At 54.7% G+C, this 140,139-nt stretch overlaps 2 protein-coding genes and 1 pseudogene across 5 annotated transcripts in view; 1 reads left to right on the top strand and 2 right to left on the bottom strand.

The window, feature by feature from the left end:
• Positions 1-23,239: 23,239 nt before the first annotated feature.
• SLC45A4 (solute carrier family 45 member 4) lies at positions 23,240-99,133 on the top strand. Its single transcript, XM_060287656.1, has 8 exons — positions 23,240-23,295; positions 63,376-64,020; positions 87,818-88,006; positions 89,345-89,524; positions 90,209-91,242; positions 91,996-92,095; positions 93,185-93,396; positions 94,674-99,133. The coding sequence occupies exons 2-8, from the start codon at positions 63,777-63,779 to the stop codon at positions 95,034-95,036; spliced, it is 2,322 nt and encodes a 773-aa protein (XP_060143639.1). The 5' UTR covers positions 23,240-23,295; positions 63,376-63,776; the 3' UTR covers positions 95,037-99,133.
• On the bottom strand, positions 49,285-55,424 carry LOC115863413 (small ribosomal subunit protein eS1 pseudogene; annotated as a pseudogene).
• A 12,575-nt stretch (positions 99,134-111,708) lies between the features above and the next one.
• DENND3 (DENN domain containing 3) overlaps positions 111,709-140,139 on the bottom strand; it is a 58,401-nt gene continuing 29,970 nt past the window's right edge. For 2 of the 4 annotated variants that reach the window (XM_030875931.3, XM_060287655.2), the window contains exons 12-23: positions 139,645-139,844; positions 138,098-138,619; positions 132,811-133,070; positions 131,508-131,678; positions 130,043-130,172; positions 127,322-127,429; positions 124,394-124,533; positions 120,951-121,111; positions 119,583-119,716; positions 113,042-113,160; positions 112,824-112,961; positions 111,709-112,704 (exon numbers count right to left, since the gene is read on the bottom strand). In XM_030875931.3, coding sequence (XP_030731791.2) covers positions 112,501-112,704; positions 112,824-112,961; positions 113,042-113,160; positions 119,583-119,716; positions 120,951-121,111; positions 124,394-124,533; positions 127,322-127,429; positions 130,043-130,172; positions 131,508-131,678; positions 132,811-133,070; positions 138,098-138,619; positions 139,645-139,844 — 2,287 coding nt within the window. In that variant the 3' untranslated portion in view covers positions 111,709-112,500. The remainder of the gene's footprint in view (positions 112,705-112,823; positions 112,962-113,041; positions 113,161-119,582; positions 119,717-120,950; positions 121,112-124,393; positions 124,534-127,321; positions 127,430-130,042; positions 130,173-131,507; positions 131,679-132,810; positions 133,071-138,097; positions 138,620-139,644; positions 139,845-140,139) is intronic. The other 2 variants (XM_030875932.3, XM_060287654.2) reach the window with 2 other exon arrangements.

Below are 140,139 nucleotides of genomic sequence, written 5' to 3'. Positions count from 1 at the left end.
AGCTCCTGAACATTCAGCGGCACCAGAGGTGGGACAGGGAAAGGAGAGGGCAGGGAGAGGTGTCTCCCTCCTAATCAAGGTGTGGCTAAGGTCAGGACATCACTTACAAACAGAACAGTGGATTAACCGGGAGAGGGAGAGTCCCGGAGATAGGAAGCAGGAATCGATGCTATCAGGGTTGCTGAAATGTTAATTACAGACCTCCCCAGGCTCACAGACCAGAGCGTGCTCTTTATCTGCCAGCCTTCTCACCTCTGCTCTTCCCAGGCAGCCTCACCAGGAGGGGGAGGGGGCTGTTTCCTAGGTCACAGAGTAAACAGGCACTAGCACACAGGGGCCTCCGGAAATCCCGCCAAGCACAGGGTGGGATGTTTGGCCTGAGAGTACCTACTCTTGGGCTAAGCATTGCCCTGCATTTAAAAAACAGAAGGTTCACAGAAGACCACCAACACCCTAGCGATATCACCGTGATATCCAACAGGACCGAGTCTAGGGAGATTTGAGTGTGGTGTGAGGCTGGAGCCCCCAGTCGAAAGGATTGCCTTGATCCGCTGCAGCCATAGTGGTGAGCCGCTTTTCCCCATCTCTCTAGGCTTCCTCTGCTGTGCCATGCAGGGTGAGCCTGTGCCCTCTCTGGGCTCAAGTTGCTCCCTGCAGAATGAGAGAATGGGCCCCCCTGCAGCAGAGACGCAGGCCCTTCCTCAGCTGGCTGGGGTCAGCCGGGGTGGCGGGGGACTGGGGGGTGGTCCTGCCTGAGGCACCTCCTTCTGATCTCCACCCCACATTACACTGAATCCTCACAACATATTTTTAAATCATAGCTTAGTAACCTACTTGATAGAGGACACTGCGACTCAGAGAGGTGAAGTAACTTGCCCAAGGGCACACAGCTCTTTCATGGCAGAGTTTGAATCCAGGACTGTGGGACCCCATCCCCACCCCAAGAGCCAACTCCTTTCCCTGCCATCTCAGCTGCCTAGTTAATCAGCTTCATTCAGCCTGTTTTCAGGGGTCTGCTGCTCCCATCAGGGTTAGGGTGGAGGTTCTAAAGATGAATCAGGGTGCTCCCAGACCCATCAGCACACAGGCAGGGTTCCATCCTGCTTCTGCCACCCCCCAGCAGGATGACCTTGGGCAAGCTCCCTAACCTCTCTGAGCCGCTGTTTCCTAGTCTGTAAATGGGCTGTTAAGAGGATTTATTTCCTGTATAAATAAGAGATAATGCAAAAAAAAAAAAAACGAACAAAGCCTGCTACACGGGACACCTTTAATAAGTGTCAGCTGCTGGCAGCGTCTCATTAGTGTTTGCTTAACACTGAAAAATCCAGGAACGTTATAGAATCAGAGGGATGTGACCCCAAGGGTGGCGTTTCAAGGCTGTGACAGTAGTCGGGGGAAGGGAAGGGCTGTAAAGGCCCAAGGCCCACGTCGAGGCCCCTCACCGTCCGCTCAGTCACCAGAAAGCCATAGCTCAGGGGATTACGGGGCGCTCAGGATGGATCTTATCGGATCAAGTGCTACCCTCCACTCAAGAGAATGAGTTCCCATTTCTGCTCAGCATGGCCTATCTCCCAGCGCGGCGTGACACCCTGCCATCCCCCCAGAACTTTGGCTCTGAGCACCGTCACAGCCCAGCGACCCCCTCGTCCTTCAAAGTCCTGATACTGTGAACAGAAATAGGTGCCGGCTCAGAGCCCCCCTTGCGGCTCATCCTGTCCCAGCGCCCTGGCTTCATCCTCACGCCCATCTGCCCACCCGGGTCCTTGGCCACAGGCCCCAGTGAAACTGAGCAGGAACCTGTTGGGCCCTGCTGGACACAGAAGCCTTTCTGTGTCCCCCCCCCCATTTCTTGTTTGTAGGAAATAGGCTTCATTCAGCCTCCTTGACCTTCCCTGAGTTCCAAAGGGCAGATTCAAAGGGTTACTAAGCAGGGAAGGGAGAGGATGCCGGGGGGAGCAGTCAGGAAACAATAGTGCAGCCCCGGGGCAGGGTCCCGGCTCCTCCTCAGGGAATATACATATCAATACCTTTGAGTTCTCCGTCAGGAACTAAGGCCCCACCTACCCAGGTAGAGGAAGGTAACTTCAGGCGGAGATCAACATTCCTGGAGCACCGCCAACCAATCAGAAGAAGGCCACTCACCCTGCAGCCCTCACTCCAAATCCTATCTGTAAAAACTTCTCCCCGAAAACCATCGGGGAGTTCGGGGTTTTGAGCCCGAGCCGCCAGTTCTCCCTGCTGGACTCTGCGACAAACCTTCCTCTGCTCCAAACTCCAGTGCTTGGGTTTGCTTGGCCTCACTGTGTGTTGTGCACACGGACTGGTAACACCAGGACCCGCACCTTGCAGGCTAAGCTGGTCTGGCTCCGCCGTCCCCACCAGGCAGGCAGCTGGGGAAAAGGAGGCTGAAGCGGGTGCCCCTGGCCTCATAGGCACAGGAGGACAGGCCTATGGGGCTCCTCCCCTCCCCTAAACGTCCAGCCCTATCTACCCATGCCCACAGCCCAGCTGCAGCCAAACCCTGTCCCCCATCAAACAACAGCTCCCCATTGGGTGGCAGATCCATTCTCCTCCACTTTTCCCCCAAAGGGCCAGCCTGGCAACAGACAGCTCACGACAGGGGAATGGAGATGAAATAGAGCCTGATATATTTGAGGCTGGAAGCAAAAATCCCAGGGGGAGGGAGGGGTGAGAACGGGGGGGTGTGGGGAGGCAGGACCTGAAGGATGCATCAGGGGTCAGTCCCAACCTGTAGAATGAACTCTGGAACTTCAGGAGGGAGACAAAGTCCTGGAGAGTAACCCCCATCCCGCCACCACGCTCTCCCTCCAGCCCACGTGCCGCCCAGGTCTGGACCTAGACTTCGGCTCCTCCCCACCACCACCCACCTGTGCGGAGAGCAGATGATGCGCCCCCAGCTGCCCCAACTTAACCCTCAGTGAGCAGATAAAAGAGTAAGGCAGAGAGGCCAATGCCGCCTTTATTCCTGAGTGAGCGGATACTGGAGAGGGTGCTCAGGAGTACGGCCACGGTGGGCTGCCTCTCGATCCACCCCAGAACGGGGCAAAGGCCGGACCGCGGGGTCCCAGGGATTCAGCGGCCTTAGCAACTGCGGCGAGCCAAGGCTCCCTTGGCTGGGCATGCGCAGTGGGCACGCCGCCGGTAAAAGGGGGCTCCTGGGCTGGGCATGCGCAGAGGGCGGGCCACCTGCCGCCCGGGCTCCGGGGTTGGGCATGCGCAGAGGGTGCACCGCCTGTGGGCGGGGCTCCCGGGCGGAGGTTCCTGCGTGCCGCAGCTACCGTCTTGTCACCTTTTCTGCCCCTGCTGTCGTGTCCAACTCGGCCCCACCCTTGCTCCCTCCAAGCACTGTCCCAGGAGCCAGGCTGATCTTTTAGATCAGAACACACCAACCCTGCTCAGTCCTTCCACGGCTCCAGCCTACCCTAGGAGGCCTGCCCGCTCTGCCCTGCCCTTGCCTTCAGCTCCTCCCCACACCAGGCAGTGGAGATGTGGCCACAGGACCTTTGCACTCGCTGCTCTCCCCCCATACCTCCCGATCCCACCTACTTCACGCTTCTTTTAGCTCTCAGTAGTCACTTCCCTGTTCCATCCCTCTGCTCTTTGCCCCCCTGCTGCCAGCCAGGCATATCTCCAAAGGACTAAAGACAGTCACAATTTTGCGCCTACTCTTTATTTAAGTGACTAGTGTCTGCCTCCAGGCTGTCAGCTTCAGGAGGGCAGGGCTTTGTCTATTTCGTTCCCAGGGAAATCCCCAGTGCCTGGCATAGCATCTGGGACGTAGTAGGTGCTCAATATATGTTTGGGGGGTGTGGAGGAAGGGGAAAGGAAGGAGAGAGGGAGGCACCCCAAGGCTAGGCATTGTGGGATCTTTGGAGTACCCCGAGTACTTATTCTGAAGGAGGATGGACAAAGCGTGAGGGAGTGAACTCCCAGAGCAGGGTAGGGCTTAGGTCCTGGGAGCACAGTTCAGCTCAGGTGAGAGGAGGCCTCACACCAGAAGTGAGGAGGGGCCTGAAACTTCCATGATGTGGCCACAGATAGCTCTCTTGTGGGGACCCACATGCTCACACATGAGCTCATTGAATTCTCACCCTGGCCCGTGAGAGAGGTGTCCCAATGCCCCCATTTCTCAGAGGAGCAAGCAGAGGCCAGAGAGGTGAAGGGCCTCATCCCGGCCCCACAGCGAGGATGCGCTCCTGACCCCGTTCTCTGGTGCCCCGAGTCCTGGGGCAGCTGGCCCGCTTGCATGTTCCCTGAGAGCCCCAGCTGTCATGTGGGGTTAACCCTGGTGTACCCCCAGACCCGGGTGCTGAGGCAGTTCCTCAGGAGCCCCAGGAGCTGGTGCTGGCCCTCCCTCCCTGCACCCGAGGCCCTTGCCTCCTGCAGCTGCTGGGGGCTGCCCTGGCCTAGTGCCCACCAGCGTGTGAAGTGCTTCCCGAGGGAGTCCCCAGGGAAGCCCCCGCCAGCCCAGCACTCCCCACTTCGGAGTGCATCAAGGAGGAGGCCTTCCTTCCGGGCTCATCCGCCAGGGCCGCCAGGGTCAGGCCTCGGGTCACCCTCCAGCTGCGACAGGAAGCCTCACATTAGTCTGGAGTGGAGGGTGACCTGGCCAGCTGGGGACACCAGCTGTCTGGGCTGAAACCAAATTGTGCTACTCTGTGACCTGCCCGCTGGACACTCGACAGAGTCCAGACCTGGTGCTGCCTTCTGTGCAATCTTGGACCAGTCATTACAAGTCCCTCCTTGTGTGCCCTGCCTAGGCTGGTGTCTGAGGGTGGAATCCTTTCCCCCGGAAGGTGGGAACTTTCCCCCGGACGGTGGCCTCCCATCGGCCTCCCTGTCTCCACCCCGGCCCCCACAGCCCCTCGCCTACACCTGCGCTGTCCAAGACGGTGGCCACCAGCCTCAGGTGGTTGCTGAGCACTTGAAGAGCAGCTAGTCTGAACTGGGACGTGCTGTAACTGGGATTTCGAAGACCGAGTGTGAGAAAAATAATGTAAACTATCTCAGTCATTTTTATTATATTAGGTCAAATAAAATATATTATTAAAAAAAATTGTATGATTTCCTTTTCCTTTTTTAAAGTTGCTTATGTGTCTGGCATTGGATTTCTCTCGGAGACCACTGTCCACACCACCAACAGAGGGAACTTTCCAAATCTAAATCAGTCTCCGACTGAAAAGGACTCAGAGAAAGTCCTTCACGCCCCGTGTGGACTTTTCTTAAGACTCAGTGTCATTTCTAGCTGCTAACCCCCCCTTCCATCTGCCCCACTGTGCCACAGGCCTACCCACCTCGGGGCCGCAGGAGCCGTTCCCTCTCCTGGGAGTGCCCTTCCCCCTTTGTCTGGAGTGTCAGCCCTTCCTGGACGCTCCCCTGACCACCTCACTTGTCCACTCCAGCAGCCCCTGATGGCTTGGGCTTGAAGCAGGGTACGCGGTGTCAGGGTCAGGCAGGGTCGGGCTGAATGACACACCTCTGAGGCTCAGTTTGCTCACCTGTAAAATGGGAGCCCACGAACAGGTCCCACTTCACAGGGCCGTGGCACAGCTCAGAGAGTGTGCTGAGGCGCCCGCACGGGACCGGCACACGGTAGGTGCTTGGGAACCTTTGGTTGGAGGTGTTAAATGGGGAGATCACTGAGGCAGCCACCCTCCCAAATGCAGCCAGGAATTTCACAAACTTCCTGCGTCCGGTGCTGGGCTCCCGGGTGGTGGAGCAGATCCCACCCTTGCTTCCCAGCCACCTCCCCCGCAGTAGCTCGGAGGTAAACCCTGAGCTCTGCTTTCCCCCAGGGCTGAATACAGGTCTTGACATTGTTTTTGTTTTGTCAAGGGTGTGATGGGCTTTTTAATGTTAATGGAGGTCGCCCACACCATTTGGAGGCCCACATCTGCCAGACATTGAGGTAAATGATCTCAACTACCTGCCTGTATTATCAATAGTTTGCTGGGCTGCCTAACCCGTGCCCCCGAGGGGGCGGGGCCGCTGAAACGGCTGACTTTTATTGTCTCAGGACTCTGGAGGCGGAAGTCTGAGATCAAGGCTCCTTCTGAGGCCATGAGGGAGATTCTGTTCCAGGCCCTCCTCCTAGGCTTGTAGACGGTGGTCAACCCCGCGTTCTCCCTGTGTAGCTCTGTGCAAATTCTCCCTTCTTAGAAGGACACCGGTCAGATCGGATTAGGGTCACCCTACCTCACTTTAACTTGATGGCCTCTGTAAAGGTCCACCTCCAAACTAGGTCCCACCCTGAGGTCCTGGGGGTTAGGACTTGGACGTATGAATCTGGGGGGCACAATTCAACCCATAACACCCCCGTTTCCCAGAGGAGGGAGGCCCAGGTGGTTAGGAAGTGGCCCGGGACCACAGCAGGGTGCAAGCAGAGGGGCAGCTGCATTACTTGGAGGCAGGGAGGCTCCGGAGAAGGTGGCTCCCAGCCTGTGGGTGAATCAAGTTCACCAGGGCGGTTGTCACAGTCAAATTTCAAAGTCTGGGCCCTTGCATCAGCCTCCCCCTCCTCCTCTTCAACTAATTGGCCGTGGGTGCCCAGGGGGTGTCGATGTTTCTCCTCCAGGCCGCAGGTGATGGTTCCCACAGACAGTGTGGGTCTCTCCCTGCCTGCGGAGCAGCCTGGCACCTTCCCTCCTGGCCACCCGACCCCGGGGCCGGGATGCTGTTTTCCTCCCAGCCACGACCCAGGCAGGCATTTTCTCCCCTCACTGTGCCCATCTGTAAAATGGGCTGTGATGAGGGTTGAGGAACAGGAAAGCCCGCAGTAGGTGCCCCAAGGTGCTTTGTGGGGAGCGGGTCGCTGGAAACCCCACTCCGGACAGCGGTCTCCACTCTGCTGAGCTCGGGCAGTCTGTCTAATACTCAGAGAAACTGCAGGGACCTGACCAGTTCGGTTAGTGGTGGTCGGGCTCAGAGAGGAGCAGGGGAGGGCAGAGCAGGGCTGGACCTTTAGGTTAGGCTGAGCCCAACCTAAAACATTCTCACCCTGTGTCCCTCTTTGGCCCCCAGGCTCTTCCTTGCCCCCAGTCCCAGCTGTGGAGTCGCTCCCACAGGGAAGCCTCCCCAGCCAGCCTCCTCTCTGTGGATTTGGAGCTGGTCCAAGCATGGCATGGCTCCTGCTCTTGCATTTGATGGTGGAGAGGAAAGTCTTTGAGAGCAAGGCGGCATCCTTGTTTAGTTTGGACGCAGTGGAGAGTGTGGGCAGGGCCGGGTGGTACCATGGCAGAAGGAACAGCGTGTGTGATTGGGAGTGTGGCTGACCACGGGCCACCGCTCAGGGCACCCTCATGGTGCAGGTGGGGAGCCTCCTGCAGCCCCCTGCACCCTGCCCCGCCCCCACCCACCCTGGCTCCAGGCCTCAACATTTTTGCACATGCTGTTCCTTCTGCTGGAATGCTTTTCCCTATCCTGTCTGTTAATAGGGACCAGTCCCTCCTCACCACTTGGCTCAAACACCACCCATGCCAGGCGGCCTCCCTCAGCCCTGGTCGCAGTAACACAAGCAGCAGCAAGGTCTGGCTGTGCCCTTGCCCACGCTACAACCCTGCCCCATTTCCCAGGGGAAGAAACTGAGGCACAGAGACCCAGTCACTCTCACGCGGTAGCCAAGAGCCCACGTGAGCTAAGGCAGGGCCCCATGACTTCCTCTGTGAGTCTCACCTCCCAGAGCTCAGTTTCTTCATTCTCCTGCCCCCCCTTCATTCTCCTGCCCCCCAAGAGGGCTGTAGGGCCCGGGAGCGGGGGGCGCTGTGGGAGTGGAATCCTCACCAATGGCAGGTCCCACACTGTGCCACAGGACGCTCAGAGCCAGGCCACGGCCAGCAGCAGGGGCCCAGGGCCTCGGACCCTATGGCTGTGGCTCCTCTGGGGAGCAGGGAATCACAGAGGACCCCTGGTGTGTGAGCAGGTGGGGATGGGGCTGGGGGGAGCTGCAACCAGGGTGCTTGGTGTTGCGGGTGGGTTTCCTCCACTCTTCTTTTTTTAAAAAATTTTTATTTATTTATCTTTGGCTGCGTTGGGTCTTCATTGCTGCACACGGGCTTCTTCTAGTCGCGGCAAGCGGGGGCTACTCTTCGTTGCGGTGCGCTGACTTCTCACTGCAGTGGCTTCTCTTGTTGCGGAGCACGGGCTCCAGGCATGTGGGTTCAGTAGTTGTGGCTCACGGGCTCAGTAGTTGTGGCTCGCAGGCTCTAGAGCGCAGGCTCTGTAGTTGTGGCGCACGGGCTTAGCTGCTCCACGGCACGTGGGATCTTCCCGGACCAGGGATGGAACCCGTGTCCCCTGCATCGGCAGGCGGATTCTTAACCACTGCGCCACCAGGGAAGCCCTCCTCCACTCTTCTGAGGCCACAGTGAGGGCCCACTGAAACCCCAGGAGCTCAGAGTCAGAGATGGACCGTGTGCTGTGGTTACCAAGGGCGTCACTCTGCAGAGACGGGGCAGGATGCTTAAAGTTCCCCGTCAGCCTCAAGGAATCTGAGAAGTGTCCAGAAGGACCTCATGTCTAAGGGGGGCCATGGCCTCGGGGATAAAATTTTGTGTCTCATCCTTGCTGTCTCCATCTTTGCTTTCCTTTATCGAGGACACTTCACGTAAACTACATCTTATATCCTGCCCGCAAGTCCTGTGCCGCAACGCTATCCCATCTTATGGATGAGGAAACTGAGGCTCAGCCAGGTAAGGGCCAAAGTTCCTCCCACACACCGTTGGCAGAGTCCAGGCCCAGTGTCCTTGATGGGGCCTTGAGGGACAAGCAGAGGCCTCCTTCAGGTGACCCAGGACACATCTGGCTCCAGAGCTGGCAATGATCCTGCCAGGGTCAGGAGGACCCCCTACACTCACTGTGTGCCCTTCACTCCTTAGCTCTCCACTGGCACACAGGTGGGGCCTGCCAAGCGCCCCCATTTCACAGGTGAGGAGACTGAGGTGCAGGGAGTCCAGCGTCACACAGTGGTGTGTGCTGGAACCAGGATTGCAGATGGCATAAGGAGCGCGTGGCGGGGTACCCGCTGTAGAGAGACAGGCTGGCACCCAGAAAGGAGGGGCCCCTGCAGACTCTGGCGGCTGCTGCTGGGCCCGGGGGTCCACAGGGCACTGGGCACAGGCGAATGGAACTCCATGGGGTTCAAGGGTGGAGAATGGATAGGGAGTGACCTCAGCCTGTGGGGACCCCATGGGGGCCCAGGCGGGGACAGCAGGAAGGAGGGCCTTTGCCGGGCGCCTGGCTGACTCTCTCTAGAAGCCGGCGTCCAGAGAGGGGGCCAGGGACCAGGAGGGAAGCAGAGCAGACACCTGTGCCAGGTTCCAGGTGTGCCTGGGCCCGGGCATAGGAGACAGAGAGACCATGCGTGTGAGCCCGTGTACGGTGGGAGGTGGGCGTGGCATCTGGGCTGGCTCTGTAGGCACGTGTAGGTGAGTGTGCCCGTTTGTGTGCGCACACGTGTATGAGCGCGTTCGCCTGCGAGTCTGAGGGCAGAGTGTGTGTGCGTGGCCGTGGGTCCACATCAGGTGCCCTGGGGGCCCCCCCACGTCGCTCTGGGAGGCGTCAGAGAATCGAATGACCCCAGACACCTGTGCTAGTGCTATGGGCCGTTACACAAGGGGACACCAAGGCACGGAGAGGGGAAGCAGGTTGTCTGGCTTCACAGCTGGCAGAGGGTGGCGGGGACGTGAAAGTCTGCATGTGGTTTCAGCCCGCACCCTCTGACCCCAGCCCCAGAACTAGGGGCTGAGTCTCTTAGGGGCCGGGCGCTGGCCCTGCACTAAGAGCCATCACTCCACGGACCCCTCCCCGGGCTTCTGTGGGCTGTTCACTGCCTCGGGTTGCAGATGTGGAAACGGAGGACCCAGCTGGCAAGGTGAGCTGCCCGCATGGAGACTGGCTGTCTGCGTCCTGAGCAGGGCTCGGGAGGCACAGCTGCCGCAGGGTCTGCGTGCGCCCTGGGCCATCACTGCGGCTCACCTGCTCTCACCCGCCAGGCTGACGGACTTGAGGCGTTGCCCGGCTCCTCGTACCTTGTTCGTCCCCTCCCGAGACTAAGGAGCGCATCCCAAGGACCTGCACCTCTGTGGGCACAGCTGGCTCTCAAAGTCCTTGCTCTTAGAGACAGCCAGTGGGGATGGTGTCACCGGAGGGCTCCCCAGGCGTGGGGCTCTGGCAGAGCCAAACCAACCCAGCAGGTTGGGTGGGAACTGGGTGGGCCTCCTTCCATCCCTGCACCCCACCCATGCAGGACGAGGGTGATATTCCTGGCCTTGAGGACAGCCTGGGGCAAGGGACAGAGGGTGAGAGCTCTGCTGTCACCTGCAGTGGGGTCAGGCCACTGTGTTGCTCTCAACCTTTGTTCTGCGTCCTTCAGTGGAGCTCAGGACGTGGCCCGCAGGTTGCAGGGTGATACTCACGTGAGCAGGGGAGGAAAGGGCTTAGCACAGAGTAAATGGTCAATAAATGCCGGCCGTGGTTAATTAGGCTCGATGAGGCTGTGTTTATGAGAGTGGCTGGCACACCAGTGTGAGGCGTCCTGGGCAGGAGGGGACGCAGCAGGCAGGGCCCTCTGGGGGTCTGGGAGGGACCGGGGCAGGACCCACCAGCCCCCGTTGCCAGTCGCCTCTGAATTCAGATATGCCCCCACCCCATGTCGGCACCACGTTCCACTCTTTTTTTTTTTTTTTTTTTTGCGGTACGCAGGCCTCTGTGGCCTCTCCCGTTGCGGAGCACAGGCTCCGGACGCGCAGGCGCAGCGGCCATGGCTCACGGGCCCAGCCGCTCCGCGGCATGTGGGATCTTCCCGGACCGGGGCACGAACCCGTGTCCCCTGCATCGGCAGGTGGACTCTCAACCACTGCGCCACCAGGGAAGCCCTCTTTTTTTTTCTTTCTTTCTTTTTTTAATGCTTATTTATTTATTTGTCTGCACCGGGTCTTAGTTGCGACATGTGGGATCTAGTTCCCTGACCAGGGATCGAACTCAGGCCCCCTGCACTGGGAGCGCGGAGCCTTAGCCACTGGGCTGCCGGGGACGTCCTCCACGTTCCTTTCCTGATGGTGCTGACAGCTCTCGGGGTTCAGAGCTCCGGCTCTGGGGTCAGCCAGCCTGGAGGCCAGCCCTGGTTCTGCCGGACGCGGCCGGGGGACTTTAGGTGCCTCATTCAACAGCTCTGGGCTTCATTGTCCTCATGTGAGCAAAGGGAATCATGGTAACACCTGGTCCAAGGGAACGGGCTCTTGGAGGATAGAAAGAGCTGTTGTAGTGGTGCAGCCCCAGCTGCCACCTCGTCCCCCAAGAGCCCCAACCTGCCTGCACCCTAGCTGGCGCCACCCCACCTGCAGGCTCAGGCCGCGTCCTTGGGGTCCACCACCTCCCCAGCCGGCACTGGCACCCCCAGCCCTCCCTGCTGTTGGGTCTCTGAGTTCTCCTCCCCGTGGGCTCTTGGGAGGCAGCCCCGCCCTCTGACAGCCCCACCATCAGCCCTGGAGCCCTGCCTCGGCCCAGCGACTGCCCTCAGGTAGGGTGGGGACACATGAGCCAGGCCGTGGGAAGGTTCCTGAGTAGCTGGTGGCCTGGTCCAGGGGCGGGGGTGAAGGGGAGCCGGAAAACCGGAAGGGGGTTGAGCAGGGCAGAGCCTGGTCCCCTTGTGCTTGAAAAAGGTGACTCCAGCTCTGCGAAGGCGGCTGTGAAGCGGGCCCGACCGGATGCCAAAGCCGAGGTCTGGGCAGGCCGGAGGCGGGGGCCCAGCCGTCCTGCACACCCCCGCACGGCTGGCAGAGCAGAGGGAGGACGCCCCAGGCCCGGGCCTGCGAGCTGGGTGTGGGTGGCTTGAGGCTGCAGGGACTTGGCCAGTGGACCAAGCGCTCAGAGACGACGCCCCGCTGGGAGCCCTGCTGCCCAGGCCCCCACTGCATGTCCCTTGCTGATGGTGGCTCTCCCGGGTCTGTGTGCCACCTCGCCCGCTCTGCTGCCCTGGCCTCTGCCCAACCTCCCTTGTCCTTCCACCCCTTCCCACAGTCGTGTTTGTTGGCCTCTCGCACCCTCATTCCTTCCCATTGTCTGCTGCGTCTGACCCACCCACTGTGGGCCGCCTCCGGGGCAGGGAGGGCCCACCAAAGCGAACACCCTGTCACCTGGAGGCATCTGGCTGGGGCTACCTCTGAGCCTGTGCAAGCATGGCCTCCTGTCCCAACAAGGCTAGTCCGCACGTCACTCTCTGAGCACTGGGCCCTATTTGTCCACAGCCGGCCCCCAGCTCTGACACTGGCCAAGCGCTCACCTTGGCAACCAGATTCCCTTGCTCTGAGCTGACCAGCCCCCAAGCCTTTGCTCAAGCGGTACCCCCTGCCTGGAATGCGCCCCTGCCCACTCCCTTGAGTGAACCAGCCTTCAAAGCCTTCTCCAGGAAGCCTTGAGTCCCGAGGAGAAACACGTCACTGGTCCTTTCTGGGCTCCAGAGTATCTTGTAGGATGCGGACCTAGGCTGAGGCACCAGGGGATGGGATGTCCTTCAGGGCTGCGACTGCAGCTAAGTGACCTTGGAGTTTGAAGCACCTAGAACAATGCCTAGCAGAATTCTTTTTTGTTTTTTTTTATAATGATCGTGTCTTTTTTTTTTAATTTTTATTGAAGTATAGTTGACTTACAATGTTGTGTTAGTTTCAGCTGTACAGCAAAGTGAATCATTTATACATATACATATATCCACACTATTTTAGATTCGAGTAGAAGATTCTTAAATGAAAAAGAGGAAGCTGAATGGGGCTGAGCTGCGCAGAGAAAAGAGACCAGGCAGCCCTGAGTCCACCGCAGGGTTGTAGCTGCCACGTCAGGTTCACGGGCAGCCGCCCCGTGCTGAGCCCCGCGGTCAGTCACCCCTGAGTCCTGACCCCACCCATAGACTCCTCCCAATCCTAGTAACAGACTGACCCCTGACCCCCACTGAACTCTGATCCTAATGACACACTAAGCCCTGATCCCAGTCACAGGCTGAACTCTGACCTTGCCCGTGGACTGAGCCCTGATCCTGGTCACGTGCTGAGCCCTAATCCCTGCTCACATTCTCAGACCAACCTTGGTCAGACGTTGAACGCTGACCCTGGTTATACATTAAGCCCTGATCCTACTCTCCCCTTATCACTGGCTCTACTTTTACTGGCTGAACCCCGACCTTCTTTGCTCCCAAACTGAGCCTGTCCCCATTTCCTGAGTCATGACCCCTTTGCATCTGCTCCACCCCCTCCTCACCAGGCAGCCTGGAGAAAGGGGTCTCAGCTCAGTTCCATCCCAGCCCCCAGCTCTGAGCCCCGGTCAGGGGTGGGCCTGGGGTGGCTTCCCGGGCCTGTAGATTCAGGAGGGGCTGATGAGCCTGCCCCCCCCACCCCCACCCCCGCCAGAGGCATCACAGCCACCCGCATCGCTCCCTGCCTCCCAGCACGCTGTCAGGGGGACAGACAGCCCCGGGAACTCAGCCCACACGAGCTCCCTGGAGCCAGAGGACCTCAGTAAACACCATGGAAAAGAGGCCCCGCCGCCCGGGGGAGTGGGGTCAGTGCTCTGTGCAGCCCGCGTGCTTGGCTCCGGACTCCAGCCCCCCGGCAACTTCTCTTGGGCTCTCTGACCACAAGGTCAGACAATAACGACCCTGCCACAGGCAGCCACCCAACACGGCTACCACCTTGTCCCCCAAGAGGCCTGCCTCCACCCACGCACGGTGGCTCTGGTTCATTACCAGCACCTCATTGCCTTTGGATTCAGCATTGCCCTCTCCCACCTCCTTTTACAAAGTAAGAAACCGGGGAGTTCCCTGGGGGCCTAGTGGTTAGGATTCGGGGCTTACTGCCATGGCCCGGGTTCAACCCCTGGTTGGAGAACTGAGATCCTGCAAGCCGAGTGGCGCGGCCAAAACACACACACACAGACACACACACACACAGACACGCACGCACGCACGCGCGCGCGTGTGTGCACACAAAACATAAAAAATAAGAAACCACCGTTTGTAAAGCACCTACTGCGTGCTGTACCCTCCAGGCTAGACCAGGGCCCAGCACTGACCAGGCCTCAGTAAGGCTTCCCACGCTTTCCTGGCTTCTCCTCACCAGAGCCTGGGCAGTAAGGTCCTAGCACCCCACTGACCAGGTGAGAGAACTGAGGCTTAGGGAGGCTTAGATAAGCTTTCACTGTGAATAATGACTCCACAGCCCGTCCACCAGTCAGTCCTGCGGCTCAGCGCGTGTCCAGCCACCGCTCTTCTCACTGTCATCGGCAGCTCTCCCCTGCACAGTCACAGAAGCCCCCATGGGTCTCCCTGCTCTGCCTCTGCCCTGGAAGACCTTTTATTTTATTTTTAAACATTTTTTAATAAGTGTATTTATTTATTTATTTGGCTGCGTTGGTCCCTGTTGCTGCGCTCAGGCTTTTCTCTGGTTGCAGCAAGCGGAGCTTCTCTTGTTGCGGAGCGCGGGCTCTAGGCGTGCGGGCTCGGTAGTTGTGGCACATGGGCTTAGTTGCTCCGCGGCATGTGGGACCTTCCCAGACCAGGGCTGGAACCTGTGTCCCCTACATTGGCAGGCGGATTCTCAGCCACTGCACCACCAGGGAAGTCCCCGAAAGAGCTTTTAAAACGTTAAGTTCCCTGTGTCTCCCTCCCTCCTGCCCAGACCCTCCTGGCTCACACTCCCGCTCAGGGGGCCTTCCTGGCCACCTGGTGCGGAGAGCAGCCCCCCCCCCCCCGGCCTCCTTCCTCGGCTTTCTTTTTCTCCATCATATTTATAACTATGGGCTCCTATTACTTACTTGTTGCTGTGTCTCCCCACTAGAATATAAGCCCCTGAGAGCAAGAACTTGGTCTGTTTCCCTCACACAGGCTCAGCGAAACCTTGTAGACAGCCTGTTCTATTTGCTGTATGAGCGACCGTGTGAACTGGTGACCGCGTGGATGTGTAAATGGACGCGAGGGCAGCTAGTTTCTTTAAATATTAATTAATTAATGTGGCTGCACCGGGTCTTATTTGCGGCATGCATGCAGAATCGAGTTCCCTGACCAGGGATCAAGCCCAGGCCCCCTGCATTGGGAGTGTGGAGTTTTACCCACTGGACCACCAGGGGCCCAAAGAGGCCCCCCTGCACTTTGTGGGGTTGGGGGGAATGCCCAGCCCCCAGCATGAGACCAGGCCGCTTCCAGGGTGGGCAACCTCAGGGCTGTCCCCTCCCCTCCTTCAGGCCTCTCCCACAGTCCACTTTGCAAGGGGGGCAGATTTTAGAAGGAGGAATTGTGTTGGTCTGCTTCCTTCACTGCAGCTTCCACAGCCTCTAGGACAGTGCCTGGCACAGACCGGGTACTAGTCCACGTTTATTGCATGAATGAATGAAAATACGTGGGCCAGCCCTTGGCACCCAGGGAGGTAGCAGTAAGTGCTAGCCATTGGTGCAACTACCCCCCACCTGAGCTCAGGCCCTTCCCTTGCCTCTTAGGTCTCCATCTGCAAAATGCGGACAAAAAAATCTGACTCCATAGGGTTCCTGTGAGGCTCCAATGAGACCGTGGACAGGAAAAGTGCCTTATAAAGTATGGATTGCACTGTAAATGGTGATTCAGGACACAATCAAAGCCCAGCTCTTTTTTTTTTTTTTTTTTGGCCGCGCAGCTTGTGGGATCTTAGTTCTCCGACCAGGGATTGAACCCGGGCCTTTGGCAGGGAAAGCGCCAAATCCTAACCACTAGACCACCAGGGAACTCCCAGCCCAGCTTTATTTTTGCTGTGTGTCGGGGGAGGCAGGGATGACTGTGTGCTGCAGTGGTCTGGGAGGGCTTCCTGGAGGAGGCATGCATGGACAGGCAGACCCAAGGAGGAGGAGGGAGGGCACTGCTGACAGGAGGAAAAAAGGCAGGAGGAGAGAGGAGACCCACAGGACTTAGGGAGCTGCCGACCACGTAGCGGTGGGGGTGGGAGTCCTGGCTGAGGACCGTGACCTGGCTGGAGCACCCCAGAGGCCTACCCTGCCCTTGTTGACATCAGCAGCTGTGGCCTGCACCAGAGGCCCTGGGTGGGGTGGCCCCACGCATCACCTGCCTTCACCCTTCGTTCTGACGCCAGGTGCCCCACCCTCCACTTGCCACGGGCGGCTGCCTCCCCCCTCCTCTCCAGGTCACCCTGGTCATTTGGTTCATGGCTGAGCTGAAGGCACTCTGACTGCCCCTCAGTGTCCCGACAAGTGGACTCGAGATGCCGAGTGGATGCTGCAGCCCCTCTGCACCCTGACAGTCTGGGAGGTCCTTGCTCCGTGACCTTGGGCAGAAGACATGAGGACTCAGAGCCAGCAGTTGGCGTTCAAATCCTAGCTCGGCCACTTGCCCCTTGTGTGACACCAGGTCTGCCACCTTACCTCTCTGTGCCTTGGTTATACAGGGACACTGACACGCTGAGCACGGGGCTGCTGTGGGCGTGAGGGGACCATGACCAGGCAAGGCCTGAGCTGGCGTTCGGTCTGTTCTGGCGATCACCCTTTATCATTCCCCAGGCTCTTGAGTCCAAGCCAGATAAGCATTAGTCCTGAGCCCATGCACCCAATTTACAGATGAGAACACTAACGCGCGGAGAAGCAGAGATTCATTCACAGCCAGGACCGACTACACAATTTTTAGGCCCCCAAGTAAAGTGAAAAATCGGGTCCCCGTGTTCACAAGTTATTAGGAATTGCAAAATGAGATGGCGGCAGCACATTAAACCAAGCGGGGTCTTTCTGAGCGTAGGGCCTGTGTGAAACTGGCAAGGAAGGGGTAAAGCTGAGACTGGAACCCAGATGGGCTGGTGCCCAGCTGACCCCACCTGAGGACTCCTGGGTCCCTTTCTGCCAGAGCCCAGGCTGCCCAGGTATAGCCGGGGGTTCCTGCAGTGACTACAGGCCCCATAGGGATTTGAACAGGAGGGATCACTTAATAAGGATACCAGTCATTCCTTAGGCCCAGGTGGGGAAGGGGTTGAGAGGCTGGCATTCCAGCTATGGTGTGTATGTGTCTGTGTGTGCTCACCCAGGACACAGAGGCAAGAGAATAGTCTGGAAGGAGCCTGAACTTCCAAGGAGATGCACATGTGAGCCCCGGTGTCCATATGACCCCGGTAGCTCTATGACTCTGAGTGGCCACATGACCATGGGTCACCCTATGACCGGGTAGCCATATGACCCCTGGCAAATGTCTGACCACAGGCGATTGTATGACTCCAGGTAGCCATAAGACCCCAAGAAGCTGTATGATCCCAGATGGCCATATGACCCCCAAGAAGCCCTGGGAGGCTGTATGACCCTGGGCAGCCATAGGACCACAGGCATCTCTATGACCCTAGGCACCTAGATGGCTCCGGGCAGCCATACACCTCTGAGAAGCTGTATGACCCCACGCACCTCTGTGACCTCAGGGAGCCTGCTACTCTTTTGCCAATTCCAGCACCTTTAGGTCCCGCCATGGATTTGTCCCCCTTGGGGCTGGGCAGGCACTGTCCTCTCAGGTCTCGGGTTCCATCATGGGCAGTTGGGGTACTTTGCCTTGCTTAAGATCTGGGACCTGTAAGGTGTGGGCCCACCTACCCTGCATCCCTGGAAGTCCACACCCCACTCTCTGGGGGCTCCCAGCCTCTGCTTTCACCTCTGGGCTCAAAGAGATGAGGTCTTTCTCCCAAGGTCACACAAGGAAGTGGCAGAGGGAGGAGCCTGCCCCTATGCTCTCTGTTCTGGAGGGAGGGTGTCTGTCAGGCAGACAGCTGCAAACCAACACCCTGAGAACCCGGCCTGGCTCAGAGCAGGTGCTCAGAAATACATAGTGATAAATGAGCTTACTAACTGAGATCTTGGGACTCTGCAAACGAGTCTGTTTTTAAAAGTGTTTGTTGCTGAAAAAAAACAAAGGAAAGGGGACTTCCCTGGTGGCGCAGTGGTTAAGAATCTGCCTGCCGATGCAGGGGATACAGGTTCGAGCCCTGGTCTGGGAAGATCCCACATGTTGCGGAGCAACTAAGCCCGTGCACCACAACTACTGAGACTGTACTCTGGAGCCCACGAGCCACAACTACTGAAGCCCACGCGCCTAGAGCCCGTGCTCCGCAACAAGAGAAGCCACCGCAATGAGAAGCCCATGCACCACAATGAAGAGTAGCCCCTGCTCGCCGCAACTATAGAAAGCCTGCACGCAGCAACGAAGACCCAACACAACCAAAAATAAATAAAATAAAAATAAATTAATTAAAAAACAAAACAAAACAAAGGAGGGTTTGCAAAGGAGCAGAGGAGGCATCCACTAAGGGTGTCCTTGCCTCAGTTCCCTAAAGAGATGTGGTAAGGTAGGGAAGGGGCCAGGAGCACAGTAAGCCCTCAAATAAGGAGCAGGCTTATTGTCTCAGTCACGGTGAAATCTGCGCCGTCCCAGGCTACCGAGTTCCAGGCACACCAGCTCCCTTCCCCGTCTAGAGCCTGGGAAGAGCTGCTCACTCACGCCGGTGGCTGCTAACTCATCCACTTCTCACAACAGCCTTGAGGCAGGAGCTGCCACTCTTGCCTCCTGGAAGATAAGAATACCCAGGTCCAGGGAGCTGAGGGCAGAGCCAGGCTTTCAGCCCAGGCAGGCGGCTCCCAGGTGTGCTCCTGACTCACCTTCTCCAGGTAAGGTCCCCTCCATTTCACAGACTCAGGCTCATGTACAATGAGGTCAAAGTTCAAACCCAGGCCCCGTGACCCCCCTGAGCCTGTCTGCGGATCACCCCTTCACTTCCCAAACCCTGACCTGCCCCGAATCTTGCCCCTCCCTCCTACCTCTCCCAGGCCCATGCTCCCATCCTCCCCCTGCCTCCTGGCACCAGAATCAGGGGTGCTAAGTGTCACAGGGGCCCCATGCCCTCTGCTGCAGGTGTCCCGAACCTGAACCGGGTGGGGTCGCAAGATGAAGATGAGAGCTCCTGACCCATGGCATGTGACTGTGGGAAACAGAGTGCTGAGTCCATTCCTCAGCAAGTGCCCAGTCAAGGTTGGCTCATGCTGTTTCAGGGGTCCATGGACCGCCCCCCCCCAGAGTCTCTGCATGGGCCCTAATTAAGAAATTCCTAGGGGAAATTCCCTGGTGGACCACTGGGTAAGACTCCATGCTGTCAATGCAGGGGGCCTGGGTTTGATCCCTGGTCGGGGAACTAGATCCCACATGCATGCCGCAACTAAGAATCCGCATGCCGCAACTAAGAAGAAGTCCACATGCCGCAACAAAAGATGCCACATGCCGCAACGAGGATCTCCTGTGCCACAACAAAGATCCGGAGGAGCCAAAATAAAGAAATTAAAAAAAAAAATCCTCTTCTCTCTCTCATCTGTCACCCTCTCCATCCAAACATGTCTGCAGCCGTACTGTGGGCAGGCTCTGAGATGTATCAGTGAACCTGGCCTGGTACCCGTCCCTTGGACAGGACTCACAGACCACTAGAGATGCAGACAATGCCCAGTTACAGTTGGGAATGATTGGTGAAGGGGCAGAGTGCCTCAGAGCTCATGGGAGGGAGCCACTCACTCCTCCACGGCAGAGCATCCTGGAGGGCTTCCTGGAGGAGGTGATTCCTGGCAAACTTCCAGAAATGGTCAAGGTTACAGTTTTATATTGATAGTTCTTAGGCCTTGGGGGGGGGTCCATGGATGAGAGGGACATAGGCCTGCTCCAAGAGTCCCCAGGTGAGGTGGGGAGAAGGCAAGCTCACACAAGCAGTAATGGAGATGTTGTCATGTCCCAGGCTCCCCACAAGTGTCCCTGCAGGTCAATGTGCTTACAAATGAGGACACAGGATTCGCTCCATCATTTGTTTAAGATTATTCAGAATGTACAGAGTGCCAGCCGAGCAGTAAAGCAAAGCATGTGTGAAGCTCTTCTGAGCACAAGGCCTGTGCAACTGCCCGGGTTGCACACCTGTGACAGGTAGGTGCCCACACACACCCTGCTCTGGAGCCAGGCCAGAGTCCAGGGCAAGAGGGTCTCCCATGTGTCCAGCTCTCTCCTTACATGACTGGGGGGTCAGCCATTCAGGGGGAGTGAGGAGAAGCCGGGTAGGGGCCCCGTCGGCCCCATTCCCAGGCCACGCTGGGCAGCTGGATGGTGGGGCCACAGGCCACCGGCACATTTTCTGCTCCATCTTGGTCAGCTCAGGCTGCTACAACAAGAATACCATAGACTGGCCGGCTTAAACAGCAAACACCTATTTCTCCCAGTTCCGAGTGCTGGGAAATCTGAGATCAGGGTGCCAGCATGGGGTTCTGGGGAGGGTGTCCTCCTCCAGGTTACAACCTCACCCAGCCTTCCTTGGTGCATGCACGCAGAGAGAGTGGAAGAAAGCTCTCCCCTGTCTCTTCTTACAAGGGCACTAGTCCCATCAGGAAGGCTCCATCCCCACGACCTTATTACCTCCCAAGGGCCCACCTCCAAATATCATCCCACTGTGGGTAGGGCTTCAAGATGAATTCTGGGGGGATACAAGCATGCAGTCCACAACACCTTACTTGGTGGTAGCACCTGGATGAGGACCTGGCTGGTTAGGCTGGCATGGAGTGTTGGCAGAGTGGCCCTGTTCCCGGTCCTCGTGCAAGTGCGTGCACATGTACATGCATATACGCACGTACATGCACACGTGCAGCGTTGGGCACGTGCACGTTGGAGCTGTGCTTTTCTTTAACTTTGCTCTCTGTCCAATCTCTGTGTGGAGCTCTGGATTACAGAAGGCAATTCATCTGATGTTTCTGTATCTCATGCATTTCTTTACACTTTCAGAAGCACTTACGGAGAGCCTACTGAGGGTCAGATCCTACGCAAGGCTCCACAGCTACAGAGGCTAGTAAGCTGCATTGTCATTGCTATCATTCCATTGTGTGACTATCTCACAATTTATGTATCTGTTCTATGGTGGATGGGCATCTGTGTTTCCCATTCCACTATGGGATCCTTAAGGATAGCAAGCAGATCTTGCTGCCAGCTCTTGTCCTAGAACCTGGCATGTACACAGCACATAGCAGGCACTCAGTAATTATTTGCTGAATGAATGAAAATAAAGAAGATTCAATAAATACCAGCGTTTAGTGAATAATTAAACAAAGTTATTAAGTCCTTATGCTGTGCTCCTTACTATATCAAGTCTTCTTAAAAAGCGTTATTTAATCCTCATGATGACTTGTGAGCTAGGTATTATCAGAAGTCTCATGAACAGATGAGGACTCTGGAAGGTGAAGTAAGGTGCCCACGACCATACAGCTGGCACACAGGACAGGTGGAGTTGCTTCTGCCTCCATCCTCTGGCCGTAAGAGCCAAAACCCAACAGCGCAGGTCAATAGATAGTTATGAGCACTCACAACATGTCAGGGGCCACTTTGGGCTCTTTATATATACACTCCTGATGTTCTTAGTAACCCCTCATTGAAGTATCACATACACACGGAAAAGCACGCACGTGATGAATGCGCAACTGGAGAACATTTCATAAACAGAACACATCCATGTAACCAGCACCCAGATCAAGAAAGAGAACCTCACCAGCACCCCAGATACTCCCTCTGTGTCCTGGCTCTGGCACTCCCTCCTCCAAGATTAATCACTATCCTAATTTCTACCACCATTTATACATTTCTACCAATTTATCTACATGAAATTCTGCATGCTTTAGGGTCTGGCTTTTTTTCCCCCTCAAAATCATGTGTGAGAGTCATCCACATTGTTGTATGTAGTAACAGATTATTCATTGTCATTGCATTATGTGAATATATCACAATTTATGTATTCATTCTATGGTTGATAGGCATTTGGGTAACTTCCACTTTCTGGCTATTACAAACAGTGCTGCTATGAACAGAAAAAGGCTCATATAAGATAAGCATCTAGGAGGTCATAGGGTTTACATAGAATCCAGTACTTCTAAACAGATTTCCAAGATGGCTGTATCACTTTGCAGCCCCACTAAGTGGGGTATGAGAGTTCCAGTTGCTCCACTTCCCTGTCAACACTTCATATTATCAGATTTCCCCATTTTTACTGCTCCGGAGGCTGTGCAGTGCACTCTTTATGTCTCAATCCCTTCAGCAACTCCATGAGATGGATTTTATGATCTCTGTATTACAGATGAGGACACCCAGGCTCTGAGAGGTGAAGTAATTTCTCCAAAGCCACTTAAACCCTGGCATGGGCGCAGGGCTGTCTGACCTCAGCCCATTATATCATCTGTTTCACTATTTATCAAGCTGCCTTCCCCGACCTTGTCCCCAGGAGTTCCCATTAGCCCCATCCCAGGGATTACAGCCACTCTGCTTGTTGGCTGATACTGGATCGGTGCCGTGCCATGAGTCAGGCTGCGGAGTGGAAGGCCCCAGGTCCGGGGTCCTCCCCAGCTCTCCGGGGCGCTCATCGACTGGAAGGGGCAGGGGGTGGGGAGGGGGGCGCACTGAGCGTGGGAGATGGGGATGGTGCGGGGAGGGGGAGATGTATCAGGGCGAGGTAGGGACAACCGAGTGGAGGGTAAGAGGAGGGTGTTTGCCGTCGCACCTGGCGGCGGAGCCCACCCTTCCCGTCAAGGGCTGGGGGCGGGGGTTGGGCTGGGAGGAGGGAGTTTGCAGAGGTCTAGGCTGGTGGCGGGCCAAGGGGCTCTCCAGGCCCCTCTGCGAGGAGGGCGTTTGGGGAGAGGGAGGAGCGGGGTGAACGGGAGAGACGGGGGTTGCAGGTTCTCCCTCCCGCGGCTACCGAGAGGCACGCAGCCGGGGTCGGGGGTCAGGGCTCCAGGTTAGGGTCTGGTGCTCAAGCCTCGAGGAGCGGGGGCTGGGGGGTTAGGCACGGCAGCCCCTACCCCGAGGCCGGAGGCTGGATGCGGCCAGGGGCGGGGCCTCGGCAGGCGGGGCGGGGCCTAGCAGTGGGCGGGGTGCACGGAGACCAATCGGCGCGCACGACGCGAGCCCCGCCCTGACCCCCGCGGCGGCTGCTGCATAGTCATGAGCGCAGGCCGGCGCTGCGTCAGCGGAAGCGGCGCGCGGCGGCTGTTTCCGACCTGATAAAGCGGCGTTGTCCCCGCGCGCCGGCCACAGCCTCGCAAGCGCTCCTTCTGACCCCGGGTCTATCGCTGACTGACCGCCTGCCCGGCCGGCCGGCCGAGGAGCAGCCGCCGCCGGGTCCCGCCGCCGCCGCCCCCGGAGCGCCGCGCCCCCGCCGCCACTGCCCGGCCCGGCCCGGCCGCCCAGCCGCGCCGCCGCCCCGCGGCCCCGGCCGGAGGAGACAGGTGAGCGGCCGGGCAGCCGCCCCCTACCCCGCACCTGGGCACCCGGCACCTGCTGCTTCCCATGTCCACCCCATCCCCGCGCGGCCTCGAGCTCCGGGTCCCGCTCCCGGCCCTCCTCGGCATCTCTTCCCCGGGGAGGGTGCTCCCACGCCATGGCCGGGAGCCTTCTCCCGCCCGGACACCCGCCCCTGTCCTTGGCCCTCTCCCTTCTCCCCGACTGCACCTGCCCGTCCTCGTCTTCGTCCCCCCAGCCTCCTGGAACATCCCGGGCCCCTCGCCGCGGTGTGCACCTTCCCATGGACCCTGTCCTGGTCGCATCCCTCAGCGTCCCCCACCCCTGTCTTCTCGGGTTACTCTACCCGGAGGAAGCCTGGCGCCTCGCCCCCTAGGTCCCGACCCTTCCCTGCGCCCTCGGTTTGATGTCGCCAACTTCTGAGAGTTCAGCCTCTGTCCCCTTTGCCTGAACCCCTCCTGCCCCCAGCACACGCACGCCCTCAGCACGCCTAGCCGGGCTTCCACACTTGGAACTCCGAGCTGACCCCCGGGGCTGTGCCTGTGTTTTTGTCTTATCTGCACTGTCCTCTGGTCTGTCCCTTTGAAGACACCTCTATTTCCCGCAGCCAAGCTGTGCCTGGAGGAGAGGGGCCAGTGCCTCGGTGCATCCAGGTCCAGAGCCCCTGCCCTGCAGAAGTCCCGGCATATTCATCTGCATCTCTGCACCGCTTTCCCTTTCCCTCCAGCCTCGCCCTCCTAGAGCTCTTGAACTTAACCCATTCCTCCCCAAGGTGTGTTGCTCTTGACTGGGCTCCGGGGGAACACATTCCAGCAAAGGGCTTTTTCAGAGGAGGTATGTCAAAATGGGAGGGGCGGTGGTTTGAAAAAAAAAAAAGCACAGCCTCCTGATTAACCATTCATAGTGATTCTAGGTGTGTGTTTGTGTGTGTGGGGGGGGACACACACTTGATCTCCTAGGGAGTGTGAGATTTTTTTCCTTTCCAGTGGGGGCACTGATGGGTCAGACTGAGCCAATCAGCCCCATTGGATACCCCAGTTGACTCCCACAAAAAGGGGCCTTGTCGCTTCTGGTTTGGGGGGCATCTCGTAGCCTAAGGCCTGGGGCGGCAGGAGGGTGTAGGGGATGAGTGATCGAAGCAGCTGTTGTGGGTTCACATGATTGTCCGGATCGAAGCCTGTTTCTCCTGGGAAAACCCAGGCCGATCTTTGCGGCATTACATGAGTGAGCCCTGCCCTTCCCTGCACCTCAGCGTCTCTGCTTCTCCCGTCAGTAACGGACAGGTAGGGTTACCCACAGGGGGAATCTTTCACCTCTTCCATTTTGTGCTTGTAATAGGAGAAAAAGGAAGAATATAAAAAAACTGGAGCATTGGTTTACCGATGAAGTGTACTAAATGGCTGGGCATGAGCAACAGTGACCCCAGCCTCCTTTAAAAAAAAGCAATAATCTTCTCACTTTGCTGCTAGATCTGAATTATGTATTAAAAGAAGGAGTAAGAGTTTATTCAGTGCTTGAGAGATCTTGCAGAATCCACTTGAAGGTGGGGAGGTGCAGTGACTGTGGCCTGGAGCCATGTAGGCCCCAGGTGGGAAGACCCAGGCAGACATAAAACGCCAGGGCTTCTGGAGAGAGGGTGGGGAGTAGGTTGTCTTAAAAATCAGGACTTTCAGTCCCATTCAGGCTAATTGTTTTTCATGGGCAGCAGCTGTAAAGGGGAGAAGGGGATCGTTTGAGATACATTTGAAATGCATATGAGGTATTTAGTGTCGGGTGTTGTGTGGACTGGGTGTCCCCCCGGGGAGGCTGCCCAGGGGGCTCTGGGCCTGTGAGAGTTGCCAGCTTCCCTTGCAGAGATGCGTGCTGCAGCCTTGGCCCTTGTCGCATCGTGAAAGCAGAGCAGAGATTGGACTGGGTGATCTCCAAGGCGGCTTGCAGTTTTTAACGTCCTGGGGCCCTCTCTGCCTTCAACTTTGCTTGTTGGAGAGTGGGACGGGGCGGGAGGAGCCTGGGAACGGGACCCTGCCCTCTCGGAGCTGGGAGATCCCGCCCTGCAGGTCTGCAGGGGAGGAGGGGCTGCGGCTGTGGCAGCTCCCCAGCCCCAGTGGAGGAAGGGGGCCCAGGAAGGTATTTTAGCCAGCATTTAGGCTGCTTGGTGTTGGATTGGTTTTGTCCGTGTTGTCAGAGGGGCGGGTGGGGAGGAGAGTGGACGGGCTTCCCCGGGGTCTGGGCTTTGCTCTCATTTGCTGCCTGTGGCGCCGGTTGGTCCCCGTCAGTCGTCTGCACCCTCTGCCCTCTCTCACTCGTCCTGTGGGGCCCGGAAGCCCGGACCTGTGTAGCCGGCAGGGGTGGTTCGTGACCTAACAGCCTGGCACGGAGTGAGGGTGACTGGTGAGCGCCGTAGGTGGCAGACAACCCCAAATTGCAGTGCCCTCCTCGGGAACACCCCTGGCAGACCTGTGTCTGTAATTTGCGGAGCCGGAATGCGCTGGAAGCCGTGTTCCCTACTGAGGACGGGTGAGGATGCTGCTCCGCACTCGCTTCCTCTGGTTTCCTAGATTTTTTTTTTTTTTTAATCACAGCAGAATTCTGTTGATGAAGGTGTACTCAGCAAAACCCCATTAGGAGGGCTGCCTCGACTCCAAGCCAGGAGACATGAGAGCACTTTAGCTCTGCCGAGTGGAAATCTGACCGGAGGGAAAAAGCCTCCCAGATGAAGAGAGGCCACATAGAAAGGAGGGGGCAGGAGGGGACCCCCCGAGCAGGGGCTCCCAGGCCGAGGCCAGGCCCGCCACCCCTCCCCCACCCGTGCCTGGACAAGGTCCCCTTGTTTACATCAGCTTAATTATCCCACCAAAATCAATGAACAAGGATCTTTTTAAACATGGAACTTTCAAAATGTGCTTCGAGTGGCTTTTTTTTTTTTAAGGGTATCAAATGCTAACTAAGCCTTTGTGAAATAAGGCACTTCCGCGAACGGGGAGATTGTGGACCTTTTCAATGTGGGTGCAAAGGAGGCTTCCCTGCCTCTGTTCACAGCAGTATTCACGGCAGTCATTTCCATCCCGCTGCCACTTGGGCAGTGGTGACATTGCTTTGTGTCGCTGCTCCTTTGGCAAGTGACTTTTAGAGGAGGCATTTTAAGAAGATTAAGACCCACAGGCTTGCGGGGCAACAGCATGATCCCCGCTGTTTCCGTGGCACTAAGTGTTCCTTTTACACCCGGGTCCTGCAGCAGGGCCTGGACACTTGTCGTTCCCACCATAGCCGATGCGGATGTGCTGCCCGGATGCATGGGCAGTGGGTCTGTCTGGGTCGTTTGTTGAGTGCGCTCATCTTGGGTTAAGTACACTGCTAGCTTTTTGAGAGAGATGATGGGAAAGGAAACAGGTTCCCAAGGTTGGAGAGGTTTCTGAGTTCTCTTTGGCTAGTTTGGAAGCTCACGCAAGACAGAGGTCACCAGGGTCCATAGCAGGGCCCGCAGGGAGCCCCCAATGAGGGCGCACGCTGTGCTGGGCATTTTGCCCCCCAAGTGCAGGGTTGGGGTGCTGGCTGTCCTAAGGTGGGATCCTCCCGCAGCTGGAGGATTTGCAGAGTCTTTTCAAGTTACTGAGCAAGGCTGCCTTGCCCTCACTCCCCCGCACTCTGCTTGGCCCCAAGCCCAGGTGAGGGAAGCTTTGTTCCACCTGGGTCGTTGGTGTTTGCATCCTCCCAAGCCTGTTGAAGGATTTCGCTGGCAGTGAGGAAACCTGCATTCCTGAAGCAGTGCCCGAGAGGTGCTTTATTGTGCCGCCTTGAAAAAGTACTTTCCAACCTGGGATTATGTGGCGCAGCTGGTTTTGAGTTTTTGGAGTTTGCTGGAGGGTCTCTCCTGGGGTTTTGTCTTTAAATCCTGGAGCCAGGTGAACTGGTTGGCAATCAAATTCTTCCCATTTCAAAGAAAGGAAAATCTTGAGTGCAAAATTCATAGCAAACCCTTAATACAGATAAAGAGAGTGCATCTCTGGTCCAGATGTAGTGGTTGCTGTACTTTTACATGCAGATCTCGCTGCACAGTTTTAAGCGACCACTTGGATATTGCAAGGCCAGACAACAGTAAATAATCTCCTCGTTGCCAACGTTTTCGTCACCATTTTAAGGAAACGTATTTATCCAAAAGAGGATGAGTTTGGGTTTGGAAAGAGAAAGGAATATTTTCCCATCAATTATCTTGAGGGGAGGGGTTTGGGATGAACTTGTTTATCCAGAGGGCATGGACGGAGGAGGGGCACCAGCTGAGGGTGTGGAAGGCTGCGCTTTCACCATTGCGATCACCTGTTAAGTTGGGGCTGTTTCAGAGGTATATTGCCTTAAAGCAGAGATCTTCAGACATTTTTGACCCGTTCTGTAAAATAACTTTGAAAAACTATGGGCACCTTTTTAAGTTGACATCTAAACTTTTTCCTTGTCGTTTAAAATAATGAAACGCTCTAATGACTTGAAAGCCTACCATCGCCCTTTGAAAAAAGGAGCAAAGTGTTCTGAACAGTTTTAACATGTGCATCTTCGTTTCTTCCTGAGCTCCTATGTTTGCTCCACTTTCCCTCCCGGATTTTACTCTAAGGCCACGCACTTTGATACTTGAAAGCCTTTTATCGGTCATTGTTCACACTTCTCTGTCCCCAGAGTACACATAAACCGCAATTTAAAACATTTCTGTGATTGTGAGGCTGTGTTAATCCAGAAGAATTTTTTGTCACTGTAAATATCGTCAGTGCAAAAGTGGTCACAGAAGCAGAAATGTATTGTTGATCTCGATAATTACTGGATGTACAAAATAAAAACATTGGCAAGCGTGTCTTAAAGAGCTAGCTGGGTTGTGGGGGGAGGGTCCCTTTAAGGTGCCTCAATTAAAGGAATTACCCACCTGTCCTTGATGCCTGTTACACCCCACCACAGGGACTGAGGAAGGGAGAGTGTGAAGGTGACCTTGGTGGAGGGGGAGGGCACTGAGGCTGGGACTTCACCACCGGCCGTGTCACAGGCAGTTCAGCGCTGAGGATCTGTGAACCCAGACTCTCCAAGTCACCCACACCTGAGAACCCTGAGAACGCCTTTGCGTTTGCACCCATGCCTTAAGGTGCGGTGCTGCTCTGTCACCTTACTGTGCTCGGTGGATGGAGGGGTAGAGTATCTGCCACTACTTCACTAAGTGGTGGCGTCCATGCTGATACACGTGTACTTGCATATTTGATTGCATGTTTCCCAGATGGACTGTGTTAAAGGGCAAAAGGCAATACAGCTTGTAAGTGTGCGCATTTTGGTTAGTGGCAACGCGTTTTTATTTGGTTGGGTTAAAATTGAAGCCTATGGAATAGTGCTTTGAGTTAAAGAGGTTTTCGTTCGCCCTGCGGGGATCCTGTCAGCTTGCTCTGCCCGGCTCCCTTCTCTGGCTGCAGTGAGTGTGTCTGCAGGGAGGAGAGCGCGGTCTTTGCTGGTCTCCAGGGCGAGGGCCCCTGGGCTGGGGGAGGGCCCCTGGGGGTACAGAGGAGCCTGACGGGTCGGGGTTTGTGGAAATGGGGCCTCTCTCCCTGAGAAGCGGGTGAGGTTGGTGTTAGTTCCCAAACCTTCCTCCGAGCTGTTTGGAAGTCCTGGGCTGGTGTTCTCTTAGCTAAGCTGGAGATGCTCTCAAAGCATGGACACTTACTGTGTTTAGCCTAAGAGCCAATTGAAATTGGATAGGAAAGTAAGTTTAGTAATTAAACAACGACAGATTGCTCTGCCTTCACGCCCTGAAACAGGAAGTTCTTTGGCTCCAGGGCTGTAGAACGCGGTGTTGGGGGATAGCCTGTGACCCGTGAGAGATCCTGAGTAGCCAGGGGTCTCTGCTAATTCACGTGGTGGGGAGGAGGGCAAGGCTGCTCGCCCAGCTCTGTGGACGTTGCTCATGGGGGTCAGCTTCAAGTCCTACCATCGTTTGTCCTCAGATCCAGCTGTTAGCAATCCACTTAGGAATGCTTCACGTTGAATGTGGACAACATGGTTCCTCAGATTGTGAGGCAGAACCTTTGTTTCTAGAGATAAGTGAAGGTGGGGTCATGTTCCAGGGATCCTGGGGTGTATCCAGGTAGTGAGGAGATGGGCCAGGCGGTGCAGCCTCACCCGCCCTGTGGAGGGGGGTTGGGTGAGGAGCCTCCATTGAGCTCTGCGCACAAATCCCAGTTTACACTTGGCATTTTGGGCCCTGATGCTAAAATCAAGGGTTAAGGCCCTTACAACAAGGGCTTAGAGACAGGCCTGGGCTGCCCACGGGAGATCAGGGTGCCCAGGTGACCCTGCACAGCGGGGTTCAGTATGCATGTCGTGCTGGGGGAACTGGGATACTAGAGTCACCGTTAGTGGCTTTTTAACATCACTTACGTAAAACTGTCGCATTAAAAGCTCGGTGGACAAAAAGCCTCCCCATCAGGCCCTCTGCTGGTTGGAGCTGGGCCTTCCGGGGGCCTCCAGCGCTGCTTCTCTGTCACTCTGGGCACCCACCGAGGGCAGCTGGGATTTGGAGCCGGGCCTTCCGGGGGCCTCCAGCGCTGCTTCTCCGTCATTCTGGTGCCCACCAAAGGCAGCTGGGACTTGGTGCTGGGGAGGATTGTGGGGTTGAGGCTGCCCTTTTCTTGGATTTGCCAGACGGTGGGCTAGGTTCTCAGCGAGCCTAGTGGGACGGGCAGCTGAGACAAAGCTCAGGGCTGTCTAAAACATGCCTAGCTAGCTCATCCTTGAATTATTCAGATGTTGAAAGTGTTCTTAATTCTGAAGAGGATCCGGAGGGGCCCTGTGCCTTACTCTGCAGCAGAAATGTAGAGCCCGGGGCTGTGCCATCGCTGACGTGGTGACCTTGGCCCAGAAGCCGCCCACAGCTCGGAGCTTCAGCCTCTGTTAGAAGCAGGGGAGCATAATGCGTACTTGTTCCTGGCACTTAGCGGGCCCAGGGAAGTAACACGTGGAGGGCTGGGTCCTGTGCAGAGCACTCGGCTCAGCCTCTAACAACCCGGCCGGGTCTGTGCTGCATTTTAGAGAGGAAAAGGAGGCACAGAGAGGTTAAGCGACTCGCCTGAAGCCACACAGTAAGCGGCTGAGCCTTGGAGCTCACCCATGGGGGTGCTGGGCCCGAGGTCTTGGGTCTCCTCCGTGGCACCGTGAGCCCTGGGGGTCGCCTCCACCCAGACGCATATACGTGTTTCTGAAGTTTGGGGATCATGGTTTTCTCTTCAGTGCTGTGACTCCGTGTGGAAAATATCAGTGCATTTCCACAGAATGAAATGTTTAACACTCACCAGACGCGAAAGAAAATGGGGACCATGTTTTCAGCAAGTGAACAAGGCGGTGGCAGTCACGCTAACACCGCAGACGGTGAGAAGAGACGGAGGGCTCGTGCGGCATCCTGGGGGTGCAGGTAGACGACGGGCAGTGTCACCGGCTAGCTATCAGTCCTTGGTTAATTCCTGACCGTTTGAGCAACTGCGGAGAGGCTGTGCGCCGATAAGAGCCCTGTGGAAGGGGGCAGTTTGTGGTTGTGAAGTTCAGATAGGCCTTTGATTCGGTCTCGAGGGGCTGGGAGAGCCTGGAAGCCCAGGGAGTGCAGGCCATGCCGCCTGCCTGGCTACCATATGGTTTGGGGAGAGTTTTAACAGTTTTTTTTTTTTTTTTTTTTTTTGCGGTACGCGGGCCTCTCACTGTTGTGGCCTCTCCCGTTGCGGAGCACAGGCTCAGCGGCCATGGCTCACGGGCCCAGCCGCTCCGCGGCATGTGGGATCCTCCCAAACCGGGGCACGAACCCGTGTCCCCTGCATCGGCGGGCGGACTCGCAACCACTGCACCACCAGGGAAGCCCCCGGGTTAACTTCTGAATTTGCTGGTCACTCTGCACGGGAGGGGTGGTATCCCCGGTGTATAGATGAGAAAACTGAGGCCCAGAGGCCTTAAGGAGTCCATCTGGAATTCTGTCTCGGGATTGAATGCCTCTGTTAGAAAATCTGCTAGGGACAGTGGGAGATGCAAAAACAGTTTTAGCCTAAGCAGAGAGGTGACAGCTGAAGAATAATACACAAACAAGAGTGATGACTGTGCTGGCCGAACACACAAGATAATTATTATCATCCTCAGGTGAGCCTATTCAGGGAGGGTTTCTTGGAAGTGGAGGCTCTTATAGCTGGCTCAGGAAGAAATAAAGCCTGACTGTCAGGGCCTGAGGACGCAGTGCTGCTTTGGATGGTGGAGATGGGATGCCCCTTCAACTACATCTATTTTAATAAGTGACGACCCCACCTGGGTTGCCACAGTGATGTGTCCGGGGAAGAGGCACCGCCAAGCTTCGATGGTGCTGCCCTCGCCGGAGCCTGACCGCCTGGACTGCTGGGCGGGGCAAGGCCTTTGCCCCAGAGCTGGAGGACGGGGCGAGATGTGCTGCTGGCCGGCATGGAGTCCTTGAACTTCTCAGATCCATTCTTCTCTGCCACGAGTGGCATCTGTGGGGCCCCGCTGTGCCCTGCCCACTGCGGTTCAGCTGATGGGAAGGAGCTGCCTTCAGCACGTGCCTGTCGAAGCACACGGATTAGACGTGGCTTAAGTGTGTTTGCTCACGGATCAACCAAGCCCCCTGCCCCGGTCAGTGCGTGTCGCTCCCCACTCACCCAGCTGCTCTCCTGGCCTGGTTTCCAGTCTCCCCTCCTCAGGGTCCCCGTGTTCTTGCTGCGGCCGGGGCTCCTGGGCAGCTCAGGAGATGAGACTGAAGCTGTATCCGCTTGGTGAAGCCTGCACACCCCCCAGGTCCCCGCGGGAAGGTGGCTGCTGCAGACCAGTTTCTCTGCCGCGGAACCCGTCGCAGGGTAGCAGGTGGGGGGCCGAGAAGGGGCTCCGTCCGCCCTGGCGTCTGCTGAGTGCTGGGCAGCTTTCACGCACAGCTTCTGGCATTTGAACGTAAAAGAGCCCTTGATGAGCTGTTATCCCCATTTCTATTGATTGATTGATTGCTGTGTCGGGTCTTCGTTGCTCTGTGCGGGCTTTCTCTGGTTGTGGTGAGTGGGACCTACTCTTCGCTGTGGCTCGTGGGCTCTAGAGCGCGGGCTTCAGTAGTTGTGGCACACGGGCTCTAGAGCGCAGGCTCAGTAGTTGTGGCGCACCGGCTTAGTTGCTCCGCGGCATGTGGGATCTTCCCGGACCAGGGCTCGAACCCGTGTCCCCTGTGTTGGCAGGCAGATTCTCAACCACTGCACCACCAGGGAAGTGAGATATTCTTATCTTTAATAATGGGATTGAGGGACTGACAGTGTTCATTTCCCAGCATAACTGCCTCCCCACCCCTGGAAGCCAGAGGGAGCACATGTGGCCGTCGGCAGTGGTGCCTTTGTGGTTCCATCCTGTACTTTGCAGAGCGCCATGCGTTTTTTCCACGTTGTGGGTGTGATATAAGTAAATTGCTGTCTTTACGGTGAATTGCTAATTTGCGTTAAATAGGGCCTACATGTCCAGTTTATGTGGAGTTGCCTTTAGGTTCTGTTTTCCTCGCCACTGACCCGAGTGGCAGTGGCTGCACGTATGTGTGTGAACCCAGTTCTCATGAGTCACGTGTGCCTTGGGCCCTGAGGGCACGCAGGCCTCAGAATCTGCTTGCACTTCCTACTTACTGTCTTGCAGCTGAGGGTCAGTTTCAAGGCTGATGGGTTTTGTCTTGATTTGATAACAAATTGACCAAGAACTTCAGAGAGTCCCTCCTTCATACTTGTCTGGAGGTCGCGGGATTTGCCGTTGCCAGCTTCCGTGCCCCGGGGTGACCGCATGTGTGTCAGTGTCATGGAGGGGTACTCTGGCTGTATCGTTCTCATCCTGCTGGTGGCAGGAAGCAGGTGGCTTCCACAGGCAGAGCCGGGAGAGTTAGCACCATACAAAGGGGTGGGCAGGGCTCCGGGACCACAGCAGCCCCTCTGGAAGCCACCCCTGGGCCGAGGGGCACTGGGAGCAGCAGTGACCAGGGCCATGCGAGGGGAGGGGTCTGTAGGAGGTGGGGTGGCCTTCCACAGGGGGTCCTGGTCAACCAGTGGTGACGCGTCAGGGCGGGAGCCTGGGAGCCCAGTGCCCTCGGCTCTCCTGCTCTACCCCTGGGCAGAGTGTGCCGGCATGTGGGACCAGCCTCCTGCCTTCTGCCGCCTGGCGTGGGAGCTGACAGCTGTGGGTTTTATGGTAAGTTGGGGTCTTGGCAGTGCCGCTGAGAAACCCAGGCCCCCCATGGGCTTGTGGGTTTCAGGCCCCTTGTGCACAGGCCGCTTTCTCCTTTCCTGGGGCTGCACATGGGCTCTGTGGTGTGCAGGGTAGCTTTGGAGCATCTCGAGGGCAGCTTGAGCCCCCTGATGCACGTGCGCTGGGGGTACAGTGAGGGGCTGGAAGAGGGCGGAGAGCCTGGGCTGGATCGCGGTCTGAACCCCGTGGTCCCAGCGCCTGGTAGACGGCTCTGGAGCCAGGCACCAAGGGAAGAGCAGGACTGTTCTCTGGGTCTGAGGGAGATGGGCGATGCCCAGACCCCACGTTTAAGTGCAGATCAAATTAACGTATTACCTGGAGTACAGCTCGTGTTTGTTTATGAAATGTGAGGCCAGTGTTTTGCTGGCCTGTTTTTTTCTCACTCGTGCCTCCCCAGCTTGCCCCGTCCTGGGTTACTTTTCAAAATGAATGAGCTAATACAATATACAGAAGGTTCAAAACAAGCTCATTATCGCCCTGGCGAACCAAGTAAATAACATTTATCCTGGACTCCAGTCCAGACATCAGGGCTTGCCAGGCTGACTTTATTTCGTTTGACAGAATGACAGTCGTTTTACTACAGTGGTTTGTATTTTTGTCTCTTCCTTTAGGATAAATTGTAGAAATTGTGGTTTGATCTTTACTTTCTGATGTCACCGTGTGTGTGTGTATGTGCGTGCGTGTGCGTGTGTGAGTGTGTGTGTGTGCTCCAGAAAATTCTCAGCTCCGCAGTAATCTAGGCTGGTCCTTGTCGGTTTTCCTAAATTTAGAATTGATCTTTCCACTTTTCTTTGTTTCTACCTGCCTTTTTTGTTTGTTTGTTTGAACCTAAATTGCTCAACTAAATTCTAAAGGAAATTACAAAAGTAAAGACTGACTTTAAAAAATCATGAAAAGATGATGTAACAGCCCTATCACAGCAAGAATCCCTCTGGGCAGAGTGACTCTGCTTCCCTCCTCCTTCCCTCCACCTGGTTGGGGTCATGGACTCCTTTGAGACTTTGCTGAAAGTTATGGACCTCTTTCTCTCAAAAGTGCAGAGACACCATCTTTTGTGTGTGTTATGGAGGATTCATGGGTCTCCTGACACCCCCGAGTATGGTCCCCCGGGCCCTGGTAGAGGGCCCTGCACGGTGGGCTGCCTGGTCTGTCACATGGAGCGGCTGGCACTCCCCGATTGGCAGTTCCAGAGATCAGCCCCGAGGGCGGTGGCTCGAGGTGTTTCCCGGCTGCTGTGACTGGGATGTGGGGCGACGGCCCACTGTACTCGGGGGTCCGTCAATGGCACTGGAGAGTCTGAAAGCCGTGGTCCGAGCGCCAGCTAGAGCGGCTGTGGGATGCTGTCATGACAGTGACATTGGGATGCTCCAGTTCACTTTGTGGGGAATGTAGTGTAGTTAAAATTAGCAGCAGGAGCCTCCGAGAGTCAAGGTTGTCCAAGAGAACCGAGCAATGTCATATTGGGTGGCGGGTGGAATTCCCAGCCCAAGCTAAGCCGAGGTGGAAGGGTCAGGCTCACAGCTGCCACTCGCGGGGCCTTGGTGCTAGTGCCAAGTCCTCAAGAGGGGCGCTGGGTTAGACCTCTGCCGGCGCTGCCCCTTATGTGGTTAATCCCAGAGGTGGATGTGGCCGTGGCTTGGAGAGCGGGCCACCCCGCACCTGCGGGTTTCCCATCCACGGATATGGAGGGCCGACCACACCATGCAGTTTTATAGCGTAAGGGAGTCCTGAAACCAGTCCCTCATGGGTACCATGAGACGGATGTATTCATTTATATAAGGTGTAACATTATAGTACAGTATACTCTCTCATATGTGTGTGTATTATGTTATAGCAAGTTATCTGTTATGACATTATTTAACTGTACAGTATAGCATGTTGTACATAATACACATTATGTGTATGTAATGTGTATAGCGGAGTCTAATATCGTAATGTGTACTTTTTAAGTTTTGCTCTTTTTTTTTTGTTTTGGCTGCATTGGGCCTTTGTTGCTGCGCGTGTGCTTTCTCTAGTCGTGGTGAGTGGGGGCTACTCTTCGTTGTGGTGCGCGGGCTTCTCATTGCGGTGGCTTCTCTTGTTGCGGAGCACAGGCTCTAGGTGCGCAGGCTTCAGTAGTTGTGGTGCACAGGCTCAGCAGTTGTGGCTTGTGGGCTCTAGAGCACAGGCTCAGTAGTTGTGGCTCACGGGCTCTAGAGCGCAGGCTCGGTATTTGTGGCGCACGGGCTTAGTTGCTCCGTGGCATGTGGGATCTTCCCGGGCCACGGCTCGAACCTGTGTCCCCTGCACTGGCAGGCAGATTCTTAACCACTGTGCCACCAGGAATGTGTATTTTATTTCAAGTTCTTTGGGGGGATGTCTAGGATTCCAGTCCCCCACCAGCTCCTTTTCATTGATAACTTGAGGGACAGCGTGTTTCTTAGGTCTGAAGCTGCAGGGCCAGGCTCCCCTTGGTGCCCCTGTGTCCTGGGCCTGCTTTGCCCTGAGTCTGTTTGCCTGGCAGAGCAGGGGGGCCTGGGGTTTCCTCCGGCCTTCAGCACCGGCCTCCTCCGGGCCCCCTCTGCAGAGCCCAGAGCCACCCGGGACCCCCCCGCCCCCGCCTCTGCCACTGGGCCAGTTAGTTTTTCTTGAGACAGGACGTGTGATCCTTTCCAGCCCACCTCCGCTAAGTGGGGAAGAACCCAGAGTCCCACCCGCTTATCAGATCACCTCTGCATGCTCTCCAGAAAAGGAAGCACAGCAGTTCCTGATAATTCTCAGCAATCTCTTACCCCATCTGCAGCCCTAAGGATTAGAATTATGGGAAGCCACAAGTCAAATCACATCTTTGTGACTTTATGCTTCACTCTAATGGTTGTTATTGTGTGTGAAAGGTGAAGTAAAGGTTGTTTTAAACCTTTTTTTTTTTTGCGGTACGCGGGCCTCTCACTGCTGTGGCCTCTCCCGTTGCAGAGCACAGGCTCTGGACCTGCAGGCCCAGCGGCCATGGCTCACGGGCCCAGCCGCTCCGCAGCATGTGGGATCCTCCCGGACCGGGGCACAAACCCGTGTCCCCTGCATCGGCAGGCGGACTCCCAACCACTGCGCCACCAGGGAAGCCCTAAACTAAGACTTTTGATCAGGCCAGGTTTTAATTTCTTCCTTGAAAGGAGCAAGCACAGCCCTCGCTGGCTCCCCACCTCGCACCCAGCAGCCTCTCTGTGCCGTTTCACGCCACGTTTCCAAAGTGTGCCGTGGTTCTAGACACCCGTGTCCAGCTGCCTGCCTGACCTCTTCATTTGGAGGAGGAGGATTCCCACGAAGAAGCAAGACCAGGATGGGGCTCTGGCCTCTCCCCTCTGATTCCTGCTGTCTCTCCCAGCCCATTAGCAACACTGTTGATGGCTCATAAGAGCACTGGGAGGCGGTACCGCTGGCAGGGCTGCTGTTCCTGTGTGCCCACCACTTAGCATCCTTCTGGACAAGTGACCTCTAGTGCCTCAGTTTTCTCGTCTGTAAATTGGGGCTAAGAATAGTATTCACCACGTTGAACTGTTGCAAGGATGGAGTGAGTGCACATATAGAAAACATCTGCAATAGTAATTGGCGCCTAGGAAGTACTTGCAGAGTTTCAGCTGCAGTGTTGCACCCGCACGAAGCAGTTGAAGACCCAGTATCTGTGGAGAGACTTGCCGGCTCCCGAGAGGAAGGGATGAGATCGCATGGGAAATCGGGCCTTCCGGGGGCCATCCACTCCTGGGTTGGGTGTTGGAGCGTGTGCCTTCGTGCAGGGGCAGAGCCAGCACTCCTGGGCGCAGGGACGTCGGGCCGAACTGGGCGGGAGCGGAGGGAGGTGGTGCTGGAGGAGGCCAGCAGGGGGACCGGCAGCTGGGCTGTGCGGCACGCTTGGCTCCGTGTCCTGGCAGCAGCTGTGGAATAGGGCGGGCTGTGAGCAGAAGTGAGGTTCTGGTTCCCTGGGTGGGAGCTGGTTCCCCAGTGCCGGGTGGGGGGGGACTAGCTTGGGGTCGGGGCGTGGGAGTGGCCGGCCTGTACGCACAAGTTGTGATCCGGTTGGGAGGGTTGGAATTCTGGGAGCTGGGAGGGGCCTGGGCCTGCACGGGGTGGGGCAGCACAAGAGCCCAGGGGCCCATGGCTCGCCCCCCCAATGGAACCCTTAGGGTGCTGGTCTGCTGCTGCCCGTCTGAGCCCCCAGCCCAGCGGCCATTGGCCCAGCTGCACCTGCTGCAGCCCTTGGAGGGTGGTGTGATGGGAGGTGGCGCAGTGAGCCTTTTACGGCCTGAAGTCTTTTCTTGATAGACTTATCAGATGCCCCAAAGAAAAACACCTCTTTAACCAAATACATAATTTTCCTATTTGTAGTTAACTGCCTGTAATTGGCTGTTCAGCCAGCTCGGCCATCTTGGCCTTGGGAATGTTCCATGTTCCTTTGGAGGAATTTGGAAATCCGGATGCACCACGCAGGGTTAACAAGGGGGCCAGCCCTGGGGTGGTCAGGGGGCGCAGGGGCTTGGAGGGCCTTGGAGGAGGGAGGCTGGGGAGGGCGGTCCCGGGCGAGGTGCGCACCCGGCTCGCCTGACCCTGTTTGATGGTAGCTCACTCATGAAAACACCCATGACACACCCAGGTGACCTCACCTGTCAGGCCGTCAGGGCAGCTGAGTCATGATGCTGTAAACTGTATCCCCAAGGGAAGGTTTGTAGCTGTGGTTATGACTTCTCCCTGTTAAAATTAGTCTGGAGGGGAGAGTGAGGTGTGCTGAGTTTATAGCTTGTCTATCACAGGCTTCCTGCCCCCCAGCAGGCCTTTCTCCTGTGATGGCAGTGCTCTCCACGTGTGGTTTTAAGCGGGATCCGAGCTCGTGGAAGTGGGAGAGGTGGGACGGTGCTTGCGGCCTGGAGAGGACAGTGGCTTCCTTGGTCGGGCAGTGGTCTTGGGACCTGGTTTGCCGCTTTGCTGTTCTGGCGTTCTTAGTGTAGGGTGATGGATACTGCAGGCGGAGCCCTACAGCATCACGAGGAGCACCCCGCCCCCTGCAGCTGGCGGGGAAGGTACCTCGGCGGGGCTGGCCGCACGCAGGTGTGAGCAGTTTGCAAAGGGCAGTGACTTTTGTTTCGCTGGGGGCAGGTGTGCACAAGGTGGACGACAGCGGCGTGGGGGGAGGGCTGCTGCTGAGGGGCCGCCTCCTGGCTGGCTGCAGACACGGGCAGTCCTCCCGCGGGTTAGGGGGCTGAGGGGCCGCGGGAGTCTCCTGGCTGGCTGCAGACACGGGCAGTCCTGCGGGTTAGGGGCCCAGGGCGGGGGCAGGTTAATGCAGGTTATTGTGTCCATTGGGCCTCAGTGGGGAAGCGCTTGCTGTTCAGCTGTAACTTATTGGGCTTATATTTGCCTTACTCTGGAGAGGATTTAAGATGGCTTAGGTAGAGAATGTACTTCAAAGGCGTTTTTTCCAGATGCAGCAAGGTATGTCTGTAGCCCTGCATGCTCGTACCTCACTCTGCCTTGGTCTGTTTGCAGTGAGCGCACAGGGCTCCCCGCCGGGAAGCTTCCCGGGGGCACAGAGGGGCATTTGCTGTAAGCCACCGTTGTTCCTCCTTGTCTGTTCCCAAGTCCCATCTTTCTGTCAGGGAGCTGGAAGCAGAGGGACTGTGAGCTCAGACTCCCACCTCGCCGGGGGCTGGGAAGGGGGCACAGGTGGAGGTGTTAGGGCCCTAGCCCAGGGGCTGCCAAAGGGCTGGAGCCAGGCCTGTCTCCCTTGTGCCTTTGAGGCAGCTCTCTCTCAGGAGATGCCCAGAAGGGGGGCCCGAAGTGCCCCCCACGGCCCTCCCTCCATGTGACCCCCTCACGCCCTCCCTCCCCGCTGCCCCTTCCGGCTGACAGCCCTCATATGTGTCCTGAGAAGCGGTGTCTTGTGGACTCCCTGCTTGTGGACTGACGTCAGAGGGTGAAAAGCCCCCTCACTGGTTCTAGAAGTGTTGCTAAAACTCCTGATGGAGCGTCTTCAGGGACTGTTTGGGGAAGACTAAACACCCTCATGTTTGCACACATCCTGGGCTCCCTCGGGTGGGCCTCAGGAAGTGTGTACAAACCTGTGCGTTCAGTTGCTCCTTCCTCTGTCTCTTGAGCGTTTGGTACCAGCCTCTGTCATGGGCCTTCAGTGTGCATCCTGTCCCTGCCTCTCACTTTCCCCCTCGCCTTGCTGGCCTTGTTTCTGGGGGCGTGCAGGTCCTCGGGAAACACCTTCAGTGAACGTGGGCACAGATGTGCACCGCAGGACATGCAGACGCGCAGGAGTTTAAAGACCAGCTGCTCGGATGGGATTTATACCCTGGGAGTGTGTGTCCAGTCCTCTGAGTTGGGTCCCTCTGCGGAAAAATGGGACACGCTGTGGTCTGGGCTGAGCACAGGGCCTGTCAGCCTGGAGGGGGCACTCAGCGATGCTTCAGGTGAAGGTTGGACAGCTGTGGGTGACTGCCGGTATTGCAGCCCAGGCAGGGACCGGCCGTGGCGCGAGGCTGTGGCCCTCAGCTCAGAGTGATAAGTGGGGTCGTGACCCAGGAGGGCCTGTTGAGATTTTGGGTGTCGGGTGTGGTCCCAGCGGCTGCTGTTGCAGAAGCTCTCGGGCCGAGGCCCCGGGGTGAAGGCAGGGACTCGCGCTTCCTTCTCCCTCGCTGGAGACGGTGAAACGCGGGCGGTGGAGGGAGCCGGCCTGGGCGGTGGAAGGAACCCTGCTGGGGAGCCGCGCTGACCCTGAGCCCCACTCAGCTCCGTTTCTGGTTCTTCTCAGGCCTTTCCAGTCACGCATTCTCCGGAGTTGGCCTTGCTGGGGGCCGGTGCGTGGGGTGAACGCCCAGGAGACACACGGCGGAGTGGACACTTGCTTTCTCCCGTGTGAGGCCCCGTGGGGACACAGAGGAGTCCCTGGGCTGGGGAGGGGGCAGCGTCCAGGAGGACCCGCCAGAGGGAGCGAGAAGCTTTCTGCATCTCGGCCTCTTTGCGGAACTGAGCCGGACAGGGGCCAGTTTGGTATATTGGATTAGGTTTTTATCCCCCAGGAGAGACCAAGTAAACAGAGTAGAGTTACTTTGGGCCACTGGCCAAACGGGAAATATTTTGGGTCTGGTGACCTTTTTCTTCGGGTCACTATTCACTGTAGAAGGTTTTGACCCGTATTCCATTTCAGAATAGGAAGAACGGCTTATTTTTCAGAGTGGCAAATAAGGAAAAGAATGAAAGTATCTCGGAGTCTCTGTTTCCAGAGGCTCCCCCGGGAGGAATATTTTTATAGACACCAGACGTCCTCACCAGCCCTGGCCAACTTTCCATCCCGGGATGATGGGGTATGCCGTGAGCTGGCTGGCGCCTGCTGGGCCCCTCCGCTCGCCTCTAAAGCCAGCACCTGCCCCTCTTGTCGCTGCGGCCAGCCGGCCTCGTTGGGGCCCGTGCTGCGTGCCTCTCAGCTCCCCCTGTGACTGCGAGCTCTCCTGGGATCTTCGCAGATCACAAACCTCAACACGATTGAACTGCAGAAGGTCACTGTCATCCCTGAATCTCAGGGTACAGCAAGTGCTTATATAGCTGCTGTCAAAAGCCGGGGAAGCAGTGTGACCTCAGCCCTTGTTAAGGCAAGGCTGTGCTGTGAAGACCACACAGACGTCCCACGGCTGACTCACTCAACCTTGGTAACGGGCACAGGGTCCATGCAGCACGTGTGTGACGTGTACAGCGGAGGCTCTGCCTCGTGTAGACGTGCGCGTGGCTGGCATGGACTGTGGTGCTGGACCACCAGGCACCGTCCGCCTGCACCCTGACTTCATGTAGCCGTCGGGGTTGGAACTGCTCGGCATCTTGGGTCTCGACTGGGGGGCAAGTCCGGGTCTGCGTGGCCCTCCCTCTTCTGTGCCTTTAAGCTACGGAGCGGTCGTCATGGAAGAATCCCTATAGCTGTGCGGTGAGGGGACTGAAGCCCCTTTGCTGCCCTTTGTCCCGTGGCCCCGGGGTCCCCCTAAAAGTGTAGGAAGAGTTGGGAGCAACGTTGACCTGGGATTTCTGGAGAAGCTGAGACCTTGTAGGCTTCCTTGTTTGTGTTCCATGCTGCCTGCGTCTCCCGTGTGTCCCTGGGCACTGGACGGGAAGCGGGGGGTGGGGGTGGGGGGAAGCCCAGAACTTGGGGGCGGGGGCAGCTCCTGTGACCTTAGACACCGGCCTGCTTGGAGGGGCTGCTGCTGGCTCCCCACGGGGAGAAGCGCCAAGTGCCCCCAGCTTTTCTCAGCGTAGAGGCCCTTGACGTCCTTGGGGGTCCTAGGCTCGCCACCCTTGGCCCCCCCCAGAAGGCTCTGCATACAGCTCAGGACGTGCAGGGTCGTTTGGTGGTGAGGTTGTGGAGTTCGGATGTAGCAAGCTGTAAAGGAGCAGAGCTCAGGTGGTTGGGTGGTTTACCGATGATCCCCTGTACCTGCAGCCTGGCCAGAAACGCCTGCTGGCCGCCCGGCGCTGGTTCCACGCGGAGCCGGACCCAGGTCCCCTGCACCAGGCCCGCCCCGCTGGACTGGGCGGAGGCCGTCTGAACTTGTGCAGACCCTGTTCTGCCACCTCTCATTCTGGCCTCATCCAGCTTGTGCCACTTCCAGGCGGCCAGACAAACAGTAACCCTGGAGACTTAGGCGGGAAAGAGACGAGTGCAGGCCCCAGACCTGCGGCCGCTTGCTCAGGCTCAAAGGCATAGCCGCCTCCACAGGGAAGGAGGTCGTCTGTTGCGTGCAGCCTGGGCCTTGGGCGATGAGGGGTGAAGTTGGCCACTCTGGAGGGCGAGGAAGGCGAGAGCAGAGGGACAGCAGAGGGGAGATGTGAGGGCGGGGTACCAGGAAGGCTGAGCCGAGACAATGTCCGAGGTGCCCCTCAGTCTGGCTACGCCTTGTGCTGGGGACAGAGGAGCAAGGGGCCTGGAAAGTCAGCGGGGGGGGGGGGGAGTGAGTGATGCCCCCAGTGGGGGCAGTACAGCCTAGGGAGGGAGGAGGGGCCACAGGCTAAAGGGAACTGTGTCACTGGTCACAGGTTGCATGGGATGTGGCACACCTGTAGATTCTTCTTGTCGAGACAGGTGAGCATGCATATCGGGCTGTTGCGAGTTCACAGAGCCCTCCTCCAGCTCCGTTCAGGACAGACGGCCAGGTTTCAGAACTTTGAGGAGGCCCCGGTATGGGGGCACCTGGGAGGCCAGGAGGGGCTGGTGTCTCTGTCGCTGTCATCCGGCACCCCGGCCTCCTGGCCCCGTTTCTCCTTTGAGGGTGGGGGAAGGGCTGCACCATGTCAGGCTCCTCCAAGCCGCCACCGTCTCTGACCTGGAGCCCGACGATTGTGGCTTCTTGTCCTGCTTCCAGAGGAGCTTCGTGGCCGTCCTCACATTTGCTCCAGGCTCCTTGAAGCCCCACGGCCCACCTGGGTGAACTCCGAGCTCTTGCCCTCCCAGTCCTGCGCGCCCCCGGTCTGCCTTGGGGCTCTGGACAGCACGCCTGACCCCCTCCCAGGCCTGCCTGCTGGGCTGTGCCGTCCACACGTGGGTGTCCCCATGGACATGGAGGGGAAGGGCGGGTCACGGTGGAGGGAGCGAACCCACCTGCTCTTGCTGGAAGCCCCGTGCCCGGTGGCTGCTGGGGGGCAGGCAGCGCGGACACAGGATACCGCGTGGTCTAGGCCAGGGTGCCTCCCCTCAAGGCACCTGAAAGTGGGGGTGGGAGGGTCAGAGGGAAACCCTCACCTAGACGTCCAGTTGCCCGCCCTGCTTTCCGCTCTCCCACTCTCCAGCACCTGTTTACACACCTCCTTGCTGGTCATCCTAGTGGTAGGGCAGGTACTGTGCAGGAGGCAGGGTTGTGGGTCAGCGGCTCGGGACCTTCCTTGACAGAGAGAGGCTGCACTTGGTTCTGCTAACTGAGTAGGACCCTCAACCTAAATTGTTTTACTAATAAATATTTATCTTTCCTAGTGACCATTCTGGGTAAAAATCCTCAGAAAACTGACGGCATCGTCATTATTAGATTACTTTTTAATTCTTCTGGGCCATTCAAACCAAACTTAAATTCTCAGTTAGCCGGTTCCCGGTTGTTTTGGTGGTTTGTGTTCTTTAGGACTAAGTACCTAAACAGCGCATCCTCTGCAATGGAGGCGAACAAAGGGTTCCATTCGCCAGGGAGTTTTCAGCACAGTCTTCTCCGAATGTGATCAGAGGTGCCCGTCCTCCTTCACAGCCCTGAAGCAGCAGCATTATTCCGCATCACTGCATTATTCTGCATGACGCATCGTGGCATTATTGCATCCCCCAAACTGTGTGTTGGTGTGGCCGCCACCTCCAGGTGTGGGATCTGCAGGCAGAATGTCTCAGTCACAGCTGTTACCAGCGGCTTGGCATCCACATCTCTGCACCGTTTCCTGCCGTCGAGTTCAGAAGCTCAGCTCGTTTCCGGAGCGTTTTGAGCTAACTCGTGGGATGCTGAGACTCTTGAGGCTGCCCTGCTCTGTCTCGGAGGGAGCATGGCATCTGAGGAGCCAGGATGTGGGGGTCCAGGTCTGTGGGACCCCGGCTGAGTCTTCTGTCCCACCCCTTTTGCAGCCACTCCCTGAGCCACCTGCTTCGGGGGAGCCTTTCGCGTCCCCTGGTGATGCCTTCGTCCCCTGTGCTGTGGCCGCCGTTGTGAGTTTGCATCCAGTTCCTGCTGAGTTTTAAGCTCACAGGCCCCCCGGGGGAAGTCAGGGTCAGTAACTTCTGGAGCCAGTCGTGGGAATTGGCCGCAGAGCTGTGCCGCGCGCCCACCCGACTTGGCCACGGGGGTGCTGACCGGCAGGGGTCCCTGGGCGTCGTGTTAGCCCGCCCTCCCCTGGCTGCTTGCATTTGGCCGCCCAGGCGACCTACCTGTCTGTCAAGAAATTAAGTTTAAATCACAGTTAAGCTGGAACGCTCCTTGTTCACTTTCACCCCAACGGTCATCTTAAAATCTCTCCTTTTAATTAACTCCATTTTCCCTGCCAGGGTGGTTTGCAGACAGAGTACCTGTCAGGGGCCCAGGAAGGGAAGCAGGGGCGCGGGGCCCGGGGCCCAGGGCACGGTGGCTTTTGCTCCCGTCCGGTTACTGCTGTTCCTTCTTTTTTTCTTTGTAAACCTGCTTCTTTGGCAGCTTTCACTTCTCATGTAGGCTAGTCCCAAGCTAATATTTATCCTGCGAAGTATCTTAAAAATGCTGGAGGGCGAGTTATTTTCTGAGAGCTTTATCAATCTTTGAAAGAGAGTCATTGTTACATTGATAAACTGAGGCACTGCCTACAATGGCCAGATTGTGTTTGAACTTGCAACCTTTAACGCAACAGTTAGTTTTTGTTAACAGATGGAATAGTGTTGGCTCTTCTTGTAAAGAGGTCTTTATCCTTGTGTTTTTTGTTTGTTACTGGCGTGCACTGGGAGAGGGGAGACCTGGCACAGGGGAGCTGGTTTTGTAATACATTCGGGTGTTACTCATTTTATGATTGGCAGGCTTTTTAGGAATGTGGACTTTCGTACTCGGAGCCCTCACTTTTTATGAATTGTCCCTTTAAAAGTGGAGGTGCCTCCTTCCAATGGGAATACTGGCCTCGCCATGCAGTCTTCAAAGACCTGACAGCGCGCAGGGAAGGAAGAGTGACATAAATAACAAGAGTGTGCAGTAGGCGGTGTTATTTGGAGTGGCCACCAGGTTTCAGGTCTAAAGGAAAGCACACTGAGAGTGAACTTAAATAAAGAGCTTTCCTGAGGGTGTTATTTGTCAGTAAAAGGAACCACTTCTGGGTCTTCTCCAGAGCCCGTTTCCCCTACCTGGCAGCCCCGCTCGACTCTGGACTGGGTGGACTGGAGGCGGGGTGCTTCCTGGGGACAGGACGGTGCCAGGGGGCCCATATCCACGCCCCCGCCCGGTGGTCCAGGAGCGAGTGTTGGGTGCAGGCTCAAGCGAGCAGAGGTGAGTCCGGAAGTGGGTCCTGCAGCTTGGGCACAGGGACAGACGTGGGGACTCGAGCGTGGCTGGTGGGGGGGTGGGTGGATAAAGTCTGGAGACGGAGGTCCGGAAGGGAGTTTAAAACGTAGTTACTGGGGGCTGGGAGCCCGGTGAGGGCGCGGGGCCGGGCCGGTGTGGGCAGAGGGGACTCAGGTGGGCTGCCCTGGGGACCAGAGGTGCCGCCCGTGGTGCCCTGCCCTGCGGAGGTCTCAGTCAGCACCGAGCACTTCCTCCTGGTCAGGCGACTCGCTGTTCCTCTTTTGTCTCTTGTCGTTCTGTCTGCCTCTGTCCCTCCCTCCTGACTCACCCCCTGAGCTGCACACGGAGCTGCCGTGGCCTGAGGGGGGTCGGGAGGCAGTGTGTGTCCTGGGTCTTCCTGCTGCCTCCCCGCGGTCACACGGGTTCATCCCTGCCCATGCCCCAGCGTCCCTGTGGGTTCAGCATCCACGTTTAAACCACTGATGGTTGGCCGAATCGTTTGGGGGATGCACGGAGCTTCTACAGGGGAAAATGTGATTTCTTGCTCACATAACTCTCCAGGTCATCTTCTAGGTGTCTCTCAAGCACTATACATCTCCTGAACTTTTTCTTCTCCCCCAGTGGAAACTCTGTACCTCTTAAATCAACCAATCTACCTATCTATCTATTTATTTACCTATGGAGGGATTCCAGCTTTTCATTTTTCCCCTTTTACACAAAACAAAGTAGAAGAGATAAAGTAGGATTAAAACTGCAAAAGTAGTTAATTGGTAGAACACATATACACAGAAGAAATCCGGATAGGAAGACAAGCTTATTTACAATGAGGAAGCACGTGCCTTGCGTTTATGTTTAATACATCTGGAAAGTCATCGTAAGCAGTAAGGTCCTGTGGTTAGTGCTGTGTGTTCTTAAATTTAACTCCTGTTTCTAGAGGTTGAAACACAGGTTCTGGTATGAGGATGCTCTGCTGGGCTGACCTGAGGGAGGTGTGTGTGTGTGTGAGTGTGGGAGTCCAGGGTGCAGCGTAACTGATTCGTGGATGGGAAGTGAGTGCTGTGTTTAAAAAGCGGTGACTTAAGAGCATTATCTTTCGTTTTCAGTAGAGGTAAAATTTACTCTGTTTTGATCTCTCTCGTCTCACAGGCACATGCAGTGACTGTAATACATGTTCAGGTCATGCTGTCATGTGGCGTTTACATAACTAGATACAGTATGTTTATGTATTTGAGGATTCCATTGTGCCCAGGGAGGCTCGATTTTAACTATTTCCCCAGGTTTTAAATACTCTTGTGCTTCCCTCTCATAAACTTTTTTTTTTTTTTTTTTTTTGCGGTACGCGGGCCTCTCACTGCTGCGGCCTCTCCCGTTGCGGAGCACAGGCTCCAGACGCGCAGGCTCAGCGGCCATGGCTCACGGGCCCAGCTGCTCCGCGGCATGTGGGATCTTCCCGGACCGGGGCACGAGCCCGTGTCCCCTGCGTCGGCAGGCGGACTCTCAACCACTGCACCACCGGGGTAGCCCCCCTCATGAACTTGTGTCCAGCTTAGTGGGAAGGTATCACTCTTCGGGCACTATCGGTGGTCATTCTTTGTATTTATGGTCTTACCTGTGGCTTCCTGACCATATTTGCATCCCAGTCACCACTGGATTGTGCCAGCATCAGGCACCCAGGTGGGGGGGAGCCTGGTGGAGCTTGCTCGTCCCCCGGAACGGTAGAAGGAAGCACTTGTAGCCACATTTGGCAGCCCCTGTGTCGATTTGCACTGTGTGGTGTGGGGTATCGTTTTGCAGAAGGCAGCATATGTACTTCTGGCCCTGATTGTGTTAGGTGTGCTTGGAACCATCTAGCCCTTGCACCGGTGCTGGCGCTCACCTGGATGGCAGGTGCCTGGGAATTCTGGGCCTCCTTTCGGGCTCAGACTCTATTTCCCGCTGCTGTGTTCTTTTCTGTTTTTTAAAAAATAAATTTATTTATTCATTTGTTTATTCTTGGCTGCATTGGGTCTTCTTTGCTGTGCGCGGGCTTTCTCTAGTTGCGGCGAGTGGGGGCTACTCTTTGTTGTGGTGCGTGGGCTTCTCATTGCGGTGGCTTCTCTTGTTGTGGAGCACGGGCTCTAGGCATGCGGTCTTCAGTAGTTGGAGCACGCGGGCTCAGGAGTTGTGGCTCACAGGCTCAGGAGTTGTGGTGCGAGGGCTCTAGAGTGCAGGCTCAGTCCTGTGGTGCGCGGGCTTGGTTGTTCCACAGCATGTGGGATCTTCCTGGACCAGGGCTCGAACCCGTATCCCCTGCATTGGCAGGCGGGTTACTAACCACGGTGCCACCAGGGAAGCCCCCACTGCTGTGTGTTGGCTGTGTTCTCAGCTCCGGCAGGAGGCAGCCCCTAGATGGAGGGCAGTGCTTAGTCCTGGGGTGTCAGCACCCATGGTTAATGAATGAGAAAGAAAAGGGGCTTGTTGGTGTTTGCAGCCTTGGGCCTGGGGAGTCTGGTGCCCTCTGGGCTGCAGGCAGGGGAAGATGCTTTGTAACCCCTGGACAAGAAGTAGAGCTCCTCAATCCAAAGTGGACCTGTTTCAGACCTTGCTGCAGGGCTTTTCTGTCTTGCCAGCCACTCGGCCTGGAGAGAAAAGAGTTGACCCTGACTCCTTGCTGGTAGTCGAGGCTGACCATGAGTACCCCTGAGTGCAGTGCATTGTGGGCGAATCTGTGATGAACAAAGTAGGCGGTGGTGCAGCCAGGGGCGGGTGTCTGACGTCGGTCCAGTGGGGAGAAGGCTAAATAAAGCAGAGATAAATCTGAGCTCCAAGAGGGGCTATAGGTGTTAGCGAATGAAAAGCCCCGTGGTTGAGATTGGAAGCTGGAGTAGCCACCGAGTGAAGGGTCTGGCCAGGGACACAGGAGGGGGGAATAGCCTCCATGTACCAGAATGTTTGGGAGGGATCTGCTGTGTTCCTGGGTGCGGTTATAGAACAATCTTGAGTCACTTTATTGCTGGTGTCAGATTGGGGAAAGCTTCTGAGATGCTTCTTGGTGATCAGTTTCGAGTCCGTACCAGCTTTCTGTGGACCTGCCAGCAGCTCAGTGAGTCCACAGGTGGCTTTTCAAACCTGCCACCCCTGCCCCTCCTCTCCCATCCAACCCTCTCAGGCTGCGTGGCGTTGCAAACCTCTCTCTGCACTGTCTAGGCCATCTGAGATTCATCTTCGTTGTAGAACACTCCTGAATATCATTCCACATATCAAGGTCTTATGTGATGTTTGGATGGGGCAACCGGAAAAATCTGTTACCTTTTTTTAAATTAAAAAATAATTTGGGGTTCTACAGAAGCAATAAGTGTAGATAGATAGAGAGATAAAATGATGAATCACTCAGAATACCTCTGCATCCATGCCTTAAAAAAAAAAACTTAACGGGACCATAATGTGTACTTGACTTATAACCTGCTTCTTCCCCCCCCCCGCCCCCCACAAGTAAGGTCTTTTATTTGTCACCATTGAAAGTCTGATTTTTTTTTTTTTTTTTTTTTGTGGTACGCTGGCCTCTCTCCCATTGCGGAGCACAGGGTCCAGACGCGCAGGCTCGGCGGCCATGGCTCACGGGCCCAGCTGCTCCGCGGCACGTGGGGTCTTCCCAGACCCGGGCACGAACCCGTGTCTACCGCATCGTCAGGCGGACTCTCAACCACTGCACCACCAGGGAAGCCCAAAAGTCTGATTTTTAAACAGATTCTTGGACTGGTGGCTCATATCCATCAGCTCGTTCAACTTTAGCACCTGTCTCGTCCCCAGTAGCTTTTCCAGAACTACTACCTTCACGATGTAGCCCCATGAGTTTTCCCAATTCAAACTTGGGCTTCTTTAGATTTTTACTTTCCTAACAAAGACTTGATGGAGTGGATAAATAGATTGGCAGGCCTTTTTCTATGTCTTTTTCAATGCTGTCTGGAATCAGTTTATCGACCACCTCTTTCAAGTCATTTGTCTGCACCTCTCGGGTCACGATTTCCATCATCATCTTGCGGATCTGGTGGACCTGCTGGTGCCGGGCATAAGAGGTCTTCTGAATCTGATTGTTGCTTTTTTTAGTAAAACCCACACAGAATAGACGAAGCAAATAACCATCGGTAGTCTTGACATCAACATGAGGTTCAATCATGGTCCGCCATTTTTTGACCGTGGAGCACGTTTTGTTACGGGTAAGATAGTAAGATCCATGCCCTGGGAATTAGTCAGGGAGTTTTTGCCCTGAACATCCTCAGTAATAAGCTTGGTTTTCTAAATGCAACTTCATCATTCTGCAGATCAGCAAGGCTCACTGCAAGCACACGACCCTTGAGGCCATCAGATGTGATTTTGGTTCCGTGAGTTCTCGTGACTCGTGTTTTCCCAGTATTTCTTATATTGAGCATAGCGGGTGCTTTCACATCACACTAATCTTTCTCAGAAGATGGGCCAGCCGCGGTCTTCTCGGCTCCCTCTTGGCCGCCTTTCGTGAGGCGCTTGTTCTTTCTGACTGCCGTGGTGCATGCTGCTCCGAGAGCCAGAAGGGCTATAATCTGCTTTTTTCTACCTAATTTTCAGCACGTTTCCATGTCAACAGGTAATCCCACAATGTGGATTTTGTGTCAGGATCTGCCTTACTTTATGTGACCAGGTCTTTTTTGGACACTTGCAGGTTTCTCGGTGGTGTAATCAGCATCCCTGTACAGGGCTTTGCTTTCCAGAGAGTTCCAAAGAGCAGAATTGCAGGATCAAAGGGCGTTTACATCTTAAGGCTTTTTATGCATACTGAAAGCACTGCAGTTTTTTTTTAAAGAAGACCTTGGGAGTAGGAGTTTATTAATTAATTTATTTATTTTTGGCTGTGTTGGGTCTTCGTTTCTGTGCGAGGGCTTTCTCTAGTTGTGGCGAACGGGGGCCACTCTTCATCGCGGTGCGCGGGCCTCTCACTGTCGCGGCCTCTCTTGTTGCGGAGCACAGGCTCCAGACGCGCAGGCTCAGTAGTTGTGGCTCACGGGCCTAGTTGCTCCACGGCATGTGGGATCCTCCCGGACCGGGGCACGAACCCGTGTCCCCTGCATCGGCAGGCGGACTCTCAACCACTGCACCACCAGGGAAGCCCCAGAAGTCATTTTTGATGGAGCCAGGACTGTCATGATTAATTGCACAGGTGATAGTACTGCTTACTTTGAGCACTTCAGCTTCCGGGGTCCCAGGAAAGCACTGGTTCTGAATAGCTGACCTTTCCAGGCAGCAGGGGGATTCAGGTACCAAACTGGGTTTCTTCCTCACAGAACATCGGGGGCCTCGCAGGTGAGGGGGTTACCCCTCTCTGTAGAGGGGAGGACCGATTCCGTGAGCTTGCAGTCTGATTGGCACCATTCGGGAAGCTCCCTCCTGCCCCCTCCCCCTTCGTGGCAGCTGTCCTGTGCGCTCCAGCCGGTTCCCTGAGCTGGGCCGAGGAAGCCACTGCCTTGCCTTCCCCTGTCCCCTGCCTGCAGTGGGCCTGAGGCCCAGCACAGGGGCTCCCCGATGGGGAATGTCCTTGGACCGCGCCTCCCTCTGGGTAAAACCGACTGTAGGTAACCATGAGTTGGTGGGAGGGTTTTTGAAGGGTGTAGAGACTTCACAAGGTCTGCAGTGTGGCTTTAGACCACGTTCTTGGTAGCTCAGCAGTGCCAGTCTGTCCTGTAAATGGTGCAGGCATGGCTCATCCCCTCTGTGTGGAGTCCTGACCTTCAGCCACATTCAGGTGTGCAAGGGTCGGGGCGGTGACTGCAGAATGCTGGGTGGTGGTGGTGGTGTTTTAATTTATTTTATTTTTATTTATCTTTGGCTGCATTGCGTCTTTGTTGCTGTGCACAGGCTTTCTCTAGTTGCGACGAGGTGGGGCTATTCTTCATTGCGGTGTGCGGGCTTCTCATTGCAGTGGCTTCTCGTTGCGGAGCATGGGCTCTAGGCGCATGGACTTCAGTAATTGTGGCACGCGGTCTCAGTAGTTGTGGCTCGCGGGCTCTAGAGCTCAGGCTCGGTAGTTGTGGCGCATGGGCTTAGTTGCTCTGCGGCATGTGGGATCTTCCCGGACAAGGGCTCGAACCCGTGTCCCCTGCATTGGCAGGCGGATTCTTAACCACTGCACCACCAGGGAAGCCCCTGTTGTTTGTTTTTATGGTCTCAGAGAGTAAGAATGAATTTAACCCCAAACTAAAGCTGTGTATGTTCCCTTCATTCACCAAAATGTTACCTTTCAAAAAAAAAAACTAGTTTTGATTTTAACATTCCTCAAATATATTTCGTACTTCCTCTTTTGAAAAACATTGACATTTTGTGTTTACCTGACACATGGACCGTAATTCACATAATCCCATATTGTTAGACAGTTGAGTTGTCTCCAGTTCTCCTCTTGTAGCACCGCGTCCTTTTTTGCCTTAGGTACACGGAGAGTCTGGAAACTGCTTTGATTTGATATCCCACGTAAGTACCATCAGAAGGGTTCATTACATCTCGGCAGTCTTTAGCGGTATCCCTTAATTCTACCCGTCTTTGAGGTCTATTCTTTTTCCTTTTCGTTTTGGCCGTGCCGTGAGGCTTGTGGGATCTTAGTTCCCCGAGCAGGGATTGAACCCGGGCCCACGGCCGTGAAAGTGCTGAGTCCTAACCACTGGACTGCCAGGGAATTCCTTGTTTTTGATTATATGTATGTAACGTGAGGAATCTTTCTTTTCATTTTTTAAAAGTACCATTTGGTTGTCAGGAGTAGGCAGCTTGCCTGTCTCTTCCATATCGTGGATGACAGAACCTGCGTTTATTGGTACCTGGCCCTGCGCCTTAGATGAAGTAATGCGAAGTTTGGCATTTTAGGTGGACCCTGGAGCTCAGTTTTCCTAGGCTAGCTGGGCTTCCAGGAAACGCCCAGTTGAAAAGCATGCTGCTGTTTCCATGGTAGCCAAAGCTTCACTCTGACCCCAGCAGCTTAAACTAGCAAATTGATGCTAGAAGCATTCAGAAGAAGGGGAAGAAAAAAAAAACCTCTGGCAGCTTTTTAATTAGAAAACAAAAACCCTCCTACTCACCTGATTGTGCAAATGAAGGAAAACCATGTAAAGGTCAGAGGTGAAAAGTTAGGTGAGCGGGTCTTTCTGTGTTTTCCTAAGAAGGTAACTGTTGCAGAGAATGTTTCCTTTGGGGACAAAGCAGTGTGTCCTTGTTTCAGTGCAATTTCCTCCCACATGAGCTTTCTGGGTGTCGGATGCTAGGCCTCGCTTTCCTTCGCGTGCCGGGAACAGTTTGCTTTAGTGGAAGGTGAGGACGGATGTTCTGTTCGGGAGCGTGCTGGAGTTCCGTCCTCATGCCGTGCCCTCTCGATTTTAGGAAGCAGGATAGATAGTATGTGCTTTGATAGGGTCCAATATTAAACGTGTCTTCTGTCATGTAAGCTGTCACTAGAGTTTGCCGAGTTTGCTTCCACGTGCTTTTCTGCTTATTTTAACCTGACACTGCTTTTAGATGGTCCGGAGCGGCAGCCGCCCTGTCCCCGGGGCAGAAGGGCAGGGGCAGCACGGAGTCCTGTATGGTGCTCTCTGTGCTGGCGGGGGGCGGGCAGGGGGCTCCCACACACCTGGCATCGGAGCTGACCGGGGCTCCCCCGAGGTCCTCCGGTGGAGGAGAGCCGAGCCTTCCTTGCTCCTTCTGGACTGGAGTCAGGAAGGGGGGCGCTGGCTCCCTGGTGCTTGTCATGAGCTCCACGCCACTCACCCCCTCGTCCTGCTGTAGGTTCCTTTCCTAAGAGATGATGCAGTCCTCCATGTCTGGGCAGGGCTGCAACCGTGCGGGACCTGCAGCTGTGCCCTGTCCCTGGAGGTCCTAGGAATTCTTGGTAGGAGTTCGTGGCTCTGTTGGCAATTCTGATGTTCCCTTTTTGGATGAAAAGGGGGCTTCTGGAGTTGGGTGTGCTGTCAGAGAAAACCCAAGGCCCTGGGAGTGGAGAGAGCCAAGCTGCCTGGCGTCCTTTCCATCAGCGCCCTGCCCTTGGCCGGTTGCTTCGCAACTGGAGGGTCATTGTTCTCAGGGGCCTCTTGGTACCCTTCCAGGAGGGCTCTGCCCCTGGTGCGCTTCACCGCTGTGGGTGCGCAGCTGGCCCAGTTCACCCAGCGTGCTGGGCGCACACGGATGGGCTCGGGCGTGCCTGCCAGACCCTCTGCAGGGAGCACCGTGGGCCGAGGCTCTTCCCCTCTGGTTTAGATGTGACCTCACTTGTCCTTTAGGTCCATCTGAGCCCCTGCCTCCCATCCTGCTCTCTGGGGTCACAGATGTTGGCCGGGGTGGGGGAATCAGAGGTGGTCCTCCTGCCGTGCTGGGGACCAGGAAGCCCAGGGCTGGCGGAAGCCCTTTTGATGCCTACAGATTACCTCTGAGGAGGCAGGGCCAGCGCTGGCCTCCCAGCTGCTCGGGCACGAGTCTGCTTAGACGTGTTAGATGTGTTGGCTCCACACAGGGCACCGGGAACCCCGACAGGCAGGACGGCGAGGGTTTGGGGTGCGCCACATGTAAACCCCAACAGTGAGAGCCACTGCTCTTGCCTCATTGAAGACAGTGATTCCTGAAGAATCCCACATAGGCGGGACATTGTGAGATGCTGTGATCTGTCTGGGGTGGGGTGGGGGTGACTTTAACAAGTAGTTCTGAAGTGGAGTGTGTATTTTGAAAGTTGACTTAAATCGCAGGGTGCCAGTTTAGAGGCGCATAAAGAACGATCTCTACTATTCATTGGCATTGACACGTTGGCTTCTGCTTCCTATTCAAAAGAGCAATGGATTTTCCTCGAGCTCTGCGATTATCCTGCTCTCGTCTCTAAAGGGGGAGGGATTTCTAAAAGTTGGTTTTTCTTTTTTGAACGGAGTAATCATGCTTAGCCTGGTCCTCTGCCTTCTGTGCTTGCGAATTCATTATTATAAAGCCATCCGGGTGCCTGGGCCCACCCAGAGTGACCCAAGCTGCTCCTCGGTTGGCCCGTGGATGGGCGGCCCAGGCGCACTTACCTCCTGCAGGGAGCGCCTTCTCCCTTCCCCGGGGTGCCAGGGTGGGAGAAAGGTTGGGATGCTGGTGTTGGGTGCCCCCCGGGTCTGATGGCTCCTGAAGGCAAAGAGAGGGCCCAGGCCACCTCCAAGGGTGCCGCGCTGCCAGGACCTTGACAGCCGGGACTGTCTGTCCTGCAGACACACAAGAGGGGCTGAGTCCACGGCTCTGAGAGCTCACAGTGGGTGTGGCGTGTGCCGAGAGCCGCCTTGCAGGGTGCCCTCTGGTTGAAGAGACCGGGCACTGTCTGGGGAGGGATCAGGGTGCAGGGCTGGGCTGTGTAGTCAACAGAAGAGAAGCCCAGGAGAAGCGAGCTGGATGCCTGCAGTGCCCAGGCCTGGGCTGTCTCTGCTCATTGCGGGCTACTCATCCCTTGGGAGGCACTTTAATTAGACTGACTTGTTACGGTGTAGCAGTAGTTTCATCCCCTGGCGCCCTGGGGCCCCTTTCCAGATTTCTTTCCATTCAGTCTCTTAATACTCCGAATATTTGACAGACACACATATGCACGCACAAGAACACACACAGTCACATCCCTCCTCGTCCCCCCCACCCCGACTTCACAGCAGACAGATGGAAAGGAGCACAAGTCAAAAGGGGCGTCAGGTCTGGCGGGCGTCACGTTCGGTTTCTGAAGTGTCCTTGACTAGGTCTCGTGACACAGAACGCTCAAAGCCTGGGTTATGAAGAGGTAAGTCGTAGATCAGCTTTTGGTCATTTCTATCTAGAGGGGCAGTGCGCTGGCCGGCCGGGACCCTCGAGAGCGAAGGGGGCATGGCCGCCGGTGTGCCTGCAGCCAGTGGCTCACACTTGGAGCGAGTTGGCCTACGGGTTCTTGGGCCCTTCCGCAGAGTTCTGTCTCGGTGGGCCCAGGTGGAACCCAGGGATCTACTTGTTTCAGACAGATTCAGTGTCTCAGTCCATTTGGCTACCGTAACAGAATACCGTAGACGGGGGAAGTCTGTCTTGGGGGGCCTGCTTCCTGGTTCATAGATGTCTCTGGGGTCTCATAAGAGCACTGATCTCATTCACGGGGCTCTGCCCTCATAACCCGGTCACCTCCTGGAGGCCCCGCCTCCTAAGCCATCACCTTGGAGGGTAGGGTTTCAACGTGCGTATCTGAGGGGGACACAGACGTTCAGGCCAGAGCACACACTAATCCACATGGATGTTGGGCTGTGTGTTAAACATGTCTAGTTTAAGTCTATGTTAATTTTATAATTCTTTAGCCCAAATACGCTAGACTAGAGGCACATTTGAGTGAGTGATCACAGGAAAGTGACACACATAATACCTGAGGCAGGTCAATTCGCAACTGGATAGTTTCAGGTGTGAGAAAGGGTCCCCAAGTCATGGCACGACCACCTCTTCATGCCTTTCTGGTCAGATGTTTTTGACTGTGTCTTCTGTTTTTCTAATGTAAGGACACAACATTTAAAAAAAATAAACTTTATTTTTTAGAACAGTTTTAGGTCCACAGCAAAATTTAGCATAAAGCACAGAGTTCCTCCTGTAAACCCCCATCCTCAGACACACACAGCCCCCCCACTACCAGCTTCCCCCGCCAGCGTGGTGTGTTTGGTAAATGGTCGATCCTCCATCCACACGTCCTCATCCTCGAGAGCCCAGAGCTGACGTTGAGGTCGCTCTTGGTGGTACGTTCCTGGGTTTGGGCACACGTGCAGTGCCGTGTATCTGCCATTAGATAGTGGTGGTTTCACTGCCCTAAACATCTGTGCTCATTCTTTCCACCCTCATGCCACACACACGGCGGGGGGCAACCACTGGTCCTTTTACTGTTTCCGTAGTTTTGCCTTTTCCAGAATGTCATGTAGTCGGAATCCTCTAGCGTGTGGCTTTCTCAGGTTGGCTTCTGTCACTTAGTAATGTGCGTTTAAGGCTTCTCCATGGCTTTTCATGGTTTGATGGCTCATTTCTTTTTAGTGCTGGATACTGTTTCATTGATGTATTTATTGATTCACCTACTGCAGGACATCTTGGTTGTTTCCAAGTTTTGGGCATTATGAATAAAGCTGCTGTAAACATCCATGTGCAGGTTTTTGTGTGGACCTAAGTTTTCAGCTCCTTTGGGCAAATACCAAGGAGCACGATGGCTGGATCGCATGGTTAAGAGTGTGTTTAGTTTTGGAAGAAGCTACCAAACTGTCTTCCAAAGTGGCTGCACCATGTTGCGTTCCCACCAGCAGTGAACGAGGGTTCCTGTTGCTCCACAGACTCGCCAGCGTTCGGTGGTGTCAGCGCTCTGGACTTTGGCCATTCTAATAGGCGTAGAGTGGTATCTCATTGTTTTAATTTGCATTTCCCTGATGTCAGATGATATGCAGCATCTTTTCAGGTGCTTATCTGCCATCTCCGTGTCCCCTTTGGTGAGGTGTCTGTTCAGGTCTTTGGCCCATCCTTTTTTGTTTGTTTAAAATGTAAATTTATTTATTTATTTATTTATGGCTGCGTTGTTGCTGCGTGTGGGCTTTCTCTAGTTGCAGCGAGCGGGGGCTTCTCATCATGGTGGCTTCTCGTTGCGGAGCACAGGCTCTAGGCATGCGGGTTTCAGTAGTTGTAGCACGTGGGCTCAGTAGTTGTGGCTCATGGGCTCTAGAGCGCAGGCTCAGTAGTTGTGGCACACGGGCTTAGTTGTCCCGCGGCATGTGGGATCTTAGTTCCCTGACCGGGGATCGAACCCACGTCCCCTGCCTTGGTAGGCAGATTCTTAACCACCGGACCACCAGGGAAGTCCCGAGAGGAAATAACTTTATAAACAAATTTACCAGAATGTTTTTTCTTTCTTATCAAGGGTACTTTGACCTTGCTTGATTTGATGTTATACCTTTTTAACTCTTGGTCCAAAAGCTGGTCTTCTGTGTGGTATGCAGGTGTCGTTGGTCCGGTTTCCCCAGCTTCTGTGTCGACCTAGATTAGTGTTGTGTGCTGCAGAAAGTTAGGAAAGTCAGATGGGCTCAGCTGAGGCTAATAGTTGGCGATGTCTTATGAAAATACTAGCAGTTGTAGTGGATTTTCCGAGGGTAGAGATGCCTGCTTTAAATGGTGCGTGCACAAAGCCACCAGGCACCGCGCAGCCTGCGCCGCCCGTCTCCCGTGCCTGGAAGGCTGCACGCACGCCTGCACGTGCGGGCCCGTGAAGGGAACAAACGTGCGTTAACCCGCCTTCGTCCATTTTCCAGCACGTGTGGGCCACTGACCTTCATTACTGCATTCACACAGAGTATTGTGATTGTCATGTAGCCTCTTCACTGTAACTGAAGCTGGGATTGCCTGTCAAAAATTAGTCTGGGGGCTTCCCTGGTGGCGCAGTGGTTGAGAGTCCGCCGCTGATGCAGGGGACACGCGTTCGTGCCCTGGTCCGGGAGGATCCCACATGCCACGGAGCGGCTGGGCCCGTGAGCCACGGCCGCTGAGCCTGCGCGTCCGGAGCCTGTGCTCCGCAACGGGAGAGGCCACAGCAGTGAGAGGCCCACGTACCGCAAAAAAAAAAAAAAAAAAAAAAAAATTATTCTGCAGTTAACTTTCTGATGAGGTGACACAGCAAATGGTAGGAAGTCACGTGCTTTGGCACGAGTTACCCTTAAATTAGAAACAGGACAGTAGGGGAAGTTGTTGATTGGAACAGTTGTAGTTTCACTTGTCTCAGTGCACCTGCGAATCATAACCAAATCGTTTTCAGTGACAGCCCGGCAGGCCCTGCGGCAGGCTCCAGGGTGAAACCTGTCTTCGGAGGTCGTCTGGTTTCTTTGAAGAGCAGACGCCGGAACAGGTCACAACGCAAACTTCTCCACACTTTTCGGCAGCTCAAGAGGAGGCCCTTAGGAACACGCAGCTGCCAGTGCTTTCGGGAAGCAGCAGCTAATCCTCCTTGCATTGCTTCAGGCTGTTGTCATTTCGCTTGGGCATGTGTTTTTACATTAGGTGCTTCAGAAGAGAGCATTTTCATGGCTTTAGGTATTATATAGTTAACAACACCAGCCTTTGTATGAAATAGCTTCCTTAAAGAAAACAGTTTGCCTGCTGTAAGATTGCTTCACGGCACCATGTCGTGAGCAGCGAATCTGGTTTTGTGTGTCCCTTCGGTCCCCTGGGCGTGGTGACACCCTGAGCGCAGGCGTCCTTACTCCACTCACGCCTTCCTTTTCTTCTTCTCAAAGCTGCCCTCCTTCCCTTTTCTGACAGAGCAGAGCACTGATGTCCTCAGTGGGGCCATCTGTCTTGGGGCCCTCAAGACAGAGTAAGGGTGGGAAGCTATAAAGGGAAGGCTTTCAGAGCCCAGGAAAGGTGCCTGCATGCCCCCTGGGTCCCTGTCCCACGCCCCGAGCAGGTGCTGTGCTTAGTTCAGACTGGGCCGGGGGTGGGGGTGGGGGGCGAGTCCAATTCTCCATTCAGGTAAGCGGGGGACTAGATGCATGTTGGTAATGGTTAGATTTGCTGTTAATTTGGTTATAGTCTCCCTTTCCTCCATTTTCACTCAGTTAAAGAACTAGGTTATCAAATTAAAGTATAAAAATCGCTAGCATTCACTTGATGGGAAGGGACTCACATGGACTTTCCAGGGCATTGGAAATGTTCTGTGTCTCCACATAAACTAGTCAAAACTGATTGAATGGTACCTTTTCACCGAGTATAAATTATACCTGAGGAAATGAACAAGCACTCCTCCCCTTCACGTATGCAAACCAACCAGTTGGAAAATACAAAGGAAGAGAGAATCCCGTCTACAGTGGCCACAAAAAAGATAAAATAATTAGGAAGAAACTTAACAAGAAATGTGCAAAACTGTAGAAGGAATCTTTTGACATCCTCCTGAAAGGCACTGGGGTGGACTTAGATACGTGGAGAGACTGCCCTAAGGATGGCAGTTCTCCCTCGGCTAGTTTATAAAATCAGTGGAATCTCACTGAAAATACCAACAGCCCCCCTCCGCCCCCCGAGCTAGTCAAGCTCTTAAAGGTCACACACTCATGAAGCTCTTGCAAATAAAAAGGCAGGAGTGAAAAGGAGAGCTCTGGGAAGAGAAGCTACAGAGGGAAGTGGCTCCCCAGACCTCAGGACCTGCTGGCGGCTCTGTCCTTGCATAGTGCCTTGCTGGGTGCGGGCAGACGGGCTCGCGGGACGGAGAGAACCGGGGATGAACCGAGACATATAGACCCAGTGCAGACGGAGTCGGTGTGAGATGATAAGGGAGAAATCTCCAAGTGCTGGGAGTGGACTTGTAAATAAATCATGTCGAGACAACCTCACAGCCATTGGGAAAATGGGACACAGCGAGGGTGGAGGGCCCTCCTGCCCTGCAGGCTGAGTTCTTCCCTCTGCCCCCCTCCCCCGCCAGAAACAGCGTCAGGGCAGGATCTGGATGCTGGACGAGCCCCCCAACAGGTCACAGCCCCGCCCCAGCCCTGGGCAGGCTCCCCTTTTGAGAAGACGGTGCTCGTGGCCGGGGTTAAAGTGGGACCCATGGGTACGTCTGGAAGTGCACAGTCCCTGGGCCACCAGACTGGCCAGCAGGACACCGAGTGTGAAGCAGACTCCGCTGACAGGTTAAGCAGCTGTGCCCGCCCCTGGCTGTGAGGGAGACGGTCACCCTACCCTGGAGAAGTCCTGCGAGTGGAGGCGTCCAGCCAGGGGCTCCCTCCCTCTCCCTCACGTTCTTTCCAGAGGCCACTGTTGGACCATTCTTAGAAATTTAGTGGGAACCCCAAACAGGAGGGACTCGGGTGTGGTGACTTGCTTTGCATTGTAGAGGGGACACGCTTGCACTGACCTGGTGGTCTGTTGGCGTGCGGCTTGCCTAAGGACGCAGGGCCCTTTGCTCCCCAAGGGTTCGGTCTCTACCTCCTTGGCTTTCCCAGTAAGTTCAAGACCTCTTGCTTAGCCATCTTTAGCCGATTCCGCAGGCCCTTCAGCACGTGCAGCCGTAGGCCTGGGGTTGGAACCCAGAGCCTGAACATGATGGAGGCCAGGCAGCTGGCTGTGCTTCCTCTGCAGCCCCTCGCTGGCTCTTACCCACCTTCTCTTTGCAAATAAATACCAGGAAATGCCACCACCTGTGGCCTAGGTGATCGACGGGGAGGGAACAGGTTGCACCTCTTCCTGCTTATAAACCTGACCCTAGACGCCACCCCTCCTCGGGGAGCCAGTGCCTTGAGCTCACCTGCGCTTCCTGTTCTGCTTTGAGCAGAGGCTGTTTTAGGAAAACAAAGGGAAGTGAGTTCACTTCAACTCAAAGTGAAGTTGAGTTTGCAGCTTCTGGGCTGGCTGATTGATTCAGAGTGTGATAAGGTTTCAGCGGTTTTAGGAGAGCCTTTTTCCTGTCTAATAATAACCTTAGGGAACAACCATGCTCTGCAGGATGCTGTGGAGGCATCCTGGCTGCTGCAGGGCGCTGAGCCCATCCCTGACCTCCACTCTGAGCCTCAGTAGCAACCCCTCCCCCTAGTCGTGACGACCAAAAACATCTCCAGGCATCACCCAGGGCGGGGTCCCCAAGGGTGCCGGTTGGCCCCGGGTGAGACCCACGGCCTTAAAATAATTCGAGTGCGCCGTTACACAGCTTTATTGCCTACTTTTTAGCCGTTGCTGAAACGACTCCTAGCGGAGTTTGCTGTATTTCGGGCCTGAGTCTCAGGATAGATACACAGGGGTACAAGGGGTGATGGGACAGAACTGAAGGGTTTGATGAGTATAATTGAGTCCTTAGCATTTCTGAGAAAACCAGTCACAGTCGTTCGGCTGGTCAGTCAGTGTTCAAGACACGTCTGGATGTTCTGTCTTCACATGAAAATGACCCCTTACCTAGTGGAAAAAGGCATTTAAAATCACTGACCCTGTCCTGGTGTAAGAGTGACACGTTGACTCAAGGGAAGGTCTCGAGATTTTTGTCTCAGGATGGGAATCACTCGAAGGGCAGGGGTGGGATAAGAACCGTAGGGTGTTGGAAGGTGTTCATGCTGGGTGTTTTGTTTTCATACTGATTTGTTTACATTGTATATGTGAGAGAGTTTCATGGTAATGTTTTGTAAAAAGATTGTAGCAGGGTGCCAGTTTGGAAATACTTTTTTTCCCCTCAAATAAATTCATTCATTCATTCATGCATTTATTTATTTATTTTTGGCTGTTTTAGGTCTTTGTTGCTGCACACTGGCTTTTCTCTAGTTGCGGTGAGCGGGGGCTACTCTTCATTGCGGTGCGTGGGCTTCTCATTGTTGTGGCTTCTCTTGTTGCAGAGCACGGGCTCTAGGCACACGGGCTTAAGTAGTTGTGGCACATGGGCTCAGTAGTTGTGCCTCACGGGCTCTAGAGCACAGGCTCAGTGGTTGTGGTGCACGGGCTTAGTTGCTCCGCGGCATGTGGGATCTTCCCGGACCAGGGCTCGAACCCGTGTCCCCTGCATCGGCAGGTGGATTCTTAACCACTGCGCCACCGGGGAAGCCCGGAAGTGCTGGTTTTAATCCAGATACTGATTATACAGTAGAGAGGACATTTATAAACGTGATAGAAATCTCAGGTGTGAAGGCTGCAGTTTGGAATTGTCATTAAACTTGAGGCCTAAGAAGCAAATTTGTAGGTAGGATCACTTGGACCTGTGATTCCCTGGGAAGTTTGGGCTGAAGGAAAGAGAGCATGAGGAGACCCCAGCGTGGTGGAGTAGTGAAGCTGGGGTTCCGGAGCCCCAGGGTAGCAGCTCAGCGGTGCCAGCAGTCGGGCTGGGAACCCGCCATCACTTCCAGGGCTCCCTGAGGAGGGCACTCGGCGAAGGCCACCCCTTGATTTCTGGTCCTTTCTGGGGAGAAGGGGAGAAGGAGTTAAGATCATCTTGGGTTAAGTGAATATTAACCAGAAGTATTTTTATTTAAAACGATGGTTGAAAATTTTCAGTAAGCCCTCAGCTACTGACCTACCTTAACGTAACATCACATTTTCTGTGATTTCACCTCGGGTTGAACGGAAGCCGTGTCGGAAGGCCGTGTGCAGAAGAGCAAGGGTGTTACTGCATCCGTGCTCTGGCCTTGCACAGGGCAGACGGTTGCTTTCCTAAAACCTTTCTAAGGGGACGTTTCTAGTTAGGTTCTCGGCAATCCACACTTGGTAGTGGTGTGTTCATCCAGGTAGAGACAGCGTCACAAAGCTGGGTCATAGGTACCGGGATGGTGGAAACAGGATTGAGGGACGGGTTCCAGGGCCCCGTGGAATGTCCTGTGCGGGTGGGGTCCTCAGGCCCCTCAACGTGGTGTTCAGTGTTCGGCACGCGTTGCGTGTATGTTTTTTCCCGGAGAGGCACTCTTTCATTTCATTAGCAAAGGGCTTCATAACAAACAGGTCAAGGACCACGGCTGTAGACGGCCCACAAAAGGAATCCAGCGCCTCAGGGTGGACTCTGAGCCTCCCATGTGCCCCTTCCCTGGGCGGGGTCCCCGCACCCAGCGGGCTGTCACTGCCAAGGAGCTCTCTTTCTGTCTCCCTTTCTCCCTTTGTTGTCCCGTCTCTATCCTCCCCCCACGATTGAGTCCATGCAGGAAAATGTTGTTCTTCTAAAAACTGGGTTTTGTTTTCTCCGCAGATGACCTAGGGTAAGGACCAGTGAACGGAGGCCCATGGTCTCCCGAGAGGCTGAGGACCAGCCCCTCGAGCAGGGCGCCCGGATCCCGGGGTGGGAGGCCCTGAGGCCCCGTCTGACCGGGCAGGGCTTTTCCTCTCTTGCAGATCAACCAGTCCCTCGATGGGGAGCGACGGCGGCCTACCTCTGTGTGTCACCTGCCCACCTCTCTGTAGCAAGGAAAGGAGCTTCAGCACTTCTTCAGTAATGATGATGAAACTGGTATTAACTGAATGGCATTTATGGATTTTTAACTCTAATTCACAGTAAACCCCAAGCCATATGTTGAATCCAACCAAAAATCGTTCTATTCTGCTGCGTGTCTCATCCGATTGTGAGAAGTTTCGAGATACCTGTTTGTACAAAGAGGAATATAAGTATTATTACTTGCTGGAGGAACACACTGAAGCAGAAAGAGAAGACGTCTTAATTTATCCTTAAAGATATATGATAGAATTATTTATATAGGTAGAGTAAATATATATATATATATATATTTTTGGTGGTAATGAAAATGGCCCCGCAGAATGCCGACTCGGAATCTCTGCGAGTTCAGGAGTTGCCGGTGCCCCTGCCGGACCTGCAGAAGCCGGGGAGCGCGGAGGCGGAGACGCACGACGAGACCGTCAGCGAGGGGTCCATAGACCGCATCCCCGTGCGCCTGTGGGTGATGCACGGGGCTGTGATGTTTGGCAGGGAGTTCTGTTACGCCATGGAGACGGCGCTGGTCACGCCGATCCTGCTGCAGATCGGTAAGTGCCGCCTGGGCTTCCACGGGGTCCTGGCCCCGGGCCTTAACACGCCCGTGAGTGTCGGCACGCACACGGAGCACCGCACGCTGGCTGGCTGTCCCCGGCCTCCTCCCCCTTCAGCCTCCTCTGATGGGCTTTCCCCGTGTCCCCTGGCGGGGGTGGGGTGGGGTGGGGGGGAGGTCCTCGGATGCTCTCGTGGAGTCAGAGGTCCCAGCCAGCTGGTGGCTGGGCGTTCGGGCGTGTGTGGCGTTCCCAAGCTCTGGCCCAGCGCGTGCCCACCTCCCCCGAGGTGCCTCCAGACGCGGCCACCAGCTGGGTAAGCCCTTGAACCCCGCTGCCCCTCACTCGTTCGTAAAGTGAGGTCAGTCGCAGACCAGCCCGGGTTGTTGGGCAGGAGACATGCCCGCGCTCAGAATAGGGCCTGGCTGAAGAAGACACCAAAGAATGCTGTGTGTGTTTGTTTTGTTTTACTTTCATCATATTGTTGTTATTATCGACTTAAATCTGAGTTTACTGTGGACTTTAGGTGGCTGAATGATGGATATTTCCAGAAATTCTCAGAGGTAACACTCAGGTTAGCATTACTAAGCCTGGTATATGAAAACGCTGGCATCCCTTCCAAATTACCACTGGGGGTGCCTTAGGCCCTAAAAATGTGGCCAGGGTATTTAATTTTCCCCGTTGCTAAGAAAGTTTTAAAATCTGTAATTTTCCAACTGGATAAGGGGCCAAACTATTTAGAAGCATGTTTCATTCTAGAATTCCACATGTGTCTAGTAAAATATTTAAACAATCTATTTATTTTGGCTGTTACAGGAAAGTTTCTCTGAACGTGGTAAAATGTTTCTTGTTCAGAGAGCACAGGCTAAGGCCCAGCGTGGTGCAGATCAGTTAGAGAAGCATGCGGCCCCTTCAGTTATGAACAGGCCCCCTGGCGTCAGGGCGCTCTGCAGGCAGATGCACTTGGGCATTTCACAGCACAGCAGGTGCCGTACCTGTCTTGTCAGGCGCGTTAATAAAGGAGCAGGCTCGTCACTCTTAGTGTTTAGGTTGCTGTGTTTCAACATGTTTTCCCTTTGGCATCGCTGGTGTTTTATTTTTCATCTTTGAAAATAAGAGGCCTGGGCTTCCCTGGTGGCGCAGTGGTTGGGAGTCCGCCTGCTGATGCAGGGGACGCGGGTTCGTGCCCCGGTCCAGGAGGATCCCACATGCCTCGGAGCGGCTGGGCCCGTGGGCCATGGCCGCTGGGCCGGCACGTCCGGAGCCTGTGCTCCGCAATGGGAGAGGCCACAGCAGTGAGAGGCCCGTGTACCGCAAAAAAAAAAAAAAAAAAAAAAAGAGGCCTGAGAAAGTGGCCCGGATGAGTTAAGAACCTTTTCTGGAGAGTTGGGGGTGGTGGAGTGTGCACCACGTGGGTCACTCTTCGTTCTTTCATCCGTGTGTTGATCACCTCTCATTTACCCTGCTCACCTTCCTCGGGTGCCCACATGTGCCAGGCCACTGGGGGTGGATAGGGCGCCATGTCTGTCCCCGTGCGGCTTAGTCCTCGTGCTGGAGGTGGGGGAGTGACCCGCCTTTGCTGAGAGGAGAAGAGCTGGGGTGAGATGCCGGCCCCCAGAGGTTGCGGCACCCCCTCCCGGGCGGGCTGGGGAGACCTCTCAGGGTGGGCGGCTCCAGAGTGGCAGTGAGGCGAGAGGCTTGGAGACCACCTTTGTGGCCAGACCTCAGGATGGGGTACATCCGGTGGCAGTTAATCTTACCAAGCATTTATTTTGTCCCTTTGCTGTGCAGCGATGTGGGTTCGTGGGTTGAGGCCTTAACGAAAGCAGTGTGGCTAAGCTCATGGGGTCAGCGTCAGGCACCCTTATTTAACTTCTAGATCGTCTCCCCGTGGTTATGGTGACAAGTACAGAATTCAGAACCTCTGATTACTGAGAAATAAGTTGGTACGATTGGTAGAGATTTGGGAGCTCTTATTTCCACATTTCCTTGGTGATAAGTCATGTGTATTGTGGCTCAAAACCCTGGAACCAGCACAGCTCCTTGGAACTTTCACACTTTACAGGCTGTGAGTCTCAATTTCCACACAACTTACATTTCATTGTTTGGTTTTGAGTATTTCGTGTATTACATGAGACTTGTATCTATTTTAGGTATTCCGGGGTAATACGTATTATGTGTTTTACTATATGATACGTAGGCTAGACATTAAGTGTAGCTTTTGAAAGTCGCAGGTACGTTGGTTCCACATGAACATCCAGAAATGGTGATGGAAAGAGGGAGGATTGTCCTCACAGGTGGCCGTGACGGACGGACCCAAAGGAGATGAAGGGGACCCTTGTCACTGACCCTGAACACTGCATAGGTCATGGTCATGGGCAGAGCAGGACTCTGGACAGAGGCTGTTTGCACAGGTTAAAGGAATGCTGCTTAATGAGAGTTGTTCCTAGATGGGCTTAGACTGCAAACAGACGACAGACGGCCAGGGTATTTCTCAGGGTTGTACTTTCATTATACTCTTAGGGGCAACATAGTATTCAGAGTTTTCTGATCTGAGTCAGAGCTTCTTAAAGTTGTCTGTCACACCCAGAGGTGTGGTGTTTATTACTGGATTTTGTATATTAATAATTATTAAAGCTGAAACAGTATTCTCCCACTCAGCGTGGACAGTTTGATCCCCTTGATAGACACATGTCTGCAGTTGGAACCAACACCACAGTTAAGACCAGGAATATTTTCATTGTCCCAGGAGCCTCCCTAGTGGCCCCTCACGTCAGTCCACCTTGACCCCCGTCACCACCCGCCCGCCTCTGTCATACATAGTTTGGCCCTTTCTGAAGTTCGTGTAAACAGCATCACAAGTCCGTGGCCTGGTTTCTGCAGTGCTTTTGTGGTTGAGCCATCCGTCCTGCTGCACTGACTACTAGCCCACTGAGTGGACCCACCCCCCTTTGCTCTATTCATTCACCAGCTGATGGACAGGTGGATTGTTTCCATTTGGGAGCTGTTTTAAATAAAGCTGCTCTGACATTACCTGCAAGGCTCTGTGTGGACCTGTGTTTCATCTCTCATGAGTAGAGACCTCGGAGTGGGCGTCTGGCCGCACGGTAGGTGCCAGGGTTACTTTGTAAGAGAAGACCGTTCCCTCCAGCCTCCACATCCTTCACGGCATTTGTGTTTCCCTAATGAATACTGACTCTCAGCAGCTTTCCGTGTGCTTAGTGGGCATTCGTGTATCTTAGGTGAAGTGCGTGTTCACGTCTTTTGCTGACATTTCAGTCAGGTTGTTTGTCTTCTTAATGAGTTGTGAGAGTTCTTTATTAAAGAGTCCTTTATCAGATATGACGCCCTTGGGCGTCTAGTTCTGTCCGAGGGATGATCCTGTCTTGCACGTCGCTTCTGCGGTGAGTGGCGGTTTAGATGTGATGACGCGCAGCCCGTCCCCGGGCCAGGCTCTTGTGGTCAGTGTGTGCGTGTCCTCTGCCCCCGGGGAGGCTCTGAGCAGCGCCCGCAGCGCCGTCGTTCTGTCACTGTTCCTGCAGGTCCCCGCCCTGCCCCGCCCCCTTTAAGGGCAGATTCAGACGGGCTCACCTAGTGGCCCGTGCCCAGGGGAGGCTCACTGTGTGTGTGTGTGTGTGTGTGTGTGTGTGTGTGTATGTGTGGAAGGAAAGAACGAGTGACGCGCCTTAGATGCCAGACGTGTCCACGTGGCCTCGTCAAAGGCCGGACTCCTGGTTTCCTCGGTCCCGGACGGCCTGCCCCGACCCGGGCACATGAGGCCTCTGGACCTGCTGGCGTGTAGGACACAGAAGGCCTGTGGGGAACTAGGGAACACTAGGGTCAGTGCCCACCCCAAACGGAGCTAATATGCATTACCATTCGTTCCAATTGCGTGTGTTTGCCCTTTAAGCGGATGTGGCCAGTCTCCGTTAGAGATGCGCAACCACTCAGATGAGGACACACGTAGATACTATGGAGACAGCGTTAGTCACCATCCCACGTGAGGAAGCAGAGGCTGGGAGGGCTGGTCCACCTGCCTCCCACCTGCCTCGGGGGAGCCCACCAGGGGGAAGTCGGGTGTTTAAACCTTCAAGTGTCTGGCCCGTGTTTCAGCCTCAGCATCCTGGCAGTGGAAGCTGTAGGTTTCACTGTGTTACAGACCTTTCTGGTTTGTGGTCTCACGGCCATCTGCGAATAGAGCAGGTGGGCTGCGCGGTGAGCAGAGCTGAGGGAAGTCGGTGGTTTCAGCTTAAATCCCCAGCCCTCGGCCTGGCCCCTCCCTCCATCTGCATTTCAAGTCCGCTGCGTTGAGGACCAGGGGAGTCACAGGCTGGGAGATGGGGTGCCCTCCACCCCACAGCGGCCCGGAGGGAGGATGGATGGGGTGGGGAGTGGTCGCCGCAAGGTGGTGCTCGGAGGATACACGGAGTGTGCAGGCCCCAGGAATCGTGACTGGTTCCCATGTGCTTCTGTTGTCCCCAGCGGGCACCGAGGTGGGGAGCTCATCCGCCCCCTGCTGGCTCCACTTCACGGGGGAGACACTGAATTCTGAGTCCTCCTCCGGGAGGCGAAGCACACTCCCTAATCGGGAGGGAACAGAGCCCCACGTGGTCTTGGTTCTGATACCATGGAGATCCTGACAGCTTTGGGTGCTGGGCCCCATCAGGAGGGCGCCAGGGTGCGCCTCACCCGCCAGCAGGTTCCCTGCCCCTGCTTCTGGGAAGGTCCTGCCACATCCCCCCTGCGTGGTTCTAACCAGTGGCGGGCGTCCCAGCCCGTGGCCGCCCATCTCAAGTCGTCTGGGATTCACTTGGTAATTTTGTGGCATACTGAAGGGTAGTGGCTTTGTTAGAATCTGTATTTTCTATTTGGTTGGAATAATTCTTTTCATAATTGAGTGTGTCGCTGGAATCGAAACGGCTCCTTCCGAAGGTCGGCGGCCGTGCTGGGCGTGTGTGGGTGCTTCAGGAGTCCGTCTCATGGCGGCTGCTTTGAAACCCCACCATCTCTTCCCAGGTTTCCATCGCCTGGCGTTGAGGATGACAGCTGAAATCCGTATTTAGGTTAGAGTTAACTTCCGTGGTCCGTCTGTGAGCTCAGACCGTGGTGGTGGGGTAGGTACCGGGGAGCCAGCCTCAGCTACACGCCCGGGCTCTGCACACGCCCTTGGAGGAGGCCAGGTCATTTCTCTTCCCAGCGGTTCCGGGGGGCCAGGGCAGGAGCAACCCCACTGACGACAGGTCAGAAAACCTAAACTGGGCTGAGCAGCTTGTTACCTGGCGCACCCACCACCCAGGGAGCTCCACAGGTGACAAACCAGGTAACTTCATTCTCATGAGATGGTTCTTTTGCCAAACCAATATCTATTCCTGGTTCCTGACACGGTGCAGTGTGGTGGCTTCTCTTGTGGCGGAGCATGGGCTCTAGGTGTGCAGGCTTCAGTAGTTGTGGCACGTGGGCCCAGTAGTTGTGGCATGCGGGCTCTAGAGTGCAGGCTCAGTGGTGGTGGCTCATGGGCTTAGTTGCTCCACGGCATGTGGGAGCTTCCCGGACCAGGGCTCGAACCCGTGTCCCCTGCATTGGCAGGCGGATTCTAACCACTGTGCCACCAGGGAGGCCCGTAAGTGCAGTTTAAATTGGAACACTGTAAACCGTTTGTGATTGCTGGCCCCGGGCGTGAAGTGTGTGCCCCGCCACCAAGGACACCGCAGCACTCTTGGCCTCGTCCACAGCAAGGCTTTTGTCCAGCCAGTTTGGGACCTGCATTGAGGGCCCCTGATTCCAAGTGAGCACCTCTTGTGCCGGAGCCTCTGGACCAGCAGCAGTGCTATCCCTCAGTGCTAGAAGGCGATGCTGCGTTGCTGGGCTGTGGAGGACAGAAGGCCCCTGTGACAGCAGAGGAGGAGGTGGGTGTGACGCCAGGACAGCCCTCCCTCCCTGGTCCTGTTGGCCGAGACCTCTGGTCGGCACAGCATAGGAGGAACGCCCACCTCTCGTGGGAGACACTGCAGGCCAGCAGTCCCATGACTGCCAGTCCCGTGAGCTCGGGAAGAAAACGGAGCAGGCCCAGTGCAGCCACCGTGGTTCTACGTCGTCCCTCGCAGGGGAGGGTGCCTTTAAAAACTTCAGTTCTGGACTTCCCTGGTGGCACAGTGGTTGAGAGTCCGCCTGCCGATGCAGGGGACGCGGGTTCGTGCCCCGGTCCGGGAAGATCCCACATGCCGCGGAGCGGCTGGGCCCGTGAGCCATGGCCGCTGAGCCTGCGCGTCCGGAGCCTGTGCTCCGCAGCGGGAGAGGCCACAACAGTGAGAGGCCCGCGTACCGCAAGAAAACCCCCAAAAAACAAAACAACTTCAGTTCTGCTTTCTTGAATATCCAGCATTTTCAGCAAGTTCAGCGGTCACGTAGTGAGACTGCGCCCCTCCTGCCCTGCAGCACCTGGTGCTGCCCCTGCAGGCAGCCGGTTTCGTGCGCCTTCATCAGGAGGTTCCCACACGTGTGACACACGCGACAAGCCCCCAGCAGCAGCAGAGCATCCAGGGCAGGTAGAGAGCCCAGGTCCAGGTCAGAGCAGAAAGCCCGTGCTTTCTCTCCAGGCCGAAGCTGTGTGGCAGCCCCGGGGAGGGGCGGGGCGCCTTGGCTCTGCCCTCGCAGGAGGCTTCCCGCTGCCCTCGGGGCTGCCCTCGGGGCTGCCCTCAGGTGCCTTCAGCATCACCGTCATCTCTCCCGCTTCCTGACAGGCCAGGTCTGTTAACACACTGGATTCCCACCGTTCGTCAAGCACTGCAGCTTTAGGAGGGGCCTGTAAAAATATGTTATGTTCTTAGGGTTCAGGCTCAAAGCGTCAGATAAAGGAGGTCAGGGGGCACCTATAAAAACTGCTGTTTTGTTAGTGTCGAGGGGGTTCTGGTAAGACCCACAAACCCGAGGCGAGGAAGAGGGTGAAGGTGTGGCATGCTGGGGGCTGGGGGCCCAGAGGCCCCAGCAGGCATAGCAGCACCCGTGCCTGCTTCCTGCAGGGCCTGTGGTCTGAGGGCAAGGGAGGGGCTGCCCAGGAGCTCCTGCACACCAGCTCCTGCTGCATGCTGGCACTGGAGGTAGGTGCCCGTCATTTGCATGCCGTGTGTGTGCATGTGTGCGCGTGTGTGCGTGGGTATAATGTGTGCGTGTGTTGTGTGTGTGCACACGCATGTGTATAATGTGTGCGCGTGTGTGCACGGGTATAATGTATGCATGTGTACATATTAATGTGTGTGTGCCCTCAGGTGCAGCTGATGAATCTGGCCTCAGAGTTGGGATCAAGTGGGAGCGTGGGGTCCCCTCTGAGAGTCTGGGAACAGCCTGCCCAGAGCCCTGAGCAGACCTCGCTGAGGGGCAGGCGCCCTCCTGGGCTGACCCAGTCTGTTCCCAGACAGCCTTTTCCCTTGGGAAGCAGACCCCCGCCCATGGCTTCCTTCTTGGTTCAGGAAGTGTCCTGGAGGGAAGAGGAGAGTCATAGAGGAATGTCCTGTGGTCTCTGAGTTGACGGCGAGACGCGACTTCTCGAAACCTGCCTGATGATGGTCGGGGGCGCCGTGATGGCCTGGGAATGACCAAGTGGTTTGCAGGGTTATTTACGCGGAAGGTTAGGTTTATAGTCTTGTCTGTCTCGTTCAGGAGGGGTGAAACTTTGTTCATTTTGTATATGTCTATTTTTCTTCTTGAAACACTTTTCCACTTTCTGTCCTAGCTTAATGTGAATCAGGATTCCTAGGATATGATTTGTCCCAACTTGAACCTCACCTCTTCTTCCTGTGGGAAAAACCTACCCTTTAAAAGCGCGCCTTAAAGAAAACATTCGAAGTTTAAGTGCCTTAACTGCTATAGTCATTTTCCTCCACTCCCCGGATTGCTGAGGGAAACTGACAGCGAGGCCAGCGCCGCTGCAGCAGAGTGGGAACGTGACCCGGGGGCAGCCCCACTGGATCACCCGCCGCATCAACACCCTTCTGTAATCCAGGCCCCTGCCCCCTCACCCCACCCTGAGCTGGAGGTTACAGCCCGGCCCGCCCAGTGCCTTCTTGTGCTGTTGACTCAGGCTAGTGTTCAAAATCCACAGGGCAGCGCCCGGGAACACAAGTCTTTGGTGAGAATTGAGCAATGCAGGTTCATATGCTGTATCCCAAGTGCAAACGCATGTCCCCTGTGGCGTCCTTGAGTGAGCAAGATGTTGCCCACAGGTGACCTGCTGCGAGTTAACCTTTTGCACGACGCATCTAGGCGTGGACCTTCCAGCAGGTGTGCTTTATACCCTGCAGCGCTTCTGCGGCTCAGATGTGCCCGCTGCCTTCCTAGGAATCCCCTCATGTCTCATGACGCGCCGGGGGCCTTCTGCAGGTGGCCCTCTCGGCTGGGCTTTCTGTTTTGTGAAAGGAGGTCTAGCACCTCACTGCCCTCGGTTTCCTTTGTGCCACAGAATTCCTGAGGCATACCTTGCTGGTTCACCTGGCACTCCTCGTTTTTTTTTTTTTTTTTTACATCTTTATTGGAGTATAATTGCTTTACAATGGTGTGTTAGTTTCTGCTTTATAACCAAGTGAATCAGCTATATATATACACACCTGGCACTCCTTGATTTCACGAAGCTGCGTCACTTACGGGCTATTTTCAGAGAATCAGGCCACCATGTCGCCTGAAAGAGGGACAACTCAAGGAGTCTGAAGGCCCGGGAAATGGGCAAGTGGTCCAGGCGCGAGTGGTGGTTCTGGGGACCAGAACCCAGGGGAAGGACACAGCGCCCAGCTTGTAACTGTGTTTGCTTTCGTGCCCAAGCCGAGGCGATGCCCACAGGCCTCCAGAGGCTTTCAGGCCGCCGGCGCATGCCTGGGACATGTGAGGACCCTCGCTGTCACAGCGGGCGGGGGTCCTGAGGCGTCTGGTTCTGGGCCCGTCCTCCGTGCCACCACTGTTCAGTGTGTGGGAACCTCCCCTGTGTGGGGGTTCGGTCCTGGGCTGAGAATAGCTCAGAGTCTTTGAGTTTGGATTCTGCGTTGATGCTTCCAGTTTTCATTTTCAGCGAAAACCGTCCCAGGCTTGGCCATCCTCCTTCAGGTGGTGGAGGGTTTCTTTGTTGTGCTTCTTATCCAACAGTTCTTCTCGCATCGCTGGAAACTGATGCTGTCCAGTCCTGGAGAATGCTATCAGAAGGCCCTCTGGGGATGGGTTTCCCCTGGACCTGCCCGCCCTGCGTGGCGCTTGGCTCACCCTGAGGCTTATACTGGGTTGCCCGTCTGCAGGCCCGAGGGTAGGGGCAGGTCTGCTCTGCTCCCCAGGGTCCCCTGCTGTTGGGAGACGGTGCTCAGGCTACTCTCGTTGGGACTTGGGGGACGATTGTCCGGCAGTCGGTCCTTCCCTGTGGAGAGAGCGCTGGGCTCAGTCCTCGTCGTCCCCCTGCCCCCCGAGTGCCATCTAGCGAGGGGGCAGGTGCCGCCCACAGGGCTGGAGGATGGGCCTTGAAAGACTTTCAGTCTAAGTGAAACAGTACAGACGCAAAAGGGCAAAGGCTGTGTGATCCCACTCCCATGAGGCCCCGCGCGTAGAATGTGGGCCCTGGGGGAGGGGCACGGGGAGTGAGTGAACGGGGGCAGAGTTTCAGTCCTGGGGGGATGGTGGGGATGTCCCTATCACTGAACCCAGCGCCCACAGGTGGTGAGAGTGGTAACTTTTACGTGACGTATATTTTACCCCCATTTTTTAAATGTGAAAGAAACCTGGATGGGCCTTACAGAATATCTGACTGAAAAGTGGATTTCCTGCTGACGAGAGACTAAGGAAGCCTGAAGGGTGACACATGGCCCAGGCTGGGAGGTGGCAGAGTGCCCGCTCTCTCAGTGGACGAGAGTTCCAGACACACGTGTGTGTCCGTGCCTGGGAGCCCTGACGTGACCGCCCACCCAGGCCGGGGGACCCTCGCAGTGCCCCCCAAAGCACAGGCAGCATGCTGGGGGGACCCATAAATGGGCAGGAGTTTGTCCAAGTCTCCTGAATTTTGACTGAGGTGATTGAAAACCTGTCGTGCAGCGCTGTTTTGTTTGCGTTGGGAAGTCTGGATTTCCTTGTGTTTCAGATCATTGTATTTTCGAAACAATGAAATGTCAGCTGCAGTCGTTTTTCCCAAGGAGCTCTGTGCCTGTTGTTCTTCCATCCAACGCTTACTGAGCACCTACCTGCCAGGTGCCGGGCGTGGTGCCAGGTGCCGGGGGGTGGGGGGGGGCGGTGCGGGAGCAGCCTAGGCTTCTGCTTCAGGTGGAGCCGTGTGCACGTAGGGTCTGTGTGGGGATGCCGGCGCCCTCATGCCAGCGATCGAAGGCCCCAGGTCAGGGAAGGCCTGGAGGGAGGTCATCTAGCACGCTGGCGCCGAGGCTGTGCCTGGTACTCACGGGGCCTGGGGTCACGGTTGTGATTCATGGTCTGAAGAGGAAGAGTAGGAAGGGCAGTCAGAGTACAGGTCACTGCCCGCTCTGTCAAAGGGGAGCATGCGGACAACAGGAACAGAACAGGAGGCAACTCCCGGGCACAGAAAGGGGGCGGGGGATGGGGAAGCTGTGTGGAGGACGTGGCCCTGGGCCTCCTGGTCGCAAAGAGTAATAAGTAGGGGGTCAGTGAGCGAAGGTGAGTTGGCACATTCCAGGCCGCGGCACGGCAGGGAGAGGCGTAGAGGGAAGTGCGGCGTGTTGGGGAAGCTGTGACTAAGCCTGCGTGGCACGAGCTTGGTGCAGAGTCGTTTGAGGGAGCTCTGGCCCCTGGTGGGCCAGATCCTAGGAGGCCTTCTGTGCCACTCCAAGGAGGCGATTTACAGAGAAACCCGAGCGATTCTGCCCTTGGCCAGTATTGCACACACGAGCAGCGGTAAAGCAAGAATGGTTTTTAGAAGTCTTTTTTTTTTTAAATTAATTAATTTATTTATGTTTTGGCTGCATTGGGTCTTTGTTGTTGCGCACGGCTTTCTCTAGTCGCGGCGAGCAGGGTCTACTCTTCGTTGTGGTGCGCGGGCTTCTCATTGCGGTGGCTTCTCGTTGCGGAGCACGGGCTCTAGGCTCACGGGGTTCAGTAGTTGTGGCTCGTGGGCTCTAGAGTGCAGGCTCAGTAGTTGTGTACGGGCTCAGTTGATCCGCAGCAGGTGGGATCTTCCCGGACCAGGGCTTGAACCCGTGTCCCCTGCATCGGCAGGCAGATTCTTAACCACTGTGCCACCAGGTAGGTCCTACTCTTTGCTCTTAAAGGCAACCCGTATAGAATGTGTCCACCAGCAAAATATTTCCCAGATGATGGTAATTTTGTCATTAAAAACCCAGCTATTTAAATCTTACACGAAATACATACACATATATCAGTAAATTACGTAAATCGTATGTAGATGAATCATTTGTCTTGGGGTGAGTGTAGGTTGTTTGCCCCCCGTTTAAGTGGAGAGAGGATGTGGGGTGTATCTTACAGCTTGTAAACTGATGGAAACATCACAGAAAGAAACTTGAAGGACTGCCACCCATCATGTTGAATTGGGAGTGATTGTTAGAAGTACTTTTATCTGCAAATCCGCAGTGGAGGTGTGTGTAGCACGCAATGCAAAACGGGCAGAAACTGAAAGCGTTTAAGCCTCCGTTTGAGGCGGTCAGGGCTGGGCACCTGCGTGCTGTGCTGTTGACCGTGGCTGGAAGAGCCCTGCCCCTGGTCCCGCACAAGGTCAGCACAGCCAAGGGTCAGGCCACAGGCTCCGCTCAGGAGGGGCGGGGGCAGCGAGCCTAGCGAGAGGGTGTGAGGCTTCATCAGTTTCAACCAAATTATTTATGTGTCCTTAAAGTCCCTCTAGACTTACACACCCTTGCATTTTGCTGTCATTTCACAGCACGATTAGGGGGTGTCGCTGCCTGCTTTGATGGCAGGTCTCTGGGCCCAGCAGCAGCTCCGCAGGGCCGCTCGCTCCTCCTCTTCCTCAGCCGGGAGCCTGACTCTGCCCCCTCTCGCTGCCGCCCTGCGTTGCAGGCCTGGCCGAAGGCCTTTGGTCCCCGGGTCCTCCCCACAGTCTCCGGACTATGAATAAGTCCTCATTTTCTTCACCGTTTTCCGGGCTAGACTGTGACAGCAAAGCAGGGTTTAACCACAGCCAGACCGGAAATGCAGTCTGTGTAGACCCAGCCACCACCTGGGTTTGAAGCGCTTTTCCAGGCACCAGCCGCACCAGCCGGCCCCCTGTAATCCGACACTCATGACTTATAAATGGGGCCTGTCAGTGCCTCTCATGAATATTAGTCATCCCACCTAATTGAAGAGCAGGGTAGGTGTCTCACGCTGTTGGTTTTGCATGGGGTGGTCGCCAGTGGTGTGGCCTGGGGCAGGGTGGGCCAGGCCCAGCCCTTGCAGGTCGTCTGCGTCTCTTGGCCCACGTGTTCCACCTTCCCTGGCGGTGAGGCCACACGTGCGGGGGCACTGCAGCCCCTGTCCTCGGGGAGGGCAGGCCAGCTTTAAGGGGAGGACACCCACTTTCACAGTGGGTTCCGAGGTCGCCACGCAGGACAGCACTGCAGGCCAGGGCACGGAAGCCCCGAGAGCCCGGCTGCCGGGAGGAAGGCTCAGAGCCGAGGCTGGACGGGGAGCCAGACTGCGACCGCTGGCTTTCCCACATCACCAGCTCTGGGGCCCTGCCGCGCTGCAGTGTGGCGAGGCCGTGGCCGTGCAGAGGAGAAAGTTCTGGAGGCAAGCTGTCTAGGACCAGGGGAAGGGTGGAGCTGGCACACTCCCTGACCACCCCTGGGACCCTTTTCTGGTGGGCGGGGTGGAGGGATGCTCTAAGTGCTAACAGAAGGGCAATGTCGAAACGGGCTCGTGAATAAGGCTCCCACGCTGGCCCAGGGATGTGGCCTGTCATCCGTCAGTCCTCCCCAGGGTCCTGGACAAGGCCGTCTGTGCCGAGGGAGCTGGGGCTCAGGAAGGGAGGTGGCTTGCCCAGGGGTCCATGGCCAGAAAGTGTAGACTCAGAATTGGAGCCTCTCCTCTTCTTGAGGGCAGGCCAGGCCTGAGTCTGCAGCAAACGAGGAGAGGAGAGCGGGGCTAACGGTGTTGGTTCCCGCTTCCCACTCTTAGAAGTGAGGTGTGCAGACCCCGTGGTGACGATGCCAGCAGCAGCTGTTCCAGCGACCTAATCCCTACACGGATCTGCAGGTGACATCCTCTTACAGAGTTTTGCAGGTGAGGAAGGAGGCGCCCACAGAGTCAGGTCAGTGGTGGAGCTGGGATTTGAACTCGGCTCTCAGCGCCCCTGCCCCTCAGGAGCTGCGCCTGCTGCGCTTGGCGGAGATGTGATAAAGGGAGATGGGGTTAGAGGTTTTTAAAAAATACTCCAGATCTTTATTGACAAAGGTAATAGCAACGTTTAGTAAGAATTTAATTTTTTAAGTTTCCAGACACTTGTTAGTTTTCGTGTAATAGCGTTTCAGGAGGTAGGATATGATGCCCAGACCCTGAAGGCGGCGCTGCTCGCAGCCCGGGGCGCGCTGGAGCCACAGCTCCTGAATTTCCCAGAATCCTCTGGGTCCGTCCTTGGCTGAGCACATCCATTATTTAAACACTAATTACGCGCTTGCAGGTGAATTGCGTTGACGAGGAAGGTAACACACTCACGTGCCTAACTACCTATCCGTCTACACTTCACTGTCCCCAGCCCTTGGAGGTGACCTCTGTGTGTTGTGTCTGCGTGTGGAGATGTCACGCAGAGGCTCTCTGAAACCCCGGTTCACTGACCTCGCTTCGGTACCGTGAGGTCAGCCGGAGGGAGTACTGACTCACAGCAGGGAGGTTGGCCGGCCTCCGCAGGAGGGGTCCCCCCGCCCTAGCGCGTGCTCCGTAACCTCGCTCCACCGGAGCTTTGGGGGTGTTGTTGCCCACTTGTTATTAAAACCAGAGCTGTGGATCGCAGCAGATAGGGTGGTGGCTGGGTTCTTTCCCCCTGACCCTAATTCAGGTCGCAGACTCTCAGAGTTGGGAGAGACCTTGGCTGCCACTGTGTCCGGGCCTTGCACAGGGGCCAGCCTGGGCCGGGGTGCCGAGTGGCCGTCGCGGGGCTCGGGGCGGGCTCGTTCCCCCCACCCGTGCCCTGGGCACGCTTGCTTAGTGCAGCATCTGTTTTGAAGAGTGTGGGATGGGTGGGTGGCGGGGAGGGGCCGGTGCTCCAGTCTGCAGTGGGCTGTGCTCCTGGGAGCTGCGGGAAGAAGGAGCCCCGCAGCCAGGCCCCAGCAGAGCAGGAGGGGCGCCCACGGGTCTCCCAGAGCCTCAGTGCCTGTGTGCACCTGGCCGAGGGCATCCTGCTGGGCCCTGGAGGCTCCTCCTCGTTCCAGCATAGGACCAGTGCTCCCACCGAGGTGCTGGGCAGCCCCCGGGTGGGGCTGGCGGTCTACTCCCTAGAGACTAAGCCCAGCCTCAGGGCCAGCATGAGAGGCTGGAGCATGTTTATTTTACCGGAAGAAAGGCCGTTCGGAACCTTCCGGAATTTGACTAATGGTGCCTTTGGTAAGTGCGAATCTGCTATTTCCAGACTACTGCCTCTCCATGCGAAATAGCTCATTCGGCACCAGAGTCCACCCGCAGGGAGCACCTAACGCATACACCGAACGAACTCTGCGGCACATGGCTCTCCCCGCGGCACTGATGTCGCTGCTGTCCCCGACGTCACTGGGACTGGCCCCCGCATGGCCCAGGTGCTGGGGTCTGCACCTTCAGGCACCCATCCCTGCTCTTTAATGCTGTGATGAGGGACATCTGTGTTCAGTTCTGGGCTCCCAGGTCCAGCCTGGGGCGAGTGCCTGGACTCTGGGAAGGGGCTTGGGCTGCACAGGAGCCCCCGCGGACACCCACAGGGTCCGGCCAGTTGCACTCGGAACACCAGGGGTTGCTGTTCCAAGGGGGAGGCCCAAGAACAGGCATCTGAGCTTCTTTTTCTTAATCCTTCTTCCTACCTTCCTGGGATTCTGGAAGGCTCCTTCAGCTCTGTGGCCCTCCCTCCAGCTGGACGAGGCGTTGCCCCGCTGCCCAGTGCAGACCCTCTCTGCTCGAGGCGGCGGGGGGCTTTCCTTGGGACCATGCCTGCGTCTGGGCCCCGGGGCCTCGGCCGGACCCGTGCTTTTTCACGGCTGTGGCCCTCGAGGGGGCTGCTTAGTGCCACGTTCCCCGCTGGGTTGGTTACGTTCATCCCGGGTTACTGCAGGCTGCCAAGGTTCCCACAGAGCGCGGGTTCTCATGGCTTTAATGTTATCATGAAGGTTTTGTCTGAGAATACAAGCATATCTTGATGGGGAAGGCTTTGTCTATTGAGAGAAAGAATGTAGTTCCTATTCCCATTTCAGATCTTTTGTTAAAGATTTATAGGCAGCTTTCCCAGTCCCCTGGCCCCCTCCCCCCAGAAGGACCAGTTTATCAAAAAAGCCGCTGGCTGTGCTGAATGGGAGGCCGCGCGTGACTGAGCGTGGCCGCTGTCGCCCGTGACCTCACACAGCCCTCAGCGAGCGGTGACACCCTCGGCGTTTCCTGTGAACGGGGAGCCTTTCTGGTCCCACCATTGTTGTTCATTTTTGCCGGGAAGAAAACAAAAATTATTTACTACGCACCGGTGCTGCGTGTGTTTAGAGCCTTGCTGGGAAATGCCGTGTCCGGGGCATCCCAGCGGCAGCCACGCCAGGGACGGACGGGGTTGGGGCTGTGTTCTCAGGGCTCGCTCGCTCCTCTGGGGCTGCTCTGGGGACGTGATGGGAAGTGTTTGTCTTCCTTGCCCAGCGCGGGGTGACCCCGGCTGTCCCCACACCCCAAGCACTCAGCTCCTGGTGGGTTCGCACTCCCTCTGCAGCCCAGGGGGACGTTTAGGAGAGCTGGGGACGAGGCAAAGGAGAACAGAGGCTGCTGTCGGTCCAGTCGGGCCTCCTGGGCGCTCCTGCCTCCTCGGCCTGACCAGCTGCTCCTGGTCCTGCAGCCTCTGCCCGGTTGCCCCTCCACGGAGGCCTTCCCTGGGTGTGGGGTGTCCCGTGCTGAGCAGGAAGGAGGACGGGGTGCGAGTGGAAGGGCCCGGCAGCGTCTCCCGCAGCAAGCACGTGGTCCTGGCGCCCACGCTCACCGGGCTCTGTGCCGGGAGCTGGCATTTGTGCTAATGCCCTCTACCCTCCTGGGGCCTCCGGCCAAGTCTAATAAACAAGGGCCAGCTGGGTTGGCAGGTAGGTGGCCTGGTGACCTCTGAGGGCAGTTTCGGGGTGGGGGCGGGGGTGCAGTAGGTGGAGGGAACGGGAGATGAGAAAGGAGTCGTTTGAACAGGGTCGGGTGGGGGGCGACGATGGCACCCTAACCAGAGGGAGGTGCAGCCCAGCCGCCTCGGCGGCTGTCGGAAGGACAGGCTGGAGCTGGTGGGGGCGGAGGGCAGAGCTGAAGGGGCAGGTGGGTCGAGGGTCTGACTCCCTGCCAGCCCCGAGCCATGTCCCTCGGTCTCTCAGGGTCGGTGCGCTGGTGGAGGTGGCCGAGGCTCCGGGGAGCCTGCAAAGCAGGTAATCCGTACGTACCTGCAGCCCCTGCAGCTCCCCCTTGAGGCGGCCAGCGCTCTGGGTGGTGAGAAGCCTGGTGATGGTGGTGTTTCTGGGCGAGCAGGACACAGGTTTGGGGTGAATTGCTAACCAGCACCCAGCTTGACAACTTTCCTAATGAGTTCCTAAGAGTCACTTTAAATTGCGTGTCCGTTTTAATTTCAGTTATGTGCGTGTTTTCAGAGAAGGTGGACAGAAATTGCCAGTTTACATCTGTGAAGCTCGTACCTCACCCTCGTACTGTCACACGGGTCAGAGGTCACCTCTGCGTCTAAGGGGATGTGGCCGCAGAGCACAGGCTCCCCCGACAGCCCTGCCCCGAAAGGCCACCTTCATCAAACTTAGCACAGGGCACAGCTCGGTGCAAAGGAGCCTTTTGGGGGGAGCGGGCGGGCACTGCAGCCCGAGCAGAGTCATATGGAATGGAGTCTGACTCTGGTGACGCGCACTTGAACCTCAGAAACTGCGTGCGGGCTGAGCCGCGCTCTTAACCCGGGCAGGGCAGTGTCCTCAGCGCAGCAGCTCCTTGGGCAAAGTACACACACGACGGCCAGCAGGCACAGGGGCCCCGGGAATGTAAATGCCGCTGCCCGAGGGGAACCGGCAGTGGGTCAGCCTGTCGGGTGCTGAAGCGTGAGCTGCCACGTGAGGGCCCTTTGGGCTCCTGTCGCGGTCCCGGGGCAGTGCAGACTGCTCACGCCGTGCTCCCTCCCAGGGAGGGGCGAGAAGCCCGGGTTTCCAGGGGACGCCTTCGGTGAAGATGGCTTTCTCTGTCGCCTTGCATGGCCAGCCTCTCCACGCATGTCCATGTCGTAGCGTGTACTTGGGAAGAGCACAGGCTTTCCATCGGCCAGACCCTGTGGGTCCTACATTTGCCGGCCCGGTCAGTCAGGGGTGGGCGGTGGGCACTTAGCAGCCAAGGGCGAGCTGGGGCCGGGGCACGTCTCCCAGGCACTCCCTGTGTCCTCTGTGGTCTGTCTTCAGTTGCTCCCGTCTGACGCAGAGCCTTGCAGCTCACAGACGTTCACAGAATGTTTGTGTAGGCCAGAGAGAGAGAGAGTGTGGACAAGCAGTTCTCTTGTGACCAGGCCCTGTAGCCCCTCTCAGCACATGGTCACCACTGTGGTAATGAGCCCATGGCCAGCAGCAGGCACTTGGCCACTGTCTGTGCCCCTCCAGCTAAGAGGCCGAATCTTCAAGGAACAGTTTTATCCGTGCAGTTTCCCCTCTAGTGCCTGTCAGCACTAGAGAGCAGCCAGAGTAGAAGGCCGGGCACCCGGTGAGCTTCTCATTGTGTTTTATGGCTTTTTCCCTGAAGATTGGCCTCACATGATGCCGCCCAGAGGGGCTAAAACACAGCTGGGTACCCGAACCCAAGGGCAGAGTGAGAGCTGGGGAACCCCTAATCCCATGTGTCATCTCTGCTCGTATCTCTTGGCAATTCCTGAAATGGGACAGATTTTTGCTAAAGCTAAAAAAGCAGGGAGACAGTTTTGAGTCCGAGTCCAGCCAAGTTAATTGTTTGTTAAAACAAAAGTATCAACGGTGGTAAAACCCGAGAGGGACTGGGTAGGATGAGTGCGTCTCCTAAAGTTGGCTTCTCTACTTCTTGTTATGTATTAGTGTTGATCTCATTTAAAACAGACACTCTTATGTGCTGGATTTGTGAACAGTACGAATGTATCTCATCCCACCAATGTCAGGACAAAATTACTTTTTTATACTCATTTCTTTTTCAAAGCAGAGATCCTGAATATAAGGATAACAGTCCAGCATTTTGCCAGTGTTTTTCAAAATTGACGTATTTTAAGATCACGTTATTCCTAAGTAATGTTCAAAGAGTGATGGGTAATCTGGATAGATACTTTTTTCTTGTATTTTCTCCTAGGAAAACTTCTAAAAGGCAAAAGCTTAACCAATAAGAGTATCAAATCAAATGTCAAGAAGGTATTTCCAGTGTCAGGACAATAAACGCATGTGCCTCAAGTTAAGCTGCAAAAATTTGTTATTAATTTCTTGGGTTTTTAAGCTCTGAAATACATATCAAGTTAAACTCAGTCATGGCTGTTCTAAGACGTACTTAAGGAGAGAAGGAATCTTTATGTTCATTTTTTATATGTGTTTTATACCTGCGTATCTGTGCAGAAACGCTTTTACCAGAATTATTCATCAAAGTCCAGTTATTGACCTTTGTGTGTGGGGGAAATACATCATTGTTCATCAGAGGAATGTAACAGAATATAGCCTCTGCCACACATCGTTTTATAATGTCTACGCTACAACTCAATACTATTAGGCATTTGGGGAGAAAAGAAAACGGAAAACATGACCTTCACTCCAGAGAAAACGCCACAAGGCACCTGACCCCAATATGATGACTTGTGTTGGAATCATCAGACACGTTCTGACTCTGCTCGGGGGCATAAAGGAAAACAGGCTCCAGGTGGAGAGTAGAAGATCTCAACAGAGAACTAGAAGCTATTTAAAAATCTGGAATTGAAAAATGCAGTATCTGAAATAAAAATTAACCTTAGGGATGAGAGAAGATTCAGTGCACTAAGAAATTGGTCTGTAGAAATGACTTAACATGAAGAACAGAGAGAACAAAGGTTGAAGAAAGAAATGAGCAGAGCTTCAGGAAGCAGTGGGACAGTGTCTGATATACGTGTAATTGGAGCCCCGGAAGAGAGGAAAGAGAACGGGGCATCAAAATGTGAAGTAAGAAATAACTGAAAACCTCCTAAGTTTGGTGGAAGCTTATATCTACAGCTTCGTGAAGCAGGATGAACGTAAAGAGAGCCTCGCTTAGGCTCACCATAGTCAAACTGCTGAAAAGCAGCAACAGGGGAAATCTCGAGGCACCAGAGGAAGAAAAGATGTGTATGTAGTCATGTGGGCTACAGCCTCCTCAGAAGACAGTGGAACCGTGCCTTCAAGTTCTGGCGGGGAGAGGAGTTGACCCAGAGTTCTGTATCCAGCAAAAATATCCATTAGGAACAAAAAGTGAAGTCGAGAGAATTTAGGTAAATTCTAAGAGCATTTGTCATCAGCAGACCCTGTAGGAAATGCTGAAGAAGCCAAAAACAGCTCTTCAGGCTGAAGAGAAGTGATAGCACACGGACACTGGGACCTCGAGGATGAAGAAGGAAGGGTACGGAAATGGTAAGACGGGTGGTAAAGATAAAAGACCAGCTTCCTATTAATTCTTCTAAAATGAATGACTGTTTCAGGTAAAACACACAGCACAGCGTGGGGTTTATCGTGTCTGCACGTGAAACGTATGTTCCAGCTTCAACGTAAAGGGGCTTGGGGTCAACGGGCACAGACAGTCACTAATTTCTTATGTGATGTGAACGATATCCACTAATAGACTGAAAGCTGACATGTAAGGCAGTCTCTAGAGCAGGCACTACAAAATGATGCTAAAATGCCAACGTGTAAATTAAAATGGAAGGTGGAGAAATAGTTAACCAAAAGAAGGCAGGAACAAGAGGAACAGAGACCCCAGGAGGGGGCAGACAGGAAGCAGGTAGCAAAACGGCAGCCCTGATGTCACCCACGCGAGCAGCTACTCGAAACGCAAGTGACGAAACACGCCAGCGAGGAGACACACCAGAGTGGGTGGAAGAGCAAGACCTGCCCATCTTCTTGTAAAACACCGTGACTGACGCAGAGGGTTGAGGTGAAAAGGTGGGAACAGGCAGCCTGAGTCGGCTGGGGGGAGTATTAAGCCCAGATAAAGGGGGCTTCAGATACAGACGAAGCACTGCTGGGGGTACAGAGGGCAGCTCACAGGACGGACGGAAGGGTGGGCTCAGGAGTGAGGTGCCTGTGCTTCTGAGGAACAGAGCCTAAGACACGGGTGAGGCAAGGACAGGCAGAATCCAACAGTCATTCGCGGTCATTGTTGGGAAATTTCACACCCCTCTTTCCTCAGTAATAGGGCCGACTGAGCACAACTCAGGAGACGGACAAACCCTGGACGACACACAACCGCGCTGCATCTAGAGCAGGGGTTGGCAGGCGGTTCCTGTTGGGGCCAGAGTGAATGTTCCTGGCGCTCTGGCCGCGTGTCTGTAGCAGCTCCAAGCTCTGCCATGGAGCTCAAAGCAGCCGTTCATCAGCGGACAAGTGTGGCCTCGTTCCAATAAAACTTTATTTCCAGACACTTTTTACATGTCAGGAAATGTGCTTACTTTGATCTTTTTCGACCATTAAAAAACGTAGCAACCTTCTTAACAAAATGGGGCCACAGAGTTGCTCAGTCGTGTTCCAGAGCATTGACCTTGAGAAGGAGACGGGTTGGAACGAACACCTGTCCTCTGGGCAGCGTTGGGATGACAGTGGGGCCCTGCTGGCCGCCCTGCCCAGCAGCCTCCCTCCGGCCACGCCGAGCCGAGGTGCCAGGAGGGATCCAGTGCTGACTCCTCCCGTGTCCCGGACACCCGGGCAGGTGCGACGGGTGATGCTGCAGGTCCCGCAACTCCCGCCCCTTGTCCCCTGTGAGAGGCCCGGCCGGGCTCGCAGGGCCTTCTGCTCTGTAAAGAGCTCCACCTGCCATGGCCAGAGAAACACCCACCCCCTCTGCCCCCGCCGCCCGGCACCCCATCCGCTTCTCTCCCTCAGACTCAAGGGTGCTGCCCTCCCGACCCCTCAGTCCCTGAAGCGCCACGGGTCACCCTGAGATGCTTGTCGCCTGGTGAGTTTGCTGATGCCCGTCTCCCTGGGACTGGAAGCTGCCGAGGCCAGGAACCACCGCTCCCCCCCTGCATAGCAAGCACAGCCGGCCCCAGGGGTGCTGTGAGCCCAGTCTCCCTGCTCCTGGACAGTGCTGAGTGCGTTCGGCACCGGGAGCCAAGATGACTGATGCCAGGAGGCATGTGTGTGGTGGGCTGGCTGGGGGTGGGGAAGGTGGCCTGGGGCAGATGGTAGGCCTGGCGGGTGAGGGCACCGGGGGGTGGGGTGGCCAACCACAGCTGAAGATCAGACCCGGGCTGGGGGCTGGCCAGCAGCAGTGCGCAGGGTCAGAGGTCGGTGGTTGGGGTCTTCAGGCTGACCCCGCTGCAGGGGCACCTCGGGTTTGGTTCAGTTCAACTGTTGTTGGTACCTCTGTGGGTCTCCACCCTCAGAGATGCCCGTCTCTTGGGATCGCATACAGGTGGTTCAGCAGCTGTGGACTTACAGCAGTGGTGGTGAGCCCTGGTGAGTGGGAGCCTCCTGGGTGGCTGACCCGTCAGAGTTCTAAGAGGTACCAGGTAGGGAGGTGAGAGTCAGCAGGTGCAGAAGCCCAGAACACTTCCTTGTGCCTGAAGCAGGAGGGCCAGGCCCCCAGGGGAGACGGCAGGCACACGTGCCTGCGTGTGCGCAAGTGCATGCGTGCTGCAGCTCTGCACGGAGCCCCGTCACCAAGCTAGTCACCGTTCATTAGTAAAGTTGTGACATTTGAAAAACCCAACAATAGTTAAGAGTCTGTCCATTGGGGTAAAAATGCTTTCCTTTCTCTCTGAAACCGACTACACCACACGCGCTAAATGGTTTTGTGAGGGAGCTGTTTTTGAGAAGCCTGATGCTTCGACACTGTGCGTTCTTGAGCATAGGAAGTGTCGCCGCGGCCGATGTGGCCGGTACCGCTGTCGTTTCCCCAGTGCCTGACTTTGACAGTGAACGCCGAAGACCCGGGCCTACCATGTAAACCACCGCTTGTCAGCAGAGCACACTCGGCGAGCTTCTCATTTCCTGAAACACCAGTGCGTTCTGCTGACTTGAATCAGGAACAGAATTCGCCCTTCCTAAGGTTCTGTGTGGTGTAAAGGTCGAGGCTGACACCTTGAATTCTAGGCTGAATGCATAAATATTTTAATGGGCACGTTAGCAACGATTTTGAAAGGTGCTTCCCTCCTCCTTTGAAAACGATTTCCTCCTCCTACACAGTTTATTTTTCCGAGTAGTTCAGCACAATATTCCGTTTCTCAGGGCCTTTGGTGGTGTAAGACATTAGCTAACAATCGCTGGGGTGCCAAGGCACGCTTTTATTTTTTTTATGTAAACTCTTCACTGAAGTATGACACACAGAGAAGGTGCATGGTCCAAGTCTCCAGCTGGGTGAGCTGTCACCAGGGAACCCCATCCAGATCAAGGTCAGAACACACCAGCCCGAAGCCCCTGCCCCTCCCCCGGGCGACCAGCACCCTGGCTTCTGCCAGCAGACACTCCTTTGGCCCCGTTGGACATCCTGTAAATGGAACCCACAGTGTGTGCCCTTGTGCACCCAGCATGTGCGGGATTCTGCCGTGTTGTCCTGCGTATGAATGAGACAGACTCAGTTTCTCGTTGTTGCAGTGGCGATGGGCGTTGGGTTTGTGTTATAGGGAGGAGGCATGTAGAGTGGGGTGGGGGGTACATAGACTTCGAAATCAGGCAGCCCTGGGTTTAAGTCCTAGGCTCCTACTTTTTCGCTCTGTGACCCAGGGCAGATTGCCTAGCTAAGCCTCTCTGAGCTTCAGATTTCCCGTCTGTGATATGGATACAGTGATCCCTGCCTCCCTGGGCAGTTAGGAGGATTAAGCGCCGGACACAGCCCCCTGGTTCCAGCTGGACACACACTGAGGCCGCCCCTCTTGCCGCCCCTCGGTAGCCGCTCAGAAGCCCACTGCTGGGGTCAGTTAGTGCGTCCGTGGCTGCAAGAACCCTCTGCAAACCCTCGTGGTTTAGATTTCAGCTGTGAGGCCCAGGATCCCGGGAGCGGAGCGTCAGCCCCCGCCCGCCTTGTTGTGGGCTGACGGGCTCAGTGCCTGGTTCCCGAGGGTGGCGTTGAGCAGCCCCTGAGACCCCAGGCCCCGGTCAGTGCCAGAGGAGTGAGAGGGTCTTGCCCTCGTGCCGCTGCCCTGCAGGTGCCTCTCCATGTGTGCATGGCGGCCCGGGCCCGCTGGGTCCTGTGCCCTGCACCGTACGCTGTGTGCCCGCCTGCCGAGTGCGCCCTGGGCAGGTTCCAGGACACGGGCTCTTCAGCCCAGGTCTGGCCTCGGGCCACCTGATGCTTCACCGTCGGGCTTTGGCTGATTTCAGACACCGGGCCTGGCAGGTGGGGACGTCTGGCTGGGGGCCCTCTAGCTGGTAGGGGTGTGTGCGCGCGGCCCGAGCTGCCTGGGGCAGGCGGTCTGCAGCGCGCCCGCCCGCGTGTGTAACGGCCCGCGTGTCTGTTGCAGGCCTTCCGGAGCAGTACTACAGCCTCACCTGGTTCCTGAGCCCCATCCTTGGCCTCGTCTTCACCCCCCTCATCGGCTCCGCGAGTGACCGGTGCACCCTAAGCTGGGGCCGCCGGCGGCCTTTCATCCTCGTGCTCTGCGTGGGCGTGCTCTTTGGAGTGGCACTTTTCCTTAACGGCTCTGCCATCGGTGAGTGTCCTGCAGAGCCCTGCCTGGGACTCGATAAGATGCGCATGTTTAAAGAATTTAGACCGGCTGGTCCCGGACTGGGCAGCTGTGCAGAGCCCTGGGCGCCCGGGCGGTGGCCAGGCCACGGGCCCCACGTGGGAACGCCGTGGGAACCTGTTCTCAGGGAGCGTTTCCTGTTGTGATCCGTTTGTTTTTAATGCGTATCTGACACCACGTCCTGTTTCCAGCATTATTTCAGAAATTATCTTTTCTCTTTTTTTTTTTCTCCTTTTCTTAGGCTTGGTATTGAAAATGTCCAGACCTAGTGTGATACTTCTTTGTTTGTTTCTTTCGTGTACTCGTGGTTTGTTTTGCTTCTTTTTGTTGTTGTTTTGTTTTCAAGTAAAACAACTACATGTGGGAAAATAGCTTTTGCTTGAGAGCAACCGCCAGCACTGGTGAAAAACAAAACCCTGTTTTCTGGCAACGACTTTGTAAGTCGAAGGCTTGATCCGTGTTCTGACATAGGCGAGCCTGCCCCGAGTCCGCATCAGTTCAGGCGGGGGTCACTGATGCTAGGAGGCTCAGGAACTGGGGAGGGCGGCGCAGAAAGAAAACTTTGCTCAGCTGCTCAGAGGCTGCCTGCGTGAGGCCGCCTGGGGCGAGCTTAGTGCCAGCTTGGTGGGGGCGGCCGAGGAAGGCCTCCCTGAGCTGAGCGCCCACCCACCTCCCCTCCATCCAGATGCCCCCGGATCAGGAGTCCAGGGGTGCCGCCCTCCTGGCACCAGCGGACACAGTTTAGAGGGCCTGTTGCGGCTTTCTCGAGGACCTGTGTGTGCAGGTGGACCCGGCCCACTGTGGCCCAAACGCAGCGGCTCGGAGCTCCGGCCTGGTGCCCTCTGTCTTGCTGCACCTGTGTTGCTCCCGGGCATTGCCGGGTCCAGGTAGCCAGCAGGTCCCCTGCCCTCAAGCAGGGAGGGTGTGTCTGAGACCCGCCTCATCTGCAGAGCTCAGGGGCTGGTCCTGGGTTCCAGACCATGAGCCCAGTGCCCCCCATCACTTTTGTGCACAGAGTGCCCCTCGGTCCCACGGCGGTGAATCCAGTAAAACCAGCTTTAGCTCAGCTGTCAGGGGAGCAGGTTGGTCTCTGGGTTCAGGGCCAGACTCACCTGAGGCAGGTGCGTGATTACGGCTCACAGCCTCCTTCCCAGAGCCAGGAAAGACAAAACTCTCCTTCCGTAAGGAGAGGCTGTGCCGAGGAGCACGTGCCCTTCGGGCTGGGGCGGGAGGCCGCTGTCTCCCCGGGAGGTCACTGCCTGCGACTGGGCTGAGATCGGCTGCTCCTTTGTGCCCTGTCAGGTCTGTCCCTCGGCGATGTCCCCACCCGGCAGCCCATTGGCATCGTCCTCACGGTGCTGGGGGTGGTGGTCCTGGATTTCAGCGCTGACGCCACCGAGGGGCCCATCCGCGCCTACCTGCTGGACGTGGCGGACAGTGAGGAGCAGGACATGGCCCTCAACATCCATGCCTTCTCTGCCGGTGAGCGCGCCCTGCCCCGCCCGTCCCCAGGCCCCGGCCCCCCGTTCGCCGCACCCCGGTCCTTACCCGGCTCGTCTGAGGTCGGCAGGGCTGGTGGAGGCTGCTCCCATGGCCTCCGCGTGAGGCTTTTTTGTCTCAGACGCTGGTGGGCGAGGCAGTGAGCTGAGATCCTGGCAGGGCCAGGTGACTGTGGTCTGGGGTGGGGGACATGCTAGCCGGGCGGCCCCAGTCCAGGGCCCTGTGCTGGCCGCCCCCTGCAGTCGGGCAGCTTTCCCATCCGACGGGAATGTGGGAATGTGAGTTCAGGGGATGGCGGGGAGCGCGGAGAGCATTCCCCGGGCGGGCAGGCGCCCGTTTCTGTCCCAATTCATGAAGCAGGAACCTGTCAGGTCAGGATTCCGAAGCCGGGCTCAGGTGTCGTTCCTCATGTCCTTGTTCCTCCCGTTTTCTCTGAGTGGCGGCCCTGGACCCCAGTGCGTGCGTGTGTGCGTGTGTGTGTGTGTGTGTGTGTGTGTGTGTGTGGACCCGTGTGTGTGTGTGTGTGTGTGTGTGTGTGGACCCGTGTGTGTGTGTGTGTGGACCCATGTGTGTGTGTGCGTGTGTGTGTGTTGGGGGTGTTGAACTCCCGTCTGGGTTCCCCCTGGCTCGGCTCGCCGCTCACTACCACCCCTCCCCTTCCCTCAGGCCTTGGCGGGGCCATCGGCTACGTGCTGGGGGGACTGGACTGGACCCAGACCTTCTTGGGCTCCTGGTTCCGGACGCAGAACGAGGTGCTCTTCTTCTTCGCGGCCATTGTGTTCTCGGTGTCGGTGGCCCTGCACCTGTTCAGCATCGACGAGGAGCAGTACGGCCCCCAGCAGGAGCGCAGCGTGGATGCGGCCGAGGCCCCGGCCCCCGGCCCCCGTGCCGGCGCCCTGGACGGCGGTGCCCTGTTCCCGGACGAGGTGCAGTCAGCGCACGAGCTGGCCCTGGACTACCTGGACGCGGGCATCGTGCGCAGCAAGAGCGACTCGGTGCTGCACGTGCCGGACGCCGCGCTGGGCCTGGAGCCCGAGCTGCTCTTCTTGCACGACATTGAGCCATCCATCTTCCACGACGCCTCCTACCCTGGCACTCCCTGCAGCACCAGCCAGGAGCTCGCCCGGGCCCGGCCGCCCCGCCTGCCCCCGCTGCTCTGCGAACCCGCCGGGGAGGACGAGACCCTGCTGGAGAACCACCTGAGCACGGCTGGGCTCCCCAACGGAGGCAGCTCCCCACCCCACGGCGGCCTCGGCGGCTGCAGCCGGGTGGACGTGAAGCCCACGGCCACGGCGGGCTCCGGGCGTCGGCGTCGGCACATGTTCCGCCGGCAGGCCTCCAGCACCTTCTCCTACTACGGCAAGACCGGGTCCCACCGCTACCGCTACCGGCGCGCCAACGCCGTGGTCCTGATCAAGCCCTCGCGCAGCATGAGCGACCTGTACGACCTGCAGAAGCGGCAGCGGCAGCGCTGCCGCCGCCGCAACCAGAGCGGGGCCACCACGTCCAGCGGGGACACAGAGAGCGAGGAGGGCGAGGGCGAGACCACTGTCCGGCTGCTCTGGCTGTCCATGCTGAAGATGCCCCAGGAGCTGGTGCGGCTCTGCCTCTGCCACCTGCTCACCTGGTTCTCCGTCATCGCTGAGGCCGTGTTCTACACCGACTTCATGGGCCAGGTCATCTTTGAGGGGGACCCCAAGGTGAGCGCCCGGGCACTTGGGGGGGGCGGAGCCTGGTTGTGGTGACAGCCTGGTTCCCTGGCGCCCAGCAGGCCGCCCCCAAAGCTGCAGGGGTGCATGGTGGGCCGCCAGCCAGCGTGCAGCCCTGCTGACACGGTCGGGAATCGTCATGTGTGCCCGAGAGGGCATTCACACTGGGGTCCGCGGCGAGCAAACGGCAGGCTTCGGCAAGTACCGGAGCGCCGAGGAGCCAGAGGCAGGAAGGCCCACTCCCGCCGCGTACAGATGCCGTGCACAGACGCCGTGCACAGAGGGTTAAAGCAGCGATGTGTTGGCTTGTGGCCGGGCCAGCTGGGCATGGGTCCTAGTCCCCGTGGCGTCAGCTGACTTGCACCTGTGCCCGTGTCGCCCAGAGTCGGGCTGGGAGGTCTGAGATGGTCCCAGCGCAGACTCAGGCCTTCCCGCCCCACGTGGTCCTCACCGTCCTGTACTGTCTGAGCTGCTTCACGCGGCCTCTGGGCTCCAAGAGGGCAGAGGCAGGAGCTGTAGGTCGCATCTGCCAGAGGCGGGGCAGGAGCGAGGCTGGGGGGTGCAGACGATCTGCCACAGGTCCCGGCCTAGGCCACGGCTGCTCCTTCCTCCGTGCGGTGCTACCACAGTGCTGCACGGCTTGCCTGCAGCCGAGATGTAAATTTCCACGTCAGTGACCTCCTTTGCCCAGAGGTACAGCACTCTGTCCCCACCCCCTGAACCCCAGTCTCGTTTCTGCAACAGGCTCCATCCAACTCGACTGCATGGCAGGCCTACAACGCGGGCGTGAAGATGGGCTGCTGGGGCTTGGTCATCTACGCGGCCACCGGTGCGACTTGCTCGGGTAAGCGGCCCCCAGTCAGGTGAGCCGTTTGTCTGGACGTGCTCCATGACTGGAAAGACCGACGGGCATCCTGCTCTGTGGATGGCGGGCCCTGACCAGACAGGGCCACCCCTCAGGGACAGCAGCATAGAAATCCACTCATCCTCACCTTGGGAATAAGCCACCTTAGCCTGATACTGGGAACCGGTGTCCTGAGACCCGCCGTGGGCTGTCCTCTGGGCAGGCGCCTGCCCAGGCTCCTCGGGGAGGGGTCTGACCATGGCTCAGGGGGTGGCGGCACTGCAGGAGCTGTGCCCTCAGCCAGGGGGAGGTGAGGCAGGCATCCTGGGTCCTGCCTGAGCGCATACGGTATGTTTGGGCCCTGCCGGAGGTCAGGGTGGCTGGAGGAGACAAGCAGCCTTTCCCTGGGGTCAGCTGTGTCCTGGAGGATAGGGGGTGGGAGTGACAGGCTTCAGTCCCGGGAGCGACATGCTGGCACAGCTTCTGGAAACGAGGCAGAGCCGCAGTTAGGGGTCTCCTGGCTGAGCCTGGGCCGGGCCCCCTGCCTGTGCTCTTACCTGAGGATGACCAAGATAACAGCCAGGGGCAGCGGGCAGCCTTCATGACGGTCATAGTGCTGTCGATGCTTTAATAGAGGACTTCTCGGGAGAGCTGGGTCAGGAAGGGTGAGCAGGAGTCTGGAAGGGTGAGTCCTTCCAGACCCAGAGGGGGTGGGTGCTCGCGAGGAAAACCAGCAACAGCTCGGTCTTCGAGGCAGGACCAGGCACAGGGCCCAAGAGGGTGCCGAGTGGGCCTGGACTGGTGGAAGGATCAGGAAGGCCTGACCTTGCAGGGTAGGGAGGCCCCAGGGAGCTGCAGGACAGCACCAGGTCATGGGGTCTGGGACCAAGAGCTCCGCCTTCCTTCTGCGGTGCGGAGCCCCCGGCAGCCGAGTGGGGCACCGTGAGCTGTGGGAGCACCATGTGGTGGCCTGGCGGGCAGAGAAGAGGGGCGGCCGCCTGCTCCTGGGCTGGGCTGAGCGCGGCGGTAGAGGGAGGGTAGCACGTGGGCGGTGCCTGGCAGTCACCGTGCTGGCCTGTCTCTCTGCAGCCCTGCTACAGAAGTACCTGGACAACTACGACCTGAGCATCAGGATCATCTACGTGCTGGGAACGCTGGGCTTCTCCATCGGCACAGCCGTGATGGCCATGTTCGCCAACGTCTACGTGGCCATGATCATGATCAGCACCATGGGCGTCGTCTCCATGAGCATCTCCTACTGCCCCTACGCCCTGCTCGGGCAGTACCACGACATTAAGGAGGTGCGTGGCCGGTGGGGGCATGGGGAGCTGGTGGGTGAGGTCCTGGGGCAGGGTCAGCAGCTGTGGGCGGCTCTGGGGTTCTCACCAGCCCTGCTGTCAGAACTTTTTGGCTTCCTCACAAAGGATGGGGATGGCCTTGTGACCCAGTGTCCCCCCCGCACTGCCGTGCCGTGATCGTCATAAGTCAGGTGTCTGTCCGGGGGGATCTCTGTGTTCTCTTCCGTGGGTCGGTCTGTCCTTAGACAGGTGGTGCTTCACTGTCTTAAGTAGTTTTATAATAGGACCTGAAACCTCGTAGTATAAGTTCTTCAACTTGGTTCTTCAAGATTGTCTTGGGTATTCTTGACCATTTAAACGTTAGAATAAGCTTCTGGGGTTTTTTTTAATTGGAAACATATTGATTACATATATCAATTTAGAGAGAGTTCCAAGTTTATAGTATTGAGCCTTTATGATATTCCCTAAGTATGGTGTATTCTATTAATTGTTGTAGTATATTTATAGATTTTTCTGGGCTTTCTGCATACACAATCACATCATCCATGGATAATGAGCTTTATTTCTTGCTTTCCAATTCTTCTTAAAGACAATACTTATGTTTCTCATTTGTGTTTCTTTTTAAATGAATTTATTTATTTTGGGCTGCTTTGGGTCTTCGTTGCTGCACGCAGGCCTTTTCTAGCTGCGGCGAGAGGGGGTTACTCTTTGTTGCAGTCCTTGGGTTTCATTGCTGTGGCTTCTCGTCATGGAGCACGGGCTTTGGCGCGCGGGCTTCAGTAGTTGCGGCACGCAGGCTCAGTAGTTGCGGCTCGCGGGCTCTAGAGCGCAGGCTCAGTAGTTGTGGCACACGGGCTTAGTTGCACCGCGGCATGTGGGATCTTCCCGGACCAGGGCTCGAACCCGTGTCCTCTGCATTGGCGGACAGATTCTTAACCACTGCGCCACCAGGGAAGCCCCTCCAGTTCTTTTTTTTCAAACATCTTTATTGGAGTATAATTGCTTCACAATGGTGTGTTAGTTTCTGCTGTATAACAAAGTGAGTCAGCTATATGTATACTCCAGTTCTTAATAGGTTTAATTTATTTTCCTTACCTTATCGCAATGGCCAGCACCTCCAGTACTATATGTTCGATAGAAGTCGGGTGAGGACGGGGACAGGCAGGCTGAGGGGAAGGCAGGTTTTGTGTCCAGGCTTCTGAGCTAATGTTCAAACCCTGGGAAGGATGATCGACAGCTTGACCCCCCGGCCCTCACGCCTGTGTCCTCCTCTCTTGCAGTACGTTCACCACAGCCCCGGGAACTCCAAGCGTGGCTTTGGCATAGACTGTGCCATCCTCTCCTGCCAGGTCTATATCTCCCAGATCCTGGTGGCCTCCGCCCTGGGCAGCGTGGTCGATGCGGTCGGGACTGTGCGCGTCATCCCTATGGTGGCCTCTGTGGGCTCTTTCCTGGGCTTCCTGACGGCCACCTTTCTGGTCATCTACCCAGAGGGGTCTGAAGAGGCCAAGGAAGAGCAGAAGGGCCTGTCTTCCCAGGCTCTGGGCGAAGGCGGGAGCAGCAGCATCGAGAAGCCCACGGTCCTGAAGCTGTCCCGGAAGGAGGGCCCGCAGCGGCTCGCGGAGACCCAGTCGATGGTCTGAGCCGCGCCCCGTGCACACACATTCCAGGGTGGGCAGGGAGGCGGGGAGGGCGGGGGACACCGCCCCTGCAGGCTGGCTGCTGTGGCCTTAGCGGCAGCGCAAACCAGAGTGGAGGCTCGGTAGTTGTAGGGTAGCTTTGCGCCACTAGGCAAAAATACCACGTTAATTACTTTTCCCACAATTAAAAAGAATCATTTGAAATCTTTTTTTTTTATTGAAAAGGATCTTTTAATTTCAACTTTGTCTTTTACTCTGCAGGTATATTATTCTGCATGGTTTAAAAGTATAAACCAGATTTACAACATAGACCATAAGTGATTTAGAAAAAAATAAGGATTTTGCATTTCTAAAGTTATAATTGAAAACAAAAAATATCTGATGTATTTTGCTATATCTTATCTGAATTCTTCAGATAGCAGTCATGTAGTCAGTGACTAAAACATTTTTATCAAATTTTTTCCCCTGTGGATGCCTACAGGTATTTGGACGTTCAGTCAGATCTCATCACATTTTGTTGGTGCTGCAGCTATTGGAGAGTATTTTTCTCTATGATTACTTTAGGAAAAAAAATTTTTTTTTCTTCTTTTTTTTTTTTTTCCCCGAAACTGTGGTTTTCTTGGAAGAACAGCATCTATCTCCTGTTTTCCTCAGAGTCTGCCGCATTGTGCCCGGGCAGCCCTGTTCGTGGGCGGCGGGCAACAGTAGTAGTGACACCAAAGCCAGGAGGAGGCAAGGCCCCCGGGTTCTCGTGGGGTGACCAGGGCAATTCACAAGGGCCAATTCCAGACCCCCCGCCCAGCAGGCTGGGATGGGCTGCCAGCGCCGGGGTAGCCCTTGAACTAGCAGACCTGCCCCTGCCTGCGGGCCTACCTGCGTGTGGCTGCCCGTGCCCAGCCCTCCTGCCCGTCGTCCTGTCCGAAGCTCCCTGGAGAGGCTCTGATTCTTGTGTTGCACTTTGATTTGTCTGTAAACCATTTGTGCGGGCAATCACGAGGGCAGAGCTCCCGGTGTGGCTCTGCCTCTGGCGCCCCACCACCAGGCCCACACGCCGGACACTCTGCACCCTTCTGACCTCTGCGCCTGCTCACCCCGCTGGCCACTGGAATCGGAGCCACCTCACGGTGAAGAAGTGGGTCTTGGGACGGAAGGAAGGTCCAGTCCACGGGTCAACTCGGCGCGGTGTTTCTAGTTTCAGCGGAGAACCAAACTCGGGCCCCGGGGAAGCACGGTCGTCACATGCTGCATCTGTTTGGAAATGCTTTTCAAACCACACTCTCTTTATAACTAAGCAGTTTCTGCTTTTCTTCTTTGGAACGGTCAGTCTAGGTTTACTGATCTCAGGAGAAAGAAGGGAGGCCTCCCGCCCATTACCCGGATAAAGTGAGAGAGGATTGTAATACTTCGCTGCCTCAAGTTGATGTTTTTTTAAATAAAGTACTTTAAAATGCATGAGAATCATGCTGCAATATGATCATTCTAAAGCAAACATATATTTCAAGATGAAGTTAAGCAGTTTTTAAATAAACTACTTGAATTTCCTGTGTGTTGAAAGGAGTAGCGGTATTTGATGTATTTGACCACAGCCTCTGGTCTTGCCCCGTCCGTTGCTGGTGGTACTTTGTAGGTTGTGGTTTGTGTCCAAGGAGCAGCGGTGCCTGTCCATGTCGGACGTGTCCACAGGCCACGTGTCCTCCCTCAGAAACCCAGGATCACAGAGAACCGACCAGAAGATGGGAGTGTTTTCGATGGCATCATAGCTGGAGCATGACCTTGGGAATCTCGTGCTTGGATGGGAAAGCCCTTCCCACCACTGGAGGCCCTCTCGGTGTTCCTGAGGCCCCCACTGGCCATCCGGTGTGTGCTTCTCAACACCCTCCCCCTCGCCTCCCGCTCCCCCCAGCCAAGCGGGTGCCCCCAGCAGGTCACTGACGTGCAGTTCAGTGGCCTTCATAGCTTTCGGATGGTAGGTCCTCCTGCTGTGATTCGATCGCAGCCTGCGTTTAGCTGCTCCTCGAGGGTTCTCCTGGCAGCTAGAAAACAGGGAGGCCGGAGAGCATAGACTATATGGGGATGGTGGCGGGGATGGTGGGGAGAGGGCCACCCCTCGTGGGCCCACCCCTATCCACAGCCAGCGCTCCCTTCCAGACCCAGGGCCCTCAGGGCCCGGCTGGGGTTTGATTTATAGGAGCAAGAGGGGCTTGTGGCGAGACCACCACCTGGAAAGCGTGTTGACCCTGGAGATCCCAGCCTTAAAGTTGACCGTGATCTGCACCAGCGAAGACATCAAAGGACATTTGTTGAAGTCACTGTTAGGACAAGAACCACCTGGAAAGTGCTTGCGATAAAGGCCTGCAGGGAAGGGCGTGGCCGCTGCTGGCGGCTCCGGGCAGAAGCGAGTGTCCTGCCGTCGAGCTTTACAGATTTCAAAGCCTCTGGCTGTTTGTGACCAAAGTGTGTCTTACTGTGTCGGTCTGGGAGGGCAGGTGCCTTGTGGTCTGGATCGGGGGCAGCCATGGAGCCGCCCCGGCCCGCAGCACTGCCCTCCAGGCCCCTCGCCTGGGAGCGAGCAGGCACCATCCTTGCAGTGAGGTTATTCCCAGGTCGCACTGACTTGAAGCTCTGTCGTCACCTTGTGTCTTAAGAGGAGCCGAGAGGCAGGGCGGGCGGGCTGCGTGAGCGCGGTGGTTGCCGCCCATGGCTCAGGGGTGTGTCCTATCGCTGTACCTCAGGGCGACGTGGGGCGACTGCCCCAGAGCGGTGCTCTGTGGCCTGCTAACTCGAAGCGTCCTCTGTCTGGTGCTCCGGCCAAGGGGACTGGTCAGGTTGTGACCAGTGGGCTGTGACAACCCCTGGGTAGGCTGGCCGGGTGGCCGATGCTGGAGATGACCCTGGAGTTGGCCTTGTGGGCCCCGGGGGTCTGTGGGCACCGCTCAGGGCCCGGCGTCCCTGAGCAGGGGGCTTGGCAGGGATTTGGTTGGTCGCCGTGTCATATAAATGGACTTACTACCAAAATAGGGTAACATAGGTCTGGTTTGCACCCCTGGTTCCCTATAAAAGCCCGCTGAGTGGAGAATCAAATCGATGCCCCAAACACGTGGCGGGGGTCTGCCCCGTGTGGGAGCGCCCCCGTGGGGAGGCTCGAGGGGCCATCGAGGTCGGCCAGGTGGGACCTGGTCCCAATTCTGTCGGCAGGGTCAGCACTGCGATGTTCCCCAGGTGGCTGGAGGGCCCCTGAGGTGGGGGGACCAGCAGTGTCCCCCAGAGGGAGGCAGGGCGGCTGGCTCCAAATGGTCCTCGGGTGTGTTTTCTTAAAGGCTCGAGTGTGTGGAGACGTAGATCTCTGGCCCCCCAGAACCCCAAGGTGGAGCCTCTGAGAGGCTGCAGGGGCAGGAGTGGCTGGTAGAGCTTGTGGGGAAGGGCCGTCCTCTCTGTCCAGCCTTCGCCTTCCGGGCACCACAGGCCCCTGTAGCCTGAGCTGAAAAAACGCTCCGGGAGGTGCCAGCCGATCCCTTGTGCAGCTGAGGGCACGCAGCAGCCGGTGACAGGGACAGCTGCGCAGAGCAAGGCTGTCAGACACCAGATTCTCTGGACATGAGCCACCTTCGAGCTGTTGGGCTTCCACCCGGGCTTCTGTCCACCTTTGGCTGCCCCGGCTGTGAGCGCAGGCACCCCTGTGAGGGGCCTCCTGGGAAGGTTGCTGCCAGAAACGGACGTGCCCGACTCTCCGTGTTCCATCCGCAGGCAGCTGCTTCTAGGACACACCATCCATCTCCTGCCCGCTTCCGGGCCTGGGGCCCCAGGCCTGGGGCTGCCTGACAGGGCTAACGCGAGGGTCCACCCCCTGAGCGTTCCTGGGGCTCAGCTGTCAGCGGAGTGGTGTCGATTCATCGTGGCCCTTGGGCACCCGGTACGTTTGGGGGCTGTTGTCATTACCTCCTCGTGGGGAGCTGCCCACTGCCGTCCTGGCCCCTTGGCCAGCCCATCCTGGGGAGTGGCCGCCTCCACTGGGCCTCCACCGAGCTGAGTGCCCACCTTGCCCTCTTGCCCTACCCCGGGCTGCCAGGGGCACAGCTCCACGTGCTGTGGACCGAGACTCTCTCGGTGGCGGAATGACCCAATTGTTGGAAATGCCTCTTGCTGCCAGAGAGACTCCCCAGGCATCTCAGAACAAAACTTATTTAGTTCCATTGTGAACTGGCCACAGGACAACTTTTTTTTTATCAACTTAATTAAGTTGGAGCGCTATAATAGCTCTTGCTGATTTTAGCAGTGATATGAGTGTGTGTTAAACACATAACGTTTTATGAGGAAAAGGGATTATAAAGAAAAGTAATATCGCACATCACTTCATTTTTTTATTAGGTGGGCACAAGCGGCCTGGTGTTCGTGTGTCTTGATGCAGAGCCCTAGGTCTCAGGGCTTCTTTCCGGTAGATGTGGCTGCGTGGCACTCTCTGCCCCATCCCTGTGCATAAGGTCCTGTCTGTGTAACACGCTCACTTTCCGGTGTAGACCAGGCTCTCCCTATGTCTGTTTCGCTCTGTCACTCTGTGGTTGAAACTGAATAAACCTTTCCCTGCCAGGTGACAGCGTGGGTGTGTCTGTGTCACTTCTCCAGAACCCCTCCCTCGGCCCTCCTGTGGCTGGGCTGTGGACCCAGGCCCGCCCCCTGCCCTCCTGGAACCTGGGTGGGTCCATTGTGGAGAGGACAGAGACGCCCCGCTCTGACCAAAGGCTGCCAGTGGGTGTGGACTAGGTAAGGGCTCCTGAAGTGTCCCCAGAGGCTCTCCCAGCCCCAAACCTGGGGGCCCGTGTCAGAATTCCCAGGCCCTCCAGGGCACCTGCCAGAGGTGAGGGGGGTGGGTGGGTGGGTGGGGGTCTCAGCTCGGCCCACCTCACCTGGCTCAGGTGGGCTTCAGGCTGAGCCAGCTGGGGGCGATAACCACCCAGCATGCTGGTGACCTGACAACAGCCCTTTCAGGCCAGACCCCGAGCTTGGGGCCCCAGGCCAGGTGTGGGCAAATGTCTGGCAGCCCGTCCTTGCCAAGGCCTGTCCTGGTGGGTGGGTAATGGGGTCCTGACGGCTGGTAAGAGAGCCTTCCAGGGAAGGGTGGAAAACTCGGGAACGGCCCTGGTTACCACCAGCCAGCCAGGGAGCGGCCAAGCTGCCATCAGGCATGGGGTGTGTGCCACACGGACTGGGTGGGACCCTGGGCAGCTGCAAGCCACCCTGCACTTGGCAACAGAAGAAAGGAAGGGGGAGGGGCTCGCTCAAGGTCACGCAGCCGGTGAGAGATGAACGCAGGATGGGTTGATTTGTTCCGAGGCTGCTGACCTGCAGTGGGCCGCAGGCTGGCTCTGAGTTGGGGCACTGGGGAGGCTGCCTGGGGATGTCGGAGGGGCGAAGGGGCCGGCTCGGACCCTCGGCAGGGTGGGGTTGGGGGCGAGATCACCACGGGGTCCCGGGGTTGCGCCTGGGCATCAGGAGGATGGAAACTGGGAGGCCCTGGCCCTGCGCTTGTGCCCTGAGCGCCCCCGCGGGCAGAACCTGGCCACACCTCCCTGCCGTGGGGACCAAGGGGGTCGTGCCTCCCTGTCGTGGGGACTGAAGGGTCCGCGCGTTGCCCCTCCTGCCGCTGTGCAGGCAGCGAGAGGCGGGCCCTCCCCGTGGGGAGGGGCTTGGAGTCAGGGCCCGGCTAAGCGAGCGCGCAGCGCCCCCTGGTGTCCGTCCAGCCGCTGCCCAGGATGCGCAAAGCCCGCGAGACCTGGCGCGGGGCGGAGGTGCGGCGCCGCCACGCCTCACCTGGCGCAGGTGCAGTCACCTGCCTGGGGAGGCCACTCCAGGCCGCTGGCTGGAGGACGCACGCACACGGGCGGTAGATAACGGAAAAGCAGCGCCCCAGACCCCGTCCAACCCGCACGCCTCCACATCTGTCCCACATGTGCTAAAGCAGAAACAATCTTTTTTTTTTTTAACAAAAATTGGACCACACTGTGTAGAGTTTGCAATGTACGTTTTTTTGTTTCGCAAAATAGTTGATCATCTTTCCTTATTAGCACATATGGGTCTACTACATTGTTTTAACAGTATGAACAGAGGTTTTTGTTTGGAGTGTTTGTTTCATTTTTATCGGAAAATCAGAAAAAAAGTTGTATTTATGTCTATTTACCTTATCTATTTTCTGTCTAACCTGTCTGTCTATACCTCATCTATCATTCTAAAAACTCACTAATTTGTGTTTCTGGGACGTATGCCTTAGGATTTTCCTGGGAGTGGGAGAAGAAAAATTTATTATTGAAGAGTTGAATTCTTAGAAATCTCCCATTTGGCTTCAAACTCAGTCTAGAGGACACATTGGCTTTAATTATAAAGCTTTTATATGCTTCCCATTTGCACAGTCCTTTTACATCATTCTGTTACGTGCTTGATTCTGCCAACAAAATGGAGAGACTTATAATTTTTAGATCAGGAAACTGAGCTCTGAGATACCAGAAGGTGGACACACAGTGTCTTTTCCAGGCCCTTAGAAATGATAGAAAACACACATACGCACTCTCAAAGACAAGAGTAGGACTCTTCCCAGGGTCCTGGAAGGGTGGAGAGCAGCAGGACGCTGAAGAAGGAGACCCAGCCTGAAGGACCACAGAGGACTTTTGCCAAGCGGGGTGGCGGCAACTAGCATATCCACCACACGCCCTCCTGGCGGTAGATGACAGATCCAGAGTGACACCGTTCCCGGCACAGCTGCTGCAATGCACATAGGAGACTTTGGACTCGGCTGGCTCTGCATGGCACAAAGTGAGTAGACCTTTGGCGTGCGTCATCTCGTTAATCTGAGCACTGAGCATCAGGAAAGTGTGTAATTCAGGATTAATCATGATTTGCCTCCTTTTTCTCTTTGATTTCAACTTTTATTTTTTCTTTACATATTAGCTTTCTTGAGGTATAGTTTACAGGCAATAAAATTGACCAATTTTTTAAAAATTTATTTATTTTACTTATTTATTTTTGGCTGTGTTGGGTCTTCATTGCTGTGTGTGGACTTTCTCTAGTTGCGGCGAGCGGGGGTTACTCTTCGTTGCAGTGTGCGGGCTCCTCATCGCGGTGGCTTCTCCTGTTGCGGAGCACAGGCTCTAGGCGCGCGGGCTTCAGTAGTTGTGGCTCGTGGGCTCTAGAGTGCAGGCTCAGTAGTTGTGGCACACGGGCTCAGTTGCTCCGCGGCATGTGGGGTCTTCCCAGACCAGGGTTCGAGCCCGTGCCCCATGCATTGGCAGGGGGGTTCTTAACCACTGCGCCTGCAGGGAAGCCCCAAAATTGACCAATTTTAAGTGTGCCGTATGATAAGTTCTGATCAATGTGTAGAGAGTGTAACCAGCACTGCAAGCATGATATAGTGCTTCAGAAAGTCGAACACACGTCGGGCTAAGATGCAACCCGGCAATTCCACTCCTAGGGATATACCAGGCGAAAGAAGACACATGTTCACATAAAAACTTCTGTACACATGTTCACGGCAGCATATTTTGTCCCCCCAAGAAGTTCCCTTGTGCCCCTCTGTAGGCATTCCCTTCTCCCACCTCCTATGCATGACAATCACTCGTTTGCTTTTGGTCACTATAGTTTTTGCCTTTTCTTGAGTCTCATATAAATGGAATATAATAGTATGCAGTATTTTGTGATTGGTTTCCCTTATTTGGCATAATTTTTTTTTGTTTATTTATTTTTGGCTGTGTTGGGTCTTCGTTGCTATGCACGGGCTTTCTCTAGTTGCGGCGAGCGGGGGCTACTCTTCGTTGCAGTGCGGGGGCTTCTCATCGTGGTGGCTTTTCTTCTTGTGGAGCACGGGCTCTAGGTGCGTGGGCTTCAGTAGTTGCGGCACTCGGGCTCAGTAGTTGTGGCGCACAGGCTTAGTTGCTCTGCGGCATGTGGGATCTTCCCGGACCAGGGCTCGAACCCGTGTTCCCTGCATTGGCAGGCAGATTCTTAACCATTGTGCCACCAGGGAAGTCCCTAGCGTAAATGTTTGAGATGCATCCATATTATTGCAGGCACCATGAGCTTGTTCCCTCTTATTGCTGAGTAGTATTCCATGAAATGAATGTACTGCAATTTGTTTATCCATTCAACAGTTGATGGACGTTTGGATTGTTTCTAGTTTTTGGTTATTATGAATAAAACTGCTGGGGGGCTTCCCTGGTGGCGCACTGGTCTGGGAGGATCCCACATGCCGCGGAGCGGCTGGGCCCGTGAGCCATGGCCGCTGAGCCTGCGGGTCCGGAGCCTGTGCTCCGCAGCGGGAGAGGCCACAACAGTGAGAGGCCCGCGTACCGCAAAAAAAACAAAACAAAAAACTTGCTGGGAACATTTGAGTAGGAGACTTGTGTGTATAGTAATGAAATGCACATTTTCATTTCTCTTCGATAAATACCTGAGAGGGATTGGTGAGTATGTATATTTTTAACTTTATAAAAACTGCCAAACTCTTTTCTGATGGGTTTGAGAATGGGCTCTACCATTTTGCGTTCCCACAGTCAAACGAATGAGGGCTCTGGTCTCTGCACATCCTTGTCAGCATCCTAGTCAGCGTAGTTTAAAAAATTTTAGCCGTTCAATGGGTGGTGTAATGGTGTCCCATTGTGGTTTTAATCTGCATTTCCTTAGATGTTAAGCATCTTCTTCTGTGTTTGCAATTTGTATATCTTTAGTGAAATGTCTAACGTAGTTTTTTTGTCCTGTTTTTTAGTTGTTTTCCTTGTTGAGTTTCACGGATACAAGTCTTTTATCAGGTATGTTTTGTAAATATTTTCTCCCAATCTGTGAGAGAAAGCAGTCTGCCTCGTTCCTGATTGCACAGTGAGAACATTCAGTCTTCACCAGTAAGTACGGCCTTTGCTGTGGGTTTTTTGGTAGCTGCTCCTTACCCAGTTGAAGAAGTTTCTTTCTATTCCTAGTTTGCTGAGAGTTCTTAACATGAATCGATGTTGAATTATGTCAAATACTCTTTCTGAATCTGTTGAGATGAACTTGTGTTTTCTCTTTTTGCATTTGTTAAGATGGTGAATGACATCAATTGGTCTTGAATATTAAACCAACTTCGCATTCCTGCGATGAATTCCACTTGATCATAAGGTAATGTCCTCTTTATGTATTGCTAGATTTGGTTTTCTAAACTGTTTCTAAAGACTTTAATGTTTATGAGGGAAATTAGTCTGTATTTTTGTTCTTTGTACTGTCTTGTCTGGTTTTGGTAGCAAGGTAATGTTAGTCTCATAAATGAGATAGTAAGCATTCAACTCCTCTTCTCTTTTTATGAAAAAAATTATCGTAGAATTTGTATTTATTCCTTATATATTTGGAAGAATTCATCGGTGAGTTCTTTATGTCATTTTCTTCCTGTGAAGGTTTTAAATTATGGGTTAAATTTCTTTATCGTAAATAAGCCTATTCAGTTATCTATTTCTTCTTAAATGAGCTTTGGTTGTTTATATCTTTCGCATAGATTTTCCATTCCGTCTAAGTTGTCAAATTTATTGGTATCAAATTCAAAATATTCCCTATTTCTTTTTTAACAGCCGTAGAATCCGTAGTCTTGTTTTTTAAGTGAGGTGAATTTACAGACAGTGACACACACAGGTCCAAGTGTGCAATTCCATGAGCGTTTTGACAAATACCTACACCTGAGTAACTAACGCTCGATCTGCATGGAATAATTCCTTCATTCCGGAGAGTTCTCTCTTGATGCCTTCCAGCTCAATCCCCCACACACCCCGTACCACAGGCAACCACTGATTATGAATTCGGTCACCGTGGACGGCTTTTGTCCGTTTTGAACTTCTGTAAATGGAAACGGTTCGTAGCCTTTGTGTCTGCTTTTGCTCAGCATGCTTTTGAGAGTCATACACGTTGCTGTTTAGTTCCTTTTTACTGCTGCATAGAATTCCATTGCGAGGATATATCACATCCATTTTCCATTTGATGGGTGTTTCCATTGTAGGGCTGTTACAGATAAAGATGCTATGGCCATTCTCATAAGAGTCTCTCTGTAGACATAGGTTTTCATTTCTCGTGGGTTAAAAAAACTAAGTGTGGTATTGTGGAGTTGCAGGGTAGGTATGTGTCTAAAAGAAACTGACAAACAGCTCTCCCAAAGTGGTTATGCTGTTTTTATCCAGCAGCGTATGAGAGTTCCATTTATTTGCTCAATAGCCTCATCTTTATTTGCTATCGTGAATGTTTAATATTAGCCATTCTAACGAGCACCAAGTGGTATTTCAGTGTGGTTTAATATGTATTCCCCGATGACTAATGACTTTAAGCATCTTTTCAACCTGGCCAACCATATAGCTTCATTAGTGAAGTATCTTCTGCCTATTTTTTAATTGAGTGTTTGTCTTCTTATTGATTTGTAGGAGCTCTTTATATATTCTGGATACAAGTCTTTGTCGGATGTAGCACTGTCAATATTTTCTCCCAATCTGTGGTTTCTCTTCTCACCACATTAATGGTGTATTTTGATGAATCCAATATATTAATTTTCTTTTGTATTTAGCACTTTTTGTATCATTTCTAAGAAATCTTTCTCTACACCAAGGTTCCAGAGAATTCTCCTATGCTTGCTTCTAGAGCTTTATAGCTTTACATTTAGCTGAACCCCCTTGAATTAAATTTTGTGTAGTGAGATAAGGGTTGTACAGTGAGATGAGGGTTGAGTTTTTTTCTCTTTTCCACTAATTGCAGCACTGTTTTTTTTTTTTTAAAAGACTTTCCTTAGTGAATTGTCTTGAAATTTTTGTTGAATATCACCTGACTGTACACTTATGTGTCTAGGCCCTACATTTTGTTCCACTGATGTGTTTATCCTGAGTCTTAATTACTGTATCTTTCAGTAAAGCTTTAAATCACGTCGTGTGAGTCCTCTGGCTTTGATCTTCTTTTTAAGGGTTATCGTGACTATTCTAGTTTGCATTTCCAAATATATCCATATATCTATATCGATATTGTACAAGATGTTAGTTCTCTCCAAGTTGACCCAGCAGATTCCAATTGATCCCAATCCAAGTCCCAACACAACTTTAATAAGTATATATTGACAACTATATCTATTTTAAAGTTGTGTTGGGATTAAATGGAATCTGTTGGGTCGACTTGGAGAGAACTAACATCTTTACAATATTTAACGTTCCAGTCCATTAACATGGTGTATCTTTTCATTTATTTAGGTCTTTTAAAATTTCTCTCAGCAATGTTTCTGAATTTTCAGTGCACAGGTCTGACACATCTTAAATTTATTCCTATTTGATGTGTCCTTAATGCTATTGTAAGTAGTATTTTTACATTTTCCAATTGTTTGCTGTTAGAATTTGTTTTATATTGATCTTGAGCTGTGACCTTGCTAAATGTGCTTACTTTCCTAATTTAAAAAAATAGTTTCTTTTCAGGATTTATGTAAACAATCATAATTGCCTGTGAATAAATGTACTTTTCCCCTTCCTTTATTTTTCTTGCCTTACTGCCATGACTGGAACCTCCAGGACCATGCTGAATAGGAGGGATGAAAGTGAACATCCTTGCCTTGTTTCCAGTCTTAGAGGAAAGCAATTAGACTTTCACTATTAAGGATGTTTTTTGCTGTAGGTTTCTTGTAGATGCCCTTTATCAGTTTGAGGAAGTTCCCTTCTATTCTTAGTTTGCCAAGGTATTTTATCATGAATATTTAATTTTGTCAATTTTTTTCCTGCATCTATTGAGATGATCATTATGGCTTTTGTCCTTTATTTTTATTTTTTTTGTTGTTGTCCTTTATTTTGCTAATATGTTGAATTATATAGATTGGTTTTCAAATGTTAAAGTAACCTTGTATTCCTGGAACAAACACCACTTAGTCATGCTATATTATCCTTTTAAAATATTACTGGATTCAATTTGCTAATATTTTGTTCAGGAATTTTGTATCTATGTTCATGAGGAGAACTGATCTCTACTTTTATTTTCTTGTAAGATCACTGTCAGATTTTAGAACAGGGTCATGGTGGTCTCCTGAAGTGAGTTGGAAAGTGTCTTCCCCTCCTCTATTCTTCTGAAAGTTTCTATGGAATTTTAGTATTCCATCCTTAAGAGTTTGTTAGAATTCACTAATGAAATCAACTGGGCCTAGGATTTTCTTTGTGAGAAGGTTTTTGACTAAAGTCAACTTCTTAATAGATATAGGAATATTCAGATTTTCAACTACTTCTTGCATTGGTTTCATAAAGTTGTTTTTTAAGAAATTTATACATTTCATCTAAGCTGTCAAGTATATTGCCATAAAGTTTTTCACGATATCCTTTTGATGGCTATAAGATTTCATCCTCTGTCTCATTCGTGATATTGGTAACTTGTGTTTGCTTTTTTTTCTTGATCAGTCTTGCTAGAGCGTACCTATTATTTTTAAGAGCCAATTTTTGGCTTTGTTGATTCTGTTTTCCATTTCATTGATATTTGGTCTTATCTTTATTATTTCCTCCTTTCCTTGTTTTGGATTAAATGTTTTTATTTTTCTGTATTCCTATAATGGAAATTCAGATTGTTGACTTTAAACCTAGTAGAGGCATTTAAAGCTATAATTTTTCTTCTGAGCACTGCCTTAGCTGCATCCCATAAATTTTGAGATATTGTGTTTTTACTGTCATTCAGCTGAAAATATTTTATAATTTCCCTTGTGATTTTTTTTTTTTTAGATCCATGGGTTATTTGCAAGTATGTTGTTTAACTTCCAAGATAATTTTAATATGGAGATTTTTGTGTAATTATTGCTGTTGATTTTTTAACAATTAGAGGTTTTTAAAAAACATAATTTATTTATTTATTTAGGCTGCGCCTGGTCTTAGTTGCAGCATGCAGGATCTTTACTTGCAGCATGCACATTCCTTAGATGCGGCATGCAGACTTCTTAGATGCGGCATGTGAACTCTTAGTTGCAGCACGCATGCGGGATCTAGTTCCCCGACCAGGGATCGAACCCGGGCCCTCTGCTTTGGGAGCGCAGTCTTACCCAGTGGACCACCAGGGAAGTCCCCGAGTTCTAATTTAATTTGGTCATGGTCTGAGAACATTTTCTGTGATTTAAATCTTTTCCAACTTGTGGCCCAGCATACGGTCTAGCTTGATGAACACCCCACGGTGTTCAGAACGGATATTCTGCTGTTGTTGGGCGTAGTGTTCTGTAATGTCAGGTCACATTGGTTGATAGTGTCGCATCTTCTATAGCCTTGCTAATTTTTTGTTTGCTTGTTCTATCAGTTCCTGAGAGCAGTGTGTTAAATCTCCAAGGAGAGTGGCTCTGTCTGTTTTCTCCTCCAGTTGTATCACGTTTGCATCACATATCTTGAATCTCTGTTACTAATGCGTATACACATAGGGTCATCATGTGTCATCTTGATGTACTGACCTTCTCATCCTCGTGCACATCCCTGTTTGTTTCTTGTAAATACACCTTCAGTTGAAGTCTGTCTTGCCGACATTAACAGCTCTACCAGCCTTATGCTTATCATTTGCAGGGTACACGTTTTTCATCCTTTTTCTCTTATTCCATTTGCATTTTTATATTTAAAGTGCAGCTCTTGCAGTCGACATGCAGTTGGCCTCTCCCCTGTGTTGGTCTCTTCTCTTATTCTAAGGACGCTTGTCTTTGGGTTCAGGACCATCTCATCATGAGATCTTAAACTTGGTTATATCTGCAAAGATCCTTTTGCCAAATAAGGCCACAATCACAGGTCCCAGGGGCTATAGGACATGGACATATCTTTCTTTTTTTTAAATTTTATTTTATAAATTTATTTATTTTTGGCTGTGTTGGGTCTTCGTTGCTGCACGCAGGCTTTCCTCCAGTTGCGGTGATTTTGTTGCGGTGCGCGGGCTTCTCATCGCGGTGGCTTCTCTTGTTGCAGAGCACAGGCTCTAGGCGCGCGGGCTTCGGTCGTTGTGGCACACGGGCTCAGTAGTTGTGGCTCGAGGGCTCTAGAGCGCAGGCTCGGTAGTTGTGGCGCACGGGCTTAGTTGCTCTGTGGCATGTGGGACCTTCCCGGACCAGGGCTCGAACCCGTGTCCCCTGCATTGGCAGGCGGATTCTTAACCACTGCACCACCAGGGAAGTCCCTGCAAGAAATATGATACAAACATTTGCAGGCAGCAGCAACAGCAGGGCAACTTTGCCAGGTTTTCCAACTGTGCCCTCCCTAGTCATGTGGATAAAACACCTCTTCATCTTCCTAAGGAATCCCCTAGAAATGGATCAAAGTCATGCACTTGTAATTCAGATGTTACAATCACATCCAATACCAAGGGTGTCATTTGAGAGCCAGCAGTGCATTCGCATCTTCCGAGAACAAATCATAAAAATATTCCCCGTGACCAGGGAGTGGGTTGAGCTTTTGATTGTCATCGTGGCGCCGTGCCAGCCCCCAAACCAAGCTTTCTTGTCTGTTGTCTGAAATACGGCTGGAGAGCTGGAATTATATTAAAGTAAACGAGCTTCTAGCTCAAGATAAACACTTTTTTTGGTACCAGTTTAATTCCGGTTTCTAAAGCTGAGGTAGGGAAGGCATCATGGTCTGTTTAATGAATTCCGGCTCATTTTGGGCCTTCCCACGACAAATCATTCATCGTGGAATCTCTCCAAAGCACAGAGGAAACACGGAAGGCATGAAAGTGCCCTTTTCATTTCCACAAACTCCACTGGCAAGATTCTTTTTACATAAATACAGAACCATACACTTGCACCAGCCAATCTATTCCCCTTTTAACCCCCTTGTTCACCTCTTTTTCCTCTTTTATATAAAGGATCATTTCCTAAAAGCCTCTGATTTTTCTGTACTCATTTCAGTTGCAATCACTGTCAAATGAGATCTTGAAAATTATCACCAAGAATAAAGGAAATGGAAAGTCTGCATTAAAGTAACTTGACAGGTGCTTAGAATGAATAAGAACAAATCCAAAATGATCCTGTATTAATTTTTTCCGGGGTTAGTATTTTTCTTATTGACGTATAGTTGATTTACAATGTTGTGTTAGTTACTGCTGTAGAGCAGCAAAGTGATTCAGTTATACATACATACACACTTTTTAAAAATATTCTTTTCCATATGGTTTATCATAGGATACTGAATACACTTCCCTGTGCTCTACCGTAGGACCTTGTACATCCATTCTATATGTAATAGTTTGTATCTGCTAATCCCAAACTCCCACTCCATCCCTCCCTCAACCCTCTGCCCCTTGGCAGCCACACGTCTGTTCTCTGTGTCCGTGAGTCTGTTTCTGTTTCGTAGATAGATTCATTTTGTATCATATTTTAGATTCCACATATAAATGATATATGGTATTTGTCTTTCTCTTTCTGACTTACTTCACTTAGCATAATAATCTCTAGTTGCATCCACGTGGCTGCAAATGGCATTATTTCATTCTTTTATGGCTGAGTGATATTCCATTGTGTGTGTATGTGTGTGTATATATATCTCTACACACCACATCTTTATTCATTCATCTGTCGATGGACGTTTAGGTTGTTTCCATGTCTTGGCTATTGTGAATAGTGCTGCTATGAACATTGGGGTGCCTGTGTCTTTTTGAATTAGTTTTGTCTGGATATATGCCCAGGAGTGGGCTTGCTGGGTCATACGGTGCTTCTAGTTTTAGTTTCGTAAGGAACCTCCATACTGTTCTCCATAGTGGCTGTATCAACTGACATTCCCACCAACAGTGTGGGGGGGGCTCCCTTTTCTCCACACCCTCTCCAGCATTTGTCATCTGTCGACTTTTGACCGTTGGCCATTGTGACCGGTGTGAGGTGCTACCTCGTTGTTGTTCGGATGTGCACCTCTAATAATTAGTGACGTTGAGCAGTCCTGTATTATTTTAAAGCGCTGCCACCAGTTAATGTTGGATAAAGTAAGGAAACCGCACAGCAGTGTTTGTTTTGGTGAAAAAGAGAATTTATTACCAGCGAGGTGAAAATACCCCGTTACGTGTGGGCTGGAATTCAATAATTTATGTGGGTTTCTGACAGGCTTTTACTCGAATTTTTCATGTGTTTACAGAGGCAGAATTCCACCTTCTGCCAGTTGCTGCTGGCCTAGTCTTCCTTCTAGAAGTCAGTCAGGGGAACACACCCTCCCCAGGAGGACAGACTCGGGGTGGCGGGGGGAGGGGAGGGGCAGATTAGGCCGCCTGGCTGTTCTCCGCACCACAGTCTCAGAACATTCCAAAATGTCAGTCAGTGAGCAGACCCTCCAGAATGCTTGGGTTCTGCAGGCACAGCCGGAGGCCTAGCCAAAGCTCTCACCGGGGAGGCACTGCAGATGCCTCTGAAGCCTGGCTGTGTGCTGGGGGCCTGACAGAGACCCTCACAGACCTCTCAGGGTGAGCGAGGTCCAGCGGGATGTCTATCCAAGTCCCCAGAGCCCAGGGGGAGGGTCCGGCAGCCAGCCAGCCCCCTGTGGCAGAGCGCATCGTGGGCCCGTAGGGGACAGGCCTCGGGCCTTCACGCAGTGCAGCTGTGCCAAAACCTCCCTTGCTCACAACTGGGGGACGACAGCTCAAAGGTAATGGTAAAAATGTACAAAAGGTCCCTTTTGCAAATATTTATAGCTAGTAAGATAAGAGCATAGCTAGTATTATCCTCAGTTAAATAATAAGGCACCACCTACATACACATACACGCCGTGCACCTAGGATGCAGATGCAGCGGAAACGGACACGAGCGTCTGGTAAGGGTTGGTTTGTTTGTGCTATTTTAGATGGAATGCCGACCTTTGGTTGAAAAAGTCTCTAGGTTTTTTCATTATAAAAAACGTTGCATTAATTAAAAGGAAAAAACCCAGCGCTTGCGTCAGCTGGCCCAGCCCTGTCCCGACAGCCTCAACCCAGTGTTGTCCCCCTCCCTAGGCAGGCGCTGGTCACCTGCTCTGTCGGGGGACAGCGAGGGCAGGTGCAAACCTGTTCAACCACAACGTGGTCATTTAAAACTCCCCCCTTCTCATGAGCTTTGCCGCGAACAAGAGGTCAGTGTCTGTCTGGCTGTCGGGCGCCTGTGAATCTGGTGCTTAGTATCTGGCGAGTGAGTGAAGTGGAGGAAAAGCAAGACCCGAGGTCTGCAGGTCACGGGTGCTCCGGCTAAACTGCTCCCGGATGGCCTGGTGCCGGCCCAGGTCGTGGGTTCTGGAGCCGTCCAGGTAGCACAGGGCGACTTCTCAGCAGAGGCTGCCCGACAGGCCCCCCAGCCTGAAACGGTCCAGTTTAATCAGCTAAGTCCAGGAGAGAACGTGCGACACTATTGGTCTCGTAACTAAGGCCAGAGAGCCACACAGGCCCCCGCAGCGGGGCCCTCCCAGTGCCCCCGCCCCAGGCTCAGACCCGCCTTCTCTGGGGAGGCGCCAGGAGCCGGCAGAAGGCGCGTCCCGTGCTCACAGGGCACACGCGCCCTGGGTTACTCGACCTGCCAGATGGCGATCTTGCCCTCGTCGCGGCCGGACCCGCTCAGCACGTATCTGTCCTCCGCGGAGCACAGGGTGTTCACCGTGTCCGTGTGGGCCGCCAGCTCCTTCTCCACCGTCTTCCTCTCGGCATCGATCACGTAGATTTTCCCCTTGGATCTCCCCTGCGACAGCCCGGTGCCGCCCACCCAGATCTGCTGAGGAGAAACGGGCACCACGCAGGCAGCCCACTCAGAGGTGTGCGGTGCTCTCGGGCACCCGCAGGCCCACGTCCTTCCCGGCCCGGCCTTGACCAGCAGCCCCGGGGCCGCCGTACCTGCCTCTTCACCTGGATCATGCAGTGGATCCTGGAGCAGTCCTGCAGGTGGATCCTCTGCGGGGGCCGGGCGAGGTCCTGCAGGCTCCACACGTAGATGTCGTCGTACCCGGCACAGGCCGCCCAGAGCTGCTCCTGCTAAAGGGGAACGGGTCACGACGCGGGCGGTGGCAGCCCAGTGGCACGGGGGCACCGGCCCAACCTGCCGCACGGGTTACCTCGGGCATGAGCTGGAAACCCAGGAAGGAGGTGCTTATCTCTTTAAAGTTCTCGCCAATCTTCAGTTCTTGATGAAGAAATCCAGCCGTGGTCACGACCACGATACTGTTACCGGTACCTGCGGGGCGGAAGAGCCAGCATGAGGGGCAGGCAGAGCGAGCTCGGAGCACAGGGATGAAAGCGCCGGGAGAGCTGCAGTGTGACCTGCGGTGTGACCTGCGGTGTGCCCGGTGGGGCCACGGCTCCTGTACCACATCTGACCGTGGTGTCGGCATCTCTAACTGTAGCTGCCCCGTGGCGCCTTCGCATTTTCTCGCAGGGACACTCAGACCATTAGCCCCATTTTTACCGACAAGGAAACGGCTGGAGTCCAGCACCCTCTTCTGAGGCTTTCGGAGCCCTTCCTGCCACGGTTATTTGGCATTTCCTATCACTCGAGGCCACAGCATCTGCTACCCCCGGCGGTGAGGATTAGAGCTCTAGGTGATGGTGCCCCGCCACGGGACATGTCTCTCTGTTTAAGCTCTTCTCTGTCTCTTTCTGTTACTCACTCCAGCAAACCAAGAGTTTCCACATCACGAGAGCTACAGGTCATCAAAATTAGTACCGCAGGTAGGAGGTCAGATCAAGGGTGCAGGGGAGACGGAGTCGGGTTCAAGGGAAGGTGAAGAGCTGCAGGGCTGTCCTCTCTTGGCTTTTACTGCCTGCGTCCTCCACCTGCCACCCTGTCCTGAGGCCACCAGGACAGGAGGACACAGCCCTGCCCTCAGGCAGTGCCATCTGGCTCCAGAGGGAGGGGGCACGAGTCCCCAAGGTGGGCTCCGGCTTCCTGTCATGGTGGGTGGACTCCAGGTCCACAGAGAAATGACCCCTCTGTCCTTGGCTGCCCTCAGGACTCGGAAGCTCAGCTGGGTTCTCAGTCACAGGTGGCGAGAGCCTGCCCATACCTCTCTTTCCTGCCTGAGACCTAATAAGCAAACCCCAGCATCCCTCCTTTTATCCCGAGATGCCATTATCCACTTGGACTAATTAACAGGCCCCTAGGATGCCGCTGCCTGTCAGCAAGACCTGGGTGGCAGGAAGTCCTGCCAAGAGGCGCTAATGCCCCTGGGGGCGTGCCGACCAGCACGCTCGCCGCCCGCCAACTGCACAGGGCGGAGTTCACAGCGACCCTGCTTGTGCGAGCACGTAGGGGCCCTGCTGCACACGGAGCGGGGGACGGGGGCGACAGATGTGGGTGAGACCCATCACTGTCCTCGAGGTGGGCCGGGTACCCAAAGGGAAGGTACCCCTGCCGTGGGCGGTGGAAGGGAGGAGGACCTGGGGAGAGCTCTGTCCACGAGATCCGGGGAAGCGGTCCTCTGGGGTAACTGTCACCAACCCTCACACTCACGGACGCTCCAAGGCCCGCTTTCTGCCTCTCACATCTCCCAGCCGTCAGCGTGCTCTCCTGTGGGAGGGATGGTATTTCCATCTCACTTTCCAGATGAAGGAACAGAGACTCCAAGAGAGCAGGGGACCAGCCCAAAGTGACCAGTCATCGGTGACAGCGCCTGGATTTGAACTTGAATGCACACGGAGGCTGCAGCCTGAGCCACAGGTGTGCCAACAACATCACAGAGCAGACCTCCGGCCACAGGGAGCAGGGACGGGGTCCGCCCCCTCCCAGAAACGCCAGGCCTGGGGGAGGGGCAGTGCTGCAGTAAAGGCAGCTTCCATCCAGACACAGGGAAGGCATGCAGGGTCTGAAATACTGGGACGCAAGTAGAAAGGGAAGCCGGGGACCCTCAGGCTCACCTCGCCACGGGCCTGGGGAGGAGTCAGAGGCGTCACCTGTCCCCCACCACACACACTCTCAGGCCACACCTCAGTGCCCACGGACCACAGCTGATGAGTGACCAAGGCTTTAGCTGTTATCCTTGTTTAGATAAAGACTTGGAACGACACTTCACAGCAGACACTCTCTTTTAGCCAAAGAAGCCCTGCTTTCCTCTTGGCCTTTTCTCATTGTTGTTAAATAGGAAAACTACTTACTGTATTCGTTAAGTTGAAAAATAAGAGGGATTCCATCCTGAAAACAAGGTTATCCGTCCTCATTCTAACCTGTCATGTCTCTCACTATATTTAACAGGCAACTTTTGGTCCAAAATGCGTCCACGGATGGACACACGCACATCTGACAGTCACTGGAGGTCAACCAAAGCTGAGGGATGTGGTCTTTGAGAGAAAAGAAAGACACTCAGTGAGCTGCACAGTTACGTGGGCTTCCTCTGAGGGGACTTCCTGGCTCTTTGTGGGGCACTGAGGGATAAAAATTCTAGCAGTACGTAGCAGGCCATCTTGGGTCGAGGGTATAGTTTGGGGCTGCTGCTGCCAGTGTGGCTGGAAATAGAGGGGGGATATCTCCCAAATGAGGGATCCCCAAAATGCATGTATAAATTCTCCTCAAATCCTTGGCTGACTCCCAAACTGTGTATAAACAGCAGAACTGGCACATTCAAGACCTGAAGAGAGAGTTCACAGGGCTACAGAGGTAAAGAGTTCAAAGTTCTAGCTCATCCCTGTAGCAAAGGCTTGGCATATACCTTGGGCATTCCTCGAAACCCTACAAGGGCCATGCTGTGAGAACAAAGACCACATACCAGGACTAAGGTCGGAACTGAAATATACTCACCCCAGAAAAGCCTAAGACCAAGCCTCCCCACAGGATCCAGATGATCTGCCAGTAACTTAATGACTTTCTAGAACAAGACCTAAGGATACCGTCCAGAGTCTCCTCAGCATGTCATTAACAATATCCAGGATGCAGTGAAAATCACAACACATGTGAAGCTTGAAGATGCGACTAAAAACCAACAGGAAACACAGTAGACAGAAGCAGACCCACAGATGATCCAGTATCCAGCAGACAAGGACTTTAGACCAACGATGACAAATATGTTTTAAAACTTAGAGAAAGATATGGAGAGGATAAGTGAAGAATATAGGATTTAGGAGAGAAAATCAAAGTTCTTTATAAAATAAATGGAAGTTCTAGAACTAAAATGAAAGTTTGCTGGATAGGTTTAACTGCAGACAGGACACAGAAGAAGAGAGGTTCAGGTCTTAGCCAGACTAAAGCACACAAGAAAAAGAAGGAGAAAATTATAGCAGTGCCTGAGGCCTGTGGGACATTATCAGATGGTCTAACTAATAATATAATTATATGCAATTATAATATACATTACTAATATATAATTAGAATCCCAGAAGACACGGAGAGAGAGAATGGGCAAGAGAAATAACGGAAGAGGTAATGGTTAAGTTTTCCCCAAATTCAAGAGAGTAAACTGCAAGCAAGATAAACACAAAGCCCTTCACGCCCAAGCACACTGTAGTCCAACTCATGCAAACCAGAGACAGAATCTTAAAAGCAGCTACAGAAATCACATTATAGTCAGCAGAACAGCAGGAATGACGGCAGACCTCCCGTCAGGAAGGAGCTAAGCTGCGAGACGATGGAATGATATTTCTAGTGTGCCGGGAAAAAAACAAAAACCATCAGCCTAGACTCTGTTTACAACAGACTCGTATCAGAAGAAATACTACAGGAAATTCTTAAGGCTAAGGGGCAGTGATGCAAGATGGAAACCTGGATTTTAAGAAGGAGTGAAGCTCAACCCGAAATGGTAAATATATGGGCAAAAATAATTTTTTTCTTAATTCCTTTGAAAGACCATTGAGCACTTAGGCAAAATTTTTAAAAATAGGTTTATCACAATCATAGAAATAAAATACTGCATTTAACAACAATAGGAAAGGGAGAGAAAGAGGTAAATGGAATTAATTTTACTGCTGTGCTCTGTGTCCATTATACATGAAGTGGTGTGTAACAGTTATTCAAAGTAGATTGTGAGAAGGTAAGGTTGCACATTGAAATCCTTAAAGCAACCACTAGAAAGTGGAACAAAAAACACAGAGTTAGGGACTTCCTGGGCAGTCCAGTGGTTAAAACTCCACACTTCCACTGCAGGGGGTGTGGGTTCGATCCCTAGCTGGGGAAGTAAGATCCCACATGCTGCATGGCATGGCCCCCCTCCCCAAAAAAAACCGAACATAGAGCTAAAAAGACAATAAAGAAGATTAACTTGAATTTAAGAGCAGTCTAAAAGGAGGCAGGAAAGGAGGAACAACAGAAAAAAGTACAGATGTGAAAAATGGAAAAAAAAAATAAGGGTACACTCAACCATACGATTAATCGCCTTGAAAGTGAGTAGACTGATTGGCACAGGGTATGAATAGACATTTCTCTGAAGAAGACGCACAGATGGCGAGCAGTCCATGAACAGATGCTCCGCGTCATAAGCCATCGGGGAAACGCAAGCAGACCCGCAACGAGATGCCGCGTCACGCCCACGAGGACGATTACGGTAAAAAAAAAACAGATAATAACAAGTTCTGCTGAGGACGGGGAGGAATGGAAGCCTCACATCCGCTGCCAGGGATATAAAACGGGGTGGAAAAGAGTGACAGGAGAGCCGATAAGCAAGCTGTAGCATTCACACCATAGAAAGAATGAGCTACTGCTACTCAGACACTGCGGATGAGTCCTAAAAACACCATGTTGCCGAACTGAGCCAGACGCAAAGAACACATGCTGTAGAGCCCATGTATAGAAAGTTCAGGAACGAGCACAACAAGCCCGTAACAGAATTCAGGAGTTGTTTCCCTCAAGCGGGGGCCACCTGGAAAGGGGCACAGAGGGACCAGCAGTGGTGATGGAAATGTTCTGTGTCTTGACTGTCGGGTGGTTATGTGGTGTATACTTTCGTCAAGACACAACAAGCTGGACGGTACGGTACTGGCACAGAAACAGAAATGTAGATCAATGGAGCAGGACGGAGATGCCCGAGAGAAAGCCACGCACCTACGGTCACCTCATCTATGACGGGGGAGGCAAGAATATACAATGGAGGAAAGCCAGTCGCTTCTATAAGTGGTGCTGGGAAAACTGGACAGCCACAGGTAAATCAATGAAATTAGAACATTTTCTAACACCGTACACGAAAATGAACTCAAAATGGATTAAGGACCTAAATGTAAGGCCGGACACTTCTTATAAAACTTTCTGAGGGGCTTCCCTGGGGGCGGAAAAGTCCGCGTGCATCAACGAAGACCCAATGCAGCCAACAATAAATAAGTAAATTAATTAATTTAAAAAAATCTACAAACAATAAATGCTGGAGAGGGTGTGGAGAAAAGGGAACCCTCCTACACTGTTGGTGGGGATGTAAATTGATACAACCACTATGGAGGTTCCTTAAAAAACTAAAAATAGAACTGCCATATGACCCAGCAGTACCACTCCTGGGCATATACCCTGAGAAAACCGTAATTTGAAACAAGATACATGCACCGAGTGTTCATTGCAGCACTATTTACAATAGCCAGGACATGGAAGCAACCTAAATGCCCATCGACAGAGGAATGGATAAAGAAGATGTGGTACATATTATACAGTGGAATATTACTCAGCCACAAAAAAGAACAAAATAATGCCATCTGCAGCAACATGGATGGACCTAGAGATTGTCATACTGAGTGAGCCAGAAAGAAAGACAAATCCCATACGCTGTCACTTACATGTGGAATCTAAAAGAAAAGGTACAAATGGACTTATTTACAGTAAGTACCAAACAAGTAGAGTCACAGATGTAGAAAACAAACATGGTTACCAGGGGATGGCGGGGGGGATAAATTGGGAGATTGGGATTGACATATACACACTACTATATATAAAATAGACAACTAACAAGAACCTACTGTATAGCCCAGGGAACTCTACTCAATATTCTGTAATGGCCTATATGGGAAAAGAATCCAAAAAAAAAAAGCGGAGATATATACATAACTGATTCACTTTGCTGTAGCCTGAAATTAACACAACACTGTAAATCAACTATACTCCAATAAAAATTTTTTAAAAACACAACAAACTGTACATACGTTTTGTGCATCTCATCATACGTAAAACATGCTTCAATTTAAAAAGCGTTCACGACCATCGCCCATGCTACCTGGCATACATACACCAGGGAAGACTTCAAAGTGCAGGCAACCTCCGTGCGGTGATGCTCAGAAAATGCAGAACGCCCACGTCACTAGGCACAGCGTCTGTACCTCCCGTCAACCCCGAAGTGCCCCCCTCAGACCCCCAGACGTCCCCGCCCGAGGTCTGTGCTGGGAGGGGCAGAGGGGAGCACACAGCACGGCTGGGGAGACGTGACCCGCACGCAAACGACCGGGCCACAGAGGGCTGCCGGGAGGAGTGGCAACGGCCCCGCGGGGCACGGCGAGAGCAGAGACAGGAGCAGGCGGGGAGGCCGCGCAGGGCGTAGGGCCGCCGGGGACGCAGCAAACTCAGGAGGGGTGTGGGGAGCCGCGTGCATCAAGAAGGAACCAGGGTTTCACAGTCAAAGTTGGAAACGCGCGTGGCAGAGGAAAGGGGCCTTGGCTCCCCTGCCGTTAGCCAGGAGCCAAGGGCAGGGACCAAGCACTTACAGCACCAGAGGCGGCCGCCGTGCAGTCTGATGGCCGAGAGCCCGTCGCCCGGCAGCTGGAACCTGCTGGTCACCTGCAGGGAGCTCGCGTTCCAGGCCAGGACTGTCCCGTCCGCGCTGCACGAGTACACAGTGCTGTGGGGTGAACACGCATGCAGGCGCTTAACTGTGGCCCCGAGAACACCGTGTGCTTTTCAAGTTCCCACCAGGTAAGCATCCACAGCACGGCCAGCGAGACGCCAGCGCCGTCGGGGGGCGGGTTTCTGAGCGCCCCCCCCCCCCCGCCCGGCACCTCCACCACGGCTGCTGCCTCCGCCAGGATTTGTGAACAGAACCGTAAAGGGCTGTTAACTAAAATCCACCCCTCCCGCCAGGGGCCGGGAGCGGCACACGCCCCCTCCAAGCTCAAGTCCAAGGATCAGCAGCTGCGGGGAGGCGGCCCTTCCACCACCTGAGGGCATGGCATCTTCACATGAGGACCTAAGTCCACCCAACTGAGGACAGGCGGCGGCCCTGAAACTCGGGGCACAAGGGGATGGGGGTGGCACAGAGGGAAGCAGCAGAAAAGCTTAGGAGCTGTGGCCACCTGCGCCCAGGGCTGGGGCTGCCCGTTCAGGGTGGGTGACCTCAGCATACCTCACACACCCACTGAGCCCCGCTTCCTCACAGAGGGAAACAGGGACCCCGCCTGGTTCTCGCGTCTCCCCTGGGCACCTGCTGTGTCCAGGCCCTGTCCCAAGCACAGGACACGGCAGACAGCAGGACAGACACAGGGCTGCCCTTGGGGGGCTGGCATTCTTAACCTGGTAAAGCCAGTGAAGGATGAGGTAAATACATCTTACAGGTTGAACTGTGTCCCCCAAGAAAGACGTGTTGACATCCTAGCCCCCCAACACCTCAAAATGCCACCTTATTTGGCAGCAGGGCCTTTCCAGAAGTAGTTAAATGCCGCTAATAGTTGGATGGACCCCCATCCAACATTGACCTGTGTCCTCATAAGAAGGGGACATTTGGACACGGGCACACAAGGGGTTCCATGAGAAGACATGGGGTTAGGGTGATGTGTCTACAGGCCCAGGATGGCAGGCAAACACCAGAGCCAAAGAGCAGGCAGGGAAGGCGGGGTACCAGCTGCTACGAGCACCGCATGCACGCTAGACTCGGTCTCCAGCAGAGGCCGCTGCTCTGCACCCATCATGGCCACACCACACAGGAATGTCCCCGACTCACCTTCCAGACCCGCTTTGCTTCCCCTGCGCAGCCCGGGCCCTGCAGGCCATGGCCCACGGCCATGGGAACCCTTCCCTCTGGCACCCCTGACCCACGCAAGAGCCAGACGGCCCCTCCTCCCAGGGGAGCCTGGCCGGACCTGGGTGCCTGCGCTCTGTCCTGCACGACCAGACCCGTCACGCTGGAGCGGTGGTCCGTGAGCTGCTTGTTGCAGGACATGCTGTGGACGTTGATGATGTAGATGACCGAGTCCTCCGAGCCGACCCACACCTGGGTTTGCTCCGCCATCACCATGCAGTTCTGAGGGGGCCGAGGAGAGAGCAGAGCAGTCAGTTAGTTCCCCGTGTTCCCGGCAGTCGTTCTGTCCTGTGCGCTCACAGCCAGCGCTGAGCCGCCGCTCAGGGACCGACAGGCTTAGGGTCCTGCCGGCCTCTGGTCACGCTCTTGTCATTCGATCAACACATCATCTTGCCGTGTGTTCCTGTTTAAGGATGCCTCTGACCCTTGAACGACACAGGTTTGAACTGCATGGGTCCACGTTTTCTCTGTAAAGCACATTCCAGCCTCTGGCACCTCAGCTCTATACTAGGGCACCATGTTAAACAGCAAAATCACGATAAAAAGCACAGAAATGTGAAGAACGTGGCACTAAATAGGCCGTGAAAAGGACACGTGTCTACAGTTCGAGCTGAACCAAGAAGGCAGAGTCGCCTGGCTTGAGCTCGGCTGGGAACACGCACACAGCGCCCATTTCTCCCTGCTCTGGAGACGGGCATGTCTGTGGAGAACCATGAAAGCGCCGTAAGTATCTGCTCTGGAGCTACAAATAAATTTTAGCGGGTAGGTAAGTTTGCAGATATGGAATCTGCGCATAATGAGGACAGACTGTATATTAGCCGGTGCTCTTGCAGCTAAGAGAGCAGCGCTCTCGGGGATTCCGGCTTAGCACGGTCAATGCCAGTGACCATCTTCAGACTTTCTGAAATTAGAAATTAAGAACTAAAACACTGAAGAGTTATAAAAGCCACATAAACATGTGAAACGCAAATGTGTCTGCCTGTACATCTCAACCAACCCGACTGCATCCCTAAAACAGCGTTCCCTAAACGTTGCCTGAGCGGTGTCCGACTCTATCCATGATATGGGCAACATTTTACTGGTAACCAAACGAGGGTCTCAGATTGTCAGATCCAAGCAGATTTCAAAGAGCAACAGTTACATCACTGTGGAGGGGCTGAGGCTAGATCTAATCCTGTATAATCAGTACCGATGGTGCTTACTGGTACTTATCTTTGTCAGAAGAAAGAGCTCATAAAAATTGATAGCTTTTGGGGCTTCCCTGGCGGCGCAGTGGTTGAGAGTCCGCCTGCCGATGCAGGGGACGCGGGTTCGTGCCCCGGTCCAGGAAGATCCCACATGCCGCGGGGCGGCTGGGCCCGTGAGCCATGGCCGCTGAGCCTGCGTGTCTGGAGCCTGTGTTCCGCAACGGGAGAGGCCACAACAGTGAGAGGCCCGCGTACCGCAAAACAACAAAAAAAAATTGATAGCTTTAATTTTACCAATAAACATTCTCATAAGTTAGAAAAAGATGCAACCTTGCTAATTTCAGAACTAATCACTTAAAAAAGCCCTTTCTTTTGAGGCATCTACCTGAGAATTGTTGTAACATTTTAGTAAAATGTCTTTCTTTAGTGGCCCAAAGATATCTTAGATAAACCACTTGGAACTTCAAATTCCAGATGAGGCAGCATTTTCTAGAGATAATTGCCCCAGTTGCTGTCTTGTTGAAACAGTACAAAATATCCCTGTGAAACCAGTGGGAAGATATTTTCACATAACTGGATAACTCTCTGCTTTAATTAAATGTTACCTGGCCTAACTGGGGAGCAGAAGAGATTGATACAAAATGCAGCCATATGATTTTATTTTCACAAGGATTTTAAGTTATTCTGTTACTAAACAGTCTTTGAAATGCTTGTAACTAAGAATCAACAGGAAAGAAATTAAATTTTAGAATAAGAGTGAAGTCCTTAACTTCTCCTCCTTGTTTTTCATTTCACCTAAAGCGTTATTACACTTTTGTACACGTTTTACTTTAACGTGCCTTGGATTCCGTTCCTTTGTCATCTGAGGCTCATTGTTTGAACGCGGGGAAAATGGTTTAGCAACCTCTTTAGACGATCCCGCACCCTCTTGGCAACGTATATTTGGATTCACAATTTTTCTGTTTCACCCCAGTTTTGAAAACATAGATTGTCACATTATCTTTAGATGGTGGAATGTGGCCATCAAAGTTGATAATACGAAGTAATGAGGAACACTTAGGTACGTAAACTTCACTACACCATGCTTTTTACATTAAACATGAAAAAAGAAGTTTTGTGTTAAAGGAGTTGGCCTGAGGATTTTCCTAGCAAGAATCCCTTGGGACAGTGGCTTCCTTTGTGCCCTCAGAGGGTCTTGAACAGGATGAAGCCCACCAAGGAGTAGGTGTGACAGCATTTTGAACAGTAGGGTGGTATCGCCAAAGATACCTGGAGTGCCGAGTTAAAAGGCAGCCCCACCGGAAAGAAACCACTGATCACCCCTCATCTGGAAACACGAATTCACACGACACGTTCCAGGCGTGGAGGCCCTGGGGCACGTGGCTGACATCACGTAGTACAGAAATAAGACATGATTTTCAAAGGGCCGTGCAAGGCCTCGAGAAGTCTCCAAAAAGCAGGGGGCTGATCCTGGTGGCACTGAGGGCTACAGACCTGAAACTTGACCTTGGGTTTGTGGGGGTGGGGTGAGGCTGTGTTTGCATGAATTTAACTTTTTTTTTTTTTAATTTATTTTATTTATTTATTTTTGGCTGTGTTGGGTCTTTGTTGTGGTGCACGTGCTTCTCACTGCGGTGGTTTCTCTTGTTGAGGAGCACGGGCTCTAGAGCACAGGGTCAGTAGTTGTAGCACGCGGGCTCAGTAGTTGTGGCTCGCGGGCTCTAGAGCGCAGGCTCAGTAGTTGTGGCACACGAGCTTAGTTGCTCCGCGGCAATATCTTCCCGGACCAGGGCTCGAACCCGTGTCCCCTGCACTGGCAGGCGGATTCTTAACCACTGCGCCACCAGGGAAGTCCCTTAACTTTCTTTTAATTAAAGTTGACTAGGCTATCAGTCTAAAAGCTCAAAGAACTGAGGTTTCTCAACCACGAGATAACTATAATATCATGCAGATTTGACTTAAATGGTTCTTAGTTTTCGAACCCAAATGTGTTAAAATGATTCTAGTGTCTGCTTTTGGTGACTGACAATGTAAATGTGAGACTACCACACTGCCCTTTCCATGACTGAAATCCTGTTTTAGATTTCAGAGCGGGGATGGTTAAAGCCATTATCTGCTCACTTAAAGAAGAATATTTAAGTGAAGGATGGAACAAGCTTACATTTTAAAACTCGAGATAAAAATCAAAGACTTGCAGGATTCAGCGACGCCGTGGGTTTCGTGAATCCCGCTACCTATACAGGTGGACGTGTTCAATTTCCAAAATCACAAGTTAGCCTGGAAGCTGACTGAGGACTGTGCGTGTTCGTTTACTCACCAGTTTAGAAGTGCCCACTTTAAAGCAGTGCTGGTGAACCGTCCAAGAGGAAGCGTCAAATACGACCACCTTGCCTTCGTTCAGAGCGCACCATAATTTGGGGTGAGCGTCCTCCACTTTTTCTGCTGGGTCAAGATGCCCTAAAGAGGAAAGCAACCCGGAACGGTGAAACCCTCTGCTGCATCAGCACGTGGTTCCTACGTGACTCAGGTCCTGACCGGCCAGGTGCCACCCTGGGTGCCCAGGACCAAAGGTGAGCACGGCCCGAGCTCCCGTGCCCCTCGGAGCTTCGAGTCTCGGGGACAAGCTGGCTCCAGCTAGAGAAACACGCAGACAGACGGAGCCCGGGGGTGGCTTCCCTGAGCCGGGATCTGGGGGAGGCCTGAGGATTCACTCGTGGGCAGCGTTTCAGGCAGAGGGAAGTGGGCGCAGGGACAGAGGAAGGAGGGAGCCTGTGGCCACGTCCCCGAGGGCAGCTGGGCTCCCGCTGCCTCACGTCACCGCCAACACGAGGCCTGGTCAGCGCTCTCCGTCTTGGCCGTCCTAACGGCGTGAAGACTTTGGTGTTTCATTTGTGGTTTATTTGCATTTCTCTGATGCCGATGAGGCTGCTGGCTTTAGCTGGGCGTCTGGATCTCCCCCGTGGTGAAGTCTTTATATCTCCTGCCCTTTTTTTTTTTTTTTTTTTTGCGGTACGCGGGCCTCTCACTGTCGTGGCGTCTCCCGTTGCGGAGCACAGGCTCCGGACGCGCAGGCTCAGCGGCCATGGCTCACGGGCCTAGCAGCTCCGCGGCATGTGGGATCCTCCCGGACCGGGGCACGAACCCGCGTCCCCTGCACTGGCAGGCAGACTCTCAACCACCGCGCCACCAGGGGAGCCCCTCTCCTGCCCATTTCTGAATCGGGCTGTCTCATGCTCCTTGACTTGTAGCCGTTCTTTAAATATCCCCAACTTGAGCCCCTTGTCAGTTCTCTTGTCTTGTGAACACCCCTTTCCCAGTCTGCAACCACCACTTTCACTCGTTTGGAAGTTTCTTTTAAAAATCCTTAACTCACCAGTCTGTTCCTTTATGGCTAGTATTTTTTATATGCTATTTGTGAATTTTTTCCTTACCGTAAGGTCATGAATATCTTCTATGTTATCGTCTCCAAGTTTCATTTGTTTATGTTTTTGCCTTTCACGTTTAGACTGTGAAGTGATGGCCACGTGTGATCTGAGGTGTGGTCGAGCTTCATCTTCTCCACACAGATGCACAACGTCCCAACGCCTTCTGTGATGGAGACCGTCTTTCCCCTCCCCTGCTCTGTAGCACCACCTCTGTCACAAGTGCAAGAAGTGTGAATCTGCCAGTCTTTCTGGGGTGTTCACGCCATTGGTCTCCTGGCCCCCTTGGGGGAGATCCTGCCCACTGAGACACAGTCTTCAATCCCTCAGAGACTGGGATGCTCTGAAGCCGGGCTCGGTGCCTGGGGCCTGGCTCCCTTGACTCTCGGCATTCTTGGAGGGGTTGCCCGCTTCTTGACGGGTGCGTCCTGACCCCAGGCTCGTCCCCCTGACCCCACATGGCTGGCCAAAGCTCTCTCAGCCACTGTTTCCAGTACCAGCAGCTCCGTTCTCCTTTGTTTTCTTATATGTTGTCCGGCCCTTCTAGATGTTCTCAGCGGGACGGGAACTAGCCCTTGATGACAGGAAACCCAGAGTCTAGTCAGGCTTAATTTAAGGGAAACTAGCGTAGATCTAAGGACAGCTCGTCTATTCAGATGCCGTGATGAAAAGCGTCTTGGTCTGTGCTGTCACAGCCGAGTGACATCAACAGAGCGCCTCGACTGGATAAATGACGTCTCCAGAGGGATGGGCTCGGCCGCTCTCGACTCTCTTTCATCTGAGATCTGTTGCTTTACTGGGTCTTCTGGACGTTCAGGGAAGAGAGGAGGCTGCTTTGCCTCAGAAACTCGATTCGCCCATCGGAAACCGTGTGGAATGTGAGCTCCTGGCTGTGCATCGCCGGACTGCCCCGCGAGGTCACGAACCTCGGAGGGTGAAGGACAGGGTGCACGGATGCTGCCACCACCGCCGCCGCCGCCAACTCCTGATGCGGACAGGCCAAACACGGGGCGACCGGACTCAAAGGCTCTCTTCTGCCCAGAACTGAGCTCCTTTGTTCCCAACACTATAACCTTGAAGCAACACTCTGCTGCAACTCTCTGCAAGTCAGAATTAAGTAAAAGCATTTGGACAGTTGTACGCCTGTGACACAGGGCCGTCTTTGTTTACCCCCAGGCCTGGGCAGCAACCCTGTCTTCTTGCTGTCATCACTCTGACGCAGCTCGTAGGGGCCTTGAAAGTCTGTGGGACTGTCCGACCACTCCAAGCAGGAAGAGCCGTGTTGTCAGATGTGCACATCAGCATAGGAGGTGCAGCCATCCCATCCCGGTGACAATGGGCTTGATCCGACCAAAGACAGAAGCGCAGGGCCTTTATCCACCGGATGTGAGGACGGCGAGGCCGGACGGGGACTTGGCCCCTCACGGCCCCGCTCCAGCCTCTGAGTCCACAGAGAGGCCGCACCTCATTGCTCAGGGTTCCGCCCTCCAACAGTAGAAAACCACCTGGTCCCCGTCCACCCTCATCCTGCCATCGCCCTTCCACTTCAGCGCTGACCCTGACCACAAGTCTTAAGCTCTCAGATTGTCCCAAACACAGCAGCGACATAAACAACCAGGTCCTACTGTACAGCACAGGGAGCTCTATTCAATGTCCCGTGATAAACCATGATGGAAAAGAATATGAAAAGGAACGTATATACGTGTATAACTGAATCACTTTGCTGTACAGCAGAAATTAACACAACGCTGTAAATCAACTATACGTCAATAAAATTTTAAAAACAAACGAACAGCAGTGACAAAGCAGGGACTGGCCTTCACCTGGGGTGTAGAGCAGGACATCGATGGCGCGTGGGAAGGTCTCTCCTGCGGAAGGGTTGATCTTGTGCTTCAGGGTCTCTGAGGTCGTCTTCGGAACTGCCATGGGCACTGAAATGCAGACACGGGGGATTAGTTCCCCAGACTGGAGGAGACCCAGGTTATCCAAGAGCCTTGCACATTCTGCTTTCCTTAGGGTATTAGCTCTGGGGTAAAACTTCATAATTTGTGAAGACGACGCTCTCTTTAAACTGGACATTAAAGTAAAGCCAAGCGTATCCGGCCAGAGGGCGAGCATTTGCCAATGTCTCACATTGCTTTTTGTTTAAACACAGCTCTCAAGCTGAATGATCTGACCTCTGTCCACACTCAACCGTTACGTATGGTCTAGCCAAGAGAAGACTTTACACGTTCCTCCATAAATCTAACCCACGAGTGGTTTCTCACCCTTGTCACATAATGTGGCTGCCGTGGGTGCGTCCTGTGTGCCGTAGGACATTTTAGCAGCACCCCTGGCCTCACCCAGTCAATGCCAGTAGCAGCCTCCCCACTGCCACACACTCACACACACACTCACACTCACACTCACACTCTCACACACAACACACTCACACACACACACACTCACACACTCACACACACACTCACACACTCACACACAGATATCTCCAGTCATTGCCACATGCCCCACCCCAGGGATGGGGTGCAGATTGCAGAAAGTTTCGTTTTTAGACCTTCCATCACGAATGGACCATAAGCTCTTAACTTAAGCCCAGGATCACGTATGGTTGCCTCATTACGCTTTACACAAGGGAAAACAGTTCTTGATTGGGAACAAGGAATCAGGGACACTGAGCTTGGACCATCCCCCCTTTGCCGTATGGAATTAAGAGTGTCATTTGTTGGGTGCTGCCATGGTAACTGTGTGTGTTATTTCCAGAGGAGTGAGAAGGCTTTTCTGTAAACTCTTGACAAAGATCAGGCATGAGCTTGGAGTGGTCTAAGCAGCTGAAGTGTAGTGTGTATTTGATTTTGTTCCTAATTAAGGGGGGGGGGGGAAACCCAGCAATTGATGTCTGGTTCTAGGACTGTTGACAAGAGCGCCTCCAAGTCACTCCAGCAACTGGAGCATCCTGTCTGCTCCCGGGGCGGGGCGGTCCTCGGACCAGGAAGCTCCAGGGGTCACACAGTTAGTGACAGACACAGCAAAGAGGAAAATGCACCAGGGGGAATGAACACATAACTGAGGCTTGTTTGCCCTAATTCTGGGATGACAGTTTAAACAGCAGTGTCTTCCTGGCTGTATACACCCAAGAGGAATGAAACACACGTCCAAACAAAAACCTGTATGTGAGTGTTCACAGCAGCACTATTCACGACAGCTGGGAAGTAGAAAATCTCAAATGGTCAACGGCGGGTTGGATAAACTGTGCCGTATCCACAGAGCAGAATACACGCAGCCCAAAAGGAATGAAGCAGTGACACCTGCCACTCGGGGGAAGCCTGGAGCGTGATGCTACATGAAGGACGCTAGACACACAGGACACATCCTGATGAGTTCACTTAGAGGAAGTGCACAGACTAGGCCAAAGTGTGGCAAATCCAGAGAGACAGGAGGTCAGCGGTTGCTTAAGCAGGTGAGGGGTGGCTGCTAAATGCATGGGGCTTATCACTGGGGTGATGAAAATGTTCTGAAACCCATCATGCTGACGACTGTACCTCTGAATACACTCAAACCAGTAAGGCGTGCACTGTAAAAAGGAACGGTATGTGAACTGCATCTCAATAAAACTGTTATTTTTTAAAAAGTGCATACAGATAGAACTAGATGTCATCTTAAAAACATCCTGCAACTTGTTCATCCGTGTTTCCTGAATTAATTGCATGTTGTGGTTTAATCTAGCACACGTGACTTCCGGCACATAGTAACGTTAATAGCGATAAGGAATCCTCTACTCTCTGCTTCTTTATGCAAAGCACAGGACAGTTGGTTTTAGGAGATCATTTAAAAGTTGAAACAAAACAGAAGTAGCTAAAATGATGCATAAAGCTATTCTTACCTACTTGCTATTTCCTAGACTTGAAAAATCTTCTAAAAATAAAAAATTGAGCTTACCACCAACCTCCATATGGCTTCCAGAATGTGAGAGCCAGATTTCAAGCTACAGGCGGAGATCAGAGAATTGCTATGGAGGGAAACTGACCAAATCAAGAGAAAAAAGAGAGATGGCCATCGGGGGCCTCCACGCGCTCGCGCGGCGAGGTCCAGCAGCCAGGGGCAGCCGGGCACAGAGGCCCCCGCAGCTCCGCAGTGGGCGTGTGTCTGACCGCAGAACTCAGCGACCACGACGGCGATTCCGTGAGTCACGCAACAGCCTTCCACGAATCTCTGCTCTGCTTGAACCAGCCAGCAGCAATTCCGTCGCTGACAACTAAGATTCAGGAGCCATATCATCCGGGGTAGAGTGGACTCTAGTAACCCAGACACTGAAACGGTGAGGTGCCTCCACGTGTCCTTAGGCGCACAGAGCTCCAAGGTATTATCAGGTGAGGAAAGGAAAGATGCAGAACAACGGGTGATATTCAAAAATGAAAAGTACAGAAGAAAAAAACTTGAGACATTTGGGATTGGTTCTAATGGACAAGACAAAAGTCAACCAGATAAAAATCACTTAAGACATAACTCAGGACACCGCGGCTGCATTGAACACATGCTGATCTTACTTTCGTTCTTCATCTTATCAAAGTAAGATAACTTGGAGGCCGCGTAGATGGCGCCGGGCGACTGCAGTGCACCCACGACGGCGTCCATCAGCAGGACGTGGGTCAGTGCCTGCTGGACGTACTGGGGGTCCTGTGGGAGGGACAGTCATCTCAGCACAGCTTCACTGAAATCATTTCACTCTAAGACTTTGTCACGTCACATAAAACAACCCTTTCAAAGATGTGTGTTTTTCAAAGCCACGTGAAGAGTTTAGATTTGGATTTGATGTCATGTGATCACGTCCTCTTAGTTGAGACACACACTGGCTGTTTATACCAGGGGTCAGCAAACTTCTGTAAAGGGCCAGGTGCTGAACACTTTAGGGTCTGTGGGCCATGCAGTCTCTGCCACGACAACTCAGCTCTGCCGTCAAGGGCAAAGGCAGCCGCAGACACTGTAAAGGAGAGGGCGGGATGTGAGTCCGTACGACTCTCCTTAGACGTCTGCCAGCCCACGGGCTTTGATGAGCCAGTGTGTGCTAAAAAACCAGTGGGTACAAAACCAGTGAGCCGCGAAGTCACAGAGTATTGGAATCTTAGGACCTAGTCCCCGCTTCCTGCTCCAAACAGAAACGCTCCTTCTGTCTCCATGACCTTGGGCTTCTCCAGTGACAGAACGTCCATCAGAAACGGCAGCTCTCCCACCACTGAACATACGTTCTTCCTGACGCTTTCCACTGGGTGCCGCCCTCACCTGCATCTCCCTGAGGATCCGTGGGCACAGCTCTCCAGAACCTTCTGAACTGCTCCCTCATGGGAGTCCCCTATTCGTACTCTTTGCCCACTTTGTTGTGTGTTTTCCTGTCTCATCTTGCCATTTAGACGAGACAAATATCTCCCCTGCACCGTGTGTCCTCAGTCTTACCCTCCGTCCACGGTACCCTTCATGACTAGGAAGTCTTAATTTGGTGTGATCAAAGCCATCAGTTTGGCCCAAAGTAAATGAAGGTACAGAAGTCCCTAGGATATAAATGTAACCCTGTGGAAGGAATCTAACACCTCCCCCCAACCAAAACCCTAATCCTGTGAAGGGGAAAAATGAAGAGCCGCTTAGAGCAGGGTGTGCCCGGACCACCCAGCTCAGACCTGCCAGAGTCCAGCCCCCGACGCTCCCTTCCCTGGGGTGTCACCAGGGGCAGGGGGCAGTGCAGAGTGGTCGCTCCCACAGTCCACCCACACCACCCTGCCAGCCCTTGCGTTTGCCCCCAGGGCGTCCCCCAAGACCCAGGGCTTTGCACCCCAGGGCTTTGCACTGGGTCACGTGCACCGCAGCATCCTTCATGCCTTCTGATGAGACCTCATCTAATTCAGTGGATCCCAAGCCCAGGCCCAGGCCCAGGCCCCAGTCCCACCCGGCTTTATGCTGAGCATTATTATAGAGACATGAGCCTTGGGTGAGAATAAAAAGGCAGACCGGGCCCCAGACCTTGTGGTCGTCGGCCAGCTTCTTCCCAGCCCACATCTCCTTCACCATCAGGTGCCACAGGTCACACTCTGTTTTAAGATTAGCTTCAAAGACTTCTTTCTTGGACAGCACTTTGATTTTTAAAGTGGGAATTCTCAGGAGCAGAAAAGCTACTGTGGTGTTTCTGACTTCCTGCAGAGGGAAAAAGAGGCAAGTAAGTGAAATGACACCCGCAGGGACCCTGGAGTCGATAGGAAATACATTTAGGGGTGGCGGTCTGCACACACTGAGGGGACCCACTGGGCACTGGCTGACATCCCCATGGGAAGGCAGAGTCCTTGAGGCTGGCCTGGGGCTGGGGCTGCCCGGGTGGGAGGTCCGGCAGGACCCAAGAAGGCCCTGAAGTACCCGGAGCCGGGTGCCGGGGGTGGGGTGAACAGGGCTCCTCCAGGTGGTCTGTTCTCAGAGACAGGTGACGGGGAGTCAGGGTCACGGCGGTGTCTGGAGCTCAGCAAGCCTTCCTGGTGGGTCTAAGTGTGACCTGTCAGCCACACGTCGACAGAGACACACCGGTGGACTCGTCCTCAGCGTTTAAAGGTGCCTCATTCTTTCACCTCCTTAAATCTCTGTCTCTGGACTTCTGGGAGGAAGCCCGTCAAAGCAGGCTTGGGGGGAAACTGAAGGAACCAGTGAGAAGGTGCGTCCACTGGCCCAGCCTTAGGCATGGGCCACAGGGGAGTTCTCATGCCTCTTCTGTCTCTGGGAATATGCAGTAACTGGATTAACACATCTAACACACCGCTTATAAATTTAGGAAATAAACATGGGAAAATAAAGGTAAGCCATGAGTCAGGATCTCGACTCAGATGCCCTTAGTGGGGAAGATGACATTTAAAGTTGTTATAAAATGAACACCGTGGGCCAGCCAGGAACCTGATCAGGAAACGAGATGGAACCGCTCACGGGCTGGCCCACGGCCGTTTCCCAGTAAAGCAACGTCTATGCTTCTCCTACATTGTCGAACCAGGTCAGCGAAAGGACAAGCCTGCCTTGCTGCTTGCTCTTCCCCCAAATACAAGTCAGCTGAGTGGAGAATCAATCTGCTGTCGGTGCACTTAACTGCTCTGAACACATCACCCACTCCATCTATTCAGTCCTCACATCACTCCTATTCGGAGGGTGCATCCTTATTCCCACTTTACAGGTGAGCAAACTGAGGCACAAACCATGAGTGGCTTGTGACGGGCCCACGGCTGGCAGCGCCCGGTGGGCTGTCCGGCTGCTGCACCTCCCAAGCCCAGGCGGCTTCCAGAGCTGCCCTCACCTCTATGTTTCTGAAGGTGGAAATCTCCACGTAGCCCGGCCTCCCCTCAGTAAGGAGGAACAGGCGCTTCTGGGTCATGGCGATCTTGCCCACGCCGCGATTTGTTTTGACGGAGCTTGACAGCTTATACACACACTCGTTTTTGTCCAGCTGCTCCGTCACCGAAAAAGGCAGGTTGACCCCTTGGGCCTCTGCTTCTGCCTCCTTCCAGCAGTTGTAGAAATCTTTGAATGTTTCTGGGTCAATCTGTTTCTGGTGTCCTTAGTTTTATAAAGAAAAAAAAAAGAGAGATTCTTACAGCCACGGACACAGGTGCCTCAAGAACGGCTGCTTTACAATCAGGAAGCAGCACGTTACCCGCAGGACATAGCGGGTGGCGCCAGCACCTAAGTCTGCCTGGATGGAAACCACCTGGAAAGCGTCCCCTCCTTCCCCAGCTTCCCCAGGTGCCCAAGTGGGCACTTGATCTGGCCTGAGCCCATTGCCCTCTCCAGCCCCTACCTAGCCAGGTAGTCACAGTAACTCCTAGGGCACCAGGTAGGGACACTGGGACAAGGACAAAGTCCTGTGTCACCTCTAGAGCTGGTGGCAGCCATCTTGGGGCCAGTCCCAGGGTGAAGCTAATGCTAAAGAGACCAGATCCTTGGTGACACTCCCATACCACTGGATCAAGCCTTACCTGAAGCTGCCTTTATCTCAGTACTCTTTGGGTATATGAGCAAATAAGTTATTATTTGTAACCGTGATGATCTTAGTTGATACAGCAACCTTCCCAAATGTCCAATATTCAGGGGCTCCGGAGTCAGAGAGAGACCCAAGTCCGAAGCCCAGCTTCACTACTGTTTAGCAGTGTGACCACAGGTCAGCTGTGGAACGAACCTGCTTCCCTGTCTGTAACGTGGAGCTGGAACCACCCCCAACTCCCACTCAGCCGCTAAGAAGTCCGGCCCGTTCTAAGCTCGATGTTTCCCTGTGCCTGGCTCCTGCATCCTCCATTCTGCATCCTGGATCTGTCTGCCCTCCGTCCTCAGAGGGCCCTTCACATCCTACACAGGAAGAAGCTCCTTAGTGGCCTCCCCCCTTCTAAGCTGCCCCCGCCGGCAGCCTGCTTCACTCCACGCCTAGAATGAGGCTCCTCGTATTCACCAGGCCCAGATTCCTCCAGGATCAGGCCCCTCCTCCCCTTCGCACTCCTGCATCCCAGCACAGTGACAAGCATGTTGTTATGTGCCTCTGCACATGCTGGTCTGGAGTGCTCGGACCACAAAACTCCTACCTATCCTTCAAGACCCAGATAAAATGGCCCATGGGCAGCCTTCCCAGACAAGGGGCCCACTAAGCTGATGCGCTCTTCCCTCACGGCATCTAACAATGCTTGCTGTGCTCTACCCTCTATACAGGCCCAGCTACCCTGGGCAGCTTGGTCCTAGATCAGGAGACTGAGGACTGGAGAGGGAAGCCCTACCAGCGGGTGGGCAGGTGCCAGGCAGACGGCCCGCCGACGCCGTGCCTTCGTGGGTCTGCCTTTCCCACTGGGGGCCTGCTCGGGATGCAGAAGCCTCCCCGTCTCAGCCTGGCTGGAGGCCAGATCTAAGAGGTCAAGAAAGGCTGTGAGGACTTCCCTGGTGGCGCAGTGGTTGAGAGTCCGCCTGCCGATGCAGGGGACACGGGTTCGTGCCCCGGTCCGGGAAGATCCCACATGCCGCGGAGCGGCTGGGCCTGTGAGCCATGGCCACTGAGCCTGCGCGTCCGGAGCCTGTGCTCCGCAATGGGAGAGGCCACAACAGTGAGAGGCCCGCATGCCGCAAAAAAAACAAAAAAGAAAGGCTGTGAAAGCTCGGCTCTGGTTCCCTAACACCTGCCAGATAACGGTTTCCTGGGGAATTTGATGTCGTGGCCACAACTGAGTCTGGCCTCATCCCCACACAGGGCAGGCACAGGAATATTCAGGTGAAAACCTCCCAGGTGGCAGGATTCTGAGTCGATTCTCCTCTGGCTCACCTGTGTTTTTCTAATTGCCTCACAACCGTGGTCTACTACTTACAAATTTGTTTAACGTCCTTGGATCCAAACAGAATCACACCACAGTGGGATATCTGTATATACTTGGGTCGTTTTTAGAAAGTAAGTTACTGAGGGACTTCCCTGGCGGTCCAGTGGTTAAGACTTTGTCTTCCAGTGCAGGGGGTGTGGGTTCAATCCCTGGTCGGGGAGCTAAGACCCCACATGCCCTGCAGCCAAAAAACCAAAACAAAATAGAAGCAATATCGTAAAAAATTCACTGAAGACTTTAAAAACGGTCCACGTCAAAAAAAATCTTAAAAATAAAAAAAGAAAGTCACTGAAAAAAATGAAGCACAAGGGCCGGTGGGCAGGTGCCCAGGCAGACGGGCCCGGGGGTCCCTGTGCTGGGCAGCGAGGCACCAAGAGGGTGCGCATCAGGGTGGGGCCCCGACCCTGTGACACGGTTCTCATCCCGCTTCCATTTCGGAAAGGCTCCTCCGTGTAGCTGCCTCTGACTGGGGCGCCTCCATGTACACCTCCTGGCGGTTCTGAACGTCATGTTTTTAATCAGAAGCACTTGGCTATTTTAAGTGGACGACAAGGAAGAGGATGTTTAGTCTACGTAGCCAAGGAAAAGCCCAAGAATCAGGAGAGCGCGAGAGGGGAGTTGGGGAGAACCACGAAGCCATTACTTAATGAAAGCTGGAGCCAAAGATGCTGGGACGTGGAGCCTGGAGCCAAGAAACCCGTCCCTTCTGTCATTAGGACAAACGCTCCCACCATCTGGGTCCCTGCACAGTGCCGGGGCCAAGCGGAGCGAAGCGCAGGTCCCCAGAAGCGGAAATGGCTTCCTCTCGCGGGCAGACGGGAGGCGGGCTCGCGGGCTTTGAGAGCCGGGGTGAAGGACACCAGAGAGGCCAGGGGTGCCCACGCGGGCCTGTGGATGCCACCCCTGCCAGGGCCGCAGCACAGCTGGACGGTGCACGTCCATGGCACTCACACAGCAATAGCCACCGTGCACACGAGGGGCCACCACGCACACCCACAGCCGCGGACAGAACGCTCATTCGTCTCCAATTCTGCACAAAAATGCCACCTGTTCATCTCTGCCCCTCACCCGCACTCCAACACAACCCCTCCAGCTCATCTTACGGGGGAGGCAGGGTCACCGGCTCCCGTGGGCCACACTGAAGGCCACACACAGCTGACTCCCCGCCCCGGGACCAGGTCGTGAGGGCCCTGCACCTCGAATACCAGACTCCGACGTGTGTTCTTATGTTACATCCGTTTATTCTAAGATGGTGACCTTCAGCTTTGACCTAATCCTCCTTTTATTAGCACATACGCGCCCGTCAGGCAGAAACGTACATTGGATGCTGCGCGACAATGGTGCACGTATCCCAGAATCAAGGCCAACAATGACCTGCTTGCAATGCGAATGGAGCCTAAGTGACAACAGGGCCATCGACGGCACTGTCACCGTGGTCATCTGAGGATGCCCTCCCGGGTGTCCTTTCACCTCCCTGCAAGTCTGGGGCTGCTGGACGGCGCCCACGTGTTCAGCTGTAAGCCACACTGTCTGGCTCCCGTGGGACACGCTTCTGGCCGAGGAGAGGTGAGAGCTGGGAGGGCCAGGCCCTCTTCTCCCAGGAAAAGAGCGCCGCCCAGGCCATCGGCCCCCCCGGGCTGCGCAGCAACGGGCTGGGCTGGGGGGAGAGGAAAGGGCCGGCTGCACGTCCAGACACCTCGTCACACGAGAACAGCGCCCCCGGGGGGATTACGCCGCGGTACTTCAGGCCCTGCAGCTGGCCTAGCGCTCGTGTCCTGGTGTCCTCGCGGGGGCCTGCGCGGGAAGGGGGGGCAGGGCCTCCTCTGAGAGCGCTGAGCCCCACAGCGCCTGCGCCCCACCTCCCGGTGGCCTGGGTGCTGCTGGTTGACCCCGTGAGAACCTCTGCCCCTGGCGGACTCAGTGCGCCCCCCACTGCCCTGCCCATGGGAGTCCCCTGGGCAGCACCAGTCGCCCACAGATGCTCAGGGAGACGAGACTGGCTGGCCAAGACGGGCCACTTCTCCGCGGCCGACATAAGGTGACACCACGCGGAGGGCCCCGTGGGCGCTGGGCCGGCCGCGCCCCCATCAGACCGATGGAGGGACTGTGAACAAGCGGCCCCATCCCTCCACTAGTGGGAAGGCGGCGCGCGTTCGTACAGAGAGGCCGGGCAACTCGACGGCAGCCGCGTAACGAGGAAGGACATCCCACACCTGTTACCAGCAAAGCACGGCCTGTCCAGAGGACACAGGGGCTCCCGCACAGGACACGGAAGGAGATCCGACCCGACGGAAAAACAGGCCAGGCTGTGCCGCGCAGCTCCAAGGAGAGAGGCCCAGACGCCCCGAGCACAGGTGCCGACACTCAGTGCGAGGCCACCTTGCTCACCAAACCGCAGAACACTTCAGACAACTGCACCCCGCGCTGCCCAGGAGGTGCGGCTGGGCAGCCTCCCACGCTGCAGACCCGCCTTGAGGGACCTGCTGGGGGGATGGCAGCTCCCACCCGACGGGGCTGCAGCAGCATCCTAGAGAAGGCCATCCACGCCCGGGGGGCAGGCTGCGAGCCTCACTCGTCAGCATCGGGACAGGCGGACACGACCAAGGGTACAGGCCAACATGCTGCGCCGCCCTCACGTGCACAACACTGTCGGCAGCAAAGGCACGGCGACACGCCTGTGAGCACCACGGATACGCTTTGAAAATGCAGACCAACACACACGCACCGCGTGAGTCACGTATAGTTTACAAACGCACAAATCCTATGTTCTGCTTGTGGGTGCATCCACGTGCCGCAAACGCATAAGAACTTGGTCAGAAGGGAAAGGTCAAGTTTGGGACAGTGTCCCTCTGAGGAGGGAGCGGCGGAAAGGTTCTGGACCAACCAGACAACTGCAGTAAACGTGGGAAACAAAAGCAGCGGGGGTGGAGGTGCCTGAAGCATTCCGGCTGGAGACACCCGTCCCCATGTGGGAGGAAGGGGTCAGCACACAGCGAGCAACCCCCCAGGACGGGAGAGATGCCATTAAGCGTCACCAGGCCCTCCGTCCCCACCCCCTTCCCAGAGCCTCGGCCAGCCCAGGAAGCAGGTAAAGCCCTCGCCCGCCCCGCAAGGCTCCTCCGGGCTGGGCCGGCCTGCCCTCGAGGGTCTGCGCCGCCCACCCCGCAGGCATCCTCCTACCTACGGTTAACGCCTCGAGGGTCTGCGCCGCCCACCCCGCAGGCATCCTCCTACCTACGGTTAACGCCTCGAAGAGCCGGTGTATGATGCCCGCGTCCTTCACGATGCCCGACTCCTGCACCCTCTTCACGAAGTCGTCCAGCTGCATGTGCTTCTTGGGCAGCTCGAAGTTCTTCACGCGGTCGTCGGCCTTGGGGGCGTCCTCGGGCTTGTCCACGACCTCACTGATGAGCCGGCGCAGCTCGGGCGTCCGCTCGGCCTGCGCGCGCTCGGGCGCCGACAGGGACTTCACCGTCCTCTGGACGAGGTCGGCGGGAAAGACGCGCACATCCGTCTTGTACAGGCTCTGGAAGTCCAGGAGCGCGCCCAGCCGCTGGCCCTGCATCAGCTGGACGAGCCCTCGCAGGTAGAAGTACCTCGCCAGCAGCACCGAGTTCTCGGGGGCCAGCGAGTCCATGGCTTTGCTCAGCTGCGCCACGCAGTCCGCGTGGAACGCCTGCACACACTGGCCCACCAGTGGAAAGTGGATTTCCGGGATCTTGAAGGTGTATGTCAACTTGGGGGGCACGTCCAGAACTGAGGAGTGAAGGGGAGATGAACGGTTAGCACGGACCTTAGAAACAGACACGCGTTCCCACCCCGTCACCCGGCCCAGGGCCGTTTCTGTGCCTCGGGTGCAGCGTGGAGCAGGACGCCCCGTGCCTCTTCCAGAAAGTTCCACGTGCCCCACGCTGAACGGGGCCCCTCACTGCTCCCATGGCACAAATAATGTTATTTGTTAGAACTGCTGGCGCGAAGTTGAAACACGCGGCGGTGAGTCTCTGTTGAAGGACGGAGCTAATCACCTAGGCCGAGGCGCACCTGCCAGGCGGGAGAGCCTCCCAACAGCTGTTTCATTCACCTCACCAGCAGCTCTGCGCCATGGGCACCGTTACCACGCCCCTCTCCCAGGGTGGGGACTGAGGCCTCCCCGGGTCCCCGGTACACAGCTACTGGGTACCCCAGGGTCACACAGCCAGGAAGCAGCTGTGCAGGGGACTCAGACCCACCAGGAGCCTCCAGAAGGTCAGTAAGGTCTTTTCATTCGAACACGCGGCCCCTCCTGGCGTCGCCGGCATGATCCCCACTCAGCCTCCAGCTCTCCCGCGAATGCGCCAGGAGGTACCAGCTGGTACTGGTGCCTTAGCCCGAGGCAGCAGCCACTGGGGGCCCGAGCGGCTCACAGCGCTGGCCTCACTGCAGTTTCTCCCAAGGGCACTGGCTTCCTCTGTACCCTCAGCCCCTAGGAAGGGCCTGGCAATCACTGGGGGCCTAAGAGTTGCTGCATCCCCTTAGACAGTCATATATGTAAACACGTATCTCCTATGTACACATACACATACGTGCATATGTGTATGGGACGGGGCGATGGAAAATGCAGACGAGAAATCGCTTTCTGTAATAAGCACAGTCTGCAAAATGAACGTTCTAAAAATATTTCAAATGACTAGTCGCCAGAAAGCTACAGCCATAAGCCCCCCTTCGCTTCTACCGAAACGAGCTGTGGTTTCTTTCAGTGACGGGCAGCATGAGAACCAAGTGAGTGAGGAAAGCCACACCACCTGTGTGGCTGCCTCCACAATCCTCGGTGTGCATCTTCCGCAGCGACGAGTTCCGGGGCGGCAGCTCGGGCACCGCGATGTCCTGCAGGTTGGGCATGCTGACCACCATGCGCCTGTGAGCCCCGTGCGGGGCCGAGGGCTTCCGGCTGGCCATCTTCTCCACGGTGGGTCTTCTTGGACTCAGGAGCATCCCGTCTATCCTGGGTGGGAAAACCCAACACCTCGTAGACACGGCAACGGCTGAAGCACAGGCTCAACTGGGCATTTTCCCCACCGTGGTGACCAGAATCCAGCATTCCCATGCCGAGTGGGAAACGGCGGGCACACTCCTGGCTCTCCCACGTGTAGTGACGGCTGCATACAGCCCACACCCCAGGAGAAGCCACAACACACAGAACAAGGGCGTCGTCGACAGCCGACACGCGTTTGAGGGGTTCAGGAAAAGCGGCATGGAAGAGGCGGGAAACGGTGACGATGTGGAGAGAGAAAGAGAAG

Source organism: Globicephala melas, chromosome 17 (genome assembly GCF_963455315.2).
Source record: "Globicephala melas chromosome 17, mGloMel1.2, whole genome shotgun sequence".
Classification (NCBI taxonomy): Eukaryota; Metazoa; Chordata; class Mammalia; order Artiodactyla; family Delphinidae; genus Globicephala; species Globicephala melas.
The sequence above is the reverse complement of the archived record's forward strand: the minus strand, read 5'-3'. Positions and strand labels throughout refer to the sequence as shown.

Bases quoted from the DNA above. Each gene is read 5' to 3' on its own strand.
- SLC45A4 (XM_060287656.1), top strand. From the start codon at position 63,777: ATGAAAATGGCCCCGCAGAATGCCGACTCGGAATCTCTGCGAGTTCAG. The intron at 64,021-87,817 runs GTAAGTGCCGCC...TGTCTGTTGCAG, and splicing joins GCCGATCCTGCTGCAGATCG to GCCTTCCGGAGCAGTACTAC. The intron at 93,397-94,673 runs GTGCGTGGCCGG...CCTCTCTTGCAG, and splicing joins AGTACCACGACATTAAGGAG to TACGTTCACCACAGCCCCGG.